The 125,314-nt window shown below is 50.4% G+C and overlaps 7 protein-coding genes and 1 long non-coding RNA gene across 25 annotated transcripts; 6 read left to right on the top strand and 2 right to left on the bottom strand.

The window, feature by feature from the left end:
• The first annotated feature begins 27,655 nt into the window (after nt 1-27,655).
• Nucleotides 27,656-30,552, top strand: NXT1 (nuclear transport factor 2 like export factor 1). Of its 7 annotated transcripts, none has more exons than XM_081559180.1 (3): nt 28,054-28,313; nt 29,906-30,297; nt 30,373-30,552. In XM_081559180.1, the coding sequence occupies exons 1-3, from the start codon at nt 28,190-28,192 to the stop codon at nt 30,397-30,399; spliced, it is 543 nt and encodes a 180-aa protein (XP_081415306.1). In that variant the 5' UTR covers nt 28,054-28,189; the 3' UTR covers nt 30,400-30,552. The 7 variants fall into 7 exon arrangements, with proteins under 7 accessions (XP_081415307.1, XP_081415306.1, XP_081415305.1 ...); XM_081559179.1 differs by having other exon boundaries at nt 29,906-30,291; nt 30,366-30,552; XM_081559181.1 differs by lacking the exon at nt 28,054-28,313 and adding an exon at nt 27,656-27,936 and having other exon boundaries at nt 29,906-30,552.
• Nucleotides 30,553-37,068: 6,516 nt separating this feature from the next.
• On the top strand, nt 37,069-45,690 carry GZF1 (GDNF inducible zinc finger protein 1). Of its 8 annotated transcripts, none has more exons than XM_081559191.1 (7): nt 37,069-37,222; nt 38,135-38,249; nt 38,629-40,034; nt 41,098-41,192; nt 42,627-42,794; nt 43,261-43,418; nt 43,676-45,690. In XM_081559191.1, the coding sequence occupies exons 3-7, from the start codon at nt 38,656-38,658 to the stop codon at nt 44,009-44,011; spliced, it is 2,136 nt and encodes a 711-aa protein (XP_081415317.1). In that variant the 5' UTR covers nt 37,069-37,222; nt 38,135-38,249; nt 38,629-38,655; the 3' UTR covers nt 44,012-45,690. The 8 variants fall into 8 exon arrangements, with proteins under 8 accessions (XP_081415317.1, XP_081415314.1, XP_081415313.1 ...); XM_081559187.1 differs by lacking the exon at nt 37,069-37,222 and adding an exon at nt 37,304-37,582; XM_081559189.1 differs by lacking the exon at nt 37,069-37,222 and adding an exon at nt 37,395-37,664.
• A 1,314-nt stretch (nt 45,691-47,004) lies between these two features.
• On the bottom strand, nt 47,005-81,898 carry NAPB (NSF attachment protein beta). Of its 4 annotated transcripts, none has more exons than XM_081559194.1 (11): nt 81,717-81,898; nt 68,229-68,306; nt 63,267-63,397; nt 61,465-61,511; nt 61,296-61,373; nt 56,384-56,439; nt 55,897-55,981; nt 52,296-52,400; nt 51,550-51,618; nt 51,190-51,240; nt 47,005-50,012 (listed from the first exon to the last, which is right to left on the bottom strand). In XM_081559194.1, exons 1-11 carry the CDS (start codon nt 81,812-81,814, stop codon nt 49,902-49,904), a joined length of 909 nt encoding a protein of 302 aa, XP_081415320.1. In that variant the 5' UTR covers nt 81,815-81,898; the 3' UTR covers nt 47,005-49,901. The 4 variants fall into 4 exon arrangements, with proteins under 4 accessions (XP_081415320.1, XP_081415319.1, XP_081415321.1 ...); XM_081559193.1 differs by having other exon boundaries at nt 63,267-63,383; nt 68,227-68,306; XM_081559195.1 differs by lacking the exon at nt 63,267-63,397 and having other exon boundaries at nt 68,227-68,306.
• Nucleotides 81,182-85,066, top strand: LOC145532967 (uncharacterized). Its single transcript, XR_014073731.1, has 2 exons — nt 81,182-82,268; nt 84,633-85,066. It is a non-coding gene; the product is annotated as an uncharacterized LOC145532967 (long non-coding RNA).
• A 5,743-nt stretch (nt 85,067-90,809) lies between these two features.
• On the top strand, nt 90,810-97,207 carry CSTL1 (cystatin like 1). The gene is made up of 6 exons (XM_081559197.1): nt 90,810-90,920; nt 91,474-91,795; nt 94,088-94,201; nt 94,880-94,957; nt 96,064-96,127; nt 97,003-97,207. The coding sequence occupies exons 2-5, from the start codon at nt 91,586-91,588 to the stop codon at nt 96,106-96,108; spliced, it is 447 nt and encodes a 148-aa protein (XP_081415323.1). The 5' UTR covers nt 90,810-90,920; nt 91,474-91,585; the 3' UTR covers nt 96,109-96,127; nt 97,003-97,207.
• A 2,506-nt stretch (nt 97,208-99,713) lies between these two features.
• CST11 (cystatin 11) lies at nt 99,714-103,401 on the bottom strand. The gene is made up of 3 exons (XM_081552982.1): nt 102,179-103,401; nt 101,500-101,604; nt 99,714-99,903 (listed from the first exon to the last, which is right to left on the bottom strand). The coding sequence occupies exons 1-3, from the start codon at nt 102,404-102,406 to the stop codon at nt 99,820-99,822; spliced, it is 417 nt and encodes a 138-aa protein (XP_081409108.1). The 5' UTR covers nt 102,407-103,401; the 3' UTR covers nt 99,714-99,819.
• Nucleotides 103,402-108,699: 5,298 nt separating this feature from the next.
• LOC145532968 (putative cystatin-16) lies at nt 108,700-112,843 on the top strand. Of its 2 annotated transcripts, none has more exons than XR_014073732.1 (3): nt 108,700-109,253; nt 110,372-110,685; nt 112,639-112,843. XR_014073732.1 is itself a non-coding variant. In XM_081559198.1 (3 exons), exons 1-3 carry the CDS (start codon nt 108,852-108,854, stop codon nt 112,717-112,719), a joined length of 594 nt encoding a protein of 197 aa, XP_081415324.1. In that variant the 5' UTR covers nt 108,700-108,851; the 3' UTR covers nt 112,720-112,843. The 2 variants fall into 2 exon arrangements, 1 of the variants encoding a protein (XP_081415324.1); XM_081559198.1 differs by having other exon boundaries at nt 110,372-110,482.
• A 2,904-nt stretch (nt 112,844-115,747) lies between these two features.
• Nucleotides 115,748-120,042, top strand: LOC145532969 (putative cystatin-15). Its single transcript, XM_081559199.1, has 3 exons — nt 115,748-115,967; nt 118,825-118,935; nt 119,858-120,042. The coding sequence occupies exons 1-3, from the start codon at nt 115,761-115,763 to the stop codon at nt 119,936-119,938; spliced, it is 399 nt and encodes a 132-aa protein (XP_081415325.1). The 5' UTR covers nt 115,748-115,760; the 3' UTR covers nt 119,939-120,042.
• The last annotated feature ends 5,272 nt before the right edge of the window (nt 120,043-125,314 follow it).

Below are 125,314 nucleotides of genomic sequence, written 5' to 3' on the forward strand. Positions count from 1 at the left end.
GATCTTTTCAAAGACCCAGATCTTGGGTTTATTGATTTCCTTTGTTGTTTTCATTTTCTTTGCTTCGTTTATCTCGACTATAAATTTTATCAGAACTGAGAGATAATTCCTATTGTCTGAGTCCCAGTCTGCAGTCCTTTGTTATAGCAGCCCCAACAGACACATACTGATACATTTATTTCCAAGAAGAGTTACCCAGGCAGGGTAACGAGATGACAGGATTTTGGTGTGTTGGCAAGGGCAGGGAGCAGCTGGTCTCACAAAACTAACAGCTGGGTGTGGACAGTGAGCATTCCGGGCCCATGCCAGGGGCCCAAGGTTTAGAGAGGTTAGAATGTCCCTGGGACACAGGTGGCCCAAAGTCACAGGGTGGTGAGCAGAATAAGGTCTCAAACCTGTACTCATGCTGAGCTGTCATGGGAACTTTTAAACATCCTCCTCCCATTCAAATGTGTTTGCACATTTCCATCTGAAATGAAGAAAAAACACAAAAGATGAGAGGTTTCATAGGAGCTGGAGGAGGATCTGTAAATCTCCATCCCCCATCCTCCTCACACTTAGCAGAGATGGAGCTTCCACACGTGCAGTCCCCTTGAGGGCCTGATGGGATTTTCCATGGAATGTTCTGGCATGACCAATCCAGGGCTATTATTTACAAGCTCACCATCGCAGAAACCAAGGTCTTAGGGAGTCTGAGTAAGATGCCCAAGCTCCTGTGGCGGTGAGCCCTCCGAAGGGGAAGTAGCATGAGTGCCTTAGAGAGGGGGGATCAGACAGAAAGGGGAGGGCCCCCGCACACCAGGGGCGACCCCCACTGAGCTGACCTAGAGGGACCAGGCTCGATTCCTGAGGACCCGACACGAGAGGCCTCTCAGACTGACCAACAGCACTTCTTAAAGGACAGCAGAGTGGATGAAGTCATCCATCATGGACTTCAAACAAAGCCTACCCAATGTGATTGCACGACCCTATTTACACAGTGATGCAGACGAGGGAAGAGAATACAGCCATGCACCTACATCTGAATAAGCCTTTGAACTACCCAAGAAGGTTCAGAGATTCATCTGACCTTAGAAAATGTCAAAGGAAGGTGTGCTGATAACGAAGACCAGGATGTTAAGTAAACTGACAGGAATTAATCTCCACTCATTAAAAGGAATCTAACGTGACCTTTAAATCAAATCAAAGTCACATCATTGAGGAGCAGGAGTTCAGGCAAAGTTCCCTCCCACCCACAGCTCCTGCCCTCCTCTTTGCCAATGGAGCCTCCATCCCTCCTCTGGCTGAGGACACGGTGTGGGTGTCTGGAGGAAGTCACGCATCTGTGCAGATTGGGTCACCCTCCTTGGGGCCAAATCCAGACCCATCCCTGGTCGTTGCAACGGCCCCACCTCCGGGAAAAGCACCACATCCCACACACACCTGTCTCTCCAATCCTGCCCTGTTCTCTCCCAGCCATCTGCTCTGTACCCACCACGCACTCAACCAGCACTGTCCTGCCCGCTCCTGCCCGTGGTCTCGATACCCAGACTGGCCAGGCTGCCCAGGAGCCTCCCTGCGTGGTCTCCCGGCTCCAGCCTCAGCTTCTCCCTACAACTGCTGCCCGATCCAGGTGCTCCCCCTCACTTCTGTGACCCTGCAGCCCTGCCCACACCTCTCTGCAGGCACCGTGCATGGCATCATGTGCTGTGGGCGTTCCTTCCACCACACTTTCTTTTTTTTTCCCCAAATTTATTTATTTGGCCGTGTCAGATCTTTAGTTGCAGCACTGGAACTCTTAGTGGGATCTAGTCCCCTGACCGGGGATCACACCTTGGCCCACTACACTGGGAGCTCAGAGTCCTAACCACTGGACAACCAGGGACATCCCTCCACCCCACTTTCTATCATGGTAGTTCCCTAGGCTCAGGGATTTGTCCTCATAATCCTGCCTCCTATGGTGAGGGTTGCTAAACACACACTCACACATGCGCATATATATATTAATATATATATACACACATACACATACATGGGGCTTCCCAGGTGGCACAGTAGTAAAGAATTTGCCTGCCAATGCATCAGTGGTACAATTTGCTATTTGCCTAAAATATACCTTTCAGAGATATTTCAGTTTTATTAAAATTCACTTATGAGTTACTGTGAAACTATTATTGATGGCTGTCATAGACTGATTGTAGGTAGATATTTTCCCATTTCAAAACAAATTAATTAAATGTAAAAGAAGTAGTACTCTCCTCTTTTCTGAATTATGATATATTATTTCATTGTTTGCACATTTTTTTGCTTAATTATTTTTCCACTGATTCAGTTCAGTTCAGTCGCTCATTCATGTCCAACTCTTTGCGACCCCATAGACTGCAGCACATCAGGCTTCCCTGTCCATAACCAACTCCTGAAGCTTGCTCAAACTCATGTCCATTGAGTCGGTGATGACATCCAACCACTTCATCCTCTGTCATCCCCTTCTCCTCCTGCCTTTAATCTTTCCCAATATCAGGGTCTTTTCAAATGAGTCAGTTCTTCACATCAAGTGGCCAAAGTATTGGAACTTCTGCTTCAGCATCAGTCCTTCCAATGAATATTCAGGACTGATTTCCTTTAGGATTGACTGGTTTGATCTCCTGGCAGTCCAAGGGCCTCTCAAGAGTCTTTTCCAGCACCACAATTCAAAAGCATCAATTCTTTGGCGCTCAGGTTTCTTTGTGGTCCAACTCTCACATCCACACATGAATACTGGAAAAACCATAGCCTTGACTAGACAGACCTTTGTCGGCAAAGTAATGTTTCTGCTTTTCTACTGGTACGAATAATTATTTTTCTACTGGTACAAATATAAAGATAAAATACAAAAACAACGACAAAAAGAAAGAATCCACCTGCCAATGCAGGAGACTCAAAAGACAAAGTTTCAATCCCTGGGTTGGGAAGATCCCCTGGAGGAGGACAGGGCAATCCACTCCAGTATTCTTGCCTGGAGAATCCCATGCATAGAGGAGCCATGCATAGAGGCTTATTCAGATGTAGGTGCATGGCTGTATTCTCTTCCCTCGTCTGCATCACTGTGTAAATAGGGTCGTGCAATCACATTGGGTAGGCTTTGTTTGAAGTCCATGATGGATGACTTCATCCACTCTGCTGTCCTTTAAGAAGTGCTGTTGGTCAGTCTGAGAGGCCTCTCGTGTCGGGTCCTACAGTCTATGGGGTTGCAAAGAGTTGGACATGACTGAGCACACTCACACACGCACGTTCATACACAGGTACACGCACACATGCATATATACACATGCATGTACCCACAATACCCATGCACATTCACATGATAGACAGAACCCCACCCCACTACACCATCTTAGCCCCCTGTGTGGAGGAGCCTCCAACAATGTTTCCAACCAGGAAAGAAGCAGAAAGCTAATGAGAGACTCAGTAGCAAAGATGAGTTTCACACCACTGTGAAGTGTCCAGGGCTGGGCTGTGCTGTCCAGTGTGGTCCCATGTGTGAAAACGTGTGGACACACATTCTACCTGTAGACATTCTTCCAAAATGTGCCTTCGTGTAAAGCGAATGCTGGGTTCGGAGGTCTGTGTGGGGGAAGGGTGTGAAATATCTCATTTTCTTAGACTACGTGTTGAAATGACAATACTTGAGATGTACAGGATTAAGTAAAATATATCATTAGAATTGGCCACCTGAGACGAAGAGCCGACTCATCGGAAAAGACCCTGATGCTGGGAAAGATTGAGGACAAAAGGAGAAGCGGGTGGCAGAAGATGAGATGGTTGGATAGTATCACTGACTCAATGGACCAGAATTTAAGCAAACTCCGGGAGATAGTGAAGGACAGGGGAGCCTGGCATGCTGTAGTCCATGGGATCACAAAGAGTTGGACACGATTTAGCAACGGAACAACAACAATAAATTATTATAATTAATCCTACCTCTTTCTTTGTGCTTTTAATAGGCCTACCAAAAAGGGTTACATTACACGTGTGGCTCATATTAGCTTCCTATTGGCCAGCACCTCCCTTGGAGCAGGCCACAACACAGCCCTGGCTTCGCCTTTGCTCCGTGTCGGCGGATGCATCACCCAGAGCGGAGCTGAAGGGCTGTGAGACCATCCAGACTGTAGGTCGAAAATACTGACTTCCAGCTTTTTAAGAAACAGCTGACCTGCTCTAGAGTTAGACAGCAGATGAGTGAGCCATGCTTCTTGGGACAACATAGCAAAGCTTCATCCATCCATCATCTAGGAGGCTCTAACAAACTCAGTCTAGTTAACTGAAAACTAACTCAAGAAAATTTGCATAAAATTTGTTAGAGCTGCCTCAGTAATTCAAAAATACATTTCACAGAATCTGAAAAACAATATGCGTGTGTCTGTGTATAGCTGAATCACTGCTCTACACCTGAAACTAATACAACATTGTGGATCAACTACACTTCAGCTATACATATATTTTTATTATACATATACAAAATAAAAAATTTTAAAGTACATTTCCCTGATAAGTCAATTATCAAACACAACAATTATTCAATTATGGATTATCATCGCGAGAAAGTGCAGAATCCAGGGTGGACTCCACTTCTAACTTCTGGAGAATTTTATTTGTTGCAGCATTTTCGGTAAGTGACAAAGCGGGAGCCATTGTGGGCCCCCCAGACGGTGCACGTGGCTCCTGGCAGCCCTCATGAGGTTGTTCTATTTCCTCTTCAGTCCCGAACAAGTCGAAGGCAGGTGAAGTGAGCGGGCGTGTGGGCCTCTACCTGCAGCCCACAGCCATCCTGCCCTCCCAGAGCCCTCAACATGGCCCCTGTGTCCCCCACTGTCTCCCCACCACAGCCGAGGCTCAGGCCCTAGGCCTTTCTGTCCACCTTCCCAGCCCAGACAGCCCCTGCCCCCCGATCTCCACGCCCCCTCTGCCCCAGGAGCTCTGCACAGCATCCACCTGCCTGCTCCAAGTCCGCAGCCCTGAGTGACTCACCCACCCTTGCCTACAACCCTTTGTTGTCTGTCCTTCTCCCCTCCCACCTCTCCCCGCACTCAGGTGTTAGTGCCAATGGCGGGGTCGGGGTGGGGCGGAGCGGGGTTAGAAGGGGCGTGGTTGCTGGGGAATCTGTGTGAAATCTGTGGGAAAGTCACTCAACTAGAAAAGGCTTCTTCCCTGGTTCCTGCAGGTGTGCCCCCTGTGGAGGGGTCCCACTCCCCAGGAAGTGAGCGATGCCCGGATTTCACGTATATCCCACATCTATGACTGAATGCCGCCCATTTTGTGTAAGGCACAAAGTTTTGTGTGCTGCAAACACAAAAAAGGAAAAGAAAGGATTTCCTAAGGTGCTCTGGTAGCTCTTCCAGCAGGCATCAGAAGGGCCCAGGCTTCACGTGGCTGGTTGGCGTCTGACTCCCAGAATGTGTATGTGAAGAAAAAGTCAGGTTTCTTTGTGTTTTCACTTTAATGGCATTGGTCTTTTCATAGGTGATGTATTTATAGGACAGAACACTCAAAAAACCACGCAGGGCAAACTGCCTCTCCAGCTCCCTAGCACCCAGCTCCCTTCCTTGGAGGCTGCCTGTTCGTGTCTGTACTCGAGATAGTTCTACTCACCTGCAAACCAATTCGGGGCTTCCCCGGTGGCTCCATGGTAAAGAATCTACCTGCAATGCAGGAGACGTGGGTTCGATCCCTGGGTCAGGAAGATCTCTGGAGCAGAGCACGGCAACCCATCCCAGTATTCCTGCCTGGAGAATCCCATGGACAGAGGAACCTGGCGGGCTACCGTTCATGGGGTCACAAAGAGTCGGACACGACTGAAGTGACAGAGCACGCACACACAAATCAATACAGAGTCTTTATTTTCTCAAATGTTTATAAGTCTGATTTCAACCCCCATCTCACTCAGCCGGACACAAAGTGCACTTCACTGGTACTAGGCTCACCAGACTCTCTGGGGTCCCAGGAGAACCAATCGGCTCACGCTGGGCCCGGAACATGGACCCAGGGAACCCTGGTCAGCACCACGGCCTCACCTCCGGGTCCTGGGACACTGTGGCCGCCATGCTCCTGTGAGGAGCTCCTCCCAGCTGGAAGAGTGTTGACGGTGGGCGCTACTGATCAGTGCTATCGGGGTCAGGCCTGGGCTGAGGCTGGGAGGAGGCTCCTCTGCTGGGGGTGGGGGTGGGCTGAAGCCAGGCCTGCAGCAGGAGGTTGGCAACTTCTTTGTGATTTGACTGCATTTCCCTGATGTCTGGGGAAACTGAGCACCTCTTCAAGTATTTATGGACCATTGCTCTGGTCTTTGAACAACGTTTTCAAGGACTCTGGAAAGGTTTGGGGTCTAACTGCTGGAACTCAGAAATTGTCTCCCCGGCCCCTCCCACCCAGTTTTCCCTTTACCCCTCACCCCACCCTTCCTGACTCCTTTCCCTGGGTGAGAAGCCTTAGAACCAGCAGACCCTCAGCCCTTGGGGAGGGGGACAAATATCCTGCGCCCAATTCCAACGTGGGGGTTTCTTCCCCACACATCCGGTCGATTCTCTGACCCCAGCTGGGTGTCCCACATTCAACTGGATCCTCACAGATATGGGCTCAGTCCCCCTGGACTCCACCCTCCACTTCTCACCCCCCACCTAACTTCAGATGCCAATCTCAAGACCAGGTCATCAACTGTGCTTTTCACCAACTAGCTCTAGATCAGAGATTCCCACGACTCCCTTTTTGTGTTTGATTACTCTGTTAGAGTGGCTTACAGAAGTCAAGGAAGATTTTGACCTAGTATATGGTCAATGTATTATGAAAGGGTATAACTCAGGAACAGCTAGATGGACAACATGCCCAGGGTGGTATGTGGTGAAGGGGTACAAAGCCCTCTCCAGGCTCAGCACTCTCCCCAAATCTCCATGTGTTCACCAACCCAGAAGCTCTCTGAGTCCTGCTTTTTATGGTGCTGTGTGCTCAGCCACTCAGTTGGGTTCGACTCTTTGCAGCCCCATGGACTGTAGCCCACCAGGCTCCTCTGTCCAAAGGATTCTCCAGGCAAGAATACTGGAGTGGGGTGCGATGTCCTGCTCCAGGGGATCTTCCCAAAGCAAGGGTCAAACTCTCGTCTCCTGCATTGGCAGGTGGGTTCTTTACCACTGAGCCACCAGGGAAGCTGGGGTTTCTATGGAGGATTCATTTTACAGTCATGATCTGTTAAGTCATTGGGCATCTGTTGATGGATTCAACCTCCAGCCCCTCTTGGGATCTCAGAGTCCAGGGGCCCACTCTCAGGGGACTCCCAAGGACAAGGCAAGGTTCCCTGTTTCTGGGATAGGTTAGGGCTGAGCCTGTTCTCAACCAGTCTTTCTTCCTGATTTGTGCATCCATCCAGCCCCTGAATCCTACCGCCCATCTGGTCCCTTTCTGGGTGCTGCCTTTGGCCTCGGACTCTAGCTGGGCCCAATCCCAGCAGCAAGGGAGGTAGAACAGCTTCCTTGCTAAGGTTCTGCTCCTGGACAGCACCTCAGAAGCTGCTCTAGAAAAATGAGAACTCCCCCCCTCCCCCAATGGCTTTCGATCCTTCTCCCCCAACCTCCCTCCCAGCATACCAGCAGACTCAGGGTGTTGCTCCATTGTTGGTTCTGGAGTTTCTGGTGATGATTCACCCACACAGTGAAAGGAGCCTGGCCCAGGTGAGGAGACGCCGCCAGGGCTGGTCCTCATGGGCAGCCCAGGCGCCATTCTGGGCAGGACAGGCCCTGTTAGGACTGGGACATCCCTTAATTAGGGCCCTACTAGAGGAGCCAGGGCAGCCATGTGGCGTTGTCAGAGCCCCAGAGGAGAGGCAGTGAGGAGCAGCTGGGAGGGACTTGGCTTCCAGCCCCTGCACATCTTTTCAGGTGGACCACGCAGTCCAGAGACCGACCCCAGCCTGGTGCCCTTCCCTCGAGGCGGCCCTGGGACTCTCCGTCTGACTCCTGCGGCAGCAGCTCTGCCCCAAGTCAGGTTGCTGTTTTATTGAGACCGGCCTCCGTGCAGGGTCACCTCCGTCCCCTCCCTTCCTGTCATCCCTCAGAGAAACTCCCCAGCAAAGGATCAGAGGGGACAGCGCTGGGGCAGGTGCGGGCCTGGTGGACGATGACCCTGGGCCGTGACGGCTGCCAGAGGAAAGGTGCTTTGTGCTGGGAGGCAGCCGCACCCAGGCCCCAGCCCAGCCCAGCCCTTCCTCTCTGGCTGCAGTGCAGTGGGGACAGGGAGGAAGGGGTGGTCCCTGAGCATGCAGAGGGATCCTGGTGTCAGGGCACCCGTGCAGAGAGAGTACTCTTAGTGAAGGGACACAGTGATGATGAAGTTCAGAGGCCAGCCAGGCTCCCGGGAAAGAATGATTTCTTCCTTCAGAAGCAGGTAGCTTTTGGCAGGGGGTGGGGTGGAGGTGGGATCTGTGATGAAACCCACCTTATAAGCCCCTGAGATGAGGTGTGTTTCAGCTAATGCAGACCTGCATTGAGCGCTCAGCCAGACACGGAGGACATCACCTCTGGACCACTCGTGCCCAGTAGTCCCAGTGTGCGGGAGACATGAGCTTCTTCCCAGGACAGGTCGCATCCGAGCAGGAATCTTCCAGAGTCCCCACTCTCTTCCCTGGAAAAGGACCCCAGTGTCTGTCCCCCCCAAATGACATCTGAGTCCCTGGGGACCCCTGGGGTGTGGGGGAGGGGCCCTCCCTTGTGCTTCACTTTGAGGGAGGCTGTGCAAACCCTATATCTCGGAATTCAAGCGGCTTCTGTCACTTTCTCTGACACGTTTTCACAGCAAGAGGCCTGCCCTGGATGTCAGCTGCCTCTCATTTGAATAATGCGAAATGTGTAGAATGCACCTAACACATGCTTAAAGCGTGTTTAAATACTCACTGCTGCCTGTGGGCCCAGCAGCGCGGAGTGGAGGGCGGGGAACCAGACCCCACCTGTCACTGGAAAGAGCAGCAGAGCGTCCAGCGGTCTCTAGTCAGCCACACGAGCTTTGCATGGTCTGTGCATCTGCGCTGTGTCATCAGTGTGGTTGTTAGCAGAAGGACAGCAAGGTCAGAGAAGACTGAAGGAATCCACTCCCATTGCAAGGACATGTCAGCTCTCCACACTCAGGATCTAAAAGGGGCAGGCCCCTGGGGCACCAAGGGACAGGTATTTTAAGGGAAAGGTCCAAGGACGTGAACTAGAGTTGAAGAAACTTGGGCTAAAATGTAGCCTCACAGAAACCCCAAAAAACAAGAATGGGCCACGGATATGGGGCCAGAGTCAGAAACCCCAACAGCACAGCCACGACCAGGGGCTCTCCCTAACAAGAACCTCCTCCAGGTGCATCCAGGGATTCTGGGGTCTCGCTCAGTCCATGCAACTTGCACACTCTCGGCTTCACGATGGGCCATGGGAGGTGGGTGCTCACCCACCAGCCTTGCCTGAACCAGCCCATCCTCAGGTGGGTGGCGCTATGGCTCTGGACCCTGCTTGTCTTGGAGCCAAAGTGCCAGTATGACGATGCGCTGGCCAGAGCCTTCGCAGTGTGCTGAGACCGACATGATGCTTGGGCTCGTCTTCCAATAGATGCTAAGGTTCTTCCTCTTGAAATGAGGGCTGGGGAGTCTGCACTCCAGGGAGCTGACCCCCTCTCCCGGGCAGCAGAACCATGTTTGGACAAAATGTCTGGAGGACCTTTGCTTCCTCACCCTACAGATTTTACCTTAAAAGAACAAAATAGCACAAAGCACGTGGCGGATGATGGCGAGCTTGAAGGGATAGTTTTTCCAACAGGAAGTTGCAGCCAAGACCTCATGGTCTCTGCAGAGACCATCTCCCAGGGGCCACGCCTCCAGTCCAACTAGATGAAGGAGCCGTATTGCTCTGCTAAGAAGCAGGTTTGCAGAATGTGAGGGCTACAAGGTGAGGCAGGGGAAGGTGAGCCTGTCCCCAAGCCTCCCTTCTTTCATGGGTGTCAGAGCCATGTTGCACAGGCCCCTCAACCCCATCTCCTCCACAGACAAGTGGCTGTCCTCTAAATCTCCAATCTTGGCATCGGCTTCCTGAGCTGACACAGCGCCCACATCGGCCTTGAGCATCTGTAGCTGCAAGAGTGCATCAGAAAGCCCATTCCACTTTGGTGTGATGCAAAGCACTTTCTCACCCTTTGATCACAGTGCTGGCAGAAAATAGATTTCCACTTGGATGGTTAGGGCAGAATCTTTCATGGAGGGAGATGCAAATGGGTGTGAGAAAACACACCTGAGGCTGTTGACACCCTAAGGCTGAAGAGGGGCTGTGTTCCTGCAGCGCCGTGGGACCGGAGCCTCAAGGACAGACCCACTATGAGATGTGGTACCAGCCAGGGGTTAAAGATGTAGTCTGTAGGGCACCAGCCAGGACTGGGACGGACGGGAGTGGTGAGCAGAGAGCAGCATCCACGCAGCAAACTGCTACGTCCCTTCCTTGGTGCCCGCTACGGGTTCCTAGGCATCTTTCTTTCTGTGGTCCTCATTTTGTTTCCACTCATGATTCCCTGAATAGTTACTCTTAGATTTCAGCCTAAGATTCACTTTCTCACTTTCCCCACCAACTCTGGGTTCACACTCCAGGCCTTGTGATGAAGCACAGGGGTCCCCACCCAACACACCCCACTCTCCACTGGGGCCCCTTGTGCCGTCAGCTGAAATCAGAGGGTGTGGCACCGACTGGGACCCTGCACTCATCTCCCTGCAAACACACTGGGTCTGGGGTGGAAACGTTTGGCTGCCTGAACATGTCTACTAACCACAGTACCCTGTGGACTCCTCTTGACAGTTGCTGATTCCACAAGTCAGGGACCGCCCGAGCCTGCCTCATTCCATTGACTGCTTGTGGTTAAAACTTGTTTTCCAGTTGACCACAGCCCAGCCATCCCCATGCCAAGCTTGTGTATCCACTCAATGTCTTGAGATCAGGATCAGAGGCCAAGGAGATTTCACCATCACTGCAAAATATATGAAAAATATGCAAAATATCTGAAACATAACGAAAATCCAAATTTGCTCCACATATCTCAAGGGAGTCGGTTGCTTAACTATTGTAGTTGATGCGGGGTGGCCATGAAACCCATCACGCCTGAATCTATTGGGCAGTGGCAGCTCCACTGATGCACTGATCCAAACACAATGCCTTCGCTCTGTCACACAAAAGCTGAGGAGCCATGAATACAGTATTGGAAAAAAAAGGACCCTCTTAATCAGCACGACATCCCAGGCTATGACTCTCCTACTGCAGAATCGGGGCTTAAAGGTACAGCTTTAAGCTTTTTATTCTGAAAACTGTATGACAACATTACAGACAGTATTGAAAAATAAGAAAAGGCTTTGATTTTTAGTGGAAGTCTCTGACAGTTCTTTTCCAGACACACGTTTGCTACAAAAAGAAAGAACACCCCAAATCAGCCCTCTAACTCCACCCTGGGGGTGATGTGGGTTTTCCAGGAGCCAAAGATCAGTGAGTGAAAGCAGAAGAGGCCCCACCTACTAGGCAACTCAAACCACAGTTACCCCTGGACCCTGGAGACGCGTGTGTCTCGCTCTGTCCCTTGGTCTCTCCCTCCCAACCTCTCCCCCACCCCCAGGCTCGCCCTTCCACATGGAGGTCTAGTGGGACCCCTCCGGCACTGAGAGCCAGCAGCCCCTGGGGGCTTGTGGGTGGGTGACTTCAGGAGAATCTCTTTCCCTCACAACTCCCAGCCAAGGCCTCATCCTGGAGCAAACACAAGCCGTCCTGATGTGTCGCATCTGAGTTCCTGACCTGGGGACACAGTGGCAGATGGTAAACGATCATTGCTGTTTCAAGTCCAGGGTTTGGGGGATGTATTGTGTGGCAATAGACAGCAAGAGTCTTGAGCAATTTCTGCCTGGGCAGAGGGGAGATGGCAAGCATCTCCAAGCTTTAGCTGGCCCCCCGGCCCTCTAACCTCCTCCTAGTGGCCCTCACTGACCTGCCGCTCTCCCCTCTGCCTAAAGGTCCAACGTCCCAGGTCCAGCACTGTTCTCTTCGGTCTGCCGGTCTGTCTGCAGCCGGTTATGCCATTTCCTGCCTCAGCATCCCTGTGGCTATGGTCCCACTGCCAGGTGTGGTCCAGGGTCCCAATCAGAGGTGGCATCTCTGATGGAAGGCCTGAGGGGGCCTCTGTCTCCATGCCCATCTCGCCAGGGGGAATTACGAAGACAAGGAGGTGACTTGTAGAAAAAAGTCACCCCCTGGGAGGCTCTCCATTTCACAGCATATAATTCAGCTGCTCCAGCCTGATGCCCACCCCTCTCGTCCTCCAGCTTATTCCCTCCATCAGTGCCCCACCGCCCTGTGGAGCTTCAGCCAGATGCCAGCCACCCTCCCACCATGCCTCGCCCTAAACACTCTTTCTTACCCCTTGAAATTCCCACTGCAGACAAGCTCATCTACGCCTGTGAGTGGGAATGACCCAGTTAACCACGAGAACTCAGGGCCAATTTCTTCCCCAGCATCCAATTTTCATTGTTCAGCTGCCTTATGATCACCCATTCAGGTGTCCTGTGGACCTCACGCCCCAAACAGGTACAGATGGGGCTCCCACTTCCTCCAAGACAGAGACCCCAAGCCCTCCTTCTCCTAGCCCATCAGGCAGTCCTGTCTGCATGGGCCCCATGTGCACCTCCCCCATGGCCCCTTGTCCCCATTTCTCACCAGGATCTCCCCCAGCCACCATGACCTCTTTCCTCAACTACTTCCAATGTCTCTAAGTTGAGCAAGTTTATTTACTCTTGGAGTACAGCAGGTCCTGGTTGATTATCCATTTTAAATATAGTAGTGTGTACATGTCCATCCCAAACTCCCTAACTATCCCTTCCCCCATTCTTCCCTCCACAATCATAAGTGATAACTCTAGAATACGCAGTGAAGTTTTTTTAAAAATAATTGCTAAATATATAAAGCAACCCCCAAGAACTTCCCCAGTAGTCTAGTGATTAAGAACTTGCCTTCCAAGCCAGGGGACATGGGTTCAATTCCTGCTCGGGAACTAAGCCCATGCGCAACTAGAGAACCCACCTAGTTTTTCCACAGCTGGAGAAAACCAGTGCCCTACAACGAAGAGCCTGAACACAGCAACAAACACCCAGCACAGAAAAAAAAAAACTACTCCATGATTTATGGCAAAAATCAATAGCTTGTTAATCCTCACTTCAATTTTAAAACAAGCAACCCCCAGATATCATGATATGTCACCCCTAAATGTTTGGCATGAAGGGGTGTGGATGCAAGACGGCAACTCGCTGAGATTCACTGGGGTCCCATAGTAACCACCTCTCACGTGTCGAGCAGAGGATGTGTGGGGCTCTGCTGAAGGTTTGTAGGAAGGCAGATGACCCCAGAGAGGACACCAAGTGTCCAGGGGATGGGCGACAACACCTGGGAGGGGAGCTACAAGGCCACACCTTTGCCCCGTGTCTCAGGGGACTGTTAGTGGCTCCTTCAAACTCTGAAGTGAAGGGCCCGGGGGCACCTTCTGTGGCATTGCCTGAGGTTCCATCACTCAGAAGTGTGCTTACAAACCTGTTGGCCCAGAAGACACAGCCCAGCCAGACTGTCAGCTCAGTGAACAGGTCTAGGAGAAAGCGTGATTTCCTGGCCTGGCTTTGGGGTGAAGGTCCGATGGTCCTCTGCCATTTAGGGGGAGACCAGGACCGCCTGAGGCACTCGTGGACCCTGGCTGACCCACACAAACACACTGTTCTTGGCGAACCCAAAACTTTTGCCTCTGCAGACTGCTCTCTGGAGCGAGACTTTTCATGCTCCGGTTCCAGGCTCAGTCCACGGGGGAAATTGCTCAAGACTCTTGAGCAAACTTGCAGAAGAGCCAGAGGTCTGACAGGGACAGTCCGCCCCCACCCCCTACCCCCACCAACAACAACTTCAACTTGAGCCACCTGGCAACAAAGGTGAGAAACAGCGCCAGTTGCCACCTCCTGACCATCCTATGGGATCAGGGACCTTGCCCTGCTTCCTCGGCAGGCTCCCCAAAGCACACAGCATTCTGCGAGTTGCCAGCCCCAGGCCCCACGCCAGCCAAGCCCACTGCTGCACGTCCCCACGTCCTGCCCTGTGCACCCCCTCTCCTCCTCCCGGGCCGTCCCTTCCACCGGAAACAGTCAGGGGTCTGGTGTGCAAGCAACAGAATGTGAAGTCAAACAACTTACGCCAAAAGGGAAATTTCGTGGAAGGCTACCAGAGTTCAAGAACCAGACAGGAAGCTGAGAACTGCTATTTCACGTGCTTGCTATTCTCAGGACCCCTGGCCGCTGAGAGGCTCTGGGAAGCCTTCCCAGTTAATGACACCTGAATCGAGACCTGAGGATGAACCAGAGTGGCCTGCCCACTTGTCCTGCCCACTATCGTCCCCGAGCTGAATTTTGTAACAAGAGAAAACCAGCCAGGCAAGTCTGAAGGTGACTTAGGTGTCCTCCTCTGTCTGATCTTAGAGGGGGATGGAGAGGGGAAGTGCACCCTTTAGGGCCAAGCGGTGGGGATTTTTTGGTCTGAGACCCTTGGAATGACACCTCGCAGCTCTGGGCCCCAGTTCCCTCAAAGAAACGGAGCAGCTGTTCCCAATGACTCTCAGGCCTGTCCCATTTCACACCCTATTCGGCCGCAGAGGATCCAGGCTCTCTGGCCTCTGATGTCAGCTTTGTAGGATTGCGGCCAGGTTTTCAGAGCCTTCATGACAGCAGCGCCTATTTCCTGAGCACCTGCGGAGCTTGGCTCCTGCCTCGTGATCTCAACACTGAGTCTCTGAGTCTGCCAACAACCATGAGCCAGCGGCCCTGGACTCCCATTAACCTGGCTTCAGAAAGCTCTCAGGGGACCAGCATAGCCATGTACCAGTAGAAGGGCTCAGATACCCCCAAACACACACACACACACACACGGGCCCACAGGCCTTGGTGCACATCTGTCCACGCGCACGTGCGCTCGCGCGCGCACACACACACACACACACACACACACACACACACACACACCCCTGGGCCACAGGCCTTGGTGCACAGCGTCTGTCCACTACTCCCCTCGTCCCCTCTGTAGCTATTCTTTGCCAACTACTGTTCACAAACCACTGCCACTCGGGAAGAACTCTGCCAGCACCCTACAACCTACTCCCGGCCTCCCACACTATTTGGATGCTGGAGCGGCCCTGAGCTCTCGTGCGGTGAGGGTCCCCTCTTTCCAACCCTATCTCATACTCAGTCACTTGGTCCCCAAAGCAGCTGGGCCTTTGCCCTTGATCCACATGAGTCCTTGTCTTAGGAGCATCTTGGCCTCTGGCCTTGCTCAAGCCTGTCCACTGTGCTGAGTTCAGAGGTCATGCCCACTTCTCTCAGGGTCCCTGGGCCTAGTCCAATCCCTCCTTCCTCCTCTGTTAAAAAATCAAAGCCCCAGGAAGAGGGGTTACAGGCTCTGCTGGGTCCAGGGCAGGCTGAAAACCTGAGGTCCCCTGCTCAGAAGTTGTTAGGATTCCAAAACACAAAGCACGAAAGCAAGCTCGAGGCCTTCCAAATGCAGGGCCCTGTGTGATGGCCAGGTCACATGCTGGGAAGCTGACTGTGGATGGGCAGCCACTGGCAGAAGAAAGGCCCCAGGAACAGCGTTGAGTGCCATGCAGAGGGGGAACCAAGGCCACATCTGTGTGACCTGTGCACCTGCCCACTTTCCTCCACTCACCCTTCAAGAGAGCTCAGCAAGTGGACCCGACAGCTGAAGGAGGGAGGGAGGGAGGAGTGGAGAGACAGAGAATCAGAAGTGGGGCTGGGTATTGCTGGCTCCTTCACTTTTCCACTCTTCTCAACACAGAGCTGTCTTGTGGAAAAGGCTCTGTGTTTATCAGATATAGAGGTTGGAGGCACCCTCCTCTCCTAATCTTGCCAGGGGCTTGGGCCCCACCCTCTCAGCTGACCTTCCGAAAGTATTCTGCGAATGGCCTCAGGTTCCAAGACCTCAAAAAGTCAAAAGCCTTTGACTGTGTGAATCACAACACACTGTGGAAAATTCTTCAAGAGATGAGAATACCAGACCACCTGACCTGTCTCCTGAGAAATCTGTATGTAGATTAGGAAGCAACAGTTAGAACTGGACATGGAACAACAGACTGGTTCCATATCAGGAAAGGAGTACGTCAAGGCTGTATATTGTCACCCTGCTTATTTAACTTACATACAGAGTACATCATGCAAAGTGCCGGGCTGGATGAAGCACAAGCTGGAATCAAGATTGCCAAGAGAAATATCAATAATCTCAGATACACAGATGACACTAGGGCACAGCAAGTTCTGGGAGTTCAGTTCAGTAGCTCAGTCGTGTCCTACTCTTTGCAACGCCATGGACTGCAGCACACCAGGCTTCCTTGTCCATTACCAACTCCTGAAGCTTGCACAAACTCATGTCCATCGAGTCAGTGATGCCATCCAACCATTTCATTCTCTGTCATCCCCTTCTCCTCCTGCCTTCAATCTTTCCCAGCATCAGGATCTTTTCAAATGAGTCAGTTCTTCGCATCCAAAGTATTGGAGTTTCAGCTTCTGTATCAGTCCTTCCAGTGAATATTCAGGACTGATTTCCTTTAGGACTGACTGGTTGGATCTCCTTGTAGTCCAAGGGACTCTCAAGAGTCTTCTCCAACACCACAGTTCAAAAGCATCAATTCTTCAGTGCTCAGCTTTCTTTAGAGTCCAACTCTCACATCCATACATGACTACTGGAAAAACCATAGCCTTGACTAGACGGACCTTTGTTGGCAAAGTAATGTCTCTGCTTTTTAATATGCTGTCCAGGTTGGTCATAGCTTTTCTTCCAAGGAGTAAGCGTCTTTTAATTTCATGGCTGCAGTCACCATCTGCAGTGATTTTGGAGCCCCCAAAAATAAAGTCTGTCACTGTTTTCATTGTTTCCCCATCTACTTGCCATGGAGTGATGGGACTGGATGCCATGATCTTAGTTTTCTAAATGTTGAGTTTTAAGCCAACTTTTTCACTCTCCTCTTTCACTTTCAGCAAGAAGCTTTTTAGTTCTTCTTCGCTGTCTGCCATTAGGGTGGTATCATCTGCATGTCTGAGGTTATTGATATTTCTCCCAGCAATCTTGATTCCACCTTGTGCTTCATCCAGCCTGGCATTTCACATGATGTACTCCATATATAAGTGACAAAATAAGCAGGGTGACCCACTCCACTATTCTGGATTGGTCAAAAGTTTCATTCAGGTTTTTCTGCACAGTGTTATGGAAAACCCCAATGAACTTTTGGCCAACCCAATACTTTGTTACAGCAATCGAGCTGACTAGTACCTCACCCTCCCAGCCTGAGTCTCCTCCTCTATAAAACGGCAATACTCACAAAACCCCTCTCACAGAAGTGTTGTGGGGCTTTTTGGATAAAGCCATACATAGATGGAAGCAGTTATTCTCTGAGACAGTAAAAACAGCTTCTCACCCAGAATCTTGAAAAACAGTTTTTGGTTTTGAGCATCCATTTGCCTTCCCTCCCTCCAAAAAAATCTTTGCTATTTGGGAGCTTCCACCAGACATGATCCTAACAGAGAGTGATAATAAGTCTGCAATCCTTATACACAGTTTTTTGAGGTAAAGCATCATCTGACCTGACTTCCAAATCACAAAGTTCATCCTAAGCAATGAGCACTGGCTGGAAGAACAACTGAGAGAATCAGAGCTTTGGGAAGATCTTGGGCTGTTGGCGGGGGTTGTGCCAGCAAGGATCATCTGTGGTCCAGTGTGTCTACCGCCGTCACCATCAAGCCCTCTTCTCTGGGGACACCTTTTCCTCTTTTTCTGGGAGGCAGCAGACGTGACGCTGGGCTATTTCCTTGATCTCAACTTCCAGGACGGCTCTGCTGCTGCAGGAGGGCACAGGGCATCTGCTTTCCCAAAGGCTTTCAACACTTCCTTCCAGTAAAGAAAAATCCAAAGCACCTCAGTGACCCACTGCCGAGGCACAAGAGATATTCTTGGACTTCGCCACATTTTCCCGGGTTTGCTGTAGACCAAAAAGAGCTGCTTTGTCATCACAGGCCTGAAGCCACAGAGCTGAGCAGACAGGCGGGCAGAGGCTCTTTCCAAAGTCTGGACCACACTCGTGTGGCCGTTGCTTGAATAGCAGCTCAGAATTTAAGGGCTAGAAAGTCCATCTGTGAGGTATGGAAATCAGGAGTGCTGTCAGGTCTGAACTAACTGCCGGGGGGCGGGGAGGTGGGGTGGAATGTAATGCCCGATTCAGGGTGCTAAGATCATAAGAGACACAAGAATCCTGGGTATGGGCTGGGGGAGTCATTGCCATCAGCAGAATCTAGTAGGCCTCCACTTCTGGGGACTTCTCCCCCAGCCTTCACCCTGCAGCCCCTCGGAGACCCATCCCCCAGAATGTCCTCTGGTGAGGAAGGCAGTTGTCTGCGTGGTCCCAGACCAGCATTCACTGCTCCAGCAAGCCCTGGGACTTAGTTACTAACGTAAACCCAGGCCTCATCCATCCTCCTAAGCAGAAAACGAGGCCAAGGCTCCAGCATCTGTGAGTTACGAAGCCCTCCAGAGGGTCCTGATGCCCATGCTCTGTTAGGTGGGTTTGGGTTTATCGCTGTCTATTGCTACTGCCACAACACACCTGGACGCCAAGGTACTGACCCTGCAAGGGTCAGGAGGACCCCCTGCAGACTCCCCAGGATGTTTCATGTTGAGGCAGTCCTGTCTTCTCACTCACTGCTAGGGCTGGGTTCCCCCAGCAGCAACCCCGACAATCATTCCAGTGCGAGCGGAGCCCTGGGGAGGTGACCCCAGGACACACATGCTGGTCGTGGGGAGGAGTCAGCACAAGGGGTGTTGTGAGCAGGCCAGCACTGGGGGTGCTGGAGATGGTGCAGGCAGCCTCAGAGATGTCCCTCCCAGGGCCCAGGAGATGGGCCATTGGTCCTCCAGCCCCTGTCTGTCATAGTTGAGGGCAGCTCTGGGGTGTTGACCCCCGGGTGTCCTGCTGTACCCTGGATGAGGCTGGAGTCTGTGGCCAAAGGACCCATATCCAGAAAGGACAGCATGGAAGCCCTCATCGTTAGCTCCACCAAGCTCCCCGAGCTGTCAGGGAGAAGGAAGGTTCAGAGGCTCTGGTTCCTTATTCAGTTTCCCCACATTGGCTGAGGCATTTCAAGTCCCGTCTTCCCTGGACACCTTGTCATCTCTCGGTGGGTCGCTGCCGCTTCAGACACGCATCTCTGCTGATTCTGGTCCTTGCTGATTCTTGGACCGGAAGAGTCCCTCCACAGGTGATCAGATGCTGTATAGAAACACCTTAGAGGAAGTGAAGTGGGGCCCCGGGGACAGGCAGTTTTACCAGGCCACCTCTCCCTGAGGACCTCATGCGGATGGTCAGCTCACTGAGGGCGGGGACCAGGAAGCACTCCGCTCTTCCCGGGGTGGTCAGCTCGGAGCAGCTGTGGCTTAAGGAAGGACACAGCCAGCCTACCCAGCTGGGCATCTAGGAGTGGTAACACTGGCACCAGTCACCTCACAGGCCCACCACCAAGGGGTAGCCTGTGAAGGACATTGAGTGTGAGGGTCACCACCCTCTTATAATGCCTGCCTCCTCAACTCCACTGTCCCCACCATAGCCAGCCCCCCCCCCCATGTCAGAGGCTCCAACTAACTTCCAAGTGCCCAAGGACTTTTCCAGGCCTTGGTGCCAGGAAATGACACCCTTCTGCAGCCCAGGATCCTCAGAAATTGGATGCAGATACCCCAGCTCTGTCCCCTCTCTGGCCTCCAAGGTGGGACTGTTATCTGAAAAACTGGGTCCTCCTCTTGGTGAGTGTCAGGCCAAAAGACACAGCCAAACCAAAGAGTGGGAGAAGAAGGGATGTATTACTTGCAGAAAATGAAGACAACACTGGGGATCTTCCCCAAAAGAGTGTTTCCCCGGCAGTAAGACTGGGTACATGTGTGTTCGTGAAGGGGCTTAGGAAGGAGAATTCAGCACAGCATTAGGGCAAAGGTCGACAGAACCCAAGCTTTAGTTGATTGCAGTCACAAGGGTCAGAAAAGTCAACATCATCATCCTTGAGGTTCACTGGAGTGGGAGTCTTCACAACTGTTGTCCACCAACTCTACACAATTCTTTCTACCAGGAGATGGTGTCAGGTCTCCCAGGCTAAGGGCTCAGTCAGGCAAAATTTCCCAGATGCCAGACACAAGTCCAGGTGGTCACCTGAGCTTCTGATCAACTGGTTGTAGATCAGAGGTTCCTACGGCCCCCCTCCCCTGCACCCTCAGGCTGACTTACTGGAGTGACTCACAGAAATCAGTCCTTACTAGACCACTGCTTTATGAAAGAATGTAACTGTCCCCACTTCCTGAGTTACATTCTTTCATAATGCATTGCAGAGGCCAGAGAGGGGACAATGCATTATGAAAGAATGTAACTCAGGAAGTCAGCTGGAAGAGATGTTCAGGGCAGAGTGTGGAGAAAGGGCGGAGCTTCCCTGCCCCCTCCAAGCTCACCAGCCTCCTCCTTCTGGGTGTTCATCAACCCAGAAGCTCTCAGGACCCCATTCTTTTGGTTTCTTCAGTTCAGTACAGTTCAGTCGCTCAGTCGTATCCGACTCTTTGCAACCCCATGGACTGCAGCACGCCAGGCTTCCCTGTCCATCACCAAGTCCCGGAGTTTACTCAAACTCATGTCCATCGAGTCGGTGATGCCATCTAACCATCTCATCCTCTGTCATCCCCTTCTCCTCCTGCCTTCAATCTTTCCCAGCATCAGGGTCTTTTCTAATGAGTCAGTTCTTCACATCAGGTGGCCAAAGGATTGACGCTTCAGCTTCAGCATCAATCAAAGTTTTCTGAATGTTGAGCTTGAAACCAACTTTTTCACTTTCACTTTCATCAAGAGGCTCTTTAGTGCTTCACTTTCTGCCATAAGGGTGGTGTCATCTGCATATCTGAGGTTATTGATATCTCTCCCAGCAATCTTGATTCCAGCAAGGCATCCAGTCCAGCATTTCGCATGATGTACTCTGCATATAAGTTAAATAAGCAGGGTGACAATATACAACCTTGACGTACTCCTTTTCTTATTTGGAACCAGTCTGTTATGTACATAGGCATGATTGGTTCAATCTTTGGTCATTGGTGATTGAACTCAACCTCCAAGCTTCTCCCCTCCTCAGAGGTCCAGACCTGGGGCTGAAAGTTCTACCCTCTAATCCTCTCATCACCAGGTTGGTTCTTCTGGAAATCAGCTCCACCCTTAGGTGTGGTCCCCAAAGTCAGCTTATCAACATAACAAAAGACAACTTTATTACAGGAAATTCCAAGGGATTTATGAGCTCTGTGCCAGGAACAGGAATAAGATGAAATCTGTACCTTTTATTTAAATCTTGGTATCATACCTGCCCTGTCTCAACTCTCCCTCCCCTCTGCTCCCCCACCTCCCACACCTACCACCTGCAGTGCATCCCTGCTCTGTATCCACTTTCTGGATGATCCAGATCAGGACACTAGCCATGGACCAGCACTTCGTACACGCTGAGGAAAGCTGCTAAGATGCAGAGGAATCACATAGTCCTGAGAGTTCTGACTGGAGCGGGCACATACTACGGCCCCGTCAGTTCAGTTCAGTTCAGTTGCTCAGTCGTGTCTGACTCTTTGCGACCCCATGGACTGAAGCATGCCAGGCCTCCCTGTCCATCACCAAGTCCCAGAGTTTACTCAAACTCATGTCCATTGAGTCGGTGATGCCATCCAACCATCTCCTTCTCTGTTGTCCCCTTCTCCTCCTGCCTCCAATCTTTGCCAGCATCAGAGTCTTTTCTAATGAATGAGTCAGTTTTTCACATCAGGTGGCCAAAGGATTGGAGCTTCAGCTTCAGCATCAGTCCTTCCAATAAATATTCAGGACTGATTTCCTTTAGGATGGACTGGTTTGATCTCCTTGCAATTGAAGAAACTCTCAAGAGTCTTCTCCAGCACCACAATTCAAAAGCATCAATTCTTTGGTGCTCAGCTTTCTTTACAGTCCAACTCGCACATCCATACATGACTACTGGAAAAACCATAGCTTTGACTAGACGGGGGCTTCCTTCATAGCTCAGTTGGTAAAGAATCCGCCTGCAATGAGAGAGAGCTGTGTTCGATCCCCGGGTTGGGAAGATCCCCTGGAGAAGGGAAAGGCTACCCATTCCAGTATTCTGGCCTGGAGAATTCCATGGTCTGTATAGCCCATGGGGTTGCAAAGAGTTGGACATGACTGAGCGACTTTCACTTTCACTTGACTAGATGGACTCTCGTTGGCAAAGTAATGTCTCTGCTTTTTAATATGCCATCTAGGTTGGTCATAACCTTCCTTCCAAGGAGTAAATGTCTTTTAATTTCATGGCTGCAGTCACTATCTGCAGTGATTTTGGAGCCCCCCAAAATAAAGTCTGTCACTGTTTCCACTGTTTCCCCATCTATTTCCCGTGAAGTGATGGGACCAAATGCCATGATCTTAGTTTTCTGAATGTTCAGCTTTAAGCTAACTTTTTCACTCTCCTCTTTCACTTTCATCAAGAGGCTCTTTAGTTCTTCTTCCCTTTCTGCCATAAGGGTGGTGTCATCTGCATATCTGAAGTTATTGATATTTCTCCTGGCAATCTTGATTCCAGCTTGTGCTTCATCCAGTCCAGCGTTTCTCATGATGTACTCTGCATATAAGTTAAATAAGCAGGGTGACAGTATACAGCCTTGACATACTCCTTTCCCTCTTTGGAACCAGTCTGTTGTTCCATGTCCAGTTCTAACTGTTGCTTCCTGACCAGCATACAGATTTCTCAGAAGGTAGGTCAGGTGGTCTGGTATTCCTATCTCTTTAAGAATTTTCCAGAGCTTGTTGCAGTCTACACAGCCAAAGGCTTTGGTATAGTCAATAAAGCAGAAGTAGATGTTTTTCTGGAACTCTCTTGTCTTTTTCAATGATCCAACAGATGTTGGCAATTTGATCTCTGGTTCCTTTGCCTTTTCTAAATCCAGCTTGAACATCTGGAAGTTCACAGTTCATGTACTGTTGAAGCCTGGCTTGGAGAATTTTGAGCATTACTTTACTAGCTTGTGAGATGAGTGCGATTGTGTGGTAGTTTGAGCATTCTTTGGCATTGCCTTTCTTTGGGATTGGAATGAAAACACACCTTTTCCAGTCCTGTGACAACTGCTGAGTTTTCCAAATTTGCTGGCATATTCAGTGCAGCACTTTCAGAGCATTGTCTTTTAGGATTTGAAATAGCTCAACTGTAATTTCATCACCTCCACTAGATTTGTTCATAGTGATGCTTCCTAAGGCCCACTTGACTTCACATTACAGGATGTCTGGCTCTAGGTGAGTGATCACACCATTGTGATTATCTGAGTTGTGAAGATAATTTTTGTATAGTTCTGTGTATTCTTGCCACCTTTTCTTAATATCTGCTGCTTCTGTTAGGTCCATACAATTTCTGTCCTTTCTTGTGCCCATCTTTGCACGAAATGTTCCCTTGGTATCTCTAATTTTCTTGAAGAGAGCTCTAGACTTTCCCATTCTATTGTTTTCCTCTATTTCTTTGCATTGATCGCTGAGGAAGGCTTTCTTAGCTCTCCTTGCTCTTCTTTGGAACTCTGCATTCAAATGGGTATATCTTTCCTTTTCTTCTTTGCCTTTCACTTCTCTTCTATTCACAGCTATTTGTAAAGCCTCCTCAGACAACCATTTTGCCCTTTTGCATTTCTTTTCCTTGGGGATGGTCTTGATCCCTGCCTCCTGTACAATGTCATCCATAAGAAAAAGGAAGCTCAGGCCAGCCTGGCTATGATCCTGTGGCCCAGTGGGAGACACCGAAGAGGGTGGGAAGATTATGGGACAAACATGGGCGGTGCTGCTGGAGGGAGCTGTGCTCAAGGGGCCATGTCTGGTCCCCCTTAATGACACTTTCTCTCCTGGCAATACAGACCCTTCGGATCACATCATCCACCATCACCCCTGGTCCTGGTCGCAGCTCCAGACCCCTGGCCCCATCCATGCCACCATGGCCCCCACCTCTCCTGCTCCCTTGGAGCCCATGCTGGTCTCACGGGGTGCTTTAGTCCCTAGGACACAGGTTCGGGCTGTAGATGAACAAACTTCCACCTGGGTGCGATTTCAGAGATGAGGAGGGAGCCAATTCGGACTGCGGGCAGCTCCTTGAGGTGGTGTCACTGCGGAAGGCCTGGAGAGGCCCTGTCTTCAGGGTCCCTTTAGTGGCAAGTGGCCCACCCAGGTCATACAGTTGTGAGGTCCTATCCTGGAGGCTTTCCTCCGGCCTCAGAACGGAGCTTCAGTGGGCCTCCAAGAGTACTGCACAGTAGACCTCACAACCCTCGGTGCATCATAGGGGACCAGCCGTTTATTTGCTCAGGAGTCCGCCACCTATCAGGGCAGAGCTTAGCAGGAAGGCACATGTCTGCCCTGAGCCACACCAGCCCCAGCAGCCTGACCAGGACTCAAGGGTCCATTTCTAAGGCAGCCCACTCCCAGGACGGCTTCCTCCGTAGTTCTGCTGCTTCCTTCCTGGGGGGGGGTGTGTGTGTAGGTGAATGTGTAGATGTATGCACACACACTTCACTCCTGCTCCCCTTCTCCGTCCCTACCTCTCTCTTGCTCACACCTCCCCTCTGGGCTCCTGGCCACAGCTCAGCTCCTAAACCAATGGACTTCCATTATCCCTGCCTTCCTAGGACCCCCAGAAAAGACAGGTCCCGAGTGACCTTCCAGAAATGCAGTCCCAGCTCACTCGGGTCCAGCAGCAGTTCAGATGATTCCTCCAGTGGTGGGGGTGGTGGTGGGAGAGGGGGATAGCTACCCACTCCAGTATTCTTGCTTGAAGAATTCCATGGACAGAGGAGCCTGGTGGGCTACAGTCCATGGGGTTGCAAAGAATAAGACATGACTGAACAACTAACATTATGTTTGTTTATGCTCAATTTTCAATAGTTCTAGAGGTGGGGGTGGGTGAGGCCGGTGGGAGGTGGTGGTAGGGGAGAGAGAACAGCACATGATGGTGCTGGTCGTCCTGTTTTGCAGGCACAACTGCCCAGCCATCGCCGTGGACCACCAGGAGATCAGCTCCAAGTCACGCAGACATACCAAGCAAACAAACGCCATCAGATTTTGCAGCAGAGAACTATGTCAATAACGGGAGAAGCTCAGTCCCGGGTTTACAGACCCAAGGATACCAGCCTGTCTTCAGAGCTGCCAGCGGCTTGGCATGTCTGACCAGCTGTGTCCTTCCTCCCTGGACAGACTCCATGAGGCAAATAGGCCGCTGGCTCCACGACTGCTCAAGCCAGGCTCATCTTCCAGAAGGTGCCCATGTGGTTTGGTGACAAATCCCACCAATTTGTCGGTACACTTGTTCCAATTTAAAAGCCAGTTGTTGGAAGGATCATTGGCAAATAAGGAAGTTGTTGTCAATGCAAAATGTCAAAGCACACCAACGATTCCTGGATGCTTGCTTTGTGCCTGGCCCTGGGCTAAGCACTGACCACACCCTCTTCCAGTCACTCCTGACCCAAGGAAATGAGGGCATTACTGTCCCTCTTCTACACGTGAGGCACTGAACCTCAAGAAGGTTAACTCACTTGCACAATCATTCTGCTAGTGCAGGAAGCCACACTAATTAACTTACAAGTAGGTTTGTTTATTGGAGAAGGCAATGGCACCCCACTCCAGTACTCTTGCCTGGAGAATCCCAGGGACGGAGGAGCCTGGTGGGCTGCCGTCTATGGGGTTGCACAGAGTCGGACACGACTGAAGCGACTTAGCAGCAGCAGCAGCAGGTTTGTTTATAGGCCTCCCTGATAGCTTAGTTGCTAAAGAATTCACCTGTAATGCAGGAGACCCAGATTCAATCCCTGGGTTGGGAAAATCACCTGGAGAAGGGAATGCCCACCCACTCCAGTATTCTTGCCTAAAGAATTCCATGGACAGAGGAGCCTGGTGGACTACAGTCCATGGGGTTGCAAAGAGTAAGACACGACTGAACAACTAACACTGTGTTTGTTTATGCCCAATTTTTAATAGTACTGATAATAAAGGGAATTTACTGACTCTTGAAACTAGGAAGTCTAAACTTCAGGGTTGATTTGGTTCCCAACACAGTCATCAAAGTCTGCTTTCTCCCTCTCTTTCCTGTCTGCCTCATGGTGCAAGGGTGCCCCCCCTCAGCATAGCAAGAAGCAGCACCACCACACATCACATGTCCAGAAGGAAAAAAGAGAAATAGCATCTTTTCCAAAATCCCCTGGCACTCCTTCTCTAGATTCAGCAGCCCTAATCAGGCAGCCTACCACCTCAGAATTGCTGCCTTAAAACCAGTGCTGTGTCTAACTTTCTAAACTCAAGGAGCACCAGAGAGTATAAAACAGGCTTGCTTGCAAGCCTACTAGACTGTTGTGGAGCAATGATTTGAACCCTGTCTGCTCATTCAAACAGAATTTACCAAGCCCTTGCTGTGGACCAGGCACAGTTTAGATGATAGAGACTAATCTGAAAGTTCCCGACCTCCCATCTTCCTGCTACTGGCTGGGCTGCCTCTCAGGGTTCAACTCTTGTTTTCTTCAGAACCTAGTGCTGGATAAATATCCTCCCAACCAGTGTTTCTAGGACTGAAGAGGCTCTGCGACTCCAGGCTGTCACTTAATTTCTGTCTCTCGACCTCCTAATCTATGAAATCGGGAAGAATGATGCCTCCCTTAAGTTATGAGAATGAAATGAAACGGGTTTACATGGGAAACATACGGAAACTTAAAAGCGACATCCAACCCAGTGGGCACGCAGGAGGTCAACTCTCGTTTTCATGTTACTGATGCTGGGAGTCGAAGTTTTGTAGATTAAATTCCAATTTCACTGGATCGGGCTTTGTGAAGACATTGTCTTGTGAATACGGTTCCAAAGACGCTAGTTCAATTCAAATGTTCTACTCAACCTGCAACTTATTTGTTTAGAAACCACACTTTTCATGGGGCGGGTAGCCTATATTGAAGAGCCCATCCACTTTCTTTTTTTTTTTTTTTCAAATGTTTACTCAACTCATGATAACAATGGAATTCATTTAAAAACAGGTTTTTTTTTTTATAAATTTATTTATTTTAGTTGGGGGCTAATTACTTTACAATATTGTAATAGTTTTTGCCCATCCACTTTCTAAACTGGTCCTGAACTCTGAGAGTAAGCGTTCCCTTAGGAAAGCAGGCAAAGAAGCGCCCTGGCGTGGCCAAGGTGAACACACCCAGAACAGGCGGCAGTGTCAGTTAACTCCTGCCTGAAGGCTTCCGCGCAGCCGCGAGACGGCCCCGCCCCCGGAGCCAAGTACCTGCGAGGCTTCGTCCAATCAGAGACCGCACCTAACCTTGGGCCGGCGTCTATAGACCAATGAAGACTCGAGCGCGCTGTCTTCTGGGAACGTGCCTCTCCCGGAAGCTGCCCTTCCTCTGCCACACTTAGGCGGGGCTAGCCTTACGGTCGGCCGCCCCACTGGCTGGCATGGCTGTCCCTCACAGGGCGGAGGCGGGGCCGGGCGCTCGAGTCTGCGCGTTGCTGGCTGGCCACGCGCGGGAACCCACAGAGGCGCTGGCTGGACCCGGCGGGTCCCGGAGGGAAGGGTGCGTCGGCGGCGGCTCTTCCCGGGCCCCCTTGGGCAGGCGGCAGAGGACCGCGGAGCCTCGGCGGGCCCGGCCTGCGGTCACTGGGGGCTCCGCGTAGTCGCTTGAGCGGAGACGCCCACGCCGACCCGTGTGGTGATTTCCCCGCGCCTGTCCGGCCCACTGAGGCCCCGCGCTGCTGACCTGGTCATCTCCCGCACTGCTCAGGGCGGTCACTCCCGCGCAGGTAGGTGCCCCTGCGCAGGTCGGCGCTCCCTAGTCTGGTAGATGACCCCCGCGCAGGTTAGATGACCCCTGCGTACGTAGAAGGTGCCCCTCGCGTCCGTGGCCCCCGCGTGGCGGAGATGCCGCCTGGTCTCGCCGCGAGTCTGGGGCGGTCGCAGCCCCGTAGAAACGACCGCTCCCTGAGGACGCCCGGGCGGGTAGCTGGTTGAACTGCGGAGGCCCGAGATGACGGTGATCGGCGTGGACGCTGGCTGATGGGGTCTCGGCTGGGGGCGAGGGTAGTGTCCAGCGAGAGAGACGGGCCCGGAGGGGGAGGTTATAAACTGGCCATCCTGGAATCCTGCGCCCCCAGACTGGACCCCAGAGAGGCAGGAGCCGGTGAGACGACCACGCCGTCCCGGCAGGCAGCGTGTTCTAGTAGAGAACAGATCAGGGGCGTGTCCACCGTCCACACCTGGGTTTTCTTTCCTCGTTGCGAAGTTGTTACCGTAACGCCTCATCAGTTCGAGGTGACCATTGAAGGACGGGGTGTATAAAGCGCTGGGAGATAGAGTTTAGAGCGAGTATTTGCGAGGCTGGACTTGAGTCCCGGCCCCCGCCCGCCCTCGCCCCGAGGGGTTGTCAGGACCCGCGTCGGCGCCTGGCCCTCAGCGCTCTTTTCAAGTCCGGAGCTCTCCCCGCCTACCCCCTCCTCCGTCTGGCCAGTTCTCTCCTGGAGGCTCTGGCCTCCTTCACCTTCCTCTCCCCGACTCCCTCCTAACCTTGCCTGGGATCTTTTATCTTTTTCATAAGCTGATTTTTTTTTTTTTTTAAGTTAGGCTTTGCATGGTGGCTCATCCCCGTAAAGAATCCGCCTGCAGTGCAGGAGATAAGAGATGCGGTTCGATCCCTGGGTCAGGACGATCCCCTGGAGAAGGAAATGGCAACCCACTCCAGTATTCTTGCCTGGAGAATCCCATGGACAGAGGAGCCTGGAGGACTACAGTCCACGGGGTCGCAAAGAGTCGAAGGAACAGTGCTGCGCATGCATGCACAACGTTGAAATGAAAAAAATACTCAGCATTTAAGTTTGTAAATCTAAATGCATCCAATATTTTAGTAATGTTGTCCTCTGTTGGGTTTTTGTGTAGTGAAATATTTTAATCTGGCAAAAAAGAATACAACTACAATAGTTATTGTATACCCTAAAAAAAAACCAAATAAATTTTCCTTATGCTTTTGGACCTTTATTTTTTAAGGAAATGTTTCATTTTGGCTACAGCTGAAATTCTTCCTTGCTGTCACCACCCCCTCACCCCATAGAATTTCTTCCGTCTGGCCTGTCCTTTCTTGGCTCATGGGACTCCCCTGTGCTCCCTGGAGCTCTTGAGTCCTTGCTCATTCCATTCAGCTCCAGCCTTGCTCCTTAGATAGAGCCCATAGTGAGAACTGTGGCCACCATTGTTGGTCCTGTCCTGTCCTCACGACATTTGTTCTCTTGCCCTCTTAGGAAACCTGCCTTCTGTTCACCCTCCCAGGCCCAGTAGGTGAGCTCACGTTAGATGGATCAGCCTTCCTTGAGCCACTGTTCCCTTCTCTAGAGTGTGGTGTCTTGCACCAGACACACGAGGGCAGTCACAGCTGTTTCACGCTTCCAGGAAAAAGCAGGCTTCCACAGTCATTTGTACTACAGCTTATAAAATAAGATTGTTAAAATTCATAGTAATGGCTGTCATTGCTGACCGTGTGGGTCTCAGTCTTTTTAACTGAGTACATGGTGTCCCCTGCTTCCTTTCATCCTTCACTGTGGTCATGCACAGGTAAGGATGTTTCTGTCTCAAATGAGCAAACTGGGGGCCCAGCTGGACCAGGCGTCGGCAGCAGGGTGCGCCCAGAATTTCGCCTCTCTACAGTGGGAGGACTGGTGCTTTGTGGGGCATGATGGTCGTCAGCATTCACACAGGGTCTCCTCCACCTTCCGGCCCCCTCAGGTACAGGAGGCACCTCGGCCAAGCCTCCCTTGGCGAGGCCCGTGATGGCGTCCGTGGACTTCAAGACCTATGTGGACCAGGCTTGCCGCGCGGCTGAGGAGTTCGTGAACGTGTACTACAGCACCATGGACAAGCGGCGGCGGCTCCTGTCCCGCCTGTACATGGGCACGGCCACCCTGGTGTGGAATGGCAACGCCGTCTCCGGGCAAGAGTCCCTGAGTGAGTTTTTTGAGATGCTGCCTTCCAGCGAGTTCCAGATCAATGTGGTAGACTGCCAGCCTGTCCACGACGAAGCCACCCCAAGCCAGACCACAGTCCTCGTGGTGATCTGTGGGACAGTGAAGTTTGAGGGCAACAAACAGCGAGACTTCAACCAGAACTTCATCCTGACGGCCCAGGCCTCACCCAGCAACACGGTGTGGAAGATCGCCAGCGACTGCTTCCGGTTCCAGGACTGGGCCTGCTAGCGGGGTGGCAGGACACCCCCAGCTTGAACCCTGGGCTTGCTCAAGTCTGAGGGGCCCCTGTCTGGGCATACACTTGTTTGTCACAGCTGCCCTTTTGAAGTAGTAAAATTCTCTATTTTTCTATTTGCCCAGTAGAGACTCTGGTTCTGGAAATTCTGATGAATAAAAGGTTCATACAAATGTTGCTTCTTTTCCCCTTGCCAGATGTGTTTGGGAGATATTGGGGAGAGGGGGGCACAGGAGAAGGAGGGTTAAAGCTGCAAGGCCAGCAGAAGGCACTGCAGAGACTGAGATCCAGGGCTGAGCACCTGCCCCAGGCACAGGTGTGTACACAGGTGTACCAGAGCGGGACTCAGCCCGCACACACAGAGGACACCCTTGGGACTCTTCGAAAATCACCAGGTGCACATCCTGGTTGAACTACTCCTGAATCTCGGAGGGTGGGCCTGAGCATTTTTGGCATTTTACAAAAGCCCCCTAGCTGTCTATTAAACACTTTAGAGAACCCCCTGACTAGGTGTCTGGACCTGCACTGGGACTTCACACCTGTGCTGGGAGTTACATGGATGAAAACAGGTAAGATACCTGGAGTTAGCTAATAACTGCTTGTAAACAAGGAAGCTCCACTGACTACTCCCTTACAAAGAGGAGGAGAACTGCTTTTAAGAGGAAGAAGTACTGAGGTGGGGCCGGGGGGCATCAGAATTAGATGCTGGTTTTACTGACCCTGAGGACCAACTCACCCCATTTCTCCAAAATAAAGAAAAAATGAGCCATTTCCATCATCCTTTGAGTAATAGATGAGCTCTTGAGGACACGCAGCTTCCCCAGGTAAATCTGTGATCAAAGGTCGGGCTAGGGGGTTGTGGGTTAGGATTAGGAATGGGGGACTTGTGTAGGCTGCACAGATGGTAGGGACCTCTAGCCCTGGGCTGTGGCATCTTCCAGGGATTGCTGGGCAAGGTGGGCATTGCCGCTGTTTCGAGAAGGATCTCACTCCCCTCTGATAGAGGAAAAGTGGCCTGACCTTGGGGACTGGACTGGGAGCTGGCGGGACGGAGGGACAGGGAAGGAGGCTGGATGGTGGCTGCTGCACAGGGAGTGTGGGGTAGCAGCAGCCTGTACTTCAGGGCAAGCCCTGGTCAGTGTCCCAGGCTGAGATGCAGGCCTGAACACAGAGCTCAGTGTGTGTGTGTGTGGCAGGTGGGGGTTGGGGGGTGGGGAGGTGTCTCAGGTGCCAGATCACTGGGCCTCTGGGAGAAGCCAAGCAGAGAGTGGACAGGGTCCTCAGGGCTCAGAGTTGCTAGGGGAGCAAGAACCGCCCCCCGCAGGAGATCTGTTTTCTAAGGCCAGATCTAAGCAGTCTTGGGATCCCCAGGTGGTGCTAGTGGTAAAGAACCCACCTGCCAATGCAGGAGATGTAAGAAAGGTGGTTTGATCCCTGGGTTGGGAAGATTCCCTGGAGGAGGGCATGGCAACTCACTCCAGTATCCTTGCCTGGAGAATCCCATGGAAGAGGAGCCTAGAGGGCTACAACCTGTAGGGTCGCAAAGAGTCAGACACAACTGAAGCAACTTAGCACACACGAACTAGCTGAGGTCTCAGAAAACCCAATCCAGTGCCGCAAGAGAAAAAAGATCCCAGGTTCAGAGATAGCCAACTCCTCTTACAGAATGCTCCTCTCCAAGGGGTCATGACTGAGAAACTCTGTGATGACGGAGGTTGGTGCAGGGGGCTAGAGGTGCACCAACTTGGCTGAGGGAGGGTCCAGGCACAGAGCCTTCTAGTCCTAGAGGCTTTGAGGGGCTTTAGGTGAATGCAGGAGTGTCTCATCTACAAGTGAGTGCCACGTGTCATCAGGGTGCCCCACTGAAGGGCATCAGCAGCCCTCTGACCCGAGTCCACTGAGAACTCGATCAGACATCACTTGCTCTGTGGGTCTTCGCTAGTGCAGCTAGCACGCAGGCCTGCACTTCAGTGTAGCAGGTGCTCACAGCCCCTCTGAAGGGGGCTTGAAGAGGCAGACCTGCCTGTGATACAAATATGAAAAATCTTTGAGAGTCTCTGAAGTTCAAATACTTGGTAGAATATTAACAACAGTTGTTACAGGCAGCAAAAACCAACATCCCAAGAACAGCTCAAGATACTTTGCACCATTTTCAGCCCCGCTTTACAAATGAGGAAAACAAAAAGATTACATATAGGCTTGCCCCTTATGCACGGACCGCTGGAAGGACTGGCAAAAACGTAAGTACAGCTGTCCTTTGGGACTGGGTTCTAGCGTTTTAACGCGGAGACAAGGCACTTGATGCCGAATGTTCTCGTAGATTTTCATAGTGTGCGCATCATGTTTTTTAAATTGAAATCTCATTTAATAATCAAGGCTGTTTTCACGGCCAGAAATAGGAGTGTTCAAGTTGCGGGGACCTCGAGAAGTGGCTTTCCCCCCCTCCACAGAGCATCCCGACCTGAGCCTGACCCTACCAGTGAAGTATCCAAGTAGATACCGCTTTGAAACATCCTGGGTTCTCGGGGGAAAAGGAAAAAAAAAGGGGGGGGGGGCTTGGTTATTAAAGATCACCACCTGGCCCTGTGAGAAGTTAAAGTCTGGAAACGCTGCCCAAATTTAAGGCAGGTGAAGACGTGCCTGATCTCATTGATGATAGAGCCCCAGCTGACCCAATACGGCTTGGCCTGGCCCACTGGAACCAGATCTCGCAGTGGTCCGTACAGCCGGACCGCGCTAGAAAACCCCTGTCGGCCCCGCCGCCCCGAGGGTGGGACAGAGGGCCGGGCCCCCACGCTGAACCCAAACCGCAAGGCCACCAGCCCCAGGCACGGACGCCTGATCTGCCTCCGCGCACCCGCCGGGCACTAAGCCGCGCATCCCGGCGCATGCAGGGCGGCCAATAGCATCACCGGCGATGTCAGAGGATCCATCTGAATCCAGCCCCGCCCCTCGTCAGCGCACGGTGAGCGGAGCGGGCGGCCTCCGGTGGGCGGGGCGGGCAGCTCCGGCGACCCTCCTGGGCAGTTTAGAATTTGATGTGAGGAGTTGCTTATGGTCTGGTTCCAAAGATTCGCTTTTAAATCAGATCATTTCCTGGGTAAAACAGCATACCTTCTTTATTCATTACAGTATGGTGAGGGGTTCCTCATTTTTCCAGCTTTGTTTAAGTATAATTGACAAATTGTCTTATCTTTAAAGTGTACATGATGATTTGATAAACATATACATTGTGGACGGAGAAGGCAATGGCACCCCACTCCAGTACTCTTGCCTGGAAAATCCCATGGCCGGAGGAGCCTGGTAGGCTACAGTCCATGGGGTCGCTAAGAGTCGGACACGACTGAGCGACTTCACTTTCACTTTTCCCTTTCATGCACTGGAGAAGGAAATGGCAACCCACTCCAGTATTCTTGCCTGGAGAATCCTAGGGACGGCGGAGCCTGGTGAGCTGCCGTCTATGGGGTCGCACAGAGTCGGACACGACTGAAGCGACTTAGCATAGCATAGCATAGCATAGCATAGCATACATTGTGGAATGATTAGCACGAGTTCCATTAAACGCTTTTAATGGAACGCAATTAACGTTGTTTTAATGACTGCATAATAAACCAGTGCATGGGTATATTCAGTTGTCTCCTTTTGGGCAAGTAGGTTGTTTCCAAATTTTCACTAACATAATTACCTGAAAGTTGTTCACTCCACTTCCTCAGGATGACTACAGGGGGTTACAAATATTTATTCCCCTGAGACTGCATTTCCCATGAAAACTTCTGCTGCGTCACAGGTTAACTTTGGGTCAGTTTGTCCTATTCATTATCATTGCTTTTTATAGTGATGTCTCTGCCATGCTTACATGTATGTGAGTTGTCCATTTGTATTCTTTGTTTTGTATTAGGCTGTTGGTGTTTCTTCATTTTCTAATAGCCTGCTGTAATTTCTACCTTGGAATCTGATCAGGTAGCATTTCTAAAGGGAACTGAAGATAAAACTTATAAAAATCACATCCAGTTTCTTCACTTTAATCATTAAAGCTATTATGACCCTGAATAAAGAAGACCTTTCAGCACTGAACAGTAACCAACTTGGATAGAACACAGAATTTTGGCTGCTTTTTCCACATATCCTGCTTCTGTGTCTACTTAGACTTTTAACAATTCTAAATACTTAATGTGCTCTTTTAAACACTTAGGCTCTTTGTTAGTGGCAAAATAAGATTGCAGTGGTATTACATTTTATATGAAATTGTCCTATAAAAAGTGGTGCATCGCCTATTTTGACATCTTGTGTTGAAGCAACGTTGATTTCAAAATGTGTATGGCCAGATTAAATTTATCCAAATGTGGTGCTCATGATAAGAGGATATATGTATTTTTAAAACATAGATGGCTTAATAGAATCTGAACTCTTTCCACAAATAAGGTGCTATTTGTTTGTATGTTTCCTATCTCCTATCATTAGCATATACAGTTTTCTTGGAAACATTTTATTTGGGCTCACATCTTGAAGACTGAGGAATATTTTTTGAAACTATTGAGAGTTTTGATAAACAGGACATCATGCTGAAGACACTGTATGTGTTAAAATCCCTTGCTTAAAATTGTTTCCATCCATCACTGAGCATTGAAGTTGGAATCCCCGGGCACTGCTGGTGGGAATGGAAAATGGTGTGGTTGTCAGGGAAAACACAGAATTACCATATGATCTAGAAATTCTACTTCTAATTCTACTTCTAGATTCATACCCCAAAGAAGTGAAAGCAGGGACTCAGATTCTTGTATACCAGTATTCATAGCAGTCACTGGCAGACTGATACCAGGAGAGCACAGAGGTGAGAGATGGCGGCAATGTGGCCAAGCAGTAGGGCTGGATTGCTGGACTTTAATGGGAAGTCCCCCCAGCACCTTAGAAACCACACTTCTCAGTGTTCACTTTTGGATTCACGCAAACCAGACATGGAACTTCTAGGATGCTATTGATACTTAATCATACCCTCTCTAGTTCCCATTTGATGTTTACCTGATCTGACAAGAGACAGCTCTGCTCTGTAGCGGTGGAGGCGTGTGGCCAGCACAGAGTTGAGTTATGGAGGTTCAATCTTGGCTGTCTTGCTCTCCCTGTGTGATCTTGGGTAAGTTGGACAACCTCCCTCTGCCTCAGTCTCCTCATCCATATCATGGGGGTAATAATACTACCCCCTCAGAGTTCTGTGAGCAGTGACTAACATCAGTAATGGGGGAATGGTGTAGTAGTGGCCCACCTTCTATAACCATGAAGCACGCTCTGTTGTTATTATCCTAAGACTTGAGACTAGTTGAGGTGAAGTTGCTGAGAGGAGATCTGTTTGCAGGAGGAAGCCAGGACCCCTGGTGAGGGAGGGGAGGAGACTCCCAGGCTGGAGAGAGACTAAACTCTCAGGGCATGGACCTGGGCCTGAGGCCAACCTCCAGAAACTGGGATAACTTCTGGAAATCCTCCTGAGAAGGAGAACAACTGTGGGATCCACTTCCTAGTGCACCTGGAGGGAGGAAGAGCCCAGGAGTGTGTGAGGAGGGCAGGGAACCGGCAGAGTTTCATCATGTTTTTTTAGCTGCAGTAGAAAGCAGAGATTATGCGGTAGCTACAAATCAGAAGCTAGAAAGTAGGGTGGAACAGATGGTGGAACTGCTTATCTTGTTTGGGCTTCACTGTGAACAGCAGCTGACCCATTTCCCCAAGGTCACGGGCTTCTACGCTGACTGCACCCAGGGAGGGCAGGTGGGCACAGTGCCAGGTGGCAGGAAGGGCATGTAACATGTGCCCTGTGTGGAGGAGGCGTTGGGCCAGGGCAAGCTGAGCTCAGTCTTCTGCCACACGGCCTCCAGGCTCCCTGGTCCTGGGCTCCTTCCACTAGTGACACTGCGATCGTCAGGGCAAGGCCTCCCACTCAGTGATGGACTTGAGCGCTTATAGTCCTAAACATGGAAGCTTAAGGATGATAAACAGTTATTTTCAATGGTTCCCATTTCTCCTGCCCTGACAACATGGAAAAGAGGCTGCTGCCTAAGGCGCCCTTGCCTGGACCCTGGCATCCAGGCCCTGCTACCCAGGTCCACACTGCATCCCAGCCGCTTCAGGCAGATGTTTTCCAGACTGGTACAGAGACAGTAAGAGAGGGCTTGTTCTAGAGGAGGACCGTGCAGAGGATCTGCCTCGTTTCTGGACGTTGTCTACACTGTGCAAACTGAACCAGAAGACACCAGATGAGAGAGAGGTCGGCCCAGAATATGCAGGGCCTCTGGGACAAATGAAGACAAAGGGAGGCTTGGAGCGGCGACGTGAAGCATGCGGAATGGGGCGGGGTGGGTCGGTCCAGGCCCGGGATCGCCTGCGGACAGCCGAAGGCGCGCACACCCCCGGGAGCGGTGGCCCGAGCGCGAGGCTCGCAGGATCTCGGAGCACAGGCGGCTCCGTCTCACCTCATGGCCGCCCGCCCGCCTGAAGCCCGCGAGCCCACAGCGACCCCAGCCCCGACTTCGCCAGGCGCTGCCCGGTTAGACTTCCAGTTTCCTGCAGCACGTGGCGGCGCCCCGCCCCCAGGTGCCACGCCCTCCTGGCTCCTCCCCACTGCCACGCCCCATCTGGCCCCACCCAGCAGACGCTCCGCCCCATCCGGTGCCCCGCCCTCCTGCCGTCCCGCCCACCCGGCTGGGGCCCGGGAGGAGGGCAGGCGCGTGAGGCCCGGGTTTCCCCCACGGGTCACGTGACTTCCCCGGCCCTGCCCCATCCCCCTCACCGCGTCGCGAGAAGCTCAGAGCCGCCGGCACAGTGTTCTGCGCAGGCGCAGACCCTACTCCGCGGCAGGTGACGCAATCCCGCGCAGCCAGCGGGGCGCGCGGAGGCAGCGTGCGTCGGATCACGTAACTTCTCCGAACGGCTTCCGCTGCCTCCCGTGCGTGCGCAGGCCCTCCCCTCTACCAGCTGGGGGCGGGGCCGGGCCCGACGCGACCAATCGGCGTCGCCCTCACCGCCCCCCCTCCCCGCGTCCCGCCCCCCGTCCATAGGGCCGCCTGTCTGTCGGTCTGTCCGTCCCGGGGCCTAGTCCTCAGAAGCGCGTCTGCGGCGGCGGCGGGTACGCGGCCAGCGAGGCGGCGGGCGGCAGGCCTGGCCCCCGCCTCGCGCTCAGTGGCCACCCGCGGGCTGGGAAGTCGCCGAGGAGTCGGGGTCGGTCCAGCGGGCGGCGGGCGAGGGGAGAGGCGGCCACGGCCCCTGCGTCCGGCGGGTGCTGAGGGGCTGGACCGGACCGGTGAGGCCGGCCTAGGGACCCGATCGCACCTGGGGGACGGAGGCCGGGTCTGGGAGGACGGGCCCGACTGGAAGGCGGTGTGCGGGGGCGGGGGCGGGGGCCAAGTCCGGCCCGGCCTCTCCGTAACTGTGTCAGGGGCCCCACCGCGAAGCCTGCCCCGGGGTCGCCGGGCGGCCGGCGGGGCTGCCATTCCCACGGCGGCCTGTCCAGCCTCCAGCCCAGGAGCCGCTGCGGCCGGAGGGGCTGAGGGCCCTGCTCCAGGTAGCGCAGCTGGACCCTAGCGCTGTGCCCCCCGATCGCTCCGGTGCAGTAGGACGGGCGTCCGGGGGTGGAGATGCCGTGGATCGTCCGCTAGTTTCCAGGAAGTGTTCTTCGTAGAAAATAGATATTTTCTTCAATCGGTTGTTTTCAAAGGCAGACAGGGTTTGCTCTCCTAACTGTGGCGGCCATGTGTGTTATCTGGTTTACAGATCAAAGTGTTTGTGTTTTGGTCGCTAAGTCGTGTGTCCGACTCTTTTGCAACTCCGGGGACTCTAGCCGTCCACGCTCCCCAGTCCATGGGATTTCCCAGGCGAGAATACTGGAGTGAGTTGCCATTTCCTCCTCCTGATCAAAGCAGCACACCTTATTTATTGTTGCTTTAAATTCTGTTAGGGCATCTAGGTCTGCAGGGAAATAACAATCACCTCGAGAAGCAAATTGTTGCTTTAACATATTTCACTAATAATAAATTAGGGCTGCCTTAGTCTTTTTTCATACAAATGTCTCTGGAGGTACATTGGGACTTCAGAAAAAATGCTAAGACGTGATGTGTGACTTGAAAGTGTACGGGAGAAAAGTTAAGTTTTTTAGGTCTTTAATCAGTTTATATCCTCTAAAGAACTGATATATAATTCTCACAATTCTTATTCCTTCTGCTTTGGAGGTTGCTCATGCACGAATAATTCTTGGTTTGTGTTCAAAGGTGTTTCTTTGTGTTCAAAGAAGCAACATGGAGAGTGGTGCGGTCCTGCTGGAATCCAAGTCCTCCCCAATCAACCTTCTGCATGAGATGCACCAGCTCCGCCTGCTGGGTCACCTGTGTGACGTGACCGTCAGTGTGGAATACCAGGGCGTCCGGGAGGAATTCATGGCCCACAAGGCAGTGCTGGCAGCCACCAGCAAGTTTTTTAAGGAAGTGTTCCTTAACGAGAAGACTGCGGATGGCGCCAGGACTAACGTCTACTTAGACGAAGTGCAGGTAGCCGACTTCGCTTCGTTTCTTGAGTTTGTCTACACGGCCAAGGTACAGGTCGAGGAAGACCGGGTGCAGCGCATGCTGGAAATGGCGGAAAAGCTGAAGTGTTTGGACTTATCCGAAACTTGTTTTCAGCTGAAGAAGCAGATGTTAGAGTCGGTACTTTTGGAGTTGCAGAATTTCTCAGAGTCTCAGGAGGCAGAAGGGAGCAGCGGCTCCCAGGTCACAGTTGCTCTTGCCCCTGAGGCCTGGGCAGGGGTGGCCCCTGATGGCCCTCTGGCCAACGGGGTTGCCGGTTCTTTGGATCACCCAGCAGAGAGAATCAGCAATGGCCTGTTGCCAGATCTGCCCCCGAGGAAGTCCAGGGAGAAGCCAGACAAGAGGAAAGAGGTGGCTAAGCCCCCGTACCCCAAGCTCAGAAGGGCCAGTGGGCGGCTGGCTGGGAGGAAAGTGTTCGTGGAAATCCCTAAAAAGAAATACACGCGCCGACTCCGGGAGCAGCAGAAGACTGCTGAGCAGGACATGGGGGGCTGTGGGGCCCCCCGGGAGCCCAGCCCAGAAGCCCTGGAAACCGAGAAAGAAGCAGTCACGAAGGACGAGGAGGACAGCGGGGCTGGGGCAGGGGCAGAGGCCGCGGTGCCCAAAGTGGGGCGAGGGGAGGAGGGGGACGAGGAGGAGGAGGAGGGGGAGGAGGGCCCGGGTCGGCGGAGGAGCAACTTCCAGTGCACGCGCTGCGAGAAGGCTTTCCTGTACGAGAAGAGCTTCCTGAAGCACGTGCGGCTCCACCACGGCGTGGCCACCGAGGTGGTGCACCGCTGCGACACCTGCGGCCAGACCTTCGCCAACCGCTGCAACCTGAAGGGCCACCAGCGGCACGTGCACAGCAGCGAGCGCCACTTCCCGTGCGAGCTGTGTGGCAAGAAGTTCAAGAGGAAGAAGGACGTGAAGCGGCACGTGGTGCAGGTGCACGAGGGGGGCGGCGAGCGGCACCAGTGCCAGCAATGCGGCAAGGGCCTGAGCTCCAAGACGGCGCTGCGGCTGCACGAGCGCACGCACACCGGCCACAAGCCCTACGGCTGCTCCGAGTGCCCGGCCACCTTCTCGCAGCCCTCAGCCCTCAAGACACACCTGAGGTAGGCCCGGGCCACGCCTTCCCCGGGTGGCCGGCGTGGTCCCCTCTCCCCAGAGGGGTCACTGTTCCAGTTGCTCCTTCTCAAAGTCGGGGGCTGCTTCAATTGTCTGGGTTCTCCCTGGAGACAGAGATGCGGGGATGGCGCTCCCTGGGTGGGGCCTGGGCTGATGGGGACCCCAGCCTCCCGTTCAGGCTCAGGGGCCCCTCCTCACCCCTTACAGCCCCCCCGCCACCCCTGCTGAGTCGGGCCAGGGACACCCAGCCCCCCTTCCTTTGGGACCCTGGCCTGAGACCAGCCGGGTGGCGTGGTCCCCCTGGAGACCTCAGCAGAGGGACACTTCTCTGGGCTTGGAGAGTGCCTGCCACCTGTCAGTCTGATAAGCTCCAGGGTTAGGACAGGGATTCCATGTATTGATTCTGAAGTACAGGTAGGCGACATTCAGTTTTTAAATAAATTTCCTTCTGGTGCTCAGTATTTATACTTGAAATTCAGACAAAGCAGTTATCCACTCTCCCGGAAATCTGCCCTCACCCTGGGCCAGTCTGGGGGTGGTAGGTGGGCGTTCATTGTCCTTTTCCTGCCCCAGCCCCGCTTAGGAAGGGCTCGGGAAACACGGTGATGGTCACTCCATCCTCGCCCTGAGATGCGGGGCTGACGTGTGTGCCCCGGGGACCAGCTGGCTTCACGTGTTGAGAACAGTTCTTTCTAGACTGTTAACGTTGAACTGGAAAAGGACAGTAAAGGTTTTGATCACGTGGTTCTTTGTCAGTCTAGGTGACTAGGTTCTCAATGAGGCAGTTTTATAAATACTATGAGGTGCAGCCTCTGCCTGCTTGTGGGGCAGCTCTAACCACATGGCGTATCTGAGGGGCTCTGTGTCCGGCGGGACTTGGCGGTCTTGCCTCAGGCAGAGACTGACTTGGGGATGAGATCCTGGGCCTCGCTACCTTTCAGTCCTTCACATTCAGGCTCGTGGAGCAAAGTATTTCTGCAGGCGAGGGAGGAGCTGGTGATGCAGAGTGAGCTTTGGAACACAATCTGAATTACTCTGTTATGCTTTCAGAATTCACACGGGGGAAAAACCTTTTGTCTGTGATGAATGTGGTGCAAGATTCACTCAGAACCACATGCTGATTTATCATAAAAGGTGTCACACAGGTAAATACTGCTGTTGTGATTGAATGTCTTTCCTGGCTGTGGGAGAGAAACTGCAGTTTATTAGTTTAGATGTTGCTGTCTGCCTGGGGTTCAGGTTAAAGCCCGGATTTGCTTTCTTATCTAGTCAGTGAGCACAAGTAAATGAATAAAATATGCCCACTGCCTCCAGTACTGTGTGCCCATGGCCATGACCTTTGTGTACTGCTGGTCCTGTGTCTTAGGCATCCAGGGGTACCCATTTCAGCCCCAAGTTCCCTTTCCAGGAATCTTGCTGAAAGAAACTGCTCAGAATGTGGGGAAAGCCATATGCTGTTATCCCCATTCTTGCTGTTTCTAATTACACAGCATCAGGAACAAATTGACTGTCCAGCCGCAAGAAAGTGGTTCAATAATTGGGTAAATCCACCCCGTCCCACCGAGGACCAGGCCCTTCAGCCTAAGGTCTCTGAATATTATGAAAAATGCCTGTGCTTGGTTGTCAACTTGAGAGATGCACAATGAAGCATACAGTGAATCCCAGCTTTACTGAAAACCTGCTGACTTGAATTATATGATGTGTTGAAGTGGTGGAATTATGGGGTTCTCAGAAGTGTTGTGGTATGATTTCATCAGGCGAGGGAGAACGTTTAAGCTCTCCATTCTGATTCTGCGCAGTGCTCCTGGGGTCAGAGCCCCGGGAAGTCCAGCTGTTGGGTACTATGCTTATCATGCTAGCCCAGTTCCTGCCTGCCTGCATTTAAAAGTGTTTGCTTCTCTGCACTGTCCTGTGAGCCTCAAGTTCAGATGGTGAGACAGGTGAGCCACTTAATGATGTGAACTACTAGACTGAAAAAGCAGAGGTGGTGTCTGATGAGAGTGGGGGAGGGGAGGTCAGGTCACACTGAGGCATTCAGTTAGAATTGGTCATTTGATGGACATGCTAATATGTTCAGATTTTATTGAAGCCAGTTTTGGCATTTCAGAAATCAAGGCAAACCTAACAGAGGAGTCTGGGGTGCAGACTGCACAGCATGGAGGGTGGACGCCCTCCTGGTCCTCCCCTGCCCAGGTGGGCGGGCGCTGCTCTAGGACAGCCGTGTGTGTTCACCGCAGACTCCGCTCCCTTCCGGAAGGGCTTCTGCTAGAGACCCACCGCAGCCCTGCAGAAAAATCCAACTATTCCAGCGGGCTGTTCTTGTTTGGGAATGACTGAATTTCCAAAATGTGAGCTGGCTGGACGTGCTCTTTCATCCTAATCTACTGGAATCTTTCTGGGGATTTCCAGGGGGCAGTTCCACCAACTTTGAGTGGGTAGCAAGCACTGTACATGAGTAGATGTTTCCAGGTAGTTTTCACAAGAGAAGGTAACCCACAGCCTGTCGGGGCACTTGGGAGGGTGGACCCGGTCCTCCCGCCTGTGTCATGTCTAACTCCGTGTCTCCTCTCTCTGTGTAGGTGAGAGGCCTTTCATGTGTGAAACGTGTGGCAAGAGTTTTGCTTCCAAGGAGTATTTAAAACATCACAATAGGATCCATACTGGGTCCAAACCCTTTAAATGTGAAGTTTGTTTCAGGACTTTTGCTCAGCGGAATTCACTGTACCAGCATATCAAAGTCCACACAGGTATGGCTGGAGTGTCACCAGAGATGGGAGGTCATTGTGCAAGAAAACATCCTGAAGTTGTTTTATTGAAAAATTATTTGGAATTTAACTTTACATTGTGTGTCTTAATAGCATTTAAAAATTTCTTGAGTTTCTAGTTTCTCTGACAAACTAGAAAGGTTTGAACATGTGTACACAGATGTGGACATGTGAATGTTTTCAAACCTTCCGATTAGAATTAGGGGTGACGGTGTGCACATCCTTTTGGGACACCACACGTGTGCATGGTCAGGTGTGACTAGAAAGTAGGTGAGCTGCCTGCATCTGTCATGCGGCTGTGGGTGAGGCCACGGCCCCCAGGGTCCCTTGTGGCAGAGGGGCGTGTGCTCCTGCAGCCCTGCTATGGCTGAGGGGGGAGGTGGGGGGGGTGCCACTGTGCAGCCACAGGGCAACAGGCAGCCCCGTGTCCTCCATCCCTTCCCCGCAGGGGAGCGGCCCTACTGCTGCGACCAGTGCGGCAAGCAGTTCACACAGCTCAACGCCCTCCAGCGCCACCACCGGATCCACACAGGGGAGAAGCCGTTCATGTGCAATGCGTGTGGGCGGGCTTTCACCGACAAGTCCACGCTGCGGCGGCACACCTCGGTGAGCCAGGCTGGCCCTGGGGGCGCTGCTCCCAGCTGCGTGGCCCTGGATGGCGGCGTGCCCGTCCACCTGCCCTGGGGCCCTCCGTCTGGGAGGGAGGCCTGGTGCCAGCCAAATCCGTTCTGATGGGGTCCACGGTGAAGACGGGTCTGATGGGTGGAGGCCGTTGGGCCCAATGACAAATGGCTGTGAACCACGGCTCTGCAGACCCTGGGCAGGGACACGTGGGTGACCGCTGTTGTGCGCTTGCTCCGCAGATCCATGACAAGACGACTCCGTGGAAGTCCTTCCTGGTCATCGTGGATGGCTCTCCCAAGAACGGCGACAGCCACAAGACTGAGCAGCCTGACGACGAGTACTCGCCATCCAAACTCTCCGATAAATTGCTGTCTTTTGCAGAAAATGGCCATTTTCACAACCTGGCCACCGTCCAAGGAAGCATGCCTGCCATGCATGAGGACAGCCCCGCAGACCCGGCCTGCAAGTCCGACGGCCCCGTGGGTTCCCAGGACACGCTGCTGGCCACCACCATCAGTGAGCTTAGCGAGCTGACACCACACACAGAGCCGGGCCCACATAGCTCCGCCCTCTGACCCACATGGACTGGAGCTGGGTCACCTGCCTGGAGGGTTCCAGCCTGCACTTGCATGGGAGGGCTGGATGTGAGTTTTCGTCAGGGGCCAAGAAGAACTGCAGGCAAAGAAGCGGGCAGGGATGGCTTCCACAGTTTCCTCAACTGCTACTTGCACATCGCTATCAAATCATTTCTCAAGCTTTTCCTTAGAAATCCTGACCCACATGACCTCAGCCACACTTCATCAGCAAACAAGGCAGTTAGCGTCGCCTCACTGACCTCTGGTGGCAGCATCCTGATGCCCAGCAACCCTGACGCTCACAAGGCTGCGGTTACTGCTCAGCTTCGTCACGGAGCAGCGCGCCGACCCTGCTCCCGGAGCTGTGCACCAGCTCGCTGCCTTAGGCTCCGTGTGGGTTTGTTTCTGATACTTTAAAGCTATTTTTCTACCAAGGTGAAAGAAAACTGGGACCACGTATTTATTTTCAGCTGTTTCTTTCCTGTCAAACTGAAGCCCATCAGAGATGCTCTGGGACCCTGGAATGGGCTAAAGGGATGAATGACAGCACTTGGCCGCCGCCCCTGCTTGTAGGCACTAAACCGAACACTTGTCAAGTAGCTGCTCATAGCACACATGCAACTAGGAAGCTGGTCATTAAAAGGACTTGAAGTAAAACGTGGCCATCAGGTTTCCTTCCTAAAAACCCAATTAGGTAAAAGCTGTCCTACCAAAGACTAGCAGAAAACAGTGGAGTAGTTTTTGCAAAGAGGTGTGAAAAAAGCCAGGGGCTGAGAACACTCAAAACATAGTATAGTTATTTTATCCATAAGTAGCAATGCAATGGTTGTGGCAAATCTGAGAACACAAGAGTATTGGTAGTTTTGCTAGGCTTTTTTGACTTCATTTCTGTGATTTTCAGAAACCCAGTGATTTTCATTAATGCATGAGGAGCCTGACACAGGCAAGTCACTAACACATGTTCCCCTGGGAGCACGAGCAGATTGGGCAGCAGGGACCATGCGCCTTGGCACGCTCCTTCCTCTCTGATTAGCCTTAACAGTGGACCACGGAATGGCCACCCTTGTCTTAAATGTGCCTGTCTCGTGTTAGCCACTCTTGCTCAAGTGGCATTTGCATCCCGCCCCAGCCTGGTTCTTGATGGACTGGCAAGGGCAGTCTACCATGCGCACAGTGCTTTGACTCACAGGTGACCCAGATCAAAAGCAAAGAATTCCTCTGTCACTAGTCGCTCTTTTTCTTACATTTTAATTTATTAAACTTGCTGTGAAAACACTTTTTCTAAGAGAAAGGTACTTTATGTGTAAGTCCAAGATGGAGACACAGGTGCATGAAACACCAGAGGAAGACCCAAGATGCTTTCTTTCCCGTGAGACGCTGACAGTGCCCCGGGGGCTGACACAGGCTGCACCCTGCTCCTTGGGTACTGAGTCCCACATCTGTCTCCTGCTGTGACAGCATCACCCTCTTGTATTTACAGAACAGAAGTTATTTTCACACACATTTTACTCTCAACGAACCTGCCCGCTGATGAACTGTTTCATGGGATAAAGTCATCTTAATGAGAAGGAATTTAAATGATAGATTATTTTGTTACCTACTGGAATTAATTTGTCTTGAATTTGTTTTAGAGATTCTACAAAAGTTTTATGTGTTAATAAATGTTTGTTTTGTAAAAATAGTTTTGCAAGGCTGTTTACTTCCACGATTAGAATTCAGGTTTGATAGAAATCAGATTGCTGACTGAAACAGGTAGTTGGATTTTCTGGTCCTTGGAGAGTCTTGCCAACTCTGTGTGCTGCACTCATGTTCTGAGATGTGACCGGCCCGGCCCAGTGCACGGGCCTGGCCTTGTCACGGCCATGGTGAGTCTGCTCCACAGAGCCTCCTCTGTCTACGGTCACTTCTCTGCTTCTGGGGAGCGGAGGGAAGGGGAGGGCTGTTTCCTAAACTCTGCTGAAGGTGCATCTCAGGGATCTAGGGGACATCTCCGTTTCTCCCCATCTGGATGCTGTGTTGCCAAGTCAGTGGCAGCCTCAGACCCTCAGGACATGCTACCCAAGGGGGCCATTTTGCACCTTCTAGCCTTCGTGTGGAAGATGCAGTCAGCCCAAACTCCAAAGTTCCCCTGCCTCCACTTTTACCCAAAATTTGTTGTACAGACTTTGAAAAAATATTTGGCCAGGTAGTAAGGGAAGACCTTTCTTAAAGGTGACCTTCACAGAAATGTGGTTTTGCCAAAGGCGGTCATCTAAACTGACCAATCTGAGTGTGAGTTACAATTTAAACTAACCTGCGTGTCGCATGCCTTGCCACAGCAGGGACATTTTTTGAGACCAAAAGAGTTATCTGTCGTCTTAATTTGATGGTGTTCCTCTCACTTAAGGTGAAAGGCCATTTGTCCACAGGCACCAAGGCGGGCAGGTGGACAGAGGCACAGGGCCAGCTGGCACATCAGTCAGACCGAGCTGATGCCTAGGAACTGCCCACTTCCCTCCACCGGCAAGGGACTATGGGACCCTCCCCAAGGCTGGTAAAACCCACCACGAGGGCTTCTGTTAAGGAAACAAAGATTCTGAGAGAGGCACCTGAATGAGAAACTAACCCTGAGGATCAACAACAGGGCAGAGCTCCTAAATGGGACCACCTATTACACCATTCATTCATTGTGAGTTTGCCTCGAATGATCTTTGAGGGACCTGAACAAGGCCCTGACAGCACCAAGTCAACAAGGCCCGGCAAGACAGACTGGCCGCTGGCCTCTGCCACCAAGGGGCCGCTTCTCCCTGAACCTTGTTGTGAGCTCCCCGACCTGGCATCAGCGAGGATGGGAACGAGGGGCCTGCAGAGCCCTCGGCAGACCAGCAGTGGCACCAACAGATGGGATGGGTCTTCACAGAGCCCGGACGGCTGTGCCCACTGCCCGGGGACACCTTCCAGGACAAGAAGCCAGCCTTGACCTGTGCAAACTAGCCAGGAAAGACGCACCACGCTGCTCATAACTGGGGCTTTATTTATTGTACAGGTTCACACAAAATACACTGACTCTTGCGAAGGTGGATTTATCATCCAGGCTGAGTTTTCATAATACACCTTCCCCGACAGCCCCGGGGAAGAGAGGCTCAGGCCCCCTCGAAGCCATGGGGGTGGACTCTGGGCATCTGAAATACATGGTGTCAGAGGAAACAATAAACGCACACACTGTGGTTACAGGGGCACTGTCACACGTGGTCACGACTGTGCAAGGACACTGCTTCCAAATCATTCAATAAAAAAGTTCACACAAGCTATAAAAACGTTGCCACAAAAAGCAAAGCTTTCCCATAAGAAATTTTAACTCTTTTGACAATGAACTAAACACGATTCGCTAAAATACAAAGACTGTAACATAGTCATTATATTTTATTCATAAATAACAATTTATAAATGCTGGAAATCACAGCGCTATGAGTCACAGCGCTGCCCACTCTGATGGAACGTTTCCAGGGAGGAAGCCTGGAGCTGTTCCTGGGACTTTTTTCTTCTCACTTTTATGTTCTAATGGTCTGTTCTAGCCATTACAATGATTTTTCACTTTTTCATGTGAAATATTAAAAACAAAAGCATCTTAACTCAGGCACCAATCCTAGTGTTCATTTCAACACAAATAACTCTGATGTGACAAAAGTGAAAGTGAAAGTGGCTCAGTCGTGTCCAACTCTTTGCGACCCCATGGACGATACAGTCCATAGAATTCTCCAGGCCAGAATACTGGAGTAGGTAGCCGTTCCTTTCTCCAGGGGATCTTCCCATCCCAGGGACTGAAAATGCTGCTAACAGTATTTCTCAAAACCACAGGTCTTCAGACAGGGGTCTGTCAGGGGATCAGGATAAAAAGCTAACAAACAAACATCATTCGGTTTTTCCTTTACGTGGCCAGACCATAAGTTTCCTTAACAAGTGGGAGCAGACTTTCCAGACCAGCGACCAGGTACATGGCTGGCAGGCAGGGTTACAGTCCCCCAGGTAGGCAGGCCTGCAGCCAGAGGACACACACTCGTCTCACCCACATGCTTCTGACAGGCTGGGCACTGAATCAGGTGGAGCAACAAAACCCCACTTCTCTAAGTGTTTTTTCTTAAGAGGTTCTGATAGGAAGTGAAGAAGTACCAAGCGGGCTCTGTTCCAAAATGGACCATAACCAACAGCCAGCTTTCTTTTAAGGATCCCAGACCTTTGAAGGAAAAGAAGGAATCCTCACTGGACGCCAGGGTTCAAGGTCAGAGTACCCCGTGTCTCCTGGTCCACTGTGACTGCCCTGTGGGCTGGGATAGAGCCACCACTGCCCCAGCTCTCCACCAGCCCAGGCCGCACAGATGACCTGACGACTATGGCCACCAAATCCTCACGGCTGCCCACAGGGCTGCTCCACAATCAGGCCTCCGCTGATCCTTCTCAGCCTCCTTTCTGCCACTTTCTCCTCCCTCCTAGTCGGACTTGTTCCCCATCCCCTGAGCCCCTTCCTCCCGGCTCAGCCCTCAGCCTGGACCCACTCTCTGTTTCTGCCCAACAGCACCTTCGAATCCCAGTTGCTGGCCACCCAAAACTGCAACACCTTTCAAATACCAGTTAACATCTGACAGGACATAGGAAATCCCATTTATCTGTCAACACTGCCATTACCTAGCAATAAAAGCACATCAAACAAATCACTTAGAAGAGATTCAGGAAACAAGAGCACGTCTAAAGCACAAGGTTATTAGCATGTAACATAAAGGGCAGGGATTAAGTTCATAGGTCAATAGCGCCAATATATAAATCAAAACAATAGGACAGAATTCAACTACACCAGATAAAACAATTCATCGGCTAAGGTCAAATCCCCTCAGAAGCTCACTGGGGCTCTTTCCCGATGGTGCAGTAAACTGTACTGTACTCAGCCCACCAAGCCCATCGTGTCCAATTAACAGATAAAATGAATGACAGACAATTAAAAATGAAAATGAATGACATACAAGCTTCGACTGAGACAACCTCCCGGCTCTGGTGAGTATGTACACGAGGGGACACAAGGGGGCCCTCTCAACATGGGAAAGTGTGTGAACATGAAAGGAAAGGGATATGCCAAGTCAAACACCTTTCTGTGAATGTGAAGCAAGGGTCCTGCCCCAACTAGAAGTGGACACTCCCTCCAGGAAAGGAAGGCACCTGTCTCTCCTAGATCTCACGCATGGTGTACTTGTGAGCTCAGGCTCACCTCCACACGGCCACACACGTCAGCGGGCTGTGTCAGGAAGCTCCCTCACCCCCACTGCAAGCAGCCAGCAAGCCTGGCTGACCTGAATTCTCACGTGCACATCAGCTACAGAACAATGCACAAGAGCAGGGAAACTGGTCACTGGTACCGTCAAAAGAATCACGAGATAACAAAAAGGATAAATGATTCTAATGAGGAAACCCATAAATGCATTCCGAACAACCATCCGACACTAAACACACACGTTTAGAGGATCCACCAAGGTGCAAGTTCACAGAGAACATGCAAAGCATCTATTAGAACAACTGGGTTGGGTACGCAAGTCCAGGAAAAGGGACATAACAACATGTGGCAAAATGAAACACGAGCTCTGCACATACTGAAATAACAAGGAGGAAGATTCTGAAGTAGTTCTTGGAAAACTCTGGGGACTCTTGACAAGCAGGAGACAGCCTGTCACACACTCACAATACGCATAGGAGCAGACCACCCACCCACAGCACGGTGACACATGCGGCGGCTTAAACACACACACACACATCGTCAGGCTCATGTGCAACGAAATGAAGCCGTTGAACAGGCATCCCACAATGATCACTGGCCCTAACATGAAATGAACGCGGATGCGGCGGCATGCCGCAGGGACGCTGCGCCTCATTTGAGGTCTCCATCCCCCTCCCCATCCCCCTGGATGGATTTCTTGATGCGCAGCAGCATGGTGGTGAGCCACTGGTCCAGGCGGGAGATGGAGTCAAACTCCTTCACCTGGTGAAGGGAAGAGAAGCAGAAAGTGGTCCACAGAAACACAGTCAGACACAGAATTACACCACACTAACTCTGTAAAATCATTCATTCTAGTTTACAACTTTCTTCAGTAAGAGCTTTTTACATTGCTCTTATGCTAACATGCTATGGAAAAAATCCACAGCAGCCTTTGAAACTGGACAAAGAGCACGTTTAATGTGACAAAGGACATGCTGCTGCTGCTAAGTTGCTTCAGTCATGTCTGACTCTGCTCGACCCCATAGACGGCAGCCCACCAGGCCTCGCCATCCCTGGGACTCTCCAGGCAAGAATACTGGAGTGGGTTGCCATTTCCTTCTCCAGTGCATGAAAGGGAAAAGTGGAAGTGAAGTCGCTCAGTCGTGTCCGACTCTTAGCGACCCCATGGACTGTAGCCTACCAGGCTCCTCCGTCCATGGGATTTTCCAGGCAAGAGTACTGGAGTGGGGTGCCATTGCCTTCTCCGACAAAGGACATAACACTTGGTATAAGAACAAGGGGACGTGGAAAATTAATGTGGCCCCAGTCTCCAATGAACACAAAACACAGTTGCAAAGAGAGACCAAAAGGAAAAATTCCTTCAACTCATTTCCATGAGTCATTAAAGAATGGACTTTCACAGGGTGAAAACGGTTTTGTAGCAAAAGTTAAAGGGGGAAACTCGCTTCCCCACCATGGCTTCAAAGCCAGATTGAATAAATTACTGAAGGGCACTAAGAAATTCACTTTGATTCTAAACATAAGATGGAAAAAGATGGGAAAACAGGAAATTGGTGAATGTAAAAAATTTTTTCCCATTTTATGCCAAGAATATAACAAACACTCACTGCTTTATGTTTTATATTTAACTGATTTAACTGATATTTAATGGATATTACTTCACACTTATTTATGGATCAGATTATTTTCCATAGAAAATATCCAAATAAATCCTAACTGTATGTGATATATGTTTGCCTTGCAGCTAAAGTCAGCAGAGCTCATAGACTGTCTTAATTTTGAAGGTTTGTGGAATCTAAAAACATTTCTTTTGGAAAACAACACAGGTATAGCACAATGATATCCAAATAGATGTTTAGCATTTACACGATGAAAAAGAGAAGTTGTACCTACAATGTAAACTTTCAGGGAACACACTAAATCCCAAAGGGGAACTTACTGCTTCTGTGTAAGCTTCACTGTTCTGTTCTTCATGAGCTTCTAGAAGTTTCTGGGAACATAAATACAGAAAAATTATCTTGGTTGGCTAAAAAGTTCCATCTATGAATGGATACTTTAAACAGAGAAACAGCCTTCTTACTACACTGATGTTGCCAAATGACTTACAAAAATGGGGAAGTTTTCAAATACAAGAGGCACCCAGGTCAGGGATCCAGCCTTGTGCTAACATTTCTGATCCGCCCAATTCAGAGCATGGTGCGCACCCGACCCTAACGGCATCTGAGCCCTAATGTGCGACAGGAGGACTCACGACTTCACAGGGTTAAAACGTTGCTGGATTCCAATCCCACTTACTCACTTTCAGTAATTTGCATTCTCTAGAGTCAGTGAATGCTGGAAACATTTCCTCGTATTTTTCAAGAGCAAGCTGGGGAAGAAAACCACTTGTTAACATCTGAGTCACTGAACCAGAAAATGATGTTCTATTGACGTTCTATTAACATAAACACAATTTATTTACATCCTGTTTAATTGTTACACTCAACATCAAATGCAACCTGTAATGATCAAATCTACTTATTTTGAATTTCAATTTCAGTTAAGAATAAACTTCTAAAGCAGTTTTTCTGAAAGAGGCTGCTGTGGAGAAGACCACACGGGACAGATGTCATCGTCAAACCTCCCAGGGCAGGCGTCTGCTCTCGGGCACTGGATGGATGCTGTGCCCGGATGCCAGGGCCCAAACCCCAACCCTGTTCCCACCTCTGCCTCCAGCCTTCACTCTCCTTTTCACTTCTCCCAATCCTCACTCCAACTCCACTTCTGAGTCTAAAAAAAGACATGATTCTACTTTTCCTGTCTTCCCTCAAGCCCCCTGATTTCTTTAAACCAAACTACTGAACGATGTGTGGCCCCTGGGTTGCTTTAACTTAAGAGCCTTGAAAGCTGGGATTCCAGCAGCCGCAGGACAGCCAGGGTGGGGTCAGGGACTCATCCCTGCCTTGTTTTTCATGGATGCAGCACAGTTTTGCTCCGGATGACGGCTGAGCACCTGCATTCAGGGTGAATGAAGCACATCAGAAGCTGCGCCTCAGGGCGCCTCACCTTGGCATTCAGCTCATCCACTATGAAGTGGCAGAGGGCGGCTTTAAAGAAGTAATCCTTTGCGCTGTACTTCAACAGAGGGTTATCCATGGTGTTGGCCCCAATCTAGGCAAGAAAGTGGGATCAGAGTGAAAAGGTTGGCTCGTCTACAAAAAGCACGCTGACCCTCACCCGCTCTTTAGCAAGTGCTCTGTCTGTGTCTTATGTTAGTGAAGCTATCAAATCCATTCTTTTAACCCAAAGTCATGTACCAGAAATGTTACTAGACAGGAAACAGTATTTGAGACATAAAGTGCTGAACCTGTTAAAAGCGACTCAGAATTCCATGTCCAGGAGGATGGAACAGACACGCTGTCTCTGTCCCTCCCGCTAAGTACAACTAAAAGCCTTGATCCTTTGATAGAAAACGAACGTCAGGAGATTAAAAGGTAGAGAGAAGAGCAGACCAGCACGGGGCACAGGGCAAATGGCAGGGAGTTGCCTGCTTTTTATGCCTGCATAAATCCCTGACTTGGAACTGAAAAAGCCAACAACCCATAAATGCCAGCGGGTGCGGCAAAGAAAAATAAGAGTGAGGGAATAGATGGAAGTCGGCTTTCTCTAGCCAGAGGACCAGGAGAGGAGCAGAGCACAAGACAGGGAAGGCTCAGATGACACCCGGTCTGATCCACCCTACCCACAACAGTAAAAACCAGAGAGAGACGGGATGCCCGTCCTCCTGGGACTGGGCGGAGCTCAATTCTCCTGCCAAGGGAGCCACCTAGGAGCCAGCCTGTGCCCCCACCACAGAGGCCTTGGAGCCCATGTGGGGCTTGCACCATGCCTCCTAGAGGAAATGAGGTGTCCTCGCCTCCCAGTGCGCCTGGCTTCACCATCACCTGCTAGGAACCAGGAGGCCGGGTGGGGAGCCTGGTCCTATACCTCCACCTGGCAGGAACAGGTCATACCCCTTCAGTGTCAAAGAAGACCAGCTGAGAGAGGAAGTTTAAACAAGACGTGTCCTATAACACAATGTGAAACTACCCAGTTTTCAAGTAAAACTCACTTGCAATCCCAAGAAAAGGGAACAACTCAGGTCGAATGAAAAAAAGAGTAACTAATAAACAATAGTTCTCACATAGAAGAGATGTTAGAATTATCTAACAGATGTTAAAGGAATCCTCCTAAAATGTTTCCACCGGCCATTACAAAAGTGCTTGAGACCAGAGGGAAAACCGAGCATCAACGAAGAAAGAAAAAAAATTCGCAGCAAAAAGCCCGAGAAGATACAAAGAAGAAATGAGCAGAAACTTCAGAACTGAAATACGTAATACCTGACATAAAAAATGGATGGGTTCAACAGCAGAACCCATGGAAGAGAGGGAGGACTCAGGGAACTGATGGTAGAACATTCGAAATTACTTGGTCTGAACAGCAGAGAGAAGACAGACTGAGAAAAGAGGAACAGAGCATTGGGATGTATGTGACAATAAAACAAGGCCTGACATCTGGGCCGTCTGAGTCCCAGAAGAGGAGAGAAAGGAGTGGCTAAAAATCACTTGAAAATATAGTAGCTGAAACTTTCCTAAATTTGGCAAGAAACGTAAACCTACATATTCCAGAAGTTTAGTGACCCCAAACAAAATCAAAGCAAAAACACCCTTGCTAAGACATACAAACTTCTGAAAATTGAAGACAAAGGAAAACATTTTGAAAGCAACAGAGAGTAACACCACCACACCTACAGGGAAAACAGCCTGAATGACAGTAAACCTCTCATCAGAAACTAAGCCAGCCGTGAGGGCACATTTCTCAAGTGCTGAAAAAGAGCTGTCAACCCAGAATTGTACACCCAGGGAAAACTGTATACCTAGCTTCAGGAATGAAGGGGAAATCAAAACATTCACAGGTGAAGAGACACCAGGAAAATGCGTCACCAGCAAACCTACCCTAAAAGAATGGCAAACGTTGCCCTCTAAGTAGAACAAAATACAGGAAGAGATCCTGAAACATCAAGAAGAAAGAACACAGTAAGCAAGATATGGGAAAATACGATGGGCCTTTCTTCTCCTCTTCAGTTTTGTAAATTAAATTGGGTGACTGAAGTGAAAATTGTAATAGTGACTGATGTGTTTCTCAAAGTGTGTAGAGGAAATACTAAAGACAATTATATATTGAATGGGGGAGGATAAAGGGAACAGAAAGTAAGGTAAGGTTTCTATATTTCATTGGAACTGAAAAAAATGATATCATTACCCTGTGATACATTATGTAAATGTAACACCTAGAGTAAAACACTACAAAGGCTATTTAGAGAGAGATACTCAAAAATACTATAGGTAATCAAGCAACCCCCAGAAGGCAGGAAAAAAGAAACAGAAAAACAAAAAACAGAGAATAAACAGAAAACAAAAAAATAAAATGGCAGACTTCAGTTGTAATATGTCAATAATTACATTAAATGTGAATGGTCCAAATCCATCAATTAAAAGACAGAAACTGGCAGAGTAGATTTAAAAAACAAGACCCAACTCTATGCTGTCTACAACAAACTCACTCCAACTGTAACAACATAGGCAGAGTGAAAGAAAAAGAATGCATAAAGATATGTCATATACACATTAATCAAAAGAAAGCAGGAGAGGCTATATTTAGTATCAGATAAAGACTTCAGAGCCAAGAGAATTACCAGAGACAGAAGGGGGCATTATATGATAAAAGGGCCAATGCAGCAAGACATAGCAACCCTAAATAAGTATGCAGCAAACAGAGCTGCAAAATAACGTGTAGCAACGACTGCTAGAAATGCAAGCTAGACAGATCCACAATGATAGAGACTGCAACACTCCACTCTCAACAACAGGAACAGAAAATCGGCAAGTATACAGAAGAATCCAACACCATCAACCACAAGCAGCTTATCAACATTTGTAGAACATTCACCCAGCAACAGCAGCACCACAGAACATAACACAAACTTACAAGGACAGAAATCACACAGACTGCACTTTCCAGCCACAACAGGATCAAACTAGAAACCAAAAACAAAGATAACAGGGACATCTCCAAACCCTTGGAAACTAAACAAAACACTTATTAAAAAAGCCAGGGAAATCAATAAATTATTTATTGCTATTATAAAAATAAATAAAGATAAAACAATGTAACAGAATCATAACAAGACAGTCAAAGCAGCACTTAGAGGGCAACTGATAGCACTAAAAAAGGCCACACAACAAAGAGGACAATCAGTAAGTTAAGCTTCCACCATCAACACCCTAAAAAAGAAGAGCAAAATAAATCCAAAGAAAGTAGAGGATAGAAATCAGAATAACAGAAGGAATTGATGAAAATAGAAAAACAGTACAGAAAACCACTGAATTCTACCAAGTATCTAAAGAATTAACACCAATCCTCTACAAACTCTTCCAAAAAACAGAAGAGAACTCTTTCTAACTCATTCTGAGGCTAGTACTACCTTGCTACCGAAGTCAAAGACATCACAAGAGAAAATTAAAGATCAACAGCCCGTATGAATACATGATGCAAAATCCTGAACAAAACACTAGCACACGAACTCCAGTAGGCCTTCTGCTCGAAGCTGCGCAGACAGCAGCCTCACCTGCTCGAAGATCTCGATGGCCTTCTGGTACTGCTCCAGCTGGGCGGCGTACGCGGCCACTTTCAGCAAACACTTGTTAGCCGAGCTGAAACCAAGAACCAGGGCAGGGTGACAGTCCCAGAGAAAAATGACAAGACACCTCGGCGCACCTTCACCAGGTCCAGTGCAAGAGACTCCCAGAGAAAAAGCAGAGGTTTGCCTTTCATCACACATCACAAAACTATCAGAACCTCTCATCACACATCACACAACTGTCAGAACTTCTCATCACGTCACACAACTGTCAGAACCTTTCATCACACGACACAAATCTATCAGAACCTTTCATCACACAACACCAACCTATCAGAACCTTTCATCACATGTCACAAATCTATCAGAACCTTTCACCACACAACACAAATCTATCAGAACCTTTCCTCACACATCACAAACTATCAGAACCTTTCATCACATATCACAAAATTGTAAAAAAAACGATACTTGCCTGTTGGACTCCTCCCCCTTGTAATAATCGGCTGATTGTTCATAATGGGCGATAGCCTGAAAACACACACATATTTTACTCGAACTACTTGAAGAGTTGTATTTACATTTGCACAGGTATTTTTCCTATCAAGAAACCCTTTTCAGCAGCACAACTTTCATAACCCGGCTTGCTTTATTTTGGGAACACAAGAAAGCATGTGCTTCCAGAAACCTGGTGGCAGGTGGCTTGCCGTCCACCAGACTCTCTTCTTCCTGACCCCCCACCCAGACAAATGCCCACCACCCCATTTCCCCAGGTCTATGCAGTCAGGGGCAGCCACGTGACCCATCCTCTCCAAGGGGATGTCAGCAGACATGCTGTGGCCCACCTCCAGGCGTGGTCCATACAGCTGACTCTGCAGCCTCCTCCAGGCCTGCCCCCTTCCTATGAGCTGAAGGCAGCGACCACGTCTAGTGATGCTGCAAGCCATACACTGAAGATGGCAGCCCTTCTGTCAGCCTGGTTCCCAAGTGGTGTCCCCACCACTGCCAAACCCTAAGTGGTGACAGAGTTGAGCTATTCCACTCAGCTCTATGGCTTCCTGCAGCAGCACAGACGTTCCTACAAGACCTAGGGATCCTGTAGAATTAGGGTGTTGCCTTCCATCTAGATGGGGGTGCTGTGAACTGTCAAGTGGAGAGCAAACACGCTGCAGTCTGGAGAGCTAGAAGCCTTGCTCGTGCTGCGGCATAGGACACAGTGAAATAAAGCACCCGACGACTCAGAAAACAGAACCCATGCTGCTGGAGCAGGAACTCTAGGGGAAGAGACAGACAGCAGTGCCTGGTTTTCAGCAAGGTTTCCTAAGAGAGAAGAACTCTGGAAAGATCAGCTGGTTTGTAGGCAATTATACAAGGACAGAACCTCATAAGATTGAAAAGGCCAACGTCTTCTATACCCCAACTGGCCAAGAGAAGTCAGATGGCATTTTCAGCAGGGGTGGGCCAAACAGGTCTGCAGCAGGCCTCATGACACACACAATGGCTTCGTGAGCCACCCCATCCGTTGCCCCGTGGCTCTCCCACGGCAGCACAGAGGCCACCACCAAGGACACGGGCATGAACGGGCAGGGCTGTGCCCGGAGACCTGACTGTGGAAGGTGGAATTTCAACCCCACACACTTTATGTGCCATGCAATGTTCTTCCCACCAGTGATCACAAAACGTAAGAGCTGTCCTTAGTTTGTGGGCGTAAACAGACAGTAGATGTGCACATTCCTGCCTTAAACATACAGGTTCACCCAAGGAATGGAGAGGAGGCAAGGCCTGACGTGGACTCAGGCCAGCAGCTCAGTGTCTGCAGGGCAGCCCCAAGGATCTGAGACGGGGACATGGGGATGCAGGGGAACCCCATCAGAAGAGCCCTCATGCTGGGGTCACTGAGAACCCCCAGAGCTGACTGCAGGGCCTTGGGCCCTTTCCCGCGGGCAGTGGCGGAACAACCAGGGAGCAGAGCCACCTCTGGAGCCACGTCAGCCTCGATTAGACTGCAGGGCACCAGGGCCCATTTGTGAAGCAGACACTTCCGTGTGGAGTCACGACGTTTGGGGTCTACGGGTCAGCCATGCAGCCCTCCCCCTCACTAACACGCTCCCATACAAGTTTTCTGAGTATAACTGATAATAGGAGAAAAACTGGGAACAATTTAAGTGATTAAATATAATGGGCTACTGTGCTAAGATGAAGAATAATGACAAGAAGTATCAATTGAAAAGTCCTTTATGAAACAGCACATTCAAAAACAGCCATAAAAAAACATATACCTGAAAGAAACACCTGGAATCCACTCCTTTGGAGCAGGGGCAGAGCCATCACACACACCCACTCCCCCCCACAACACACAAACACACTCCCAAGGACCTTCCTCTCCCACTACCCTGTGAGCACCAAGGGTAGGCAGGCCCAGTGCGATGCCTGTCACAGCAAGTGCTCAGCAAACAGGCGCTGAGTGGACAAAGGCAGCTGTACTTCACAGGCAGTCCTGGTTACGATACCACCAGGTTTCCCATGAATTTCTAACTAACCAAATATCGTCTCTGAATTGTCTGCATCCTCTAAAGTACTCGGCACTCCTTCCCATTGTAATGATGGGATAAGTATGGGAAACAAGACCAAGTCATCGTGCAGGGAACCAGGCTGTGTGCCTTCTCTCCAAGGAGGGAGCAAACTACTCACCTATCTGCTCTCACTGCCCAAAATCCAAGGAGCGGGGCTGGCCTGGAGCAGTGGGACTGCTGTTCGGGAGGGTGTGCCTGTGTGCTCAGTCGCTTCAGTCGTGTCTGACGCTTTGTGACACCATCGACTGTAGCCCGCCAAGCGCTTCAGTCCATGGAATTCCCCAGGCATTCCTGGATACTGGAGTGGGTTGCCATGCCCTTCTCCAGGGGATCTTCCTGACTCAGACTGAACCTGCACCTCTTGTGTCTCCTGCACTGGCAGGAGGATTCTTTACCACTAGTACCACCTGGGAAGCCCTCAAGGATGATAATAAATATCAAAAGTAGAACACAACTATCAAGAACAACAGAGTATGTAACAATGAATCCAGACAAAATTATTACCCTCTAATTTGGATAAAGCAATCACTATACTTCTCCCTGGGGAGCCTGATAAGCCGCAGCATGCTGAAGAGCACTGGGCCCTGAAGGCAGAGATGGGGCTCCAGGACCACGGTCACCAGCAGAGCCTTACAGACAACACAGCGGCTGAGGGTCAAGCTCTAGAGCCCACTGTGTAGGTAAAACAGCCTTCAGACGGATCATTCTTTTAGAAACTACACCCTGAGAAGCCTACCCTACCCTATAGACACCTACTCTATGCTAACACAGACAAGAGAAACCCCGTTCTCCAGGGACTTGAACCAGGGCTCCTCTGGGTCACTGATGATTATGACTGTTACTATATTAATGTTTTACTTGGAGTCAAAGGAGAAATGTACGTTTACTGAACTTCACATGTCCCAGCTCGCTGGCTAAAATCCGAGTGAACCAGGGACACACTGTGGCCACATTAACAGGGAAGAAACTCAATCGTGAATGAATCAGACACAAGGTGCCTTAGTGTAACTGATTTTTCAAGCAAATGTCGTGCGCCACCGACCCAATCTGGAGAGGCCCACCAGGGAGGCAAGGGCAAGGACGTTTCTAGACACAGGAGCCCAAAGGGAAGGTGAGCTGCTCCACGTGCCTTCACTCCACACCGCTGACACCCCTGACCCCAACACCCCCAACCCCATCAGGGCCCATGAGCAACGTGAACAACAGCAGGAGCACTGGGGGTGACGTGACAGGCTGCAGGAACTCCCGTGACAAACTGTCAACATTGTTTAACAAAAAGAAAACCAACCAGGAATTCACCACAGATCGTTTTAGCCGCCCTGAATCTCACAGAGACGCATGTGGTGAAGAGGCTGCCAGAGACCTTGCCCTTCAGACCGAAAACGGAACGCTGAGGTCAGGAGAGGACGCAGCGGCCTCGGCTGGCCAGACACTCTGCCCACCAGCACTCACCCTCTCAGGACAGCTCAGACTCAGTAAAGACGAAGCCCGCTCCAGACACCCTGACCAGACAAGCGTCCCAGCCCTGCTACTCCTGCTCTGCCATCGACTCTACAGACTCAGAGTTGCAAAGACGGGCTCAGGGCTGGGGCTCATCACTTGCTCCTGGGTCAGAGAAAACCACCCCAGGAGATACGGCACGCGGCCCTGATGTGGTCAAGGTCTGAGGGTGGCCTCAGAAGAGCAGGGCACAGTACGACAGGAATGGCCCAGAGACAGTCCATGACACAAGACAGCGAGTTCTGAGCCACGTGACCAACAGGGGCGTCCCCGTGAAGTCAGAGGGGGAAGTAGCCTGTCCCATGGCAGTCCTGAGGGGCTGTCCATCTGCTCTGGCGGGAAGGCACCCTCGGCTCGCTCAGCAGAGCCAGAGTCTCGGACACACTGGTATACCAGAGGCAGGCTTGGGCCAGTGTGGGGCACCCACTGCAGTGGAGGGAGAGAGCGAGACAGGGGTGGTGAGTGGGCCGTCAGAGCGCCTATAAGGGGGCCCTGAGGTGGAGAGCGATGGGTGTGTCCTGGAGAGGGTGGAGGCCCCAGTTTTCATGAGGCGGCTGGGACAGTTCTCATCACAGTATCAAATGGGCAAAGCTCTGCAGGAGAACTGACGTGTGGGGGAAGAGCTCAGAGCAGAGGGAACAGCAGTCACAGGCCCTGAGGCAGAACATGCCTGACCCGTGAGAGGCTCTGGAGAGGTCAGGGTGGCCACCACACGAGGAACAGGGGAGCACGGCAGGGGGAGAGGTGCCGGGTGAGGAGGCGAGGAGGCGGGCCCCGAGGCTCTAAGTAGTGGAGAAACCACCTGATTCACTGCTGACACGGACGAGCTGCTGCCAGACAGAGCACTTCATGCTGTGAAGCTGTGTGAGCACCGAGGACCATGGGAGCGAGGGCAGGGAGGGGATGAGAACCCAGCCCCCAGAGAAGAGGAGGAAGCAGCCATGGGCAGGGGTGAGAGCACCAGGCAGGACCATGCTCCAGAGGCCAAGGGAGAGGTGAAACAGGAAGCGAGAGTGACAACAGTCCAGGGCGGAAGCAGGCAAGGGATGAAGGTGATCTCTGAGCTCAGTGTCCACCACCGACAGAACCAGCCGTCCCTCCCTGATGCATGCCTGCTGCCCACGGTGCTCAGTTTTACCTAAATGCTGTCCCAAATCTGAGCAAAGGCAGCCTGGAGCCCTGGCAAGGGGTTTCCCTCCCGCCACCACCCGAGATCTCCAGGGGACCCCACCTGCATGTGATTCCCTCTGCCCTCACGTCCCCACCGCAGGGGCGCCTGGGGTCCCCGCACACCAGCTCCCCCCATCTGCGCACCTTCTCAATGTCCACCAGCTCTGTCTCGTAGATCTCTGCGATGGTGATGTGGTGCTTGGCCGCAATCGTGAACCTTCCCTGGGGAGGAAACAGAGCGGTCACATCCCAGTTAACTGTGAGCCATCTTGAGGGCTCCACCCCACGGCCGCTCAAGCAAGGCAGGTCTTACCATGTCTGTGTAAATGTCGATGGCTGCATTTAAGCAGTTGATAGCCTCTGAAGCGAAGGCATTCAAGAGAAACAATGAAAAATCCATTCAGTCAGAGGGTTTGCTAAGCCTGTCTTCCTGGGGGCTTCTAGACTGCTAAGGGGGCTCTGCTGGGGCAAAGGGGAGGCAGGGTGGTTGGTAAGAAGCAAACACACATCTGCACATGCCCAGCCCCTCCACGAGCCAGTACACAGCGGCTGCAGCATCAGAGAGGGGGGCGTGGGGAGGCTGGCTATCCTGACCCTGAGGACCTCACAGGGAACCCTGCATCACGAAGACAGAACAATGGAGCCGAAGCCAGCATCAACACCCATCCATCTATCCACTAAAACCTGAGGGCAGCTCCTTCCTCGCTGACGTCACATGTATGCAGTGACTTTGGGGTGTACAGGGTTAGAAGATGCTAACTTTCGGTGTACAAACGAATATCAACAGGAAGAAAAAGTCTAATAAACGAGACAGCTCATGAATAACACCGATTTCTCAGAACAGTGAGCCTTACAGAGCAGAGACATTTACAACTCGGGCACACAGGGCCAACGAGCGCCCACCTCACAGAGCAGAGGCGTTTACAGCTTGGGCACACAGGGCCAACGAGTGCCCATCTCACAGAGCAGAGATGTTTACAATGCAGGCACGCAGCTGGCAGTGCCCAGGGCACCGCTTTTGCTCTGGACAGGCAGCAAAGCAAAAAAGCCCGATGGAAGAACCAGGAAAGTAAGTAGATTAGTGACAATGAAAGCGATTTCCCCCTAACTTGCAAAAGAAATATGGATAGTTGTGCCTTTAACAATACAGGAAAATTGAAGAGATACCCACAAAACCCCATTCAATTCCCCAGCTAGGCATTTGATGCCCTTTTCCTCTGTTTTCTGGACGCATTTCCATGAGCACACGCTTTTTTGTGACCTGAGGTTTCCGCTCCCTGTGGTCCTTCAGTTGCCGTGCAAACATGTCCCAGGTCACAGGGCCTCCCGGACGTCAGGGCTTGAGTGCCTGCACCACATGGGTGTGGCACTAATTGCTGATGTGCAATGACTCTACTGTGCGCTTGGGATGTGCCCAGTTTTTCCCTTTGGAAATAAACTACGGCTAATCCTTATACCACAGCCCTTATTTCAGTGTGAGATGGTCAGGAAACTCAGGATTTCTGTGTTAAAACGGGCTGCTGAGACAGGAGGGCAATCCCACAACCACAAGGCATGTGTGGAGCAAGGTCAGGCCTTCAATTGCAGAGTGTACGCTTCTCCAACTCAAAAACAAAGGACATCTGAAAACTTCACCACTTCAAATACCCGAGATCATTCTTTCCTCACAACCAACCTCACAACCACTTGGAAAAATGCTTTTTAAAAAAAGTCAGATAGTACTCGCTTTGGCAGCACGTATACTAAAAATGTCAGATGAATGCTGTGTGTATAAACTGTAACTATCGGATTTTACGACCTCCCGTTCACTGCATCTCCACATAAACTATTCAGAAGGGACGGAACGAACCTTTGTTTCCCTTAGTGAGCGAGGTACACGTTCATGAAATTAACATTAGAAGACGTAAAGTTAAAGCTAATTTCCAAAAAACTGTCCACAATGCAGCATAGATGGGTGTTTAAGAAGATGGTATTGACAACAGGATAAATTTAACAAATTTTCTCCACAGAAACTTCAGATGATCAGAGTTAAAAATCTCCGAATCTCCACCGTCAGGGAGTGCGTCTCCCTCCAGCAGCAGAACCTGCGGGAGGTCTGGGGGGTGCGAGGCTCACCTTGGGGGTCTGCCTTCTTGTAGGCGTTCCCGGCATCCACAAAGCTGGTGGCTGAGTCGTGTTTGCTCTGCAGCTGCATGTGGAGCTTGGCGGCTTGACAGAATGCATTTCCTGCAGCTGAAGACGACACGTGGGTGAGTCAACACGGGGGCAGTCACCCCCAGGGCAGCCCCGCTCCAGCCCACGCCTGGGGAAGGCCCCATCCTGATGGCAGCACACATGCGTGTGACCCAGTCACCTCTGGTGGCCACAAAGACGCCCGAGACCCAACGGGCCAGCAACAAGTGCTGCTCTGAGCCTCAGGCCTCCTTCCACACTGACTGCACATTCAGCATTCAGCTCCGTCCCCAGTGCAGGCCCCACACTGATGGGGCGTCTCCGAGGAGGCAGGAGGCCAGGAGGGTCCATTTCCACTGACTCGGCCGGCATAGCCAGAGAAATGGCAACATAAGAAGAGGCAGCACAAGCCCCCAAGTCAGGCCGCCCAGCTTCAACTCTTGCTCTGCACAGGACAAGAGAACGCCCAGGCACTTCTGAAGATATGGATGCACCCGTGTGGCCTGGACCCTGCCAGTCTGAGCCAACGCTGGCCCAGGACTGGAGGTGGGACCGGAGAAGCCTGGCCTTGACCCCTACCTTTGTGGATCATGAACCTGGCGGCCCAGAGGAGGGTCGAAGCTGCTGCCAAGTGGTGGGCAGGCACCCAGGACCTCCGGGCAGCTGGGAACTTCCCAGCACAGTTCAGGAATGCGACAGCCCAAGAGCAGCTCTGATGAGCTGGGTCTCAGAAGCGTGTAGCATCACTCGGACCTTCTAGGCAAAGTGGTCAGGACAGCGTGACCCCAGAAACACATTCACGTGCTGGCCATTTTCATAATCACACGTATATCTGCCCTCAGAGCACACCTGTGCTTTGCTGGGTTTAAATGTCATCATTTCTTTTACAACTTAATCCTCCTCCTCCCACCAGTAATTTCATTTTTTGACAGTTTAGCTATGCTGGCCATCCCAGAACCAATGGTATTCCATCCCTTCCTGGCTGGGGGTAACAGCACAGCACCGAGGCTCTCCCGGGCTGGCTCCACTTCCCCGGACAGTATTGAAAGAGCTGATTTGACAATTTCACACTCCCACCTTCCAAAACAAGATGCTGGCTCACCTTTTCAATCTGAGCACTCGCTCCAAACACCACTAACTTCCATCTCTGCCAATGTGGAAGTATCTTGAAAGGAGCATATTATCAAAATAAAGTTACACACCTTCTCAGACCCAGTTTCCTCAAATGTAAACATCTAATTCCTCCCAGGATGATCTCTCAAAAGCAGAGTAGCAGATGAATCAGACAATTTCTTTTATCCTCATAAAATAACTTCTAAAACTAAAGAGATGAGATACAGTGGTATCATGATCACCACCACAGCAACATGGAAACAATTTCAAAGAACCTAAATTCTGAAAGAGATGGGAATACCAGACCATTTGACCTGTCTCTTGAGAAACCTGTATGCAGGTCAGGAAGCAACAGTTAGAAATGGACATGGAACAGACTGGTTCCAAATAGGAAAAGGAGTACATCAAGGCTGTATATTGTCACCCTGCTTATTTAACTTATATGCAGAGTACATCATGAGAAACGCTGGGCTGGAAGAAACACAGGCTGGAATCAAGATTGCCGGGAGAAATATCAATACCCTCAGATATGCAGATGACACCACCCTTATGGCAGAAAGTAAAGAAGAACTAAAGAGCCTCTTGATGAAAGTGAAAGAGGAGAGTGAAAAAGTTGGCTTAAAGCTCAATGTTCAGAAAACTAAGATCATGGCATCTGGTCCCATCACTTCACGGGAAATAGATGGGGAAACAGTGGAAACAGTGTCAGACTTTATTTTGGGGGGCTCCAAAATCGCTGCTGATGGTGACTGCAGCCATGAAATTAAAAGATGCTTACTCCTTGGAAGGAAGGTTATGGCCAACCTAGATAGCATATTTAAAAGCAGAGACATTACTTTGCCAACAAAAGTCCATCTAGTCAAGGCTATGGTTTTTCCAGTGGTCATGTATGGATGTGAGAGTTGGACGGTGAAGAAAGCTGAGCACTGAAGAATTGATGCTTTTGAACTGTGGTGTTGGAGAAGACTCTTGAGAGTCCCTTGGACTGCAAGGAGATCCAACCAGTCCATCCTAAAGGAGATCAGTCCTGGGTGTTCATTGGAAGGACCGATGTTGAAGCTGAAACTCCAATACTTTGGCCACCTCATGCGAAGAGTTGACTCACTGGAAAAGATCCTAATGTTGGGTAGGATTGGGGGCAGGAGGAGAAGGGGACGACAGAGGATGAGATGGTTGGATGGCATCACTGACTCGATGGACACGGGTTTGGGTAGACTCCGGGAGTTGGTGATGGACAGAGAGGCCTGGCGTGCTGCAATTCATGGGGTCGCAAAGAGTCGGACACGACTGAGCAACTGAACTGAGAACTGAGATTCACAATGTTGTTAGTTTCAGATGTACAGCAAACTGTTTCAGTTATGTGTGTGTGTGTGTGTGTGTATATATATATTCATTTTCAGACTCTTTTCCTTTATAGGTTATTAAAAATATCTAGTATAGTTCCTTATGCTATACAATAGGGTCCTTATTGTTTATTTTATAAACAGTGGTATCTATTAGTTTCAAACTTAAGGAACCTAACACTCCACAAAATACACTGAGCACCTGTCTACTGTGCTGCACACATGGGTCCAGGCCCTGCAGGCAGGGCAGAAAGAAAGCACAGAAACACGCTGGCCTTCCAAGGTTTATGTTCCAGGGAGGGACAGCACATAGTAAAAGCACAGACAACACAAATAGATGGTGGTAAGGGCATCGGGGAAGAAGGGAAGGGGCTTCCCCAAAGAGTGGACTGCCAGGAATGGCCAGGAGAGACCTCACTAAGAGGATGATGACATTTGTAGAAGGGCCTGGAGGAAAACAGGGACCAGCCACACCCTACTGTGGGGAAGACAGTGTCAAAGGGAGGGCACAGCACAGGCAGAGAGTCAGAGGAGGGAGCTGGGGAAGGAGTGGGCGGGCAGGAGAAGCGTCCAGAGTCAGGAGAGGATGGGAGACCAGCTAGACTCTGAAGGCCACCATAAAGGATTGTAGCTCTGCTCTGAGATAACATGACCTGACTTGAGATTTAACAAGGCTACTTTGGTTTCTTCATTAAAACACACAGGTAAAGTCAAGAAGCAGGGAGATGTCAGCCCAGGCAGAGATCACAAGGGTAGGGGTGAGGATACACATATATCTCCCCTTCAGTTACATAAATAGTAATGTTCCTCTGAAAGGAATTTTCAGAGGTTAGAACATCTGGTCCTCAGATAAAGGAAGAAAAAGGTCTTTTTACATAAGATCACTTTTTACATATTATTACAGAATCTGATCCTGGTTTTTCCAGCAGTCATGTATGGATGTGAAAGTTGGACCATAAAGAAGGCTGAGCCCTTAAGAACTGATGCTTTTGAACTGTGGTGCTGGAGAAGACTCTTGAGCATCCCTTGAACTGCAAGGAGATCCAACCAGTCCATCCTAAAGGAAATCAACCCTGAATATTCAATGGAAAGACTGATGCTGAACCTGAAGCTCCAATACTTTAGCCACCTGATGTGAAGAGCCAACTCATTAGAAAAGACCCTGATGCTGGGAAAGATTGAGGACAGGAGGAGAAGGGGACAACAGAGGATGAGACAGTTGGATGGTATCACCAACTCAACGGACATGAGTTTGAGCAGGCTCCGGGAGAGGGTGAAGGACAGGGAAGCCAGGTGTGCTGCAGTCTGTGGGGTCACAAGGAGTTAAGACATGACTGAGCAACTGAACAAGAACGCTGACAGGACCTGAACCAAAAAAAGAGGTGACCGCTAATCCTCTTTTCTCCTCTCTTTTAAAATACATTATAATTCAGGGGCAAAGGCACTTTGGAAACAGAACATACCTTTCTTATCTAAATATTTTAAAAAGAATTTCACAGTCAGAAAGGACCTTTCAGGGCCATCTAGTGCAACAGCATCTACTTCACGGAACTGACCTGGAAGCGTCCACCTTAGAAACAAGCGGAGAGATCGCACACCTTACGTTCACATGACTCGGCGTGGCACGGACATCTCCATCAAGCTGGGAGAGCCCCTGGGAAACAAACGCACTTTGGGAGGGAAAGGCCCCCCACCTCAGGTCATCTGCAGGCTCAACGGGGCCAGAGACCCATGTCCTGCCTGGTCAACAGCCATGTCCGCCTTCACTACAGAGAGGTTACCTTCTCTGTAACCTCTTACATGAAGGTTATCTTCATGTAACCTCTTTTTTCCAGGGGTAGAGAATGAATCTGCTTCTTGAATCACTGTTGGAAAAGAGCTACCCCCTCTCAGAATAATGGAAAGAATTCTGATTTCATTTTGTGTACTTTCCCTGCGTAAAAGTATTATGTTAGAAAATGAGGAGTCTGTCAGGGTTTAGAAGTAACACCCCCACTGCCTCATTTCTCAGGGGACCACAATCAGTTATTAGGGTAAGGTATGGTTAGAAAGTCTCCACTAATGTTTAGGCAAAGCAAAGCAGGCATTTCTATTTATCTGACAGTTTTTTTCAGTTACTTTTACTTTAACTTTCACTCCTTGTACTTTCACTCCTTTAAGCACATGAGTAAACAGCAAAGGTTACCCTTCTTAACTCCAAGTACAGTAAGTCTTTTTAATCACCACATGCCCACTGTAGTAAGTGTTTTACAAACACTAAAGCAGACACACCTTTATGCCTAAACTTCAATCAGTATTTCAAGCTTTGCTCCCTTGGATCAACAGCCCCCCTTCCCCACCCCGCCCACGCAGCCAGCAGTTTTTCCAAGGGGAAGATCAAGTTCTTCTTCAAAGTGATTTTAAAGTTATTTGCCTGGAAAGCAAACAAACAACACCTTCATACATACCACTCCAGTTCTTGGCCATCTTGAACATGTTCGCAGCTCTGGTATACATTTCACAAGCCTCTTCTATTCTTGTGTTTCCTCTGAGAAAAATGTAAAGATGAGGTTAAGTTTTACAGTAACAACCATTCACGTCCCTAAATATCCCTCAAATAATGGACATCTACCAAGCACTTACGACGCGCCAGACCAGCGCTAGAGAACCTTGCTAGCTGCTCGGACGGGACACTCCGATCACCCTTGCTGCCCCAGGTGAGGGAACCGAGGTCTAAGAGAGTCAACGCCACCCTGCGAGGATGCCGGAGCACTGAGACCCAAACACTGCTGTGGCAGGACCCAGGGCCTACACCCTCAACAGCGTCCTTTCCATGTGTGGAATGAGAAGTATATTTTTCAAAGGAGGCTGAATTTTGAAGGATAAAGACATATTGACGCTTTTTAACATCCAAGAGCTTAGCACTTTTTGTGTTCAGACTTAAAAGTAAAAACAAAACCCGAAGCAGGAGCAGCAATGCACCAGGCTGTTCGAGGGCTGTTATACCTGACGTGAAAGGGGCCACAGGGTCCGGCCCCCACCCTGTGGAAATGACTCTACAACATCCCACGGGGGGAACCTCACTGCTTACAGCGTTTTCACTGCACCAAGCTGAGGGCTCTACGCCCTATGCTCCTTTGTCTCATGTGTCTACTCTATAAACAAAGAATCAGAGAGAGAACCAGAACAAGAGGAGCTCTGCACAACACACATCACACACCAAGGGGAACTCCCGGCGGAAAACAGATGTAAAGACTAAGAGAGGGCGAGGCCAAGGCTGACTGCAGTCTGGAGGGGGGGCACCCCCGTGCCACGAAGCTTGCAGAGGGCAGGCACAGACCACGTGTGACTCTACCTGGGGCAGTCACTACTGAGTGTCTGACTCCAGACTAGTTCTTTAACTTCTTTAAGTCTCCAATCATGCATGTGTAAACTGAGGGTAACACACAATCTATACCTCTGGGTTATTATGAAGATCAGAAGAAATAATCCATAAGGAGTTCTCACTATAGGGCTGGACCCACAGTCAGTCAGGATGATCATTATAATGAAGGCATACAAACTCTGGAATATTTGTATACCTCGTAAGTGATCTGTATCTAGAATATATAAAGAACCCTTACAACTCAATAACAAAAAGACTAATAATTCAAGTAAAAATAGGCCAAAGATCTGAATAGACACTTCTCCAAAGGAGATTAAAAGAAAGATATAGCCAATAAGCCCTCGAAAAGATACTCAACATCATTAACCATCAGAAAAATGCAAATCAAAACCACAAATGAGATAGCACTTGACTCCCTCCAGGCTGGTTAGAATCAAAAGAGAGGACTAAGGAATGCTAGGGAGGATGCAGGAAACTGGCGCCCTCATTTACTGCCAGTACAAGTGGCAAACTGTATAAAAAGCCACTCTGGATAAGTCTGGCAGGTGCTCAAAAGGTTAAACATAGTTACTGTATCACCCCAAATTCTACACCAAGGCACATACCTAAGAGAGATGAAAACATCGGTCCACACAAAAACTTGTACACAAATGTTCACAGAAGCATTGCTCATAATAGACAAAAGTGGAAAACAACCCAAATGTCCATCAACTGACAAATGATAAATGAAGGTGGTCCACACACAGTGGAGCAGATCAGACAATGAAAAGGAATGAGTACTGAAGGAAGCACTAACTGTGCTACAAAGCAGACGACCTTCACGACGTCATGTGGAGAGAAGGGCCAGTCCCAGGGAAGCCCACCGTTCACTGGAAAGGACTGCAATAGGCCGGCTCTAGAGCTGGGAGCGCTGCAGAGAAACGGAGCGGGTGGGCAGAGCTTCTTTCTGGGGTGATGAAAACGTGCTAAAACCACTTGTTGTGGTAACTGCATCGTTTGGCGAATGTGCTTAAAAACTACTCAACTGGACACTCTGGATGGGTGACTTGTATGGTATGTGAATTACATCTCAATAAAGCTGTCTCCCTCCCCCTCTAAAAAAATCCCCTTTGGGTGGGTATTTCATACAGCCAGGCACAGGATGGCAACAAACCACGCCAACAGTCAAGTGGCAGAAGGAGCAAAGACTTCTCGCTCACACCTTCATGCTCCTTTTTCTTCACTTCAAAGCTACACTAAAAAAAAGCTAATTATTCTGATGAACATTCCTAACTCAAGAAAGCTTTCAATCTTAGCCACAGCTCCTGGGAGCTAACAAAGGGCTTGCCACTTTCTGTGTCTTATTTTTCTAAAGTGTACCAGGAATCTTGAACTGTAATTACAGTGCAATCATTCTTATTAAAGGTTTCCAAATAAAACTAGCTTCATTAAAATGTACTTTATCCTATTATTTTCAGAAGCAGGTTCAGCTAGGAATAATAGAACGCCTACAACATGCTAAGTTTTATGCTGCATGTTTCCACGTACCTTATGCCACCTTCAGTATTACAGCGACCACGAAAGATGACATCTCCATGTTGCTGTTGTCATCCAGTCGCTAAGTGGTGTCTGACTCTTCGAGACCCTATGGACTGCAGCATGCAGTCTCCATACTACAGAAGGGAAAACACTGTACCTGGAGGTCAATGGCTTGTCATCCAGCCAAGGTCAGTAGTGGAGCGGACACCTGAAGTCAGGTTCAATGATCTTTACAAAACTAATGAATGAACTCTGCGAGACTCAAGACCCTCACCTCTCACTAAACAGAATCACCAGAAAAATCCTGACATTAACAGCACCAGAGAACTCACTCATCATAAACAGACACAACTTAAAGAATTCATGAAAAAATTTACTTTTAAGTTACTCCAACTGTCTACTGTGTTCTATACCTGTGAAAGTTGATTTTTGTGAGTTTTAAAGAAAAACATTCAGAATTCACGTTCAAATAATTCAGCTGTTATCCAGAGCCCCTAGAACTGAGGTAGAAAACAGAAACAAGTTTCAGTGAGGAGTCTACATTATAAATGATACAGTACAGCACATGGCGGGCTTCCCGGGTGGCTCAGTGGCAAAGAATCTCTGTCTGCCAGTGCAGGAGACGCAGAAGATTCGGGTTCGATCTCTGGGTCAGAAGATCGCCTGGAGAAGAAAATGGCAACCCACTCCAGTATTCTTGCCTGGGAAATCCCATGGACAAAGGAGCTAGTGGGCTACAGTTCATAAGGTCGCAGAATTGGACACGACTTAGCAACTAAACAACAACAGCACATGGCACTAACCTGCCAGAAAACACTAAGAAAATAATGTTCTTACCAAGGAGGAGGTCAAAATGCTGAGAAAAGATATTTAACTACAGGCTGGAAAAATCTGATTGCCTGACCCCCACCCCAGGTTCCACAGAGGAGATGGGTGAGCCACCCGCCGCCCAGGAGCCCAGAACAGCAGAGCTGGGTCCAAGCCCGACTCTCCTCCCTGCCCCACCTGCCTGTTCAGGAGGGAAAAACTCATCCTGGGAAAATCACAACCTATTAGTCCAGAGAGCTCAGATGACATCTACACACCGACTATCAACCCCCGACTCATCCAAAATCTTGCATTTTCCTCGTGATGAGTGACAGCTATCTGGAAGCCCCAGGAAACTGCAACTGAGCACATGGACGGTGAGGGTGGGGAGACAGCAAGGCAAGCGCCGTGAGCACCAATGGCTCACGGTGCCTGTAAATGCTTGACTCAAATCCTCTGCTTTTTCACAAACCAGTAACAAGAGGTGTAGCTGCCAAGAGGTAGGCTTTGGAGTCGGACTGCCGACAGACAAATGCAAGTATCCATCAGCTCCTGACCCTCTGCCCGCAAGAAGAACAAGAGCAGCCCCCAGACCCACAGCACCCCGAGAGCAACCGGCAGAAGCCGAGCAGGGGGTTCAACCTCGACCACCACGTGCTCTGCCTTGGACCCTGGGATTCCACCTTCTGAGACCCTCTCACTTTATTTCTATTTAACAAAAAAGAATCACAGATTCTCAAATGCAGGAAACAATCTGAGACGTTTAAGGACTGTCTGACCAAACTATTTGCATTTAAGCATAACTTCTTGAAATAAAGTTACAAGAACAGGTACAGCACAGAAAGCTGGTGGGACTTTTATCTGGTAATAGCTCCAGACGAGGGGTCAAGCGTGATGAGGAGTCACACTTCCTGCAGAGGGGAGATATGTATAGACTGGACCTTTTAGTAAAACAAACCGCGATACTTGAACATTACAAGGAAGCTAAGAATAGGAATTACTGGATAAACTCAGAAATGACTCACACACAACATGACTTGTCAAGAGAAACTTTCATATTTAATTTCAATCTTCATAAAAATTTATTTTTTTAAAACAGAATTTAATCGTTGAGACCTGAGATTCCTATAGGACAATGGTAGCTGCCTAAATACAAAACCACGTCCTTGTATCTTCTGGAACTATGCAGATCAACAAGGAGTGGATGCAACCAACGGACTGGAGACCATTGAGTCAGAAGTCAACAAGATTTCATTTATTGCTGGGGCAATAAAAACCCTGAACCAGCAGAGCTAGGGGCCTCCCAGGTGGCGTTAGTGGTAAAGAGCCCCCCTGATAATGCAGGAGACACAAGAGACGCAGGTTCGGTCCCTGGGTCAGGAAGATCCCCTGGAGGAGGGCATGGCAACCCACTCCAGTATTCTTGCCTGAAGAATCTCATGGACAGAGGAGGCTGGCAGGCGACAGTCCATAGGGTCACACAGAATCGGACACAACTAAAGCAACTTAGCATGCACGCAACAGAGCTAGGAGACAGCCCCTGCTAGCAATCAGGAGGGGACACCTGGACACAAGAAGGGGTGCAGCAGGGTCCCACAAGCACAGTTCACAGGCAGCCACACCCCTTCAGGGAGGGGCTGCAGTGCGGGATCCAGGAGGCAAGTGTGAAACCTGGAGGGCATGGGGGCCTGGAAGGGGGGCCTGGCTAGAGGTGTCAGGCTCCAGAAGATGTGCTTCTGGGGGAGGGAAGGAGAGAGGAGGCTTGGCAGTTAGCAAAAGAAAGCAGAGGTGGAAACAAACTCAGGGTTTTGGGAAACAGAGGAGGCAGAACTGGAGTGGCAACAAACCCCAACCCACCCCCAAAATCCTAGTCATCAAGGAAACCACACCAACGTATGGACAGAAGATGCTGCAAAGGTAACATGCGTTCAGGAGAAAGCACACTTCCAGTGTTGACTCTTCCCCAGGTGAGCGGTCTGCAGTAGACCCTCTCTCGTGATGGGCCTGGCAAGGGCACCATCTGAGCTCGCAGTCAGGCATGTCCTCAATGACACACTCACAACCATTCTGGACCAGACACCCGCTCTGCCTTCACGTTCAGTACCATATTCCATGAATTATATGAGACAGTCAACACTCTACTATAAAACAGGCTCTGTGCTAGATTGTTTCACCCAACTGTAGGCTAATGGAAGCGCTCTGAACCTCTTCTAAGGTAGGCCAGGTGAGGTGTGTTAACACATTTTCGACTTACAATGGGTTTATGGGGACATAACCGTACTGTAAGCAGACAGAGACCTAACAAATACCTGAACCCCCTGACACACACACCCTCTGAATAGAGGAGTAAGTAGAGCACGCTCACTGACTGGCACACAGGCAGGTAACGCATGCTTCCCAGGGCAGACAAAACACTCGATTCCCAAGTACGGAAATCAGGCAAAGGGTACCAATGAAGATTCACGGGGTATAGCGTACTCCTCTTGTGACAGGAGCATAGACGACCCCTGCAGCTTCTCCTCCCACTCCTTCCCTCCAAGTCAGCGCTGGCCACTGTGCCCGGACTCAATGAGGGAGGGGAGCTGCCCTCTCCCTGGGGCCGGGCAGCACAGGCCACGTGGCCACAGGCGTCAGATAATCCTCTTACCTAACACAGCCCCAAATCAGGCAATCACAAGTAACAAGAAAGCAAAGACTGCTACCCTGGCATCAGAGGAATAGAATTTGGGCTCAAAAGTATCGAATGAAACAAATAATACTAAAGATACAAATCAAATGAAAGTATACTGGTTGTGAACATCTAGGCACCCACACATGGCAGCCACCTTTATAAAGCAAAAATCACAGGAACCCTGAAAGCCAAAATAATCTTGAAAAAGAAGAACAAAACTGGAGGGCTCACACTTCCTGATTTCGAAACTTACTGCAAAGCTATAGTAATCAAAACAATGTGTTACTGGCAATAAAGACAGACATACAGACCAGTGGACTAAAATAGAAAGCCCATGAACAAACCTTTGCACTTTTATGGTCAAACGATTTTTGACAAAGGTGTCAAAATATTCACCAAGGAATAGACAGTCTTTTCAACAAACTGTGCTGGGAAAATCGAATACTGACTTGCCAAAGGATGAAGCTGGAGCCTTACCTATGGTGGTAGTGGTTCAGTCGCTAAGTCATGTCTGACTCTTGCCACCCCATGGACTGTATGTAGCCCGCTAGGTGCCTCTGTCCATGGGATTTCCCAGGCAAGAGTGCTGGAGTGGGTTACCATTTTCTTTTCCATGGAACCTTCCCCACCCAGGAATCGAACCCAGGTCTCCCACCATGCAGGCAGATTCTTTACTGAATGGGCTATGAGGGAAGCCCCAGCCTTATGCACAGCCTTATGCAAAAAATTAACTCAAAATGGGTCAAGGACCTAAATGTGACACTTACAACAGCAAAAACTCTTAAAAGAAAACAGAGCAAAAGCTTCATGACACTGGATCTGTCAGTGGTATCTTGGATGTGACATTAAAGGCACAGGTTAAAAAAGAAAAACAGACAAATTGAACTTCATGAAAACAAACAAACAAAAAAACTGTGCATCACAGACACTATTCACAGAGTAGAAAGGCAACATACAGAATGGGAGAAAATATCCTCAAATCACATACCTGATAAGGGATTAACATCAAGAATATATAGCAAACTCCTAAAACTCAATAACAAAAAAAAAAGTCAATTCAAAAATGGATAGCCAACGGGAATTTGCCGTATACCTCAGGAAACTCAAACAGGGGCTCTGTATCAACCTAGAGGGGTGGGATGGGGAGGGAGATGGGAGGGAGTTTCAAAAGGGAGGGGATATATGTATACCTATGGCTGATTCATGTTGAGGTTTGACAGAAAACAGCAAAATTCTGTAAAGCAACTACCCTTCAATAAAAAATAAATTTTTAAAAAATGGACAAAGGACTTGAATAGACATTTCTCCAAAGAACATATATGAATGGCCAATAGGCATATGAAAAGATGCTCAACGTCATTAATAATTAGGGAAATGCAAATCAAAGCCACAGTGAGATATAACCTCAGACCTGTTAGAATGGGCATTATTTATACAATACCAAGCGATGGAAGGAAACACGTACAGAAATTAGAATCTGTGTGCATTGTTGGTAGGAATGTAAAATGGTACAACCGCTGTGGACAACAGTATGGCAGTTCCTCAGAAAATTAAAAAAGGGATTACTGCATAATCCAGCAATTTCATTTTGGGGCATATACACGAGAGAATGAAAAGCAGGATCTCAAAGAGATACCTGTACAATCATGTTCATAGTTGAAACGAATAATTTCCCTAAAAATACAATTTACCAAAACTGACCTCAGTAGAGACAGGAAGTTTAAACATTTCCAGGGGAAAAAAGAAGAGAGAAGTATCAAGGAAATTAACACCAAAAAGCCCAACATGATTTCACATAAGAGGATTCGATTTAAAAATGCAGAGACCAGAGCATGGGGGAAAAGAAAAGAAAAACTTATAAATTCTTTTTATGAGGCCCCTGTGACATCAGTACTTCAATCTGAAAAAGACTATACACATACACACACTGTAAATAAAAGAACTTGAAATAAAATAATTTAAAACAGTATCCAACAGCCCATTAAAAAAAATCATACATTATAATTCAGGGAGTTATTCAAGGGATGCCAGGACAGTTCAATATGAGGATATCCCTTGGTTAATGTACTAATAACTAAAGGAAAAAAGTCATGCTTACCTCACAGTTATTGAAAAGGCCTTAAAATATAAGTCCTTCATTCAATCCATAATGAAAACACCCATTAAAACCAGAATTGGCAGATACCTCCTTACTGTGAAAAACATGTATTTTAATCCAATAAAGTACTGATCTATTAACTTGTTAAGATTTTAATTAACATTCCTAAGATAAGTTCTATTAATATTCAAATACAGACATGATTAACATTCTGAAATTCTGCTTACAAAATCTCCTTATTGCAAACTCTTACGTTATCACTCACCAAAATTTCTTAAGATAACAAAAGTCTTACTGATTTTATATGCTAATCAAATGAACTCAAAGTGAAAGCATAAAAATGAATTAATAAAGTCTCCTATAACTAGGATGATCCTCTGTCCTGGTTGCAGGGACACTCCTGGTTTATACCCATCTTCTTGGCATCTCAAAAATATCCTAGCTTGAACACTACCTTCACGGTCACTCTGTAACTCACAGATATGGGGAAATATCCGTAAAAAGTTTAAAGTAGAATTATATAAAGTTTAAATGCTATTTACATATAAAAGATAGTATTTAGAGATTGAGACATCATGAAAATCAGGAGGTGAAGAAGATGCACTGTCAGGTAAGCCATGCTACCTTCTTCATTCTCAGCAGAATCAACGAACAGTATCTAAAACTAGTAAGTGAGGCAGCAGAAGTATTCTAAAATTATTTAGAATCATGGTAGCAACCATCAGAAGAATCAAAAGGAAAGTTAAAAACAGTTACCTCTGCTGAGTAAGATTTAGGAGCATGAGGATTCAGGGAAAACTCTTACTTTTCAACTGAAACCCTTCTGTACTCCTTGCCATTTCCTACCATATGGAGCTGATACATTTACAAGGAACAGGTATTGAAGGAAACACAGAAGAAAGAAATATGGACTCCCTTTCACTTTGTTACCTTTGCTCTTTAAACTGATCAAAAGAGCACAAGAAAACAAATCAGCATCTGTAGGGCATTCACCAGAGTCCCCTGAAGTCCCAGGGAGGTGCTGGGCCACAGCCACCAATAAGGTACACCCCCAGCACCTTACACCCGCGAGCTGCAGGCCATCAAAGTGCTGGTCCTCCCTACCGCTGGTAAAGGACTCTGCACCTCACAGGGCTCACAGGAATGAGCGAATATGGTGAACGCTGCAAAAATGCAAGCAGAAAAAGGCCAATCTTGTGATTATCATTTGATATATGAAATAACTTGACACTAAAAATCAAAAAACCAAATGATCTTAATATAGCTCTGTGCAGCACCTCATTCAATCCTTACAGCTCTGACAAGTAAATTCTTCCCCTCTGCCCATGAGAAAGCTGAAAAAAAAAACAAACAGAAGCTCTGAGTACGATTTGCTTGGCCAGGGTCACCAAACCAGTCAACTAGAATCTGTATTTGGCCTTCTTACACACACACACACACACACAGTGTGTGTACATATTATTATGGCTCACATATAATATACATTACATAATACATAATAGGTTATTCTATTATTACATAAAAATATAATAAATATATATATTTCTTACACTATACCACCTGTCTCTAAATCTGAGCTTAGTAATAATTTTTTTTTTTAAAGTTCAATCTGCATCGGAATATCTACTGTAACTGAGGTGGACCTAAATGCTTTACAAATGCCATCATATGTCCCCATCATAATTTGGCAAAATTTAAACACAGTTTTTGCCAAAATAAAGCTGAGTGAAAAATACTGATAATTAATGACCCACAATGCTTAAGAAATACTCCCAATTTTCACAAGTAGCTAAGAAATATAGATTCAGTTATTTCTGAGCAAATCTATAAGAGACTTCCCAGATGGTGCAGTGGTAAAGAATCTGCCTGCCAATGCATGAGACATGAGTCTGATCCTTGGGTGGGGAAGATCCCCTGGCAACTCATTCCCATATTCTTGCCTGGAAAATTCCATGGGAGCCTGGTGGGCTACAGTCCAGGAGATCACAGAGAGTCAGACATGACTGAGCACGCACACAACCCTATAGGGCCTTTCATTAAATTTACTTTGACATTACCAGATTTATGGCTCTTTACAAGCTTTGAACCTGGGGAACATTCAAGAGCATGGGAAGGTAGGGTTAACCACCCAGAACCTGTTCCCACAGTCAGTCTTAAGCCACTGTCTTCCATAGGCAGTGTTCCCCACTGTGGTCTCCTATAACCGGACGGCAAAGACAGTACAGGCTGCAGAAATGCAAAGCCATCTTGCTGTCAGACCTAGGTCGGCTAACTATCAGTTCACTAAGATAGTAAACTAAAATTTGAAGTTAACTACAAAATTCAATAGCTCATCTTTGGAAACAAAATCAAAGCACAGCTCTTTTGGTGGCAATTTTGCTACACTAAGCTAAGTCAGCGAAGGAGTTACGTTTTAACTGAATTCCACAACTCCAAGAACACATCACTGTTGATCTGCCAGTCAAGCAGAAAGACTGACCATCATGACAGCAGTTTCTTGTGATGGCTCAGCAGGTCCTTTCCTGCAGGAAAATGCGGGCAAGGAACACAGACATCTCGCGGGTGAGCCTGGACTTGTGCCTTACGTACAGAAGAATGCATGACTGATTTCTTCATGTTTCGGCTAATTTTACTGAAAGCAACAAAAAAGGAAGAGCCACAGAAGAGCAGTGAAAGGCAGCATTGCCACAAAACTAGCACAGTAGGTGGATCAACACTAGCAAAGGGAACCCACTCTTACACAGGTTTTAATCTGCAGTTGGGTTAACCAGCCCCAGGTGTGAAACATCTGCAGTAAAGTAGGTTGAGCACCTGTAATGGCCACCAGAGCCCCAAACAGTAAAGCACCTGCCCCCAGTAAAGCACCGTCAGCTCTTACACAGGTGGGCTCAGTGACACCGATGATGCTCATGTGGGTATGTGCTGTTAACTAAGGAGTCTGACATGCAGATGGACTGCACTGTGGTTTAAATAAAGGGAAACAAGTAGAGGGGAAATTTCTCTGGCTAAGGGAGCTAGGGCAGGGAGGATTAACACATGTATCCCAGCCCAGAAGGGTGAAGACAGGTACAAATGATGCCCGATGTAAGGTAAGGTTCTGAACACCTGAAACTGCTACAGAATCTGTCTTCCCATTGTCACTGACAGAGAAACTACACCTAGCTGTTGGCTTCAAATAATTATGTAATGCTATTAAAGCTCAAAGAACTCTGAGTACCCTTCTTCCCCAAGCTTTTCTGGAGACAAGCATTACTAAAAACACAGTCCTCCACAGTATAAATAACGCTTATGTGGTGCAAAGCTCTTTCAAATATTGATATTTTACTTCATTAAAAGCCCAAGGATGCAGTCCAAAAAATCTGACTCTGAAATCCTGGCAAAGTCAACTTGATCTATCTGATTCTCTGCTTCCTTGATAAACAACCGGGCCTGATATTCTGATGAAGATGTTAATTAATAATCCCCATCTTCAAGACTAAACATTTTACAAGCATATATTCATGGAACCTTCACTCACTTCTCTTACACTCATCTTACAGCACAGGAAACTGAGGCATGGAGGGGCTGAGGAACTTGCCCCTGGCCCCAGAGCAAGGACAGTACACCAACCTGCTGGATCCGAGTCAGTCCTAAGACGCAATGAATGACTTCCATGCAAACTGAGGCTGAGTGCTGAGGATGAAGTCTTCCTACAATGCTCCTCAACGAAACAGGTGATCAGCAGTCAAGATGACAAAAAAAGAAAAAAGCGTTTCTCTAAAGACAAAAAGCGTTTCTAAAATCCTTTTAGGATTACTGGTTCAAGATACAGTCCAATTTCACAAGAACAACGCAACACCTCTTCACCGAAAGGAGCCAGAAGGGAGGATCCCTCTGAGAAGCATCAAGTGCTGTCAGGCGCTTTTTTCTCTGCCAATTACAGATTCTCTTCCAGGGAAGCGAATCCGGACTGGAAATGCTGTGCCATTAAGATCACCTCCCAGCTCGAGATACTATGACATTAAATTTTATTGGAATAAACTGTGATTGTTTTGTGAACCAGAGAAAGGAGTTACTGCTTGGTGTTAAGGTCAGGTATCAGACAGGGTTCCTTATGTACTGTCATAACTTTTAAAGGGGTACAAATTTGTAATTCGTGGCTATACTGCAAACCATACATCATATGATAAATTTAGAAACCACCTGGGATAAATGCCCAGAGAGGTTCTTGAAGGCAGGAACCGTTACCTTCCTGCATCTTTGCATCCTGTACTAAGTGCACCGCATGAAACCTGCATTTAAGCGTTTCCTGGAGATTATCAACACTGGTAAAATATCACAACTCAAATAACGAAGGTGGCAAAACAAGGAGATTCCAAACTGAATTTGCAAATGCTCTGGGTGTTGGCCAAGGGCTTTTCGCTTTCATAAGAAAATACGGAAAACCACCAGGAATCGTCTGCCTTTCTCATCCTAAACAGCTGAATCATTCACCTACTCAACCGCCCAGAATTCTTCCAAGAACTGTCAGTGCAGTCTCTGCTTTTTGGGAAGTCCGAATTTAAGACCTTCCTTAGGAGGAGGCAGAAGAATTACAGGAAATGAACGGGATTTCCAGGAGACGCAGACGTTGAGGAGCTGCGTTATCCCTAAACTAACCGGAGACCCTGACTCTTACATCAATCGGCGAAGCAATGGCACCGGGTTGAGAGCACGTCCTCACTAACCCCACGGCTATTACCCGTGCGCTTGGCGCAAGGCGCAAGGCGCGCGGCCACAGGGCGGCGGACTGCGGGCCGGGCGCCCGAGCAGGGGTCTGGGGCCCGCCTCTCCCCCGAGCCTCACGCCCACGCGGGGTTCCCGAGAGGGGCGGGCCGACTCCAGGCGAAAGAACAAACCGGTGCGGCCGCCGCGAGGCCACGCACACTCGTGCTCGGCCAGTGGGACCCGGGACCCACCACCCGCGCGGAGGCGGAGGCGGGGGTGGGTGGGCCCCCCCGAGGGTCCTAGAAGACCTCGGAAGGGCATGTGGGGGGTCCTGGGGTCGTCCTGAAGGGCTCTAGTGGGTGCGTGGGGGGGGCTCCGGAAACTCTGGGGGGGTCCTTGGAAGCAAGGTGGGGGGCTCCGGGGATTCTAGGGGGTCCCTGGAGGGAAGGTGGCGGGCTTCGGGGATTCTAGGGGGTCCCTGGAGGCAAGGTGGGGGGCTCCGAGGGTCCTAGGGCCATCCCTGGAAGGGTGTGGGGGTTTGGGGGATCCTAGGGGATCCCTGGAGGGCGTGGGGGGTGCTCCAGGGATTCTAGGGGGCCCGTGGAGGCAAGCTGGGGGCTTTGGGGATCCCTGGAGGGTATGGGGGGGGCTGCGGCGTTCTGGGGACCCCAGGGGGTGCCGGGGAGCCCTAGGGGAATTTCTGGAGAGTGTGTGGGGATTCAGGGCTCCCGGGGCGCTCTGGAGACCGCCGGGACGGAAACCCTCCCCGGGGCACGCGCGGCCCGGCACTCACCCAAACAGCCCTCGGAGGAAGGAGTGGGAGGCCTTGACTCGCTTCTCGGCCTCAGCCATCAGCTGCACCGCCTCTCTCTCCTTCCCCGCGTTGTCCATGTCGCCGGCCGCGCTCCGCGCCACAACCTCAGCAGGCCGGACGCGCCGCCCAAACGTCCCAGTCCTCTCGCAGCTGCCTGGCGCAGAGGCGCGGCGCGCGGCTTCTCGGGAGTTGTAGTCCAGGCGGTGCCACGGCCGTCCTCTCGCTGAGGCCGGGCGCAGAGACGCGGCGCGCGGCCTTTCGGGAGTTGTAGTCCAGGCCGCGCTCGGTCCGCGGGAATCTGTGAGACGTCCGCTCTCGTTTCCTGAAGGGCGCAGAGCCGGCGGGCAGCTGAAGCCTGGAGGCGGGTGCCTGACTCTCTTTGTTGGACCTTCGGACCAGGAGAGCGTTAGGCCTTTGAAGATGCGGGAGATGGAAAAGGGCCCTGGGAAGACGGCCTGAAACGTCAGCATCCCGTTGCATCAAGAGTCCCTGCCCAGCACGACCGACTGTGGCCAGGGGATAACGGAGCGGGTGAGGACACGGCGGGTGCCCGGGTGCCCGCAGGAAAGCTCGACCGCACGCGAACTCCGCGAACTATGCAGGGCGGCCACGGGAAGCAGGGGCCCTGACCCTGCGAGGGTCACGCGCCCACCACTCAGCTCCAGGGAAGACCCGTTTATCTGGAGAGCCAGGCAGTTAAGAAAGAAGCATTTGCCCCAAGACAAATTCAGAGTTGGTTTTCGGTCTCCATGTGAATGTCTGTCTTCTTACTTGGTTACTGAAGACTTCCATATATAGGATCTGTGCATAATCCTCTTTGACTGAATTCTTTTCAATGGACGCGAGCCATTGAGCTCTCTTATTCTTGACATAATGCTGGCCACAGTGTGGAGTGGATCTCTTAGGACACAGTTCTGCCTGCCAGGACGACGTCTATTCTCCTAGGAGAAGTATTCATAGACAGACGCTCTCCTGTGCCAGTGATTTCCCGGCCTGTCCCAGAGGTAGTTATTCTGTAATGCAAAGTCTAGACCGTTTACATTTGGGAATACTAAAGCAGAGGTGGTGATGCAATTACGAAAGTCACTGCCAAAGGAGAACTTGTGACAGCTTCAAACTATTAATACGTACACTGTGGGCAGTGGCACACAAAATAGATCTAAGAAAATGAAGCCTGTCTTGACAGAGCGAGGCAAACAGGGTCAAACTGCTAGAAAGAAAGGTCACTAAAGCGTATGTCACAGAGTTCCTACAGTGCAGGCGCTTCAGAGGCAGAAGGAAACCTTAGATTTTCAAGTGGAGTTTATTTACTTTCACTACATCCATTCTGACTTCAAAAAGCTAATTTGTAGCAGGATTGGGAAAGGAGGAGGCAGGAAATTAGAGGCAGTACTCAATGTGGAGTAAAGAGAAAAACTGCAAAAAGTGGACATGAGCATCTGAGAAGCAGAGCAGCCTCTGTGGATTTGGTGGCGGGACCAACCCAGAAGCTCCAAGGGCAGCATCAGCATGTTGATTAAAGCAGTTCCCAAAGAATGTTCAAGAAATACCGATCCCTGACCCCCTAGCTCTCTGTGTCGGCATCTCCTGGAGCTGGAGTCTAGGAAGTGTGTATTTAAGAAACATGTAGGAAATGGACTGGTAGACATGGAGTGGTGAGGAGTGGGATGAACTGTGAGGTTGAGATTGATATATGTACACTGCTGTGTGTAAAACAGGTAGCAGGAAGCTGCTGTATAACACAAGGAGCTCAGCTTGGAGCTCTATGATGGCCTAGATGGATGGGATGCAGGGGGTGGGAGGGAGGCCCAAGAGGGAGGGGATATATGTATACATCTAGCTCATTGACTTTGTTGTACAGCAGAAACTGACACAACATTGTATAACAACTATATGCCAATAAAAAAAAGAACACTACTATTCTAAAGCATCCAGTTCATCACCGAATGTAACACATTTGAGTTTTGTCACATTTGGCTATTACCAAAATACTCAAGTCCATCCCAAGATGCAAGAAAGGCTTTCCCAGAAGCAATCACATGGACCTGGCTGCTCTAGGGTATGGGGTCTCTTCCCCTCCACGCCCTGCACGGGTGACAGGATCAGGAAACATGTGTGATGCTTGTTGTCCACGGATTCTGTACTTGCCGCTGTGCCTACTCTCTAACATCTATTTGAAACCAAATCAATACCAGGGCACTTTTGCAGTCATTTGTGGACATAGCCAGAGCAGGAGACCTTGGCATGCCCGACGCTCACAAGGACAAGACCACACTGCTCTCTTGTTACAAATCAATGTCCTTCTCGTTGTCTATTTAGTGTTTTCCCCACTTTGTACTTTCTTTGGTGATTTCACTATTTTAACTGTCCCCCAAGCACCATGCTGAAGTGCTTTCTAGTGTCTTCAGGGGAGAAGGCTGGACTGTGCCCTCCAGAGAAAACACATGTGTCGGATAAGTTTCGTTCAGGCATGATTTGTGGGGCTGTGGGCTGTGAGTCCATGTTAACAAGTCGCCAAGATGTCAAATCAAATGAAATATGTTGTGTGCAAGAAGGTTACATACTGATGGGTGACCAACATGGGAAGCAAACCTGCATTTCCCTGGGGGTTGAAAGGTGGGGCGGGGCGATGGTTCAGTCTTTGTTAATTCAGGATCTCTATTGACTTTACAGAACTACCTCTAATGGTGAGAATCGACCACTTCGGGAGGGTATCTGACAATGAAGTCAGGTCAGGGAATCTCTTTTTCCCATTCCCAAAAAGAAATGGACAAAAAAAGAATAAAAAATCTAGCAACTCTTCCCGAGAATGAAAGCAGGGAAATCTCTCCATGTCAGACCACCTTGCCCCCAGCCCCACTCACCAGCCGCCTCATGATGCTGTCTGCTCTGCAGTGCTGACCTGTACGGACTGCATCCATGGGGCCATGACCTCTGACTTACTGTTGCGTTTGGCCAAAAGGTGCCCAGCCAGAGGTGGAAGGCAGAAGGTAAGAAACATCATGGCAGTTTTCCTTGGTCTCCTGGTCAGGTGACCATCTGGGGCTCCTATCATGCTGCAGGAAATGACAGTCCTGTGCCCTGGGCTCCTTGCCCACACCATTGCAGGTATCCCTGTAAGTAATCCCTCCAATTGCTAGTGTGTCCTGCAGGGACCCAGATAGACATGTTCCCTGGGTCGTTGTCTGAAGCCCGTATAACCTTGAAACCCAGACCAGAAAAGGTCAGTGTGAGAAAGGACAATTTGGAGCCAGTCTCACTTATGAACATGGATACAAAAATCCTAAACAAACATTCATATACACACCATGCAAAAAAAAAAAAGAAAATCTTGATGGTTATGGGCATAAATATGAAATGCTAAGCTTTAAAACTTTAAGAAGCTTTAAGTGAAAATACAGGAAAATAGCTTTATGACCTTAATTTCCTAAATAGACATCAAAACTGCAAACCATAAGAGAAAAAGTGGATACATTCACTCCATTAAGGACTTCCCTATAGCTCAAATGGGAAAGAATCTGCCTGCAATGCAGGAGACCAGAGTTCGATCCCTGGATGGGGAAGACTCTCTGGAGAAGGGAATGGCAATCCATTCCAGTATTCTTTACTGGAGAATCCCATGGACAGAGAAGCGTGGCCGGCTACAGTCTGTGGTGTCACAAAGAGTCGGACACGACTAAGCAACTAACACACACACACCATTAATAATAAAGATGCATTTTTACCAACTTAGCATAGCTCAAACAGAAAGAGGAAACCACAACCCAGAAAAGGATATTTGCAGCACACCTACCCACAAATCATTGTTATTAAGGATAAAGAAATTCTACAAATCAGTGGAATACCGACAACCAAATAGAAAACACAGGCAAAGGACTTGAAGACTTGAAGGTTACAGCAGCAAAGTCTGGATCCTCTTCAGCTTTTGCTGCTGTTTGCCTGGAGAGAATGGAGGTATGTTCACAGAAAACCAGGTGACCGCAGCCAGAGGCCTTCAGGGCCTGGGTGCCCTTTCTTTGTTTTTAGGATGGGTCTTAACCACTATTTAAGTGACTTAGCCTGCTTTGTTGGTGTTGTTCAGTCGCTAACTCGTGGTCGACTCTTTGTAACCCCGTGAACTGCAGCACGCCAGGCTTCCCTGTCCTTCACTATAGCCTGCTTAGGAGCTGATAAACCAACATCATAGGATTATGGACACCATCTGTAGAAAGGTTGCATGAGGACAATGGCGTGTGAAAAACCCACCACCCCGGGCAGAAGTCCCATGGAGACAAAACGCCTGGCCCCGTGACCTCTGACCTCCTGAGCCCCTAGGTGTCTTAGTCTGGAAAGAGCAACTGCCCCCTGGGCCAATGTCGCTCTGCTGCTGGCCTGCACTTGGGGGACCAGCAAGCCTCTAGTCAGGGTCAGCCACATCCTTCTGCCTCAGCTCAGGGACCAGGGCAGCCGCTGGCGGCCGGCAGCACCTGCTATGGCCTCCACTGGGAGCATTCTGGGCAGGCATTCATCCACCCCGGGCTGCTTCTTGCTGGGCTTGCTCTGAAGGACTTCTGGCAGCAGGACGAACTGCAAATCGATTGGCTTCCTGCCTGGGTTCTGTCCAGGTCAGCAGCCAGGCCAGAGCAGGACTGTTCAGAGGACAAGGAGGAGCTTATCAAACACAAACACAAACCAAACAAGAACATGGTGGAAAGCAGAACCCAGAGGGGGCCAGCCTGTTGTTTGGAGGGGCTCATTTGTTCCCCCAAAGTGAGGAGGGGAGGCTCGGGAGCAATGCAGGTTGCTAGGAGAGTGTGACACTGTGACCCATGTCCCATGACCCATGGCCAGTCATTCCAGAGGGATGGAGGGAAGGGATGGTCGGCAGCCCAGGGCCATTCCACCTGCCTTACCTCCTTCTTGTGCAAACAGCCCCAGGCACTGTGCCGGCACTTCTGTACCTTTTATTATTCAACATTCACAATCTTCCAAGCTGTTTTACTATGAAACTGACTTTACATACTCAGAAGGTGAAGCAATGGCCAAGCAACAGCGGTGAGGCCTCCCCACCTTGACATTTGGCTCCTGATGGGCGGTGTCCCCCTCACAGTGGCCCAGGCCCCACGGTGAGACCAGACCAACCGCCGTCCCGGGTCTGCACCCAGCCTGGCCAGGCAAGGGTGCCCTCTACCTGCCTGCCTGCTCCCGAACAGCCTGTCCTGGAACCTGCCGGGCACCCTAGGGCTTCAGCTCTCACCAGCCACATGACTCCCCCTACCCCGTGACCCGCTCCACATCGGGGACCAAAGGCACCCCCACTTCAGGTATCCAGTCAGACCATAGTGCGATGAGCAGTGGTTTTGCCCAGCGTGGTCTGTGCAGGCTCCGTCACTGGATGTGATCAGGCCCTTTCCTCTGACCTTGTGGACTTGCCCAGGCTTCAGATTCCCCCTTATTCCCCTGCCACGGCTGTATCGTCTCTTCTGTTTTCACCCAACTGTCCCATGACCACACACAGCAATCAGGCCTCAGGCTTTCCCTTTCTGTGGGTTTTATGAATCTCTGTTTTTCTCCTGCTAGTTGTACCATGTTTCATGGACGTGATGAGCCCCCATTTCCTCTTATTTTATGGACATTAAGTTGTTGCTTTTCCCCACAGCCTGTCTGTTCCACCTTTCCCCCTATTCCATGGTCTTCACCAAGCCCTGGTTTCCCCTTCTACCATGGACAGGCCCACCCCTGCTTTCCACTTATCACATGGACATGACTAAGCCCCCAACTTCTCCCTCAACTGTGAAAACAACCCATCTCAGCCCTCTGATTTGTGGATGGAACACTGCTGCCTGGCTCGTCTTGCCCCAGGGATGTCGTCCAGTCCCTGTTCCTCACTTTCCGTGGACAGGACCAGGATGCTGTGTTCCCATTAGTCTACGATCATGCCCTGTTTCGTCCTTATTCTCAGAAAGAACTAGAGCGCTGCTACTTCCTCATTCCACAGATGTGACCAAGGCTCTTGTTTTTCCCTTAGGCATAGGCTTGATGAGGTCTCCTACTTCATCCCACTTCCTCCTTTTCCTTGGATGTGTTCATTCTCCTTTTCCCTTTCCTGGCATTTGACCAGGGTCCCTGTTCTCCCCTTATTCCATACATATAATCAGCCCTCTGATTTCCTCCTAACCATGGTGTGGTAGGCTGAACAATGCCCCTCCACAAGACATCCACATCCTAACCCCAGGAACCTGGGAACATGGTCTGAAATGGCACGTGATGAAGTCCCAGATCTTGAGGTGGGCAGACATCCAGGGTTTTCCATCCTGGCCCCAAGTGCCACCCCTACATACTCATAAGAAGGAGGCAGACAGAAGCAGGGAGTCCATGTGACCACAGAGGCTGAGCTTGGCGTGATGAGCCAAGGATACTGGCAGCACCCAGAAGCTGGAAAGCCAGGGGACAGACTCTCCCCTGGGGCCTCTGGGGAGGACAACCTCCTAGCACCTTGATTCTGGTCCAGTGGAAAGTGACTTCAGACTTCTGGCCTCCAGAACAGCAAAAGAATACACTTCTGCAGTTTGAAGCCATTGAGTTGGTGGTACTGTGTTACAGCAGCTGCAGAAATGAGTACATGTGCACCTGTGCTCCCAATCTCTTATTTCATGGGTGTTTCGGGGGGTTGAATTGTGTTCCCCCAAATACATGGCCAGGTCCTGACCCCTAGTACCTGCAAAGAGGACTTATCTGATACCAAGCTAATGAAGTAAAGGAGATTAAGATGAGATTATATAAGACTGACATTCTCATAAGAGAAAGAAGAGAAAGATTTGAGACGAAGGGGTGCAGGGGAGGCCAGGCCAAGGTGGAGGCATGGGTTGGAGTGACACTTCCACAAGTCCAAGAAGAGACACAGCAACTTTTTTTTGTTTTATTCTGTGGATATAGCCAGTGTCTATATTTTCCTCTCATTCCATGGAAATTACCAGAGACCTATTTTCTCTTAATTTATGGGTGTCACCAAGACCCACATTTCTTAAGCAGATCTATTTGGTATGTTTGTGGGTTTCCTTACACAGCCCGTGGATATCACCTTCCCCTCTCCAGGTCCACAGGCTGGTGGTGTATCCAGGGTGGCTGTACATCTAGACGTCCGGGGTGGGCCGAGCTGGTCAGGCCCAATCATTCTCGCACATCACTCAGAATCCTTCTATATCTGTTTCATGATTGCACATCTGCTCTCCGGGCTCAAGTATTCTAAAGCTGCCGCCTCCCCCGGCTGGACAAGTCACGAAACCATGGGGTCTGGGAGGACACCCTGCCAGGTATAGCAAGACTTTCACACTGGAGGGTGGCGTAGGTTCCAGGACACTTGGGGTCCAATGGGCCATAGGCGTGTGTGTTCACAGTCATGGCAGAATCATGGAGGAGGGTGTTCTTGCCTGGCTTGAGAACAGGCTCCTCCCTTCATTGTCTCCACGCTAATCTGAGATGAGTCTTTTCCCCCGTTTTCATCTTGTAGATGAAGAATCTGAAGCTGGGGAGACAAACCAGCTCCCCTAGAACCCAGCAAAGACCCCAGCAGAGCCAATTACAAACCTGGGTCTCCCTCACCATATCATGCTGTTTCTCAGTGACTAAGATCCTATGTATTTATTTTTGAACGTTTTAATCTTTATCTTGAAGTCAGTTCAGACTTACAAAAAGGTTACAACAATAGCATCAAGTTCTCCCATCCCCGCATGTTAACATCCTGTGTGTTAATTCTAGGACGACGGTGGAAACCAAAGAGTTAACATTTGTATTCACAGAAGAAATGTTCACATATTGAGGTAGGAGTTAGTCATTCTGGCTTATATATGAGTTGTGTTGAATTTTATGCTAATTAAAACAGCCTGTTTGTGGCCCATCAGACATACACTGTATATCTGCTTTAATCGCTAAAGAAAAGGGCAGACTGTCCAGAAGTTTATAACATCTGAAGATAAGAGATAAATGCCTCCCTTCCTAGGATGCCGATACTGGGACTGCTTGATGATAAGACTCCTCTCCCAGGGCCACGGCTGAACTGACTCTCTGTATACTTGCTGATCCAGTTTTTCTGAAAACCTGCAGGCATGTATCCATGACTTGTTTGATGTTCTTTGTTCTGATATGACATAAAACTGCTGACAGCCATACTTCTTCACAGAAGTTCCTCAGAGTCATCTGAGTTGTTGTGTCTCCGGCTATACTCCTCAGTTTGTCTCAAATAAAGCCCTTTTCTATCCCCGTTATAGATGGGTTATTCGTTATTCGTGTCAAGAGTTTTATGCTATTAGTCTACAGACTTTATTCACATTTCATAATTGTCCCACTAGCGTTCTTTGTCTGGAGCAGAATGCCATGCAGGATCCCACTCCGATGGGTGTTTTAAACACAGGGAGCTCTTATGGGCTTATGGGTGCTGGTGATGGGGTTCAGGACAAGCTATCCCCAAATATGGCACCTTGGCCTACGGACGCTCTTAAGCTGGAGGAGTCTGAGAAAATGGCAGAAGCAGGAAGGTTACTCTGACCTCCCCACCGGTCCTTCCTTCCTGATGCAGGAGATAAACGTCCCAAGTGAAACCGTCCCCTCCCTGCACATGAGGACAGAGGTTGTCCCAGTAACCGGAGACGGGAACACAGAGAGAAGGAGGCTGTGTAAACTAACCTGTTACCCCTTCACCATGGAGTACCCTGAACTCAACCCCTTTGTCTTGGCTACTTCACAGTTTTACTGTGTCTACAAGTTACGAAAGCTCCCTGCTCTGGTCACTTCTCTGGGTCTTCAGTTTCTTGTGGAGGCTCCCAGGTACTTGTGAAAGCCCATAAAGTTGGTAGCCTTTCTCCTGTTAATCTGGCTTCTGTCAGTTTAATTCTTAGGCCCAGACAGAAACCCAAAGAGTGGAGAGGAAATTTCCTCTCCTGCACAGGTAACAGCTAACCTCCGGGGGACTGCAGGCTTTAATTTCTGAACAAGGCTCACCACTCATTGCTCCCTCACAGAAAGGCTAGGGTTACCTCACAAAGCTCTGCTGGGGTCACAGCAAGATGGTAAGGGCTAGTGCTGGCGCCTGCAGGCACAGTTGGATCCAGCAGCAGAACGCTGGTAAGTAGGTGGCAGAGAACCGGTGCCAAAGGGAAGCACAGGAAATAGTGGATCGCTAGCCTAGACAGCTGGAACCCACTGTAGGTAAGTGGGATGTATCAAGCCCTCATTCCTTGCATCCCAGTTCAAGCATCACCTTCTCTGTAACCTTCCCTCAGTCCCAAAGACAGCCTCTTTTCCATCTGATGAAAGAAAGTGAAGAGTTGGTCACGTCTGAGTCTTTGTGACCCCATGAACTATAGCCTGCCAGGCTCCTCTGTCCATAGAATTCTCTAGGCAAGAATAGTGGAGTGAGTAGCTATTCCCTTCTCCAGGGGGCTTTTCCTGAGCCAGGGATCCAACCCAGGTATCCTGCATTGCAGGCACATTCTTTACCGTCTGAGCCACCAGGGAAGCCCCTTCTCTGTCTGATACATCACCTCTTCTTGCCTGCGGGGTCTGTCCCGGGGGCTTTCCTCCTTGTAGGATATGAAGGGAGGGAGAGGCGTTTAGAAATCATACTTGCCTCAGTCATAGAGGAACCTAGGGGGTGAGAAACGTGAATGACCCTCCGCGGGTCCCTCGTGGGTCCTCCGGTCAAGTCACGGGCAAGCCCCGGAAAGAAGGGGTCAAAGTCTCGGTTCTCTGTTTCACGCAGCTAGCCATCTCCCGTGGAAACCCGCATTGGTGAGGGCGGCGGGGAGAGCAAGTGAGCGGACGTGGCTAGCACCTTCCTACCTGGAAAGCCCCGTGGAGACGAGACCACAGAGATGGGAGCTGGACGCTGGGGGAACCCTCTGCTGCTGCTGGCGGCCCTGGCGCTGGCACTGGGTCGGCATCAACAGTGGCCTGGCTTCCAGGATTCCGAGAGCCCAAAGAACGTGAACGCCACGCTCACCTTCTTATTGGAGAACTACAATAACAACAGCAATGACTCCTACCTGTTTGGCGTGGACAAGCTGCTCCGCAGCCAGGTGCAGGTGAGAGCGGCACAGGTGTGGCTCCCAGAGAGGGCTGGGGTGGGGGAAGCCTTCCTGGGAGCCGGCCCCGTGGGGCCCTTTAGACCCCAAGCCCCTTGAATAGCCCCTGAGCTTCTCAGCTGCTCTTCTGGGGGAAGAATTGCTTTCATTCAGAAATTTGCCAGAGGGACAGCAACCAAGGATGGTTTCATTGCCTTTATTATTCCTCTCTTTTGGCAAAATAGAAGCATTCACGTCCAGGGCTTGAAAATCTGGATCTGGAGATTGTAGCTGTGTCCTTGAGAAACCCAGAATGACACAGATGGCCTCTAGTCGGGTCCTTTCAGAACCTGGAATTACCCATCCTCTCTCCTTTTGTTTTACATATAGAGTTTCTCTGAAATACATCAGGATAATAGAGGAAAGCGAAGCTGTTTAAAAAACACTTCTGTTGGTCCAGCCTGCTCTCAAAGTTAGACAGTAAACTCGATGAGTTAGGGCAGAGACAATAATATACCTTGGTTCGATTTGCTGGATTTGGGAAAATGACTGACTTGGAGATCAAGGCTCTGGTTAGAGAGAGGGGTGGCAGGAATGGAGACCAGGCTGGGGTGGGCCCTCAGGCAGTGCTGGTGTGACCCGAAGGGCCTCACCGGGCGTGGACAGCAGCCGTCCACCTGAGTCACTCCTGCTGCGTGACGGCAGCTCACAGGCCCGAGGACATTGAGGTGATGTGGCCACAAGGTGGCAGCCACTCACCAAATTCTGCCCAAGTTGGCCTTTTTCTCCCCCCCGTTGGTCTCTGGGATAAAGCTGGAACTCCAGGAGGCCAGTAACAGAGTTGGTGAAAGTGAAGTGAAAGTGAAAGTCGCTCAGTCCTGTCCGACTCTTTGCAACCCCATGGACTGTTGGTCCTCTATCACTAACAGGTAAGTGAAGTAACTGTTTATAAGCGAACTTCTGATATCATTCAGCCAGATTAGTGGGCAGAGAGAGTGTGCCCCTGAGGGGCTGGGTGACCTGGGGCCAGGCCCCTGCGCAGTCCTGTACCTGCTGCCCATTGACTGTTTCCATCCGTACCTCACAGAGGGCAGGGAGGGGACACAGTGGCTGTCTTTGCTGGGCTCCCGGTGCCCCTTCTGGGTTTGACACCCAGCTCCTCCTAATTGTGGGGTCTTGGTCAAGCAACATCCAGAGTCTCCAGGCCTCAGCTTCCTGACCTTCGAAGTGGGCTGAATAAGAGTGAAGTGGCACCTGTGAAAACATTTGTATCATCACGATCATTCCTATTATGATTTAACAAATAAGTCTAACAATGAATAAGAAAACATTGAACATACTGAAGATTCCCTGGTGGCTCAGATGGTAAAGAATCTGCTTGCACGCACGAAAAAAGAATCTGCCTGCAATGCAGGAGACCTGGCTTCGATCCCTGGGTCGAGAAGATCCCCTGGAGAAGGAAATGGCAACGCACTTCAGTATTCTTGCCTGGAGAATCCTATGGCCAGAGGAGCCTGGGGTGTTACAGTCCATGGGGTCGCAAAGGGTTGGACACGACTGAGCGACTGAGCATGCGGGCACAAGCGCACTGAAACGTTAGTTAACTTTGCGGCTAGCGTTCTAGTTTCTTCACATGTGCAGGGTGTGCTGAGGGTCAGTGAGAAAACTCTTGGCACCAGTCCTGCTAGCTGGTTGAAGCGATCCTTAGATGAAGAGCCACAAGCCCTGAATCCTGACATTGGACCAGGCCCACGTTCTGACATCCTTCCAGGGGATGCCGGGATCAGGGTGGTGGTCCTACCCCAGTCCCCTTCCCCTGCTGCTCTTCCCTGAGGTTTTCGGGGGCTGTCCTCCCAGGAGCCACCCCACAGAGTGCCCAGCCTTCTCACCGCTTTGACCCCTAACTTTGAGACAAGGCAGCAGGGAGGGAAGATGAGGACAGAGGCAGAGCCCGGGAACTAGACTAGCCCAGCCCATGCGGCTCCATCCACGTGTTCTGAGGACCACAGTGCAGACTTGGGTGCATGATGGGACTGCAGCCAGGTTGCCTCCCTTGTCCCAAGGATGCGAGGGAGCCAGGTAAGAAGCCCCTGTGGCTTCAGCAGTAGAGCGGGTACAGAGCAAGGACTGGGCATCGCACATTCCTGGTGGTGATCAGGGGGCACTGGGCATCCTCCGGCAGGTAGGGAGGAGGCTGAGCCCCAGGAACAGACCAGGGACAGAGGCTCCTGAAGCTCCTCTCCTGTCCCAGCTCCTCTGGGAGAGCATCAGCCACGCTAGGAGTCAAAAGTAACAGACTTTGCTTCTTGGTAGCTGACGACGGGTGTGGAGTACCTGATCACTGTGAAGATTAGCCGGACCAAGTGCAAGAGGAACAACACAAAAAAGCGCTCGTGCCCCATTCAGACCAAGAAGAATCTGAAGAAGGTGTGTGCTGACAACCAGCTGACGAGGGGCTCCAGTCAAGGGGGCAGTAAATATTGCACAAGGAAACGTGGATAGGTGTCAGGAGCCCTGTGGCTGGGGCAGAGTCGGGACGCGGCCACGGGGCTGCCTGATGCCATGGGCGGCACCCGGGGCCGGGAGGGGAAAAGGGAAGCGCTGTAACTGGGTGTCTCTGCACCCCGGGCTGGCACCACCCTGGCCCCAGGTCTCTGGGCTGCCAGACCCCTTGCCTACCTGGTCCACACCCTGGACCTCAGGTGGAAGTGGCTTTACTTTCCTTGGGGACCTTGTTCTGTCTTGGTCCGCACCCCCAGGTCCCTCTGGATTGTCCAGTCACCTCCTTGTCTCCTGACCTCTGCCCTCCTCCTGGTTCCTCCTGCAAGCTGGCAGGCCTGAGGGTCTCTCTCTCTGAGCCCGGGAGGGAAGCGCAGGAGGACCGGGTGGGGGAGCCCAGGATGACATTCCTATGCCGACCTGGACTCCTCCCTCACCCCCAGCATGTGCCAGTGAGCAGAATCCACCTCGCCCACGTGGTCGGGCCTCAGCCTCAGCTCAGGGTCCAGACTCCCCAAGCAGGGGCGGGGGGCAGTGGCAGAAAGTTCTTGTCATCTTCAAAAACCATTTCCCTGAAAGCTGACTGTTTTCTTTCTTCTCCCACAGAGTTTCATTTGCGACTTTTTGGTGTACACTCTACCCTGGATGAACCATTACCAGCTCTGGAATAACTCATGCCTGGATGTGTAGATGCGCATGTGCAAAGATCCTTGATGGAACCTGGGGCCACTGTGCTGTGTGCTTTGTGCTGTAGAATCTGCCAGGCCCTCATATCCCTCATCGAGATCTCGTCCACACTCACATACACATGCACACTCACGGCCACCCAAAACTCTCCCACGTGCAGTCACACTCATGCGCGGACTTGATGGTCTTTAGGCAGCCTATGCCATTTGAGCAGAAGGCAGTTAATTCTTTGGGGGAACCTCATAACTTAGTTCCCACCCTCAGTCACATCTCTCAGGCTTTTCTTAGTTCAGGTATCTCCTGACTCTGGCCTGAGCTTGGAGGGCCCAGTTTCTGCCCCATGCATGGATAACTGTATGACTGACACTGGTCTCTGTGAGTACGTCAGGGGTCCCAATGCCCACCTCCAGGCTCAGGAATTCACTGGGAGGACTCTCAGGGATGTGATTATTACAGTGATGGATGCAGGGAAAATCAGCACAGGGAAGAGGCTCTGGGGGAGATGTCACAGACATTAAGCACAGGATTCCAGCATCCCCTCCCGGGGCCACCACATGGGACATCCCTCATTCTTCTAGGAATTCGATGGAATGTGTGCCAGGGAAGCTCCCCGGGGACTCAGTGCTGTTCACATGGGCAGCCTCTGCCCAGCATGTACTAAAATCACAGATTCGCGGAAAGGAAACAGGTGCTCAGCATAAACCCCATTGTTTGTGTAAACATTGTAGACATAGTGAGGCCCTCTTATCGCCGAGGGCAAGTTTTATATCAGCATCGGAATGGTTTATCATCCAAGTTCCCGGGCTCTAGCCAAGGCCAGCTTTGCCAGCAGGCCTTTCCAAGGGCCCCATCTTGGGCTGGCTGGGGGAGCTTTTCTTGACAGAGGGTTCTCAAGCCTCTCTCAGGCTCACAGCTGGGGGAGTGAGACCCACGGTGTCTTCCCTCATGCAACTCACAGTCGAGCAGAAAAGATGCGCCCTCGACCACCAGCGGATCGGCTGTGGGCTGAGTGCTGTCCCCCGACCAGCTGGCCTCCTCCCTGGGGTCTGGTCTTACCAGCACAGTCATAATGGCAACTGGAGAGAGTGTTTTCAAAGGGGAAGAGTAAACACATGAGCAAAAACCTCACATTTGCCCGAAGGTCCTGAGTCAGAAGAGAGAATGGAGGTAAAGGGTTAAAGGTGGTGAAATTGTTGTGCAAAAAAAGAGGGATGTCCAGTTTTGCAAATCTGATGTCCCAGGGGGCTGCCTGGGGACCTGGCACTGCCTGCTACCCTTGCTCCCTCATTGATCAGAGTGAGAGCCCTATGAAATGGCATCTTATCACCCTGCCACAGGCCAAGAGCCTCCAGGAAACCTCCGTGTCCATATCCTAACATCCCAGCCGAGTTCAGCCTAGTGGCTGAACTTCTAGAAATGGAATGTAAATGGAGATAAACTGTCTACATGTCTCTCAAACTGGTAGAATATTGATACGAGTAGACCAAATTATATATATATAAGGTAATATCTAGAATGACCACTAAAAAGTGTATGTAGAGACACATAGCAAAAACAGTATAAAAATGCATTTAAAAAAACCCCAAAACAGTATAGATACATACAAGTGGGATTCTTTAAAAAAATGTTCAAGAAACTCACAGGAAGAATAAAGAAAACAGAAATAAAAAGCGGAGAGAACATAGAACAAATAATAAGATAGACTTCATCACTGACATGTTAATAATTATATGCAAGGTACGTACAAATCACAAGTAAATTGTCTCAATGAGCCAATCAAAAGAGAGAGATTGATACAGTGGATTTAAAAAATGACCCAACTGTAGGCTGTCTACAAGAAACTTTCCTTAAACATAATGATATAGGTAGGTTGAAAATAAAAGGGTGAAAAAAGTTTTATTATGTAAGCATTCATTGAAAGCAGGAGAGCCTAAGTTAGTATCAGATGAAGTTGACCTCAGAGCAAAGACTGTCACCAGAGATGATATTGCTGTTTAGTCTCTTAGTTGTGTCTGACTCTTTTGCACCCCTATGGTCTGTAGCCCATCAGGTTCCTCTGTCCATGGGATTTCCCAGGCAAGAATACTGGAGTGGGTTGCCATTTCCTCCTCCGTGGAATCTTCTCAACCCAAGGATCAAACCTGCTTCTTCTGTGTCTTCTGCATTGGTGAGGGAATTCTTTACCACTGGGCCACCAGAGAAGCCCATCACCAGAGACAGAGAGTAACATTATAATACATCCACTCTGGAAAAGTTTGGCAGTTTCTTTTTTTAAAAATCTTAAAATATGCTTTACCACATAACTCAGCAATTGCGCTCCTAGGCATTTAACTTAGAGAAATGAAAATTTAGTTCCACACATAAATCTTACATCAACGGTCCCTAGCCTCCAGGATCTAATGCCTGATGATCTGAGGCAGATCTGATGTAATAAAATAATAATAAAGTGTACAATAAATGTAATGCCCTTGAATCATCCCGAAACATTCCCCACCCCTCCCCAGCCCATGGAAAAATTGTTTTCCACGGAACTGGTCCCTGAAGCCAAAAAGGTTGGGGACCACTGCCTTACATGATTGTGCATAGAAGCTTCTTTTGTAATAGCCCAAAACTTGAACAACTAACACACCTGAAACAAGTAAATAGTTAACTCTGGTACTGAGTACACCATGGACTGCCACTCAGGAGTTAAAAGGCACTTACTGCTGATGCATGAAATGACTTGGATGGATCCCAAGGGCATTGTTACCAGTCCCCAAAGAGCCCTGTATGATTCCATTGACACAAGATGTTTTAATTGGTGCAGTGATAGAGATGGAGAAGAAGTTAGTGATTTCTGGAAGTCTGAGAGGGTGAAGAAAGGGTGCTACTGCCGTGGAGTTCGGGCAGAAGGTCTTTGTGGAGGTGACCACACAAATCTACACATATGATGAAAGGATACACACACACTGTATGGTGTCAATTTCCTGCCTGTGATATTTTTCTATAATCATAAAAGATGTAACCATGGTGGGGGGGGTGGACTAAATGAGGGTAAAGGGACTATTCTGTATTCTTTGTAACTTCCTCTGAATCTACGGCAACTTCAAAATAAGAAATTTCAAAAACCCACTGGGCTAGGAAGTTCAAGGTCAATGAGCACACATGTCCTGCCTTTCCTTTATTCTCCAACCCACCCCTACCCCAGCCCCCAGCTCCAGACAAAGTAGTCAAAATGCCAGAAGAGAGTTGATGGCCGATTAACATTAGATTACACTGCTACTGCTGATGTTCTTACAAATTGCTAATGTTTGTTTGAATATTGGCTTTGTGTTAGGTATTGTGTTGAGTGACTTAGATACATTTATCATCATTAATCTTTACTACAATTCCAAGAAATAGGTACTGTCATTCTTATTTAAGGATAAGGAGATTGTAGGTTAGCATTTTCCCAGATGGTTGGTAGAGGGGACTCTCACTTGGGCCCCACCTGAAATGGAGTGCTGAGGACTCCAGCACTTTTGTTGGGAGAGTAGAAGTTGAAAAAAAAAAAAATGTTCTTTCAAAGCTGCAGCCTTCTCTAGCTGTTGGGGACGTGGCAGCTGCTGTCAGCTCACAGATCACCCGTGCCACGTCCCCTCAGTGTCTGCCCATGTCTTCTCACTTCTCATCCTTCTGTGCACTCCAGCTCCAAATGCCAACACCTGTGCACATCACCTCTGACTGCTTGCTCTGCCCTTGAGCCACCATGAGCCAGAGGTTCCAGGGAATTAATGCCTGGCAGCCTGCAACCGGGGATAAACACCTCAGCCACCTCTCTCTAGGCCAGCCGATGGCTGCTGTGTGGGCCTGTGAGTCTCCCACAGAGTCCCTAGAATTCCCCGGAGACATTAAACCCCAAGGCTTTTTGCTCAAACTCTTGGGGAGGCTCATCCTTTCCCTACTGTGTGTGAACCAGGGCGGATGTGACTCAGTGAACCATAGGTGCCATCTTGAGACCACACGGGGGAAGTCAAGTGGGGAGCTGAGCCTGGTGACTACTTGACATCCTGAATCAGGCTGGTGGGTGGGGGTGCTTATTTCTCACTGCTAATGTGACATCCATGAAAGGGCACCCCCTTTAATGCAGCATTCCTGGTTTCTCTCTGCCCTCAAACATTGCCTTCCCGGAGGAATTCATCTGATGGGTTTGTTGGGAAGAATAAATGGGGGATGATAGCCCACATCCTCCTCTTCCCACAGGAAGGAAAACAAGAAACCAAACATCATTGTGGTTGATTTGCCAATTATGGGAGAGGAATCCTTCCAAGAAGAGACTTGCTCTGGTCCAATGCTGCTGATGCTGGGGTGTGAGTCTAATTCTGAAGTCTGGTATCAGAAAGTGCTCATTCCTGCAAGAATAAGGCATGTGCCCTCCTCTTTTCAATTACTTGCATTGTTTGTCCTGTTTCCTCTTGTTTCACACTTCAGACAAGAAAGATAGCATCACAGGCATTCTTGCCAGTATCTTTTAGCTGTTCATTTAAGTAATTAGAGCATCTTCCTTTGTTCTCCTTCTCCCTTTTCCCAACTTATTTTAAAATCTAAACAATCCTACTTGATATACAGATGAGGTTGAAGTTCTGCTATCGTGAAGGTGTATAGGCTATAAGGACAAGGATTATACATGTCATCTCATTTAGACCCCCAAACTGCCCTAGCCCAGAAGAACTTCAGATCATTTTATTATAAGTTAAAGAATCTGGAGGGAAAAGAATGGAATCAGAAACATTCACAGCATGAAGAGCACAGGTTGACCGACATTTATTTTCTCCACTGAGAGTTCCTGTTGTATGCGGGTACCTTGATGCACAGTATCTGCGGGCTGCACTCCGAGACACCTAGACATTTGTGCAGTTTTTGGCCAGAACTTTATACTTTTCAAACCAGGGAATAACAAATACTGAGAAGTAGCAATTGATTTTCTAAAATAAACACAAGGCAAAATGTAGAAAAGATCAACACACAAGGTAAACATTTTAAAGGGGAAAGAAGATGGTGTTAGACACATGGACGAGGAAATGACAGCCCCCCTTCCCCCGCCCCGACCCACCTCCAGGCAACTTGTGGGTCCGTCTTTATTTTGATTTTAAGGATTTGATAGTGTCCCTGCTGAAACCACCCCCACAAAACCGCCTTCTGCTCGTGGTTGGAATTGGAGACTGAAAATAAAGTGTCTCCCCGCCCACATCACTGTGGGAAGGACTGACATTTTCTTCCTCTTCTTTTCTACTCATGTGCTGTTCATGTCACACTTGCCCTCGCTTGGTTCCCTCCCTCTCTCCCTCCACCCGCTCTCCTACCTCACCCCTTCACGCTTTGCTTCACCTTCCTCCTATGCGACCCATCCCTTCTCCTTCCCTCCTCCTGTCCTTCCTTCATCTGTCCATCCACCTGTCATCACACCTTCACCTTCTCCTTCCTGGTTCTCTCCCAAGATCCCATTTCTTTTCCAACAACGAAAGCTCAATCAACAGATTTTGTACATTATTATCATTTCATAGTGTGATTTTACTTTCCTGCTCTTGGTTGGAAAGCCCAGGGCGAGGACATGGTGGGGTGGGAGGCTTAAACATTGACATTTCTCCTAAGATAGAATTCAGAATACTGACTCCACAATTAAATCTCTCACAGTGACAAGACTAAGTTTACTGTAATCATCAATTACTCTTTTTATAGACCTCATGATCTTCTCCACCAACAAGTCTAACTCGCTAGATTTTGAAGACTTTTCCATGGAAGGGGAGCCTGTGGATGGACGTGTTTGTGTTCAGAACACTCGGGCCACTAGAACTAGGGTGACCAGAAATCTCGGAACCAAACTAGGACACGTTGTAAGCAAATGGGGATGGTATTAACAATGACACTAGGAAGTCGGACACCATCCAGGACTGTCCTAGGCAAGATCACTACATGATCACCCTCATGTAGTCCTTTTGGGTAAAGAGCTGTGGTTTACAGGTCCTGTAAGACTTGAGGTCTTCAAGGCCCCTGAGCACATGGGCCCTTCTGACGTGTGTGTGTGTGTGTGTGTGTGTGTGTGTGTGTGTGATGGTCCACCCCCTGAGTGATGATGGCCCAGCTGACCTTCCCAATATGAGAACACTGGGTGGGGATGGAGCCGTTTTGGGGGAGGTGGCTCCTCACCAGGTCATGTGCCTGCAGGCTTCTCCCCTCCCTGACCCACTCCACCCCTGGTTCAACTATTTCTGACCCATTTTCCTGTTTCTTCCTCCTGTCTGCCTCAACACTGCTGGTGAAAGGAACAGAGCCTACAGCCCAGTAATTGTGTGTTCACAACAGGCTGATGTTCAGATATTCAATGGGTGCACCAGCAAAGTCACCCAGCTGCTAAAATATTATAACCAGCTACTTGCCTGGGACCAGAGTGCTCCACCCTAACCCTGCAGTTCAGCCACTTCTGCTCCTCCATCTGGGCCCCCTGCCTCCCCATCGTTCTTCCAACAACTGAGGAGTAGAGCCCCGGGAAGTGAGCCCTTTCTTGGTGACGTGCCCAGTACCTTGTAGAGCTTCCCTTCCTGGAAGGAGCAGTTGGTCAGCTCTGACTTGAGGCAGGTAGTCCGCTGCATCTCCAGGTCGACGTTATACTCCAGGTGGTCAGTCAGCTGTGGAAGGCAAGGATGACGGATAAAGGACCCCTCTCCCACCTCTGTCGCTTCAAGGGGTGGGAGCTCCTCATGGGGCACCCCAGGTTGAAAGCCCTCCCTGGACAGACCTATGGATTCCCCTCTTCCCTTCCCGGTTGCCTCTCCTGGCCCCTCTGCCATTTGAGCAGAATTTCCCAGAAGCTGCTCCATGGGCAAAGTCACCCTTGGTGACCCATGTGTTGCAGATGTAAAGGGCAGAGAGCAGCAGGCTAGACTCTGAGGGCCAGCCCGTCTCAGCTGTGGGTACCGGGTGCTGCTGCCCTGCATGGAGACAGCCCCCAATGTGCACACACACTGTCTCCCAGTGTCCCGGAGTCCCCTTCCCGCAGCTCAGGCCCTTGAACCAGGATGTGCAGCCCTGGTCTTTGGTATCATTTAAGCGACTCCACTTCATCCACTCCAGGAGATTTCTGCTTCTCTTGAAACGCCAACTTTGGGCTAAACAAGACTAAGTTCACTTGTGTGGCTGCCCTGAGCCCACAGATCCCCAGAGAGGGGCACGAGGGGACGGGGAGTGGCGGCGGGCACTGACCTTCTTCATGGCCTTCAGGACACGCACGATCCTGAAGTTGTACAGGTCCTCATTCTTCTTGTTGAAATCCTTGGTCAAAAAGTCCATGGTGGTCACTACCACGGGGTCTGACACAGGCACCTCGTAGACAAGCACGAAGGTCTTTCGCTTTGATTGATAGGTGAGGGCCACCAGGGTCCCCACAACAGCCAGCAGCAACCGGGGGCCCTGCCGGGGTCTGGCCATCATGACTCGCCCTGCCTGGGGCCGTTCTGCCCAGTGGATTCAAGGCAGCCGGACGCCACTCACACCCACACCCACAGCTGTTCTCCTCCCTCTTGATCTCGCAGCCGATAGCCCAAGGGGAGAGCTGGGCAGACTTGCGTCCTCCTCCCAGGCCTTCTCGTCTCAAATACACACACTCGCCAAAACCCCTCTCTCTCTGGGCAGGCTAGACCCTCATGCTAGCCTAGTTTCTCTGAGTGGGAGCCAGCCTGGGGTTTCCGTCCACTGAGCTCGGCCCAGCCAGGTTGTGGGAGGCCTGGAGAGGCAGGAAGCGATGGGGATGCAGGGGCGCTGGGTCCCAGGGCAGTGAAGCAAGGTGGAGCCCCGAACACCATGTTCTGTCTCTGATCATCCTCAGACTTTCCCCCGATTGGTCCCCTCTCTACTTCCTGGGCTGGCCAGAATGCAAGCTTGCCCACGAGCCCAAACCTTGGCATCTTCCTCCTGCTATTTCTTAGCTGTGAGAGGTGTCTGGGACTCCCAGGAAAAGTTGAGGATCCCTAGAAAATGGAGGGTGTGCCCCGTAAGGAAACCTGAGGGTGTGGCCTTGACACGGCTCTGTGTTCACGTCCTGCTATCCCTGTGGATGGACCAGCGGTGTTTCCTGTCCCTGCGATCCTCTGTGGCACTCGGACAGTACACACATAGCCTCCGTCCAGTACCACCATCTGGGCAGGGTGTTCAGATGCCCAGAGCTTAGAAGGCGTTTGGAGATGCGGTTCTCCAACCCAGAGGCCTGCCTGTGGGAGGGAGGCATGTCTTCTTTCTCCTGGGGCCCTCAGTCTGCCCTACTTCCTGTCTCATCACATGTCCTGGACTTTCCTGGTCTGGAGGAGGAGAGTAAGTGGAGAGACCAAGAAGCCCCCGCTGCACGGCTCCAGCCCCAGCATGTCCCTTCAGGCTCTCCCCCAGCCTCCACGGCACCAACCTCTCCTCTCTGGGCAGCTGGTTACCTTCTTGGGGCTGTGGTGACAAGCTACCACCAACAATAGCTTAAGACAACACACATTTATTATCTCACAGCTCTGGACATTGGAGGTGTGGGCAGGGCTGCTGTCCTTCCAGAGGCTCCTGCATCATTCAAGTGGAACCCCTTCCTCCATCCTCCCAAACAAAAATACCAACATTCCCCATAAGAGGTAAATAAGACAGAGTCTCATAACACAATTTTCAAATGCCCAGAATGCAATCCAAGGTTACTCAGCCCATGAAGAACTCAGAAAATTTCTCCCTGTTGAAGAATTCCCTTAGCCTTTCTTCCAGAGCAAGTTTGCTGGCAATGAGATATCTTAAACTTGTCCTCAGCTGATAACATCTTTAGATCATGATTATTCCTAAAATATATTTTCCCTGACTATGGGATTCTGATTTGGCAGTTCTTATCTTTCAGAATTCAAAGTCTTATTCCACTTCCTTCTAGCTTCTCTGTTCCTGGTGGGAAATTTGCAGTCGTTCAAATTTTTGTTCTTCTGTAAATTATGTCTTTTGTCTAAAGGCTCTCGGGTTACTTTTTCCTTTGTCTTTAGTTTTTGAGCAGTACCTTGATGTGGATTTCTTAGAATTTACTTGTTTTGGGGTTCAATGAGCTTCATAAACCTGTGTCTTTGACAAATATGGCAAAGTCTCAGCCATTATCTCTTCTTTCTCTTCCTTCGTCTCCCCCTTCTTCTTCTTTTTCTGTAACACTTTCTCATTTCCCTTTGGGAGTCCAATGACATGAAAGACTTTTTGAAATTGTCCCACAGACTACTGAAGCTCTATTCATGCTTTTAAACATTTTCTTCCTCTTTAGTGTTTGTAATGGATAATTTCTATTGATCTGTCCCCAAGTTCATAAGCCCTTTTTGCTGACATCTTCAGTATGCTCTTGAGCTCACTAATGAGATTTTTATCTTGGTTTTTAAATTTTCCAGGATATCAGTAAAATTCCCATTTGGTTTTTAAGGCTATCTTCTATTTCTTACTAATAGTTCCTACCTTTCCAATCTTTAAAAAGTGCTTACTCCCACTTGGAACTTTCATTTTTTCTTTTGGCCACACAGCATGTGGGATCTTAGTTTCCCAACCAGGGATTGAACCTGGGCCCCCTGCATTGGAAGCACGGAGTCTTAACCATTGGACTGCCAGGGAAGTCCCTGGAATTTTTGTATAATGCCTACTTTAAAGTCTGTCAGATATTTCCAATACCTGAGTTATCTCAGCACTGGCGTCTGTTGATTGTTGTTTTTTTTTTTCCCCCTGAAGAGCTGTAATTTTCTTGGTTCTCTGTATACTGAGTAATCTTGGGTCATATCCTGGATCTTCTGAAAATTGTATTATGAGAGTCTGTATCTTATTTGCGCTCTCTGGGGAATGTTAGTATTTTTGTTTCAGTGGGCGATTCACCCAGCTGCATTCAGGGCGCAAATTCTGACCAGCCTTCTGTGGGCTGTGGTTTCAGGGTCAGGTCAGCTCTGTGTCAGTCCTGAAGGGCTGTGGGTTTGTGCATGCGTGTTTTGCAGGAGCCGGGCTGGCTGGGTGGTGGTCTGTCCCTTCCTTCGTTCACATCTTCCTTGTGCCTTAGGGTTAGAACCACACTCGTGCCATTCAGGTTCACTTTCTTGAGCCCCCATGATCCATCCGGTCCTTTGTGGTTCCGTGGACCTTCCCCTCCTTTCTCGGCTTTGCAAACCCACATCTACACCCAATTCTGGGGCCACAGAGCAGGAGGACAGAGACAGGAAAAAGCAGTGGAGGTTTGTCCCACCACCTTAGAACCACAGCAGCTCTGATCAGAGGGGGAGGTTCTGCTCCTTCAATATTTATGCGGCTGAAGTTCAGCCATCCCTGCTCTGCTGTCTGTTCTGCTGCTGTAGACTGTCTGGGAGCTGGACTAGAAGAGGACCGAGAAGGGAAGAGACAGGATTTCTGCCCCCAACCCTCCCACCCCCCAGAACCCTGGCTTTCAAGCTCCCCGTCTTGCTCCTGGAGGGCTTCTCCTGGAGCTGTCAGTTCAGACCTGGCTACATACACAGGGATGGGCACCCCTGCCCGGCTCCCAGCAGTGATGGGGGAGTGGGAGGTGTGTGTTGGCGGCCCTCCCCAGAACCCGCCCAGAAAGCCCCCATCCTCCCCACTCTCCCCTCGCAGGGGCTGGAGCCAGGGCACGAGACTGGGCCAGTGCCGCCGTCCTGCCCCAGGGCACTGCCAGGTGAGGGACAGGGCCTGCCCCCCTGGGGGACAGAGCAGCAGAGGGGCTCAACCTGCTCTCCAGGCCTCCCACCATGGGGCTCCGCGCTGGCCTGCGCTTCCCTGGCCGCAGGCACATGTGCCCACAGTTGGGATAGGCCGAAGCAGTGGGCAGTGGGAGCAGTTTCCACACAGGATAGATGGGAGCTGGGGACTTGATGCCCTGCTCAGGGGACCGTTCACCCCAAGACATAAGCTCCACACTGTCTTCCAGGCGCCCCAGTGGAATGGAGCCCTGTTGGTCAGTATCACCTGCTCACTGGCATTCCTGGACTGCCTTCCTTTCCCCACAATGCTGCGTGTCCTGGACACTACCAGCACTGTGGGGCCCCCTCTGACGGCCTGGGCACTTTGGCCAGAAATGCCCACATGGAGCTCTGCCCACCTCTCCAAGCGGTGGTGCTGGGCTGCATATAAGGCATCTCCAGCCGCAACAATCTGTGATTCCATCTCCAATCGCCAAGGCTTGTTCTTATTGCTGGATTGGAAGCTCTGGCCCAGGATTTCCTGGGCACACCCCATCCTCTCCCGGTGCAGTTGAGGTCCCTTGGTGCTGGGCCAGACCCGCCCTGCTGGGCTCACCTCTGCTGTTCTGACCTGTCTCCATGTGCCAGGGTGACTGCTGTGCCCCAATCCTGCTGTGTTTTCAAAACTAGTTTTCATCTCAAAGAATCTCCAACTTAGGGGAATGCTGTAATTGCAATGCAAAGACGTGTTTCCCCTGAGAGAGTAGGAGAGTTGGAGAGTAGGTTGCCAACATGATGCCCATCACCCTCAGCATGTGAGTGAGTGATGCCCACACACAAGTGGGTCCTCTTCTCCGACCACGGTGCAACCAAGGGGTCCAGGGTAGAATGCAGAGGCATCCTCTGTTGATGCTCAGACCTGTCAGGGGTCGGGGACAGGCACACACTGCACTTCAGCCACTAACTGGGCACCAGGACGTGGAAGGGCCTGTCCTGCCAGGAGCTCCTGGAGAAAGGGGCGTCTTCATCTCCTTCCATCGGGGCCACTCCTCAGACTTTCACTGACCTCATGACCATGACCTTTCTGCAGGGTCACTATTTTGTAGAGCTTCCTTAAATTTGTGTTTGCCTGATGTGCACAGCAGCCTGGCCACGTGGCACGTGTCCTTCTGGGGGAAGAGAGCAATCTGGGCATCTCTCCTGCCTGTGCCCCCCACCCCACCCCACTGCCCTGAGAAATGGCAAATCTGTTCTCCTAGCAGGTGCCAGGCCAGACATTCTGGTCCCTCTCAACTTCTGAAATAGCAACAGTCAGACCTGCTAAGGGCTAAGGAGTAGGCATGTCCTGTAGTTGTTTAGTTATGGGTCTATCATCCCAGGGTCAAGGTCAGAGGTGTGGGGTGAGGAGGAGGCCTGCTGACCTTGGTCTGCTCCTTGGGCTTTTGTATGGCCTTGCCAGCAGCTCTGTCTTCTCCGGCACCCAGGTTCCCTTCCGTCAAGGTTCCCTATGACACCCACAGTGGTATTTTGCCAGATGGTGGGGAGAAATGCCCCTGAAGAAAAGGTATCTCCTCTGTCTCAACTCGGGGAACAAAACCTAGAGTGTGGTACCTGCCAAAGAGGACTGTGGTGAATATCCCAGGACTTCAGTTGAGACCACGAAGAGCTACATCCTAAGAGTGAAAGTCAACTGGAAATAAATCATTCTCAGAAGCCCTACTTTGAATGTGCAAAGAGATCAAAAAGGTAACAACCTAGAATTCTACAGCCAGAAAAAATATCGCTCAAAAATGAAGGCAAAATAAAAACATTTCAGCCAGCCAAAGAGAAAAGAAATTTCAAAAATTTCAAAAGATTGACATGGTTCAGAGTATGTTTTCTGTTCACAGTAGACAACTGCAATAAAACTTAATGTGATAACCTCTGTGCTGTGCTGTGCTTAGTCGCTCAGTCGTGTCCAACTCTTTGAGACTCCATGGACTGTAGCCTGCCAGGCTACTCTGTCCATGAAATTTTCCAGGCAAGAAAACTGACGTGGGTTGCCATATCCTACTCTAGGGGATCTTCCCCACCCAGGGATCGAACCCACCTCTCTTGAGTCTCCTGTACTGGCAGGCAGATTCTTTACCAGTAGCACCATCTAGGAAGCTCTGAACATACAGCTAAGTGACACTCAATATCAGTAACAGGAGTCATCACAAGTGAGATAAATCCTCTAAATAAAAGAATGTTAGACTGATCTGCTGTTTACCAAGACACATAGTTAATTATTAAGGCGCTATCTGCAAGTAAAAAAATGGATAAAGATACATAATGGAAATGCTAGTGAAAGCATTGCTGGAGTGGCTACTCTGATGTCAGACAAGGCTGACTCCACAGCAAGAGCGTAGCTGGGATGCAAAGGGATCATTAAGGAGAATAAAATGGCCCCACAGCTCTGTTTGTACAAGCAGTTAATGACATTGTCTCAAACGTACACAGTTATGAGAAAAGGAGACTAGACAAATCCACAATTATCATCACAGTGAGAGATTTTAACACCTCTCTCAGTGACGGGCAGAAAAACAGACCCAAACACAAACCTAAACCAAACAAAAATAAAACAAAGTAAAGAGAGTCCAGATGTGGAATGTTTGGTCACACAGGTGATCTGAGATACGTCAATACCTGCTGGAACCTGCTGGAGGTGAGACACATCAATACCTAATGCTGCACCTGAAAAACGCAGAGCATAGTCTTTTCAAGAACCTGTGGAATATTGCTCATAAAACAAACCTCAGCAAGTTTCCAGAAGAGACATAATAGGAAAGCTATTCTCTGACTATAGTGGACGTGAGCTGGAAGTCTGTAAGAGAGAAGACAGCTAGGAGATCAACTACGGTTAGAAGCTCCTATCAGGGCAGTGGGGAGAGCAGCTTCACCTAGACACCCCCGCGCTGGGCTGCACACCCCGTACTCCCCTGGGCTCGCCTGGGGGCTGCTGCTTCCAGCCAAGGTCGCAGGCAGCCTTGGCCACTGCCCAGGAATGGGCTTCCTGGTGCTCCCAGAACCTCACGTGACTCCGGCAGTCCCTGCTTTTATGGCCCTGAGGGCAAATGGGGGACTCAGGGCCCAGCAAGAGTGGGACACTCTCAGGATGAAGCCCTGGAAATGAGGGGGACAGAGCCTGCTGGGTGCAAGTTCCTACCTTCAAGGTTTATGTGACCGAGGAGGGAATGCGACCCCCTACTTGGCCTCTGTTTGGTGCCCACAGGAGAGACTGGCCGGGGATGCTGCAGAAGGGCTGGGCAGAGGCCCCCTCGAAGCAGGAGGCTGGCAGCACAGGGCTGCAGGGGGTATGGGCTGTGAAGGGCGCCCCTGCCCAGAGACCACCCCCGCACCCCTGTCAGCTGTCTATTGGGCTGAGGCCAAACAGAGAGTTTCTGAAGGCAACTCTGCTTCTGGGGCTTGCTGTCCTGGGCATTCATGTCTGGGCCATTCAAATGGAATTTGTAGACATTAGTAAGGACCTTGATTATTTTGTGGTGTCTGTGGAGTTCGCCGTGGCTTGGTTCAACAGTGGCAATACCGAGGAGCAGGTCTACAAGCTGCTGGACGTGAGGCGAGCCCAGCAAAAGGTGAGTAGCCATCATGGGCCTGGGTTGTGAAACGGCTCACCCCGAGCTGGCCTCGGTGAGCGGGGCTCTGATGAGAGGGTCCCCCACCACACATACTCCTGAAGGGACTGGAGGCGGCCCCCTTCCTGCACAGATGACCCTGGCTTCCTTCACATGCCCTCATTTCCTGACTGGCTGGCCCTTCCCTGGGTTGAGTCCAAGCCCTGGACTCAGGGAGGCCAAGGGCCCCTTGAGGATCACTGTGGCCACTGCTGGCCCTCATCTCTCCTAATCTCATCCTCACCCGGGGTCTAGCTGCAGTGCAAGGGGCTGGGCTTGTGTGTGTGTTTGTGTGTGTGTGTGTTTGTGTGTGTGTGTGTTTATGGCTGGTGCCTTCAGCTACAGGCATTTCTGAATCCTTAAGGAAGTCAGCTTTCTACACAATTGCAGGTCAGTGCCATGGAGGCGTGTTCCTCCCTGGTGAGGTTGCTGGCTACATCCTTTTTTGTGTCTGAGTTCTTCCAAGTTCTCACCACCTCTCTGTAGGGGACAAGATTCTGTCCCGTGATGACTTCTTAGAGAAGCTGATGGACACAGAGCAGCACCCGGGTCAAAAACATACACCTGGATGAAGGCTTGCCCTCGGGTGTTGAGCCCCTGGGTGCCCCAGGAGAAATGGAGGGTCCAGCCCCAGGCCTCTGTCCTGGTCTGGATGTTTCCCCCTGAGGGACAGCATGGCCAGACAGAGGCTCAGTGGACGAGAACTTCCGGCCCCCTCCCTAGAAGGAGCCATGCGATGCCCTCGTGTGTCGGCTGATACAATTGAGAGCTAGGGGAGGTCAGATGTGCTGTGTGTGTACTGTCAGCACCGGCTCCTCTGTCCCATGACACCCCCCCAGCCGCTGCCCCGCCATTGCCATGGACTGGTGATATGCCTCCCGGGTCCCAGTCGTCAGGAGGAGTGAGATAGGGAAGTGTCCAGGGCTGCTGGAGCCACACTCAGGGGTGTCCTTGGGTTAGTATGTTCTTGTAGAGAAATTGCACATAGGTATGTGTCCTACTCATACACATAGTCTAGTCTTTTGCCCACTTTTCTACTGGATTCTCTACCTTTCTGTTTTCTAATTTCTCCTCGACAGAGCTGGACAATGATATATTTAATGGACCTGGACCTGGGCCGCACGATTTGTAAGAAACACGATGAAGGCATTGACAACTGCCCCCTGCAAGAAAGCCCAGGAAAGAGAAAGGTTTGAGAATGAAAACTACCCAAAGCATCACAAATCTGAGGCAGAAAAAATCATATCTAAGAGGGCGTGTTGCCAAAATCTTGGCTCTCTGTGCCCCAGTGCCAAGCAGAATTATGGAGAAAGAAAGAATGGCTTTATTATTTTGCCAGGCAATGGGGGAACACAGAAGGCTAGCACCTCAAAAACTGTGCCCCCTCTCCCTGGTAAGTAGGGAAAAGTTATATAGTCAAGCAGGAGTATAGGATAAGGATGAAGGAAGTGACAGTCTTGTATTCTTTCTTCTGCAGTTTCCAAAGGGAGGGCTTGCTGACAAGGTCAGGGCGTGTGCAGGATCCCAGGCAGTCATCTCCTAACCTCCATGAGCCTCTGCCTCAGGTGGTTTCGGGGCTGCCTCTCCTTTGATTAGCAACAGTTCTGCCCTTTGGGCTTCCCCAGTGGCTCAGATGGTAAAGAATGTGCCTGCAATGCCAGAGACTTGGATTTGATCCCTGGAACAGAAAGATCACCTAGAGAAGGGAATAGCTACCCACTCCAGTATTCTTGCCTGGAGAATACCATGGACAGAGAAGCCTGGTGGGCTACAGTCCATGGGGTAGCAGAGTCAGACACGACTGTGCAGCTAACACTTTCACTGCCTTTAATAACTCCCTTATTTCCCATACAGAGCATTGATTCTTCTGGTGACCAAGAAATCCTTCTGGAACACCAGCCACCTACCTGGAGGTGGCATCAGGTCTCACAGGTTAAAGGCTGAAGTCCCTGAGACACCTGTCTCCCATTCAGATACCAGTTGCTCACAATTTCTGTCCAATTTGACCACACATCAGGGGTTCCCATCTCCCCCTCTTCAGGCTTGATTAATTTGCTGGAGTGAGCTGCAGAACTCAGGGAATAATTAGGTTTCCTGTCTTATTAAAAGATACAGTGAAAGGACACAGGTGAGCAGCCAGATGCAGAGACACCCAGGACGAGGTGGGGGAGGGTCCTGAGCACAGGCGCTTTGGAGGATTGAGGTGCGTCACCCCCTATATAAGGATGTGGTCACCCACACGGGTGCTCTGAATCTCAGTCAGGATTTGGGGGGAGGCTTCCTCCATAGGCATGACTATCTCTAGCTCCATCGGTGGGTTTTTCTGGTGACCAGTCCCCGTCCAGGAGCCCACCAGAGTAACCTCAGTAGAACAGAACATGCTCCTGGAGTTCTTATCACTTAGAAATTTACAAGGGATTCAGACGCTCTGTGCCAGGAATCTGGGCAGAGACCACTATGTCTATTTTCTTTACCTCACAGAAGGCTTCAAGGAGGGGGCTTAGGAAAGTCATCAAGGTTGACCCTGGACAGAATGATGAGTCCAGACCCCTCCTCTCCAGGTCCCAGGGCTCCCCCTGCATAGAGATGCTCCCAGCTCAGGAGCAAGCTGGGCCCTGTGCTCACAGCCCGGCTGGCCCATCAAAGACCCCCAAGACCCCCTTGAGCCCTTCCCTCCAGGATGGAGGCTCCCCAGCCTCCAGCATCCCATGAACTTGAGTCCAAGCAGATGCAGTTCTCCCTGTGGGCCTCTCCTTCCTCTGCTCCGATTCTTCTGGACGGGAGGACTGATTAGTTAGCTGGTCTCTCCCGCCCTCTTCCTGGTCTCCTGTGTGGCAAGGACGAGTCTCGGTCAATCAGTCTTCATGTCATCACCCTATGGACTGACATCTGGTCAACTGGACTGAGACCTTGGAGATGGGTCTCAGTCAGGGAGATGCCCTCAGTGGGACTGGGGTCTCTCTGGAGTCAGCCTTGGGAGCTGCCTCCCCTGGGGTGGGTTTGCAGCCGCTGCTGGGTGGGTGGATGTCACCTGAACCGTCTCCTGGGCAGGCTGCGGGATCCCCGGGAGCTCACTGGGCAGAACCCTTCAGGCATCGCGTGCCCTGGGGGAGAGGACCCTGAGGGGCAGGTGATGGTCCTGCCAGGCACCCTCTCAGGAGCTCCCAGCCTTGATCATGGAGAGCTGAGCTCCAGAGCCCAGCCCCAGGCTACTGTTTGATTCTGCTTTTCTTTCCTCTTTAGTTTTTTAATATACCTTGAGCTCCTGTTAAATCCTTCCTGCACCCTCATTGTTACATCGTTCTTATTTTATGTCTTACATAGAATTACTTTTTTTTTTTTTCAGGTGAACTGCACTTTCATTGTGGACTCACGGCCCTGGTTTACCCAGTTCACCCTCTTGAACAGCACCTGCCAGCAGATATAGGGGAATGAGCTCCGGACTTCCACAGCAGGTCCTCTTCCCCTGAAGAGTGAGGGTCTGGAGTCCTAGGTCTGCATGGCACCAGGGGAATTAAAGGCATCTCAGAACATGTTCTGGGTCCCTGTCAGTTTTGCCTTCTCTCTGATGATTTATTTCCATGGATGTTGCTGCCAATGTTGAGCGATGGAGAATTTATCATTGGTCTCACCTTGGTTGCAGATGCAGGTACTGAGTTAATCAAACTCCTCTGATCATGGGAGGTTGCCCTTCCTGGTTCCTGCAGGGCCCTCATGGTTAGTGTGCATATACATTCATTCATTCATATATTCTTCATTGTCTATCATCTGTCCATCCATGCATCTACGCATCTATCCCTTCACTCATCCATATAGTCAGGCATCCATTCATCTTTTCATCATCCATGCATCCATCCATCCATCCATCCAGGCATACATCCATCCTCCTATCATCCACTCTTTTGTCCATTCACCCTCCAATCCCTCCAGCTTCCATCCATTCCACTCAAAAGGAATCCGGACAGTTTTTCCAGGTGACAGCCACCTGTGTCCCTTCTATGTCCATCTCTGAGGCCAGACTCACAGTAGATAGTCCTTCTGGGGTGGAGTGGGGGAGGATGCCCAGGCACAGGGGTGGGAAGTGGGTGACTAAGATGACGGAAGGCTCTCAGTGGATCCCCATCAGGGCATCTGCCTTGGAGCTCATTGACAGATGAGAAAGTCTTCTCAAGGTCTCTGGGGATGGCTCAGAAGATGGTAGCTCCAGTACCCCCTCCCCACCCTCTCCCTCACCCTTGTGTTCCTCCATAGGAGCCCAGCCTGTCTTCCAAGCCTATCAACACAGAATCACTAGCCCTGGGACCGGCCTGGAGGCTCCGAGGGATGGGGGCGTGGGGGCCCGACTGGGACAGAGAGGACTTCAGAGGAATAGGCTCAGGGGTCTTCCCTCTGCCTTTTGAGTTTGGGCATCTGATTTGCATGTCCATGGTCGTTGGTCCCTTTCCTGGCTGGCCGATACCCACGATGAGGCCGTAAGCACTGGTGAGAGAGACCCCCCTCTGCCCTGTCCCCCAGCTCTGGGCAACTCCATGGGCACAGCTAGCCGGAGTCAGCTTTGGTCCTTTGGTACCTGTGTTTTGGATTTCTACATCTCCCCACAATTTGATAAGGGCAAGTACAAACTGATAGGAGTGGGAATGTGGTCAGCCAAGCTTCCTTTGAGGGTACCTGGGCTCAGAGGGATGGAGCCATTGTTTGCGGGCCCTGGGCTGGACAAGTCTAGCCTCACCTCCCGTTTCCCATCAGAGGTTCTTTGTCCTGCTCTTTTCAGCTGTGCTGTGGTCTGAGCTCAGATACACCTGACTATACCAGGGGGCTTTGCACTTGTCCCTGTCTCTGTGTCATGGCGCTTAGCATTCAGACCCAGCTGCGAGGCGACTGTAAGCCCACCACGAGCCTCCGGGCGGGGGTGGGGACACCAGGGTTCGAGTGCAGGTGACTAATGCTGACTGCAGCCTCCGTCTGCTGGTTGTAGCTCTAAACACGTACAGGATCAGAAACAAGGCCTTTGGGAAACTGATGTCACAGCTTTGCTTGGTTAGGGAAATTACAAGAGGTCTCTCCGGTGTAGGGGTCATCCCTTCTCCTGGTCTCCGGAGAAGTAAAGCCACAAGGGACAGAACCAGAGGGAGAACGGTCAGATTCCTGGTCCAGGGAAGAGTGAAAGCACTGTCTTAACGGCTGACAGACAGCTCACAAGGTGAAAGCCAGATGATATTTACAAAAGTGTAAGAAATCATCTAACAAATTTGATTTGAAGTATTGTGGACACTTGAAGGTACTCCATGGGACATCCAGTTTGTTTGGCTAGGCAGCCTGCGGGGACCTTACCCTGACACAAGCCCCCAATATGAGCACAGGCCTGAGAGGACAAATAAAAGGCCCGATGCAACTTCCCCCAAAGGCTTCCCTGCCCCTGTACCCGCCTTAGGTAAGACCCCTGTAGAGCTTTCCGGAACCTGCTCTCTTGGTTTGAGTTGACCAATCTGGCCTTAGCCGGGAGTTCAAGGCCTCCAGTGAAGGTGTGCACATCTTGCTCTGTGTTTGCACCCCCAGTCATGACCCTCCCCACCAACCCCCAACAGCGTGGGCCCTGCTGGTACCTCGTCCAGAGCCTGAGACAAGGAAACGTCTCTGTTTCAGTTTCTCTGTGGTCTCTTCGGAGCCATGGCTCGCTGCCAAGCACCCCAGGCTGCACCTCAGTGTTGATTTGACAAATGAATAATGGTTGCACAGACTATCCACCAGTGGCCACAGAGCACACGTTCTTTTTGAGCTGATAGAACATTAATCCAAATTCAACGTATTCTAATCCTGACGTTTCCCAGCCCCTGACCCCCTCTTGGCTGCCATTCATGTCCTTTCCAGCAGGGCGCCTGCCTTGGCTGGCTTCCCCGTGGCTCACAGACATTAGAAGCCCCCTCCCCAGTGCCTAGCATGGCCCCAGGGCAAGGAGGTCCGCAGATATGGGAGGTGGAGAGGACACTACCCCAGCCCACACACTGCCCATCACTGTACATTCCAGATGCTTCCTGAGGTCGTGGGCTGTATCCAAGGTCAGAGGTAGATCCGGTTTGACCCTCAGCTGCCCAGGACTCAGGATCCGCCAGTATCCATAAGCGCTCCTATGACTCTGCCCGTCCTGGGGTGCACTACAGTGAGGGCAATCCCAGAGGGCTCGAGAGCCTCACCCAGACCCTACTGAGGCTGGTCTGAAGCTGCCCTAGAGATGAGGGGTAACAGAGCCTGTGGGTCCCTGGTGCCCAAGGCTTATTTGACAAGGGGTGGAAACTGGGACATCCCCCCAGCCCCGCCCCCAGATCTGTTTCCCATCTGGTGATGATGGGAGGGTCAGAGGGGAGGAACTGGGCAGAGGGCCCGGTGGACAGCACAGCGCTGTGCCGGGCTGGGCGGTGCTGGGTGGGGAGCTGAGGAGGATGGCCTCCCGAACACTCGGCCTCCAGAACGATGCTGGACAACATGTTCCGGAAGCTGCCTCTGCTCCTGGGGCTTCTTGCTCTGGGGCCTCATGTCTGCAGCTCGAAGTTTGAGGACGTCGGGAAGAGAGACAAAGACTTCAGCCTATGTGTGGAGTTTGCTGTGCACCACTTCAATGAGCACCAACAGGACGAAAATGCGTACAAGCTGCTGTGGGTTGGGCGGAGTCAACGCAAGGTGAGGGCGAGGGGAGTGGGGGAAGGCATGGAGGTGGGAGCGGAGGGAGCTTGGGGAGGGGGAGAGACCCTCCCCATGGCCCCACCTTTTCCCTGAAGTCAGGCCCCGGGGTGGGGGTGGCGGGTCTGTGGCTGCATGGATCCTTCGTTTGGTCAGTGTTAGTCACTCAGCTGTGTCCGACTCTTTGCGACCCCATGGACTGTAGCCCGCCAGGGTCTCCTGTCTATGGGATTCTCCAGGCAAAAATACTGGAGTGGGTTGCCATGACCTCCTCCACAGGATCTACCCAACCAAGGTCTCCCACGTTGTAGGCAGATTCTTTACCGTCTGAGCCACCGGGGAAGCTGTCATTTGGTCAAGGATGTTTAAAAATACAAACTTCCATTAGAAGGACTCCAAGGTTCCAATATATTTGCTGAATACTTGGAGTAGGGGAGAGAAGGAGAGGGAAGCAGAAGGCCAGGCGAGAAGGGAGATGAATGGGGGCAGCACCCCAACTTCAAAGTCCAGGAAGGAGCAACATTGCAGAGTCGACTGTGGGCCTAGGCCGCCAGGCTCACGGACCAGCTGCTGGGCTGAGGCACCTTGTGGAGCAGACCGCCGTGGATCCTGGGTCGGGAAGATCCCCTGGAGAAGGGCATGGTGACCCACTCCAGTACTCTTGCCTGGAGAATACCATGGACAGAGGAGCCTGGCAGGCTACAGTCCATTGGGTCTCAAAGAGTCGGACACAAGTGAGCCACTAACACTGACCAAATGAAGGATCTCTTGCCCTTTCATCCAGACCACGCATCCACCATCCCTACCCCGGGGCCTGACTTCAGGGTAAAGGTAGGGCCATGGGGAGTCTCTCCTCCTCCCCAAGCCCCCTCCAGGCCTGAGGGAGGGAGTGGAGATAGCAGATCCTGCTCTCCTGGGGCTGTTACCCTGGTGATGAGAGCAATCAAGCCCCAAGTTCTCAGATGAGACAGTTGAAGAGGTGGACAAGAGCAGTCAGTGCAGGACCACAGGCCTGTGGGGAGGGTGGTGTGGGGGGCAGAAGAGCCTTTTTGAAGACTGGCATTCCTGGGAGGACCCACTTGAAGGTTTGGGGATAAGAAGGATGGGGAACTCCAGAGAGGGCCTTGGACCAGGAGGAGCCGTGAGTGCCTGCAGGGCCAGGCTGTGGTCTGTGGGTCTGTGTCCCAGAGAAGGGGGTGTGGGGAGGGGGTGGGGGCTTGCTGGGTGTGGGTGTGTTGGAGGCCGATCAGGATGTTCCCCTCAGAGTATCAGGGACTTGGAAAAGAGGTTGCTCAGCTTTGTCCAGCATCTCTCTGGACACTGTGGGAGCAGTGGGTGTTTCAGCCTGGGTGCAAGCTGGGATCATGGTGCAGGAGCCCTGCCCTGGTCTCCGGATAACAGAGAAGAGCTGGCTCCTGAGTCTGCCTGGAGCTTGATGTGGAGTATGGGTCGGGGGTCAGGCGTAGACCCCAGGTCATTGTGCTGAACAGATGGGCAGATGGCACAGAGAGGGGCGGGGGAGACAGGAAGAAGGTCAGGTATCCCCGAGGCAGCCTGGGAAGGTCAGGAAGGCTGTGGTTACAGAGCATCAGGGTGAGGAAGAGGGGAGCGTGGTGTCCTGAGCACTCGGCCGGGCAGCACTTTCCCACTGATGTGCATTGCTCCCCCACCCGTACCCTTTGTCTGGAGTAACTGTTTTCCAGCCTTTCTGAGTCCAGACCCAAGCCTGACACCAGATGGCCAGCCCCGAGCTGGCCTGGGTCAGCAGTGCTCTGACGGGATGGTCCTCTCCTACACAGACAGCCCCGGCTTCCCTCACATGCCCTCATTTCCTGACCAGCTGGTCCTTCCCTGGCTTGAGTCCCAGCCCCAGACTTGGCAAGGCCAAGGGCCCCTCAAGCATCCGTGTGGTCACTGCTGCCCCCAATCTGTCCTAAACCTGTCCTTGCCTGGGGTCCAGCCACAGTGCAAGAAACTGGGTGTGTGTGTGTGTGTGTGTGTGTGTGTGTGTGTGTGTGTGTGTTGGGAGGTGGGCTGCATCAGCTGCAGGCATTCCTGTACCCCTCAGGAAGCCAGTTTTCTAGACATTTCCAGGTTAGTACCCTAGACGCATATTCCTCCCTGGGGAGGTTTCTGGCTACATCCCTCTCCATGTTTGAGTTCTACTGAGTTCTCACCACCTCTCCATAAGAGATGAGATTCTATCTCGTGATGACTTCTTAGAGAAGCTGATGAATACACAGAGCAGCACCCAGGTCACAAACATCCACCTGGATGAAGGTTTGCCAGGTGAGCCCTTGGGTGTCACATCTGCCCCAGGAGAGAGGGAACATCCATCCCCTGGGCCCCATCCTGGTCTAGATGTTGCCCCCTAAAGGGACAGCATGGCTCTGACAGAGCTCAGCAGATGAGCATTTTTGGCCCCCTGCCTAGAAGGAGCCGTTTGATGCCCTCCGGGTGTCTGGATAATGTGATTGAGAGCTGGGTTATGCCAGGTGTGCTGTGCGTGTACTGTCAGTGCCAGGGCCCTTCGTCCTGGAACCCCCCCCCAATGCCATGTGCTGGTGAGGCGGCTCCTGGGTGCCAACCATCAGGAGGAGCGAGGCAGGGGAAATTCCAGGGCTGTGGGAGCTGCACTCAGGGGCATCTTTTTATAAGAAAATAGAGATTTAGGATGAAAAAGAAAAATAATATATAAACTGATAATAAAAAAATAAGAAAATGCACCTAGGCTTGTCCCAGTTGATACATATGTGTGCATTCACACCGTTTGCCCATTTTCTATCTGATTCTCTGTGCTTTTCTCATTACTGCAAAGTATGTATTCACAGAAGTTTCTACAATCTCCCTTTGACAGAAGTACACTTGGACGTATTTAATGGACCTGAACCTGGGCCGCACAATCTGTAAAAAACACGACGAAGACATCGACAACTGCCGCTTGCAGGAAGGCTCAGAAGGGAGAAAGGTTTGAGAGTAAAATCAACCCAAAGCATCACAAATCTTCAGAGAATGAAAAAGAATGTCAAGGAGGGTCTGTGAGGAGGCTTAGAAGGCATCAGTGTTCACCCTGGGACAGAATGCAGGGTCCAGGCCCTTCCCTGCCAGGTCCCAGGGCTCCCCGTGCACAGAGATGCTCCCAGCTCAGCAGCAAGCTGGGCCCTGTGCTCACAGCCTGGCTGGCCCACTAGAGACTCTTCAGACCCCCTTGGGCACTTCCCGCCAGGATGGAGGCTCCCCAGCCTCCAGCTTCCTATGAACTTGGGTCCAGCAGATGCAGTTCTCCCTGTGGGCCTCGCCTTCCTCTGCTCCGATTCTTCTGGACGGGAGGACAAATTAGTTAGCTGGTCGCTCCCGCCCTCCTCCTGGTCTCCTGGGTGGCAAGGACGAGTCTCGGTCAATCAGTCCTCGTGTCATCACCCTATGGGCTGACGTCTGGTCAATTGGACTGAGACCTTGGAGATGGGTCTCGGTCAGGGTGATGCCCTCAGTGGGACTGGGGTCTCTCTGGAGTCAGCTTTGGAGCCTCCTCTCCTGGGGTGGGTTTGCAGCCACTGCTGTGTGTGTGGGAGTCACCTGAACCATCTCCTGGGCAGGCTGCGGGCTCCCCGGGAGCTCACTGGGCAGAACCCTTCAGGCATTGCGTGCCCTGGGGGAGAGGACCCTGAGGGGCAGGTGATGGTCCTGCCAGGCACCCTCTCAGGAGCTCCCAGCCTTGATCATGGAGAGCTGAGCTCCAGAGCCCAGCCCCAGGCTACTGTTTGATTCTGCTTTTCTTTCCTCTTTAGTTTTTTAATATACCTTGAGCTCCTGTTAAGTCCTTCCTGCACCCTCATTGTTACATTGTTCTTATTTTATGTCTTACATAGAATTACTTTTTTTTTTTTCAGGTGAACTGCACTTTCATTGTGAACTCGCGGCCCTGGTTTACCCAGTTCACCCTCTTGAACAGCACCTGCCAGCAGATATAGGGGAACGAGCTCCAGACTCCCACGGCAGGTCCTTTCCTCCTGAAGGGTGAGGGTCTGGAGTCCTAGGTCTGCATGGTACCAGGAATTAAAGGCATCTCAGAACACGTTCTGGGTCCCTGTCAGTTTTGCCTTCTCTCTGATGATTTATTTCCATGGATGTTGCTGCCAATGTTGAGTGATGGAGAATTTATCATTGGTCTCATGTTGGTTGCAGGGGCAGGTACTAAGTTAATCAAACTCCTCTGCTCACAGAAGGTTGTCCTTCATGGGTCCGACAAGGTCCTTGGGATTGGTGTTGTATATTCATTCATTCATATATCCTTCATTTGTCTATCACCTGTCCATTCATGCCTGCTTCCATCCATCCATTTATTCATCCTTCCATTCATCTATCTACGCACCCATTCACTCATCCAGCCATCGTTCCATGTATCTATCCAGCCACGCATTCATCCATCCTTGCATCATCCATGTTTTCATCCATCCATCCTTCCTTCCATTATCCATTCTTCCATTCTTTTTTCTATTCATGTTCCAATCTCTTCACCCTCCATCCTTTCCACTCAAAAGGAATCCAGACAGTTCTGCAGGTGATAGCCACCTGTGTCCTTTCCATGTCCATCTCTGAGGCCAGACTCACAGTGAATGGTCCTTCTGGGGTGGAGTCAGGGGAGGATGCCCATGCATAGGGGTGGGAAGTGGGTGACGAAGATGATGGCAGGCTCTGTCCTCTGTGGACCCCCATAGTGCAACTGCCCTGGAGCTCACTGATGGATGAAAAAGTCTTCTCAGGGTCTCTGGGGACGGCTCAGAAGATGGCAGCTCCAGTCCCCCGTCCCCTCCCTCTCCCTGACCCTTGTGTTTCCCCATCGGAGCCCAGCATGTCTTCCAAGGCTGTCAACATAGATCACTAGCCCTGGGATGGGCCCTGGGGTGACAGAACTCCTTACAAGCACGTCTCTCTCTCTGGGTCCTGGTGGGGGCTGCCCTGGAAGGTCCAAGGGTGTGGGAGCCCAACTGGGACAGAGAGGTCATGGGACGCTGTCTGGAGGAGGACTTCAGAAGGAGCAGCTGAGGGGTCTTCCCTCTGTCTTTTGAGTTTGGGGATCTGATTCTCTTGTCCGTGGTCATTAGCCTGTCTCTTTCCTGGCCAATTGGTTCCCCTGAAGTGGTCATCAGCCCTCATGGGACTGCTTTTCCCAAGGCTACTGAGGACAACTCTTCCAGCCGCGTCACAAAGACAGTGGCCTGCTCCACTTTGGCTCCTTGTCCAGCCTGTGTGTAGATCCTGTAACATCCTCACGGTCTGACAGGGGCATGAACACATTGACAGGGTAAGTCTGTGGTCAGCTAAGCCAGCCGGTTGCCCACCCTTGGATCAGAGCTCTTGGTTCTGAGGGCTGTGGCTCTGGGCCCCACACTGGCCTGGGACAAGCAGGCCCTCCCTGAGGGTCGGCGGGCTCTGCCCCAGGTGAGCATCTTCACCTGAACCCTCATTCCCCTGGGGAAGGCCTGACATCTGCTGTTTCATTATATATTGGTAGTTTTCTATATTGGTAACCCTTCTGGCTTCATTTCTCTCCTCTCCTCTCCTCTCCCACTCATGCCCATCTCTGTGACCTGACATCAGAAAGACACAAGGTCCCCAGGTGGTTGGCGCTTGTGCCCAATATCTGGGAAATGGTTCCAAGGAAGCCCAATCTTTAGAGATGTGTGAATCCCATGAGAGTATCTTGTCTGTGGCTTGTGTCCTGCCTTTGGATCCTGCTCTCTGGAGCAGATTTATCAGAGTAAAACCATGGCCCATACACTGAGCTGAAGCTCATGGTCACAGGCTCTGAGAGGGCCTGAGGAGGGGACTGGTAAATTTCACACCCACCGCTGTTGTCATCAGTGAAACCACATTAGCAGGTTGTGGGTAATGACTTAATTCCTTGGGTCAGTCACAGCCAGTGACCTGTCCCATGTCACCGTGTCCTGGAGGGACCTCTCCAGATTCAGCCTAGTCTGAAATCAATAGGGAGGGAAAATACACACAGAGTACAAGCATACAGTAGAAAAATGGACGTGTTGTTTTTAGAAATCCTTGGTTTCCATGAAACCCAGAATGTTTTCTCGGTTTACCTGGTTTGAAGAAGCAGGGCCCTTTGGGATATATGTGCTGAGCTCCTTGTTAATCCATCTTGTCATGGGGGAAGGTATGCAGAGGCAGCAGGAAAGGATGAGGAGAGAAATTTGGATGCTTTAAGGACAGAGTGCAAGTACAAGTATCTGTAGAACTGTGAAGCTGCAAACCCTAGAAGAAGAGAAAAGTAAAAAGATAGAAATATTATAAGAAATAATGAAGATACATTTTCCTGAATTAAAGGAAGACGCAATGAAAAGATTTTGTATCAGTTAGCTCTAGCTGCATAAGAAGCACCCTCAAAATATCACACATAGTAGGAAGCATTCATCCTTCCTGACAGGTATGCCAAATAGGGGGACCATCTCTGATTACATTCAGAGCCGCCCAAGATTAAACTTTTCTGTGTCCTGTTCTTTACAACCCCATGAATTGTAGCCCACCAGGCTACCCTGTCAGTGGGATTTCCCAGGTAAAATTATTGAAGTAAAATAAAAGAAAGAATACTAAAGTACGTTGCCATTTCCTTCTCCAGGGGATCCCCGACCCAGGGATCAAACTTATGTCTCCTGCTTGGCAGGTGGATTCTTTATCACTGAGCCACCTGGGAAGCAAACTCTTATAGGTAATATTAACATGCTGATGGTGCGTGTGTGTATATGCAAGTGCTTGTGAAATTCAAAGGACTATGAGAGTGTTAGGGGGCATAGGATTTGGTTCTTTTACAAAGCCAACAACAGTAACCACTTCTTTCTACAAAATATCCAAACCCCAGAAACATTGCTTCAGTTGGGTGAATTTTAGTGTGCTAGTCAGCCCTTGGCACAGGAATACTGCCTGACAACCTGCCGCTCCCCCTCACCTTGACCTCAGCAATGAGTTGTAGTAGGAGTCCATAATCAGGTCAGGGTCTGAGGCTGGCCCAGAGTCTTGGCTGTGTGGCTTTCCTTTAGGGCAGCACAGCTGGGCTCACCCTGGGGTGGGTCTACATATTTTGGGGTCCAGACCAGATGTCTGACCCTAGAAGCTCCCATATCACATGTTCTCAGACTAGGGGCTCCCAGGGCCCCCTCACCTTGGGAGACACCCTAGAACAGGAGGAATCTTCACATCTCATTCTGATGCTGTCAACCCTGCCTCCACTGCACAGGCGGACAGCAGCCACGTGCCAGCCCACCACTGCCAGAGGCTGGGCGGTCAGGGCAAAGGGTGCAAATGAGCTGGTCTTAATCTTGGGGAAGCGACAAGGACCACAGTGATGCTTCTCTGTGCAAGTCGTGGTGCCATAACCTGGAGCAGACAACCCAGGTGATGGACTTGAGTGTGGAGATGGACATCTGTTCTTCCCCAAAGTAGGAAGCCCAGCAGAACTGGGCCTGTCAGGGGCACAGACATCAGTGACTAAGTGCTGAAGAAAGGCAGGGATGAGAAACACAGCATCCAGGGTGGGGTCAGAGGACAGCTGAGGAGCACGTGTGAGAGACCCATGACATTCCGGCTCCCGGTCTGGGTGATGGACGCATAGGTGTCCAGCATGTTGTACCAACACCAGGAGTGCCGCGAACCAAGACAGATGACGTTTAAGCTAGCTCTGGGCAACTAGAGTTCATAAGAAAAGGCAAGCCAGGAGAAACCTCAAATGCACCCCGGTGTCAGAGAAAAGTCCAGCATGTGCTTAGAATTTGGTAGTTGATTGGACAAGGGCTGAGGGGTGGTGTTACTCTGTCAGCCCAGCCTCTGAGGACCTAGGGGTGGGGAGACTCCACCCCCATCCACTGAAGACCCTTGATGTGGGCTCCGCATTTGCCGGGCTGGGTCTGCCGGGCTGGGTCTTGGCTTTTGCCCTTTATGACCTGAGGGACCCAGTGGAGCCTTGGGTGCCTCCCAATCTGCTTGAGCTTCCCTCCCGAGGGCCCTTGCTCACCTGTGTCCCTGGGTTGTGGGAACCATCGCGCATTGGAGAAAACCTGTCTGCTTTATACTCTTGGCCATGACAGAACTGGGAGGGGGCCCAGGTGTCCCAGGAGGCAGGGACGTGAGGCCCAAGGAAGAGGCTCTGTGGTCTCTGGTGCTTAATCTGTCCCCAGAGCGGGGTCTCCCCTGGCTCAGACCTTGAGCTATGGTGCCTGAGGCCTCCTGAGCAGAGGGGCAGGTGTGGCTGACCCCCCTCAGGGTGACAGATTGTCAGCCCTCAGGTCCCGCACCTCCTTGGTCTTCTGCAGTGAGCACAGGAATTGCACTCTGGTCTAACCCGTTTCCATTTATTTACCATCATACCCCTGATAAGCTTATCTACTCTTTTTCTTCCTAATTATTGAAGAATATGTGGAATATATTCTTCAATAATTATAATTATCGAATTATAATTCAATGTAATTATAATATATAATTATATGTATTATATATATTATATATAATATAAAAAATATATAATATATTATATGTGTATATATTTATATTATATAAATTATATTTATATAATTGTACTCATATTTATATAATCATATTTATTATAATTATATTATATATAATATAATATAATAATATAATATATAATGAATTCATCTATAATATAGAACACTTGAAACAGTATAAATAAAAATCAGAAATGAGTGTTTTTCCATCAAAGAAAAGCATTGCTCGCTGACTCCTCAAATATTCACACATTCTCCACGGCTGGCCTGGCTCTGGCGGAGACATGTTGTGTGGCAGGAAGGATTCCCTGCTCTTAGAAAGTCATTTTATTTCTCACGGGGATAGATGCGCTGTCAAGATACTCACGCGTAACTAACTGTGGCTTATGATGGATGACATGGAAGAACAAAGAGGGTGGTGAAGACAGGAGCCAGGAGGGGCACATGAGACTTGGGGGGAGACTGTGTGGAGACTGACAGGGGATGAGCCGGGATGAGGGGCTAGTGGAGGTGAGGGAGGGACCCCCGGACCCCGAGAGGAGGCTGTGCCCCGTGGGGCAGGTGAGGCACTGGCCTCAGGCTCGGTGCGATGGGAGGGCCTCCTGTGGCCAAGGGTAAAGAGGCGGCACCCGCAACTGAAGGGTGATCAAGACTGTCCCACAAGGTTAATAACAAGATTCTCTGCTTTTTTCTAACAACATATTTTTTATGAGGAAGTGAATCGTATTTAGTGTTCTGTATCCTGTGCACAACTCTCAATAAGCGTTTTCCAGCACTGTTGAGAATTCTTTAAATACAATTTTTAAGTCACCGTAACAGAGAGTGAAAAAATTGGCT

The sequence above is a fragment of the Giraffa tippelskirchi genome, chromosome 13, assembly GCF_054371585.1.
Source record: "Giraffa tippelskirchi isolate mGirTip1 chromosome 13, T2T-mGirTip1v1.2.pri, whole genome shotgun sequence".
NCBI classification, from domain to species: Eukaryota; Metazoa; Chordata; class Mammalia; order Artiodactyla; family Giraffidae; genus Giraffa; species Giraffa tippelskirchi.

Bases quoted from the DNA above. Each gene is read 5' to 3' on its own strand.
- NXT1 (XM_081559178.1), top strand. From the start codon at position 28,190: ATGGGGTCTCGGCTGGGGGCGAGGGTAGTGTCCAGCGAGAGAGACGGG. The intron at 28,314-29,905 runs GTGAGACGACCA...CGGCCCCCTCAG, and splicing joins CCCCAGAGAGGCAGGAGCCG to GTACAGGAGGCACCTCGGCC.
- GZF1 (XM_081559191.1), top strand. From the start codon at position 38,656: ATGGAGAGTGGTGCGGTCCTGCTGGAATCCAAGTCCTCCCCAATCAAC. The intron at 42,795-43,260 runs GTATGGCTGGAG...CCTTCCCCGCAG, and splicing joins GCATATCAAAGTCCACACAG to GGGAGCGGCCCTACTGCTGC. The intron at 43,419-43,675 runs GTGAGCCAGGCT...CTTGCTCCGCAG, and splicing joins CGCTGCGGCGGCACACCTCG to ATCCATGACAAGACGACTCC.
- NAPB (XM_081559194.1), bottom strand. From the start codon at position 81,814: ATGGACAACGCGGGGAAGGAGAGAGAGGCGGTGCAGCTGATGGCTGAG. The intron at 63,398-68,228 runs TGGTATGTATGA...TTGACTCACCCA, and splicing joins AAGATGGCCAAGAACTGGAG to CGTGTCGTCTTCAGCTGCAG. The intron at 50,013-51,189 runs GTAAGTTCCCCT...TCCCTTCACCAG, and splicing joins GTGAAGCTTACACAGAAGCA to GTGAAGGAGTTTGACTCCAT.
- CSTL1 (XM_081559197.1), top strand. From the start codon at position 91,586: ATGGGAGCTGGACGCTGGGGGAACCCTCTGCTGCTGCTGGCGGCCCTG. The intron at 94,202-94,879 runs GTGTGTGCTGAC...CTTCTCCCACAG, and splicing joins CCAAGAAGAATCTGAAGAAG to AGTTTCATTTGCGACTTTTT. The intron at 94,958-96,063 runs GTGTAGATGCGC...TCAAAGGGGAAG, and splicing joins GGAATAACTCATGCCTGGAT to AGTAAACACATGAGCAAAAA.
- CST11 (XM_081552982.1), bottom strand. From the start codon at position 102,406: ATGATGGCCAGACCCCGGCAGGGCCCCCGGTTGCTGCTGGCTGTTGTG. The intron at 101,605-102,178 runs GTCAGTGCCCGC...TGCCTTCCACAG, and splicing joins TCCTGAAGGCCATGAAGAAG to CTGACTGACCACCTGGAGTA. The intron at 99,904-101,499 runs GTACTGGGCACG...TGTTTATTTTAG, and splicing joins AGGAAGGGAAGCTCTACAAG to AAAATCAATTGCTACTTCTC.
- LOC145532968 (XM_081559198.1), top strand. From the start codon at position 108,852: ATGCGACCCCCTACTTGGCCTCTGTTTGGTGCCCACAGGAGAGACTGG. The intron at 109,254-110,371 runs GTGAGTAGCCAT...TCTCCTCGACAG, and splicing joins TGAGGCGAGCCCAGCAAAAG to AGCTGGACAATGATATATTT. The intron at 110,483-112,638 runs GTTTGAGAATGA...TTTTTTTTTCAG, and splicing joins AAAGCCCAGGAAAGAGAAAG to GTGAACTGCACTTTCATTGT.
- LOC145532969 (XM_081559199.1), top strand. From the start codon at position 115,761: ATGCTGGACAACATGTTCCGGAAGCTGCCTCTGCTCCTGGGGCTTCTT. The intron at 115,968-118,824 runs GTGAGGGCGAGG...TCCCTTTGACAG, and splicing joins TTGGGCGGAGTCAACGCAAG to AAGTACACTTGGACGTATTT. The intron at 118,936-119,857 runs GTTTGAGAGTAA...TTTTTTTTTCAG, and splicing joins AAGGCTCAGAAGGGAGAAAG to GTGAACTGCACTTTCATTGT.